At 38.2% G+C, this 135,255-nt stretch overlaps 2 protein-coding genes across 2 annotated transcripts; one reads left to right on the top strand and one right to left on the bottom strand.

The window, feature by feature from the left end:
• Positions 1-54,261: 54,261 nt before the first annotated feature.
• Positions 54,262-56,548, bottom strand: MARS2 (methionyl-tRNA synthetase 2, mitochondrial). Its single transcript, XM_067026502.1, has one exon. It carries the CDS (start codon positions 56,498-56,500, stop codon positions 54,719-54,721), a length of 1,782 nt encoding a protein of 593 aa, XP_066882603.1. The 5' UTR covers positions 56,501-56,548; the 3' UTR covers positions 54,262-54,718.
• A 10,273-nt stretch (positions 56,549-66,821) lies between these two features.
• Positions 66,822-129,293, top strand: RFTN2 (raftlin family member 2). The gene is made up of 9 exons (XM_059054294.2): positions 66,822-67,500; positions 80,863-81,046; positions 82,582-82,696; positions 86,830-87,109; positions 89,864-90,067; positions 99,317-99,438; positions 101,006-101,109; positions 117,362-117,440; positions 128,963-129,293. The coding sequence occupies exons 1-9, from the start codon at positions 67,362-67,364 to the stop codon at positions 129,233-129,235; spliced, it is 1,500 nt and encodes a 499-aa protein (XP_058910277.1). The 5' UTR covers positions 66,822-67,361; the 3' UTR covers positions 129,236-129,293.
• Positions 129,294-135,255: the final 5,962 nt, after the last annotated feature.

Raw genomic sequence — 135,255 nt, 5'->3', positions numbered from 1 at the left:
AGTAAAATATATATGACTAAAAATCTTCCATTTTTAATAAGTTCTGGAGACCTAATATGTATGGTGGTGAGTATAATGTTAACCTTATTGTGGTAATATATGTGTAAAATCATCATGTTGGATACCTTAAACTTACACATTGTTATATGTCAATTATATCCCAATAAAGCTGGGAAAAAAATCTTCCATTTTTAAGTGTACAGCTAAGTGGTATTAATTACATCCATATTGCTGTGCAATTGTTACCACTATCTAGTTCCAAACTTTTTCATCACCCCAAATAGAAACTCTGTACCCATTAAGCAATAACTTTATATTCTTCTCTCTGCAGTCCCTGGTAACTTCTAATCTACTGTCTGTCTCTATGAATTTGCCTAGATACTTCATATACTAAGATTTTTATTATGTTAATGGCATGTAACATTTATGGGGAGGTGAAAACAGTTAATGATCTACTCTTCCAGTTTGGGAATTTTGTGCTCATGCATCTTAAATCAGATCCAGGCCAGGAGTGGTAATCTAGTTAGATCCATGTGTGTATTCAATATATAAATATATTAGGGAAATGTGACTACATCTCTAATAAAGAACCCAAACTGATTAACTATTATGATGGTACTATGAATCTTGCTTGCAGTGTACTCTTTACAATAAAATGATGGAGGTTAGCAATTTCACACTCATATTTTTGCTTCTGACCCAGACCATATACTGGAACTCAATACCAGGACAGTCTACTTTAAGGAGCCTCCACAGTCTTTCGAATCTCCTCACCCCTTCACTGCATTTCTTCAGTGCTCTTGCCACTGTACTGCAAACATGGACTAAAATCATAATTTTGACCTAATACCAAAGCCTAAAGTGTTAGTAAACGTTACTTATAGAGAGCTCATTATAGTATCAAAATCTTCTAAAACAAACTTCTCCTACTGTTAATACTTTCTCCAGATACACTTCTCTAGAAATAGCTGAAATAGCTATGCCATATTAGATAATCAATTGCAGATTATATATATATTATACACACACACATTATATATATATAAACACAAATGATTGAAGTTGTACTTCTAAATAATTCCAATAGAGGATAGAGTGGTAGTTGGATGGAGAAATTTCCAAAGAATATTAATGTTAAACATCCTTGGGCTTCCCTGGTAGCGCAGTGGTTGGGAGTCCGCCTGCCAATGCAGGGGACACGAGTTCATGCCCCCGGTCCGGGAAGATCCCACATGCCGCGGAGCGGCTGGGCCCGTAGGCCATGGCCGCTGAGCCTGCGCGTCTGGAGCCTGTGCTCCACAGCGGGAGAGGCCACAACAGTGAGAGGCCCGCATATCGAAAAAAAAAAAATCCTTGATTTAAAGTTTAATTCTTCTAGTTTAAGAGTATACACTTTTCTACATTTTCTTAAATCTGTGAGTAGGAAATTCAGAAATTGTACAGAGAAACTGGTATCTTATTCTTTATCATAAAAATTATACATATGTTGAATATAAATCATAACAGTGGTATGAATAGACACCTTTCTTTGTGCATATAAGCATAAAACTGGAATCAGAAATCTGCCTCTTGAATGTCTGGAGAAATGCTGCTAAGAGGAACTTTACCCTTTCTATCCTGTTACAGATCTTTGCTCTGCTGTGCCACAGGCTAAAGGCTAACAAAACCACTGACTTGTTTCTATTTGTATTTAATCTGTCTTGTTAAGGCTTATAATAATTGTGGTTTTCACATGGGATACATCCTAGGGAAGATTTTGGTCCTGACAGAGTTAAGATTTCAGGACTAGTGAAGAGTTTAAGAGCTATGAACTGTGGTTAACTAGCTTACTCCAAAGCCCACGTCTCACACAACTGTAATTAGATTTCATCGAATCTGAGCTAGCATGGATTATACAACACACCATTATTTTATGTATCACTATGAAAGAAAAAAAACTTGCCATCAATTGTAAATGTATACTGATTCAGAGTTTTTGAAATACGAAAAGATGTATATCTCAGAATCAATGAAGTTTGGCATGTTTTATTTTTATTCATTTATTTATATTTTTTGGCTGCACTGTGTGGCATGTGGGAACTTAGTTCCCGGACCAGGGATAGAACCCATGCCCCCTGCACTGGAAGCACAGTATCTTAACCACTGGACCACCAGGGAAGTCCCTGGCATGTTTTATTTTTAATTTAGATATGCAGGATTGTAGGAAACTTGAGTTGAGAGGCAGACAAAAACCCACAATTCCCCTTTTGTTAGAGATGAGGGGAAAAAAAGAAAATTCAATTAAATAAACCTTCAAAATCAAAACTGGAACACAGGGCTTTTGTATAGAGTTTTATATTTCCTATTTTATCTTTCAAGGTTGAATGTTCCATGTATTTTATACTCAAATATTTTTCTTTAGGTGATTTGATGGCACTCAATAGAAAATGGTGCCCCACTCAGCAACAGAAACTCCAAAAACAATTCTATAGTTTTCTAAAACTATACAATCTTGTAGACATACTTTACTATACAAATTTTGCTGTGTGGAAAATTATCTACTTTTGTTTATAGTGCATTTGTATTATAATATAGAAATATTAATCCACAAATGTTGCTAAATCAATAGGAGATGACTGTTTCCTAAAATTTATTAAAGTAGACTAATATTAAAATACTGACATTTGAAACATTAACCTTTTTTCTTCCTATGCAAATTTTCCCTGGTGTACCAAAAACCTTGGTGACTTAAAATTATAGAAAAGTAGAAATACTCCTTGGAAGAATTTGAGCCTATTGTTTTTATAAAAAAGTGTAAGTCATTTTTAAAACTCTATTATAATTTTAAGGATGTTAATTGTATATATCCAGAAGTAGTGATTTCAGACGTCAAAACTATCTTAAAGCAACAAATCTAATCAATAAAATAGAGACCTTATCCAGAGTTCAGAGCACAAGTCTAACTGCTATAAATGACTGTTTGCCAGAAGCTACTCACTGACGGTAAGCCACAGGCTACTGTATTCTGTCAAATCAAATAATACATTGTAAAGCAGACCAATATAGAAACTATTTATTAGGTTAATATGGTATTAATTAGGGTATCATTCCCTAATTCAGCACAGTCACATACAGAATTAATTTTAAAGTCAATAAAGCAAAATCACATAATGTCAAAATTATCCCATTGAACTAGACTATAGGAAGGAACAAAAGGAAAATCTTTGTCTATTTGGGCATTTGAAGCTTTTAAGATGAATATCAGATCCCTAGGTAATAAAGGTGTAAGTGGAGAGTTGTAAAGTATTTATGTTTCCTTACAGTGTTTTTCCATTTTTGCATTAATTTAAGTGTCTAATAAGTTTATTCTTATGAGGATTAATTGAGATACTGGAAAGTGAGTAAATTATCATTTGAAGTTCACCTTTAAGTTAAATGTTCTTTTTACTTAACTCCAATGTATTATTCATGAAAACATTTGATATTAAGGATAATATTTAACCACTTGCCAGGCTATGAGGAATTTCTTCTAATTAAGGCACTGATCAGGCTTGAATGAAAAACACAACTATTGGCCTGTTAAACCTTACTTGTTGGAAAGACAGAATGATTCAAAAGTAAATTGGAAAGGGATTTGACCTACTACCACTGTCTGTTTTTTTTAACTCAGAGACCCATAATGTGCGTTCACCTAAACATTAGCAACTATCTTACCTTACAGAAGAATTCTAGTACTGTCTTTTTCCTAACCATTTCCTCATTTCAGTATCATTAACACTTCCTATAAAGCAATTAGAGATTAAAATTCCTTCATATTCAGCAGGTCCTCAGGGTAGAGGAGGACAATTGTAAAGTATTGCATTCTGGAGGGTAGGAATAGGAAAAACCTGTGCTTTGCATCTCTGAGCATACAATAGGGTAAAAATTTTCATGGACTGTGCATAGGTCTAACTATAGATAGCCTCAGAGGGGACAGAGAACAGTAAGGGGAGTCAAGGACTCATGAAACCAATTTTTAGAATTGTCATGGATAGATCTCCATTCAGTGATGAATAAACAGAAAAGTACACACTGCATGGGTCTCATGAAAAATTTTTTGCATATGGCACTACATTAATGATAAGGATAAATAACAACTATATTTTATATATATATATATGCAATGTATAAGAACATATATAAGAGGAAATTAAATTAATTTTTAAAACTATATCCCATGTTCCTGGAAATTACAAACTAAAAAACAGGAAAGATAAAATGGTTGCTAGCCAGTATAAGAAAACACTGTATGAAACTATTAATATGATGAAAATAATTAAATGTATCTTTACTGCATGCTTGATACCACTGAGAAAAAGTTGTCTGGCCCTCTGAAATACCTACAGTGAAGCTCATTGATAAACCCATCATTCACAAAGAACTTCCCATTAGGATTTTAGTCTGCCCTATTAAATATGGATGTGCAGTCACATTAGAAGAAAGCCTTCAGAATGAGAGACCAAAACAAACAGATAAAAAAAGAAATTCAGACGAAACATATAATTCAGGGAACAGAAAAAAATCAAAGAAACTATAATTAATATCCTCTCAGAGATAACATTTATGAGAAGTGGTCCATACATAGACATCCCAGAAAACACTTTATTTTTTCTCAAACATCTTAGTCCTTTTAATTGTTTTCAGCTTTGTATTTTGAAATAATTTCAGATTTACAGAAAAGTCACAGAAATAATAGTTTCTATATATCCTTCACCTTGCTGTTCTTTGACTGGAGGGCACTGGTACAGGAAATGAACAATAATACAATTCTCTTAACTATATACCTTCTTCAGATTTCACTAGTTTTACCACTAATGTGATATCTGAAATAAATTACACGTGAAAGGGTTAGACATAGGCAAAAGATTTTAGAAAATATATTTTTAAAAGACAGGTGGATAATAATAGAGAAAAAGATAAAATCAGAAGATTAATTCAAGAAGTCAAATATTAATTCTGGAAAAAGACATAGAGAAAATGGTTTGGGGGAAATTAGGAAAAAATTAATACAAGAAAATTCCCTAGGAAGTTAATGACAGGAGTGTCTAGATTAAAAGGGCCCAGAGGGAGATCATAATGGTGGAGTAGGAGGATGCAGGCAGAGCTCACCTCCCTCCACAAACACATCAAAAATATATCTACACGTGGAGCAATTCTCACTGAAAACAAAGTGGAAGTTATCTGGCAGAAAGACTCTTATACAACCAAGGTTGTAACAAAGATCCAAGATCCAGATGGAATTGGGTAGGAAGGGAAGAGAAATGATCAGGTCGGGAGGGAACAGGGAAGAGGAGAGGGATTACACAAGCTCAGAGGGATTGCACAGGCTCACTCCCTGGGGAGTGAGAGGTTCAATCCACGTTTCAGGTATCCCCAACCTGGGGGTCTGACACTGAGAGGACAAGTTGCCTTGGCAGGTTTGAAAACCAGAGGGACTGACAGCAGGGCTGTAAGAAACCTAGACTCCACTTGTGAAGATCATACACACTACCGAAACAAGGCAGAAGAAGCAGATAGAAACTGCCTGGGACTCTGGCCAGTTTCCTGCCACCACTCCGGTGTGCACCCCGGCCCGAGACAAACACCAACTCCAGCCCCACTTGCTCTACAGTACAGCTTCACACTGGCTCATAGGCTGCCATGGCCAAGGGGAGTGCACAGTTCTGGGGGACAGAGCCAACTCAAACACAGATAAGCATCTGAATAGGGCAAGGGTGGCCATTTCTGGCACTAGTGGTGGCAGTGGATCGGGAGTGGCCCAGAACTCTCACTGGTGCTGGGACTGCCACAGCCCACACCCCAACCCACACTGGGCACTCCAGCCCCACCTACTCTGTGGTGCAGCTCCATTCTGGGCAAGGGCTACTGCAGCTCTGTTCCCCACAACTGCACAGTTGTGGGGAACAGAGCTGGCTCGGATCTGACAAGGCATCTAAACAGGGCAAGGGCAGCCATTGCTGGCACCAGCAGAGTCAGCAGATTGGGAGCAGTCTGGAATGCAGACTGCTGCCAGGACCACCACAGCCTACACCCCAACCCATGCCAAAAGCCTGTTCCAGCCCCTCTTGTTCCAGTACTGCTCCCTCTTGGGGCAAGGGTGACAGTGCTGGGAGGAGGGAGAACACAATTAGAGGGAAGGGAGCCAGCTCTGACTTGACCCTCAGGACTTCTGCTCCAGGAACTTGGGACCTGACCCTTCCTTCAATAGGGTAGTGTTGGCCACTGAGCAGTGAAGAATCCCTGGCTCACACCTAGCTCTGGCTCTGGCTCTGTCCCTTCCATGTCCAGCCCCACCTCTTATCAAGGTGATAGCTGCCAGCATACCCTGGGGAAAGACGTAACTCATGATCACATCAGATCCAGCTTTCCCACCAAAGCCACTGGGCACGAACAGACTATAGGGACAGTCCTACTTAAGGGCACCCCTTCAAAACCAGGATAGGTAACTGATTGAGCTTATTTAATAGAAGTGGAGAAATTTAAGCAGAAAGAGAAGAGAGAGCAGTTTGTTTCAGATGAAAGAATATGAGAAAAACCCTGAAAAAACAACTAATGAAACAGAATAAATAATTTACCAGATAAAGAGTTCAAGCATTAGTAATAAGAATGCTAACTGAATTAGGGCAAAGAATTGATTAACACAGTGACAATTTTAACAAAGAACTAGAAAATATGAAAAAGAATCAGTAGAGAAGAATATGATAACTGAAATGAAAAGAAACTAGAGGGAATTAACAGCAGACCAGGTGATGCATATGTGATCTGGAAGGTAGAATAATGGAAACCACCCAATCAGAACAGCAGAAAGAAAAACAAATTTAAAAAATGAGAACAGTTTAAGGGACCTCTAGGACAACATCAAGTGTGAAAACAGTCACATTATAAGGAGAAGAGAGAGAGAAAGGGGTTGAAAATGTATTTCATGAAATTATGGCTGAAAATTTACCAAACCTAAAGAAGGAAAGAGATATCCAGCTACAGGAACCACAGAGGGTCCCAAACAGACCCACACCAAGACATATCATAAATAAAATGCAAAATTTAAAGATAATGAGAGGATTCTGAAGGCAGCAAGAGAAAAACAGAGTCAGTTCAAGGGAACCCCCATAAGACTATCAGATGATTTATCTGCAGAAACTTTGCAGGCCAGAAGGGAGTGGCATAATATATTCAAAGTCCTGAAAGGGAAAAACCTGCAACCTAGGACACCCTACCAAGCAAGATTATCATTTAGAATAAAAGGAGAAATACAGAATTTTTCAGACAAGCAAAAACTAAAAGAATTCGGCAATATTAAACCTACCCTAAAAGAAATGTTAAAGGGTCTTCTCTAAGTGAAAAAGAAAAGGCCACAAGAAGTAAGAATCTATAGGAAAGGAAAAATACCACTAGTAAAGGCAAATACATAATAAAGACTGTGGAGCAACCACTAGCTAGTCCTAAGATTAAAAGATAAAAAATTGTAAAACCAACTATAATTACATTAGATAGTGAATGATAAACATGAAGATGTAAAATATGACATCAAAAACACAAAACATGGAGGAGGGGAGTAAAAAACTTTACATCTTTCCAAATATTTGAACTTTAATGACTACTAGTTTTAAAGAAGTAGATATAGTTACAGGTCTACATATATAAACCCATGGCAACTACAAATCAAAAACCTACAATAGATACAACAAAAACTAGAGAGAAAGGAACACAAGCATAGCACTAAAAAATATCATCAACCACAAGGGTAGAAACTAAAAGAAGAAGAAAACAAGAAGAAAAACAACCAGAAAACAAGTAACAACATGGCAATAAACACATACCTATCAATAATCATTTTAAATGTCAATCAATTAAATGCTCCAATCAAAACACATTGAGTGGCTGACTGGAAAAAAAAAACCCATCTATTACAAGAGACTCACTTCAAAGCTAAAGACACATAGACTGAAAGTTAGAGTATGAAGAGAATATATTTCATGCAAATGGAAGTGATAAAAAAGCTGGGGTAGCAATACTCATATCAGACAAAAGAAACTTTAAAACAAAAGCCATAAAGAAAAAAAAGGACATTATATAATAATAAAGAAATCAATACAAGAAGAGAATTTTATACTTGTTAACGTATGCTCACCCAATATAAGAGCACTTAAGTATATGAAGCAAATACTAACAGACATAAAGGAAGAAATTGACAATAATACAAAAATAGTAGGAACTTTTAATACCCCACTGACATGAATGACAGATCATCCAGACAGGAAATCAATGAGGCAACAGAGATCCTAAATTACACAGTAGACCAGTTGGACTAATTAAGATCTATGGTATACTACCTCCAAAAAAACTAGAATACATATTTTTTCAAGAATGCATGGAATATTCTCTACAGTAAACCACATACTAGGTCACAGAACAAACCTTAACAAATTTAAGAGGACAGAAATTATTTCAAGCATCTTTTTTGACCACAGTAGTATGAAACTAGAAATTAACTACAGAAAGAAAAACAGGAAAAGAACAAACACATGGAGGCTAAACAACATGCTACTAAAAAACCTATGGGCCAATAATGAAATGAAAGAAGAAAATCAGAAAATACCTTGAGACAAATGAAAATGAAAACACAATTTTCCAAAATCCATGGGATACAGCAAAAGCAGTTCTAAGAGGGAAGTTCATAGTGATATAGGACTTCCTCAAGAAACAAGAAAAATCTCAAACAACCTAACCTATCACCTAAAAGAACTAGAAAGAGACGAACAAACAAAACCCAAAGTCAGCAGAAGGAAGGAAATAATAAAAGATCAGAGAGGAAATAAATAAAATAGAGATTTTTAAAAATACGGAAGAGTAATAAAACCAAGAGCTGTTTTTTTCAAAAGATAATCAAAATCAACAAGAAGAAAAGAGAGACAGCCCAAATAAACAAAATAAGAAATAAAAGAAGAGAAATAGCAACCGATACCACAGGAAAAAAAAAATCATAAGTGAATACTATGAACAATTAGATGCCAACTGATTGGACAACCCAGAAGAAATGGACAAGTTTCTAGAAACATACAGCCTGCCAAAACTGAGTCAAGAAGAAACAGATAATTTGAACAGGCTGATCTCTAGAAGTAAAATAAAATCTATAATTTTAAAAACTCCCTGCAAACAAAAGTCCAGGATGGGACAGCTTCACTGGGGAGTTCTACCAAACATACCAAAAAGAACATATACCTATCCTTCTCAACTATTTTTTGAAACTGAAGAGGAGGGAACACTCCCAAATTCATTCTATTAAGGCCACCATTACCCTAATACCAAAACCAAAGACACTACAAAAAAAGAAAATTACAGATTACAGAAGCAAAAATTACATATTTGCTTCTACATATAGAAGCAAAAATCCTCAACAAAATCTAAGCAAACTGAGTTCAACAATATATAAAAAGGATCATATACCATGATCAAGTGGAATTCATTCCAGGGTCACAAGGATGGTTTAACATATGCACATCAATCAGTGTGATACACACATGAACAAAAGGAAAGACAAAAAACACATGATCATCTCAATAGACAGAGAAAAAGCATTTGACAAATTCAACATCCATCTATGATAAAATTGTCACCAAAGGGGTTATAGAGGGAACATATCTCAACATAGCGACACTATTTACAACAGCCAAGACATGGAAACAACCGAAGTGTCCATCAACAGATGAATGGATAAAGAAAATGTGACATACATACATATATATATATATATATATATATATATATATATATATAATGGAATATTACTCAGCCATAAAAAAGAATGAAGTAATGCCATTTGCAGCAACATGGATAGACCTAGAGATTATAATACTAAGTGAAGTAAGTCAGGCAAATATATATCACTTATATGTGAAATCTAACAAACAGTACAAATGAACTTATTTACAAAACAGAATTAGACTCACAGACACAGAAAACAAACTTATGGTTACCAAAGGGGAAGGTGGGGGGAGGGATAAATTAGGAGTTTGAGATTAGCAGATACAAACTACTGTATATAAAATAGATAAACAACAAGGTCCTACTGTATGGCACAAGGAACTATATTCAATAACCTGTAATGAACCATAATGGAAAAGAATATGGAAAGAATATATATGTATGACTGAATCACTTTGCTGTATACCAGAAACTGACACAACACTGTATATCAACTATACTTCCATTTTTTTTAAGTTATAAAATTATGTGCTCCAAACACAGTTCATTATATAGTAACCATACCTCAAAAAGAAAGGGAGGAAGGGGGGAGGGAGGGACATAGGGAGAGAGGGAAGGAAGGAAAGGAAGAAGGAAGGAGGGAGATAGGGAAGGAAGGAAAAGAAGAAGGAAGGAGGGAGGGAAGGAAGGGAGGGAGGGAGGGAGAAAAAGGTAAAAGATTGGAGTAGTTCCAAGATTCAGAGACAATGTTTACATTCTGGTGATTTCCTCCCATATTTTCAATATGTAAACACATATAAATACACATATTTCTAAATAAAATGGAAATTATGCATTAAAAAAAGAATATACAATGGAGAAAAGACAGTCTCTTCAACAAGTGGTGTTGGGAAAGCTGGACAGCTACATGTAGGTCAATGAAATTAGAACATTCCTTCACACCATATACAAAAAAAAAAAAAAAAAAACCTCAAAATGGTTTAAAATCCTAAATGTAAAACAGGACATCATAAAACTCCTAGAAGAAAACATAGGCAATACATTTTTTACATAAAATGCAGTAATATCTTCTTAGATCAGTCTCCCCTGGCAAAAGAAATAAAAGCAAAAATAAACAAATGAGACCTACTCAAACTTAAAAGCTTTTGCATAGCAAAGGAAACCATCAACAAAATGAAAAATACAACCTGTGGAATGGGAAAAAAATATTTGCAAATGATGCAACCAACAAGGGCTTAACTTCCAAAATATACAAATAACTAATACAACTCAATATCAAAAAAAATTAATTAATTAAAAATTGGGCAGAAGACCTAAATAGACATTTCTCCAAGGAAGACATATAGATGGCCAACAAGCACATGAAAAGACACTCAACACTGCTAATTATTAGAGAAGTGCAAATAAGAACCACGAGAGACTTCCCTGGTGGTCCAGTGGTTAAAAATCTGCCTTCCAATGCAGGGGACACGGGTTTGATCCCTGGTTGGGGAACTAAGATCCCACATGCTGCGGGGCAACTAAGCCCACACACTGAAACCACTGAGTCCCCGCACTCTAGAGCCTGTGTGCCACAACTAGAGAGCCGCGTGCTGAAAGTACTGAGCCCACGCACTCTAGAGCCCACATGCCACAACTACGAGCCCACGTGTCACAGCTACTGAGCCTGCACACACTAGAGCCCACGCACTGCAACAAAGAGCCTGTGCGCTTCAACAAAAGATCCCGCATGCTGCAACAAAGATCCTGCATGCCGCAACTAAGACCCAATGCAACCAAATAATTTTTTTTAAAAAAAACACACAATGAGGTGTCACCTCATACCTGTCAGAATGCCTATCATCAAAAAGTCTATAATTAATAAATGCTAGAAAGGGTGTGGAGGAAACGGAGCCCCCCTACACTGTGGGAATATAAATTGGTGCAGCCACTATGGAAAACAATATGAAGTTTCCTTAGAAAACCAAAATAGAACTATCATACAATCCAGCAGTTCCACTCCTGGGTATGTATCTGGAAAAAGTGAAATCTCTAATTGGAAAAGATACATACCCCAGTGTTCATAGCAGCCAAGATATGAAAACAACCTAAGTGCCCATCAGCAGATGTTCCACTTAAGAAGATGTGGTATATACAGTGGAATATTACTCAGCCATAAAAAAGTGAGATATTGCTATTTGCAACAACATGGATGGGCCTAGAGAACATTATACTTAGTGAAGTAAGTCAGAAAAAGGCAAATATTATATGATATCACTTATATGTGGAATCTAAAAAGTAATACAAGTGAATGTACATACAAAACAGAAACAGACTCACAGATGTAGAAAACAAACTTATGGTTACCAAAGGGGAGGTGAGGGAGGGACAAATTAGGAGTTTGGAATTAACAGATACAAATTAATATATATAAAATAGATAAGCAGCAAGGATTTACTCTATCATACAGGGAATTATATTCAATATCTTCTAATAACCTATAAAGATGTAATCTGCAAAAAACAAAACTGAATCACTATTCTGTATACCTGAAACTAACACAATATTGTAAATCAACTATACTTCAATAAAAATAAAATACCTAGGAATAAACCTAACCAAGGAGGTCAAACACCTATACTCTGAAAACTATGAAACATTAAAGCAACTACAACGAATAATCCTAAAATTTATATGGAACCACATAAGACCCCAAATAGTCAAAGCAGTTTTAAGAAAAAAGAACAAAGCTAGAGGTATCACACTCCCTGACTTTATACTACAAAGCTACAGTATTCAAAACAATATGGTACTGGCACAAAAACAGACACATAGACCAATGGAATAGAATAGAGAGCCCAGAAATAAACCTACACACTTATGGTCAATCTATGAAAAAGGAGGCAAGAGCATACAATGGAGAAAAGACACTCTTTTCAATACATGTTGCTGGGAAAACTGAACAGCTATACATGTAAAGAAAAATTAGAACATTTTCTCATACCACATACAAAAATAAACTCAAAGTGGATTAAATACCTAAATGCAAAACCAGAAACCATAAAACTCCTAGAAGAAAACATAGGCAGAACACTCTTTGACATAAATTGTAGCAATATTTTTTGGGTCTGTCTCCTAAGGCAAAGGAAATAAAAGCAAAAATAAACAAATGGGACCTAATTAAACTTAAAAGCTTTTGCACAGCAATGGAAACCATCAACAAAATGAAAACACAACCCACTGAATGGGAGAAAATATTTGCAATTGATATGACCAATAAGGGTTTAGTACCAAAAATAAATAAGTCATACAACTTAATACCAAAAAAACCCCAAACAACCAATTAAAAAATGGGCAGGGACTTCCCTGGTGGCGCAGTGGGTAAGAATCCACCTGCCAATGCAGGGCAGGGAACACAGGTTCGAGCCCTGGTCCGGGAAGATCCCACATGCCACGGAGCAACTAAGCCCATGCGCCACAATTGCTAAGCCTGCACTCCAGAGCCCGCATGTCCCAACTACTGAGCCCGCCTACTGCAACTACAGAAGCCCACCCACCTACAGACCGTGATCCGCAACAAGAGAAGCCACTGCAATGAGAAGCCCACGCACGGCAACAAAGAGTAGCCCCGACTCGCCACAACTAGAGAAAGCCCTTGCGCAGCAACAAAGACCCAACACAGCCAAAAATAAATAAATAAATTTATTTATTTTTTTAAAAGTGGGCAGAAGACCTGAATAGACATTTTTCCAAAAAAGAGATACAGATGGCCAATAGGCACATGAAATATGCTCAACATCGCTAATCATCAGAGACATGCAAATGAAAACCACCATGAGATATCAACTCATGCCTGTCAGAAAAGCTATCATCAAAAAGACAACAGGGACTTCCCTGGTGGCAGAGTGGTTAAGAATCCACCTGCCAGGGCTTCCCTGGTGGCGCAGTGGTTGAGAGTCCGCCTGCCGATGCAGGGGACGCGGGTTCGTGCCCCGGTCCGGGAAGATCCCACATGCCGCAGAGCGGGTGGGCCTGTGAGCCATGGCCGCTGAGCCTGCGTGTGCAGAGCCATACTGCAAAAAAAAAAAAAAAAAAAAAAGAATCCACCTGCCAATGCAGGGGACATGGGTTCAATCCACAGTCCAGGAAGACCTCACATGCCGCAGAGCAACTAAGCCCATGTGCCACAACTACTGAGCCTGCACTCTTGAGTCCATGAGCCACAACTATTGAGCCCACATGCCACAACTACTGAAGCCCGTGCACTCTAGGGCCCACATACTGCAACTACTGAGCCCGTGTGCTGCAGTTACTGAAGTCCATGCACCTAGAGCCCATGCTTCACAACAAGAGAAGTCACCACAATGAGAAGCCCACGCACTGCATTGAAGAGTCACCCCCGGTTGCTGCAATTAGAGAAAGCCCACATGCAGCAACAAAGACCCAATGCAGCAAAAAAAAAAAAAAAAAAAGACAACAAATAAGTGTTGGCAAGGATGTAGAGAAAAGGGAACCCTCATGCACTGCTGGTGGGAATGTAAACTGGTACAGCCATTGTGGATAACAGTATATTTTTCAAAAGGAGGTTCCTCAAAAAATAAAAATAAAATTGCCATACAACCCAGCAATTCCACTCTTAGGTATATATCAGAAGAAAATGAAAACACTAATTTGGAAAGATACATGCACCCCAGTGTTCATAGTAGCATTATTTACAGTAGCCAATATATGCAAGCAACCTAAGTGTCCACTGACAGATAAATGGATAAAGAAGATGTGGTGTATTACATATATTTTTATTTATTTATTTATTTATTTTATATATTTACACACAATGGAATATTACTCAGCCATAAAAAAGAATGAAATTCTGCCATTTGCAATAACATGGATGGACCTAGAGGGTATTATGCTGAGTGAAATAAGTCACACAAAGACAATTATTGTGTGTTATCACATACGTCAAGTCTATAAAAACAAACATACCAATGGCATTTCTCACAGAACTCGAACAAAAGATTTTACAATTTGTATGGAAGCACAAAAGACCCTGAATAGCCAAAGCAATTTTGAGAAAGAAAAATGGAGCTGGAGGAATCGGGCTCCCTGACTTCAGACTATACTACAAAGCTATAGTAATCAAGACAGTATGGTACTGGCACAAAAACAGAAATATAGATCAATGGAACAGGATAGAAAGCCCAGAAATAAACCCACACACCTATGGTCACCTAATCTATGATAAAGAATGTAAGAATATACAATGGAGAAAAGACAGTCTCTTCAATAAATGGTGCTGGGAAAACTATAGAGCTACATGTAAGAGAAGGCAATTAGGGACTTCCCTGGTGGTGCAGTGGTTAAGAATCCGCCTGCCAATGCAGGGGACGTGGGTTCGAGTCCTGGTCCAGGAAGATCCCACATGCCATGGAGCAACAAAGCCTGTGCGCCACAACTACTGACCCTGCACTCTAGAGCCTGCAAGCCATAACTACTGAAGCCTGCTCTCTACAACTACTGAAGCCCATGTGCCTAGAGCTTGTGCTCTGCAACAAGAGAAGCCACCAAAATGAGAAGCCCGTGCACCACAATGAAGAGTAGCCCCCACTCACTGCAACTAGAGAAAACCCGTGCACAGCAATGAAGACCAAATGCAGCCAAAAATAAAATTTTTAAAAAACGGAATGAAATTAGAACACTCCCTAACACCATATACAAAAATAAACTCAAAATGGATTAAAGACCTAAATGTAAGGCCAGACACTATAAAATTCATACAGGAAAACACAGACAGAACACTGTCTGACATAAATCACAGCAAGATCTTTTTTTGATCTACCTCCTAGAGTAATAAAAATAAAAACAAAAATAAACAAATGGGATCCAATTAAACGTAAAAGCATTTGCACAGCAAAGGAAACCATAAACAAAACAAAAAGTCCTCAGAATGGGAGAAAATATTTGTAAATAAAGCAACTGACAAGGGATTAATCTCCAAAATATACAAACAGCTCATGCAGCTTAATATCAAAAAAGCAAATAACCCAATCATAAAATGAGTGGAAGATCTAGAGACATTTCTCCAAAGACCCAAAAGCACATGAAAAGATGCTTAACATCACAAATTATTAGAGAAATGCAAATCAAAACTACAGTGAGGTATCACCTCACACTGGTCAGAATGGCCATCATCAAAAAATCTACAAACAATAAATGCTGGAGAGGATATGGAGAAAAGGGAACCCTCCTACACTGTTGGTGGGAATGTAAATTGGTACAGCCACTATGGATAACAGTATGGAGGTTCCTTAAAAAACTAAAAGTAGAACTACCATATGATCCAGCAATCCCACTGCTGGGCATATACCCGGAGAAAACCATAATTCAAAAAGAGTCGTGTACCACAATGTTCACTGCAGCACTATTTACAATAGCCAGAACATGGAAGCAACCTAAATGTCCATCAACAGAGGAATGCATAAAGAAGGTGTGGTACATATATACAATGGAATATTACTCAGCAATAAAAAAGAACAAAATAATGCCATTTGCAGCAACACGGATGAACCTAGAGATTGTCATACTGAGTGAAGTAAGTCAGACACAGAAAGACAAATATATGATATCACTTATATATGGAATCTTTTAAAAAAGGTATAAATGAACTTATTTACAGAACAGAAGTAGAGTCACGGATGTAGAAAACAAACTTATGGTTACCAGGCATTAAGGGCAGGGGGCGGGGGGAGGGATAAGTTGGGAGATTGGGACTGACATATACACACTACCATATATAAAATAGATAACTTATAAGAAGCTACTGTATAGCACAGGGAACTCTACTCAATACTCTGTAATGTCTGCATGGGAATAGAATCTAAAAAAAGAGTGGATATATGTATATGTATAACTGATCCACTTTGCTGTATACCTGAATCTAACACAACACCATAAATCACCTATACTCCAATAAAAACAATTTTTAATAAAATAAAAAAATTGATAAATGAATATAACAAAACAGAAACAGACTCACAGATATAGAAAACAAACTAGTGGTCACCAGTGGAGAGAGGGAAGAGGGGAGGGACACGATGGGAGAAGGGAGGGGCAAAATAGGAGTGGGAGATTAGGAGGTACAAATTACTATATATAAAATAAGCTACAAGGATATATTGTATAGCACAGGGAATATAGCCAATGTTTTATAATAACTTCAACTTGTGTATACTCTATAAAAATACTGAATCACTATGTTATAAACCTAAAACTAATATAATACTGTAAATCAACTATGAATCAGTTAAAATAAAAAACTGAGATTAAAACTAAAAAAACAAAAGGGCCCACCAAGTACTTGGCACAATTACTGCAAAAGGCAGACTATGGTGAAATTTCAGGATAGGAGTGCAGTGGCAGGGGAGTGGTAGTTTCTTACCCTTTAACCACTCTTTGACTTTCAAAACTTTCATATATTACTTTAATAAAGATAAAAATTAACTTCAAAAGTGCAAAGAACACCAGATTGAGTGTTTTCAGCCAACATATGTCAGGCAAATGTGAACAACAGTAGGGGAAAAAAAAAACAGGATGACATTAATATAAGAAAGTAAATTTCAAAGTAAAAAGCAGTAAACAAGACCAGTTTATTGTGATAAAAGGTTAAATCTATAATGAATAAGTAAGTCTAATAATGTAACATCAAAAATATAAAGTAAATCTGTTAGAAATACTAGAAGAAAGAAATGTTAACTGTGATGGAAGACTTTAATATGATTATCATAACTCAGATTTGAATAAATAAGACCTAAAAAATATTATATATGAATAATACATACTGAATTTTGTGCCTTGCAATGGGAGAGCTATTTCTTTTCTAGCATCCATATAACATTTCTAAAAGTTGATAGTATTTTAGTCACAAAGTAAATCTCTATAAATTCAGTAAATTGTACTGGCCTTATTCTCTAATGAGTGTAACTCATTAACGAGTATATTCAAAGAAGAATATTGTGGGAGAGTTATTAACTCTCAGAGTTATTGAGAGATTGACTCCCTGGCAGGCATCCTTCAGGATCCTTCATTTCATCCTTCATTTCACCCTGTTGAAATGGCAACATATGCGATGAGATAGCCTAGATGAAGGTGCCAAGAGCTCTGTGTCTGGACATGACAAACCGCAACTCCTTCTCAAACCACAGCACAAGCTAGTGGGACTGGTTTGGCCCACTATCCACCCTCCAAGTATTTTTCTCTACCCCTGTAAGTATTACTAACTATCTTAGCTGATGATAATACCCTTAGGAGAAAACTGTCTCAAGATAAAAATCCCAGAACATCTGAGAAGAACAACACTGTAAGTGACCAAAAAAAAAAAAAAAGCTGAAATTTGCTATTCCTTACACATGTGCTAATCCATATATATATGTATTTTTTAAATAATAAAACCATCAGCTTTTTGCATCTTTGAATTATCTCCAGACCTCACAATCATGTTTAAGTTTTTTCTCCTTTTTTTAATCTTATACTTTTTTTTTTTCGGTACGCGGGCCTCTCACCGCTGTGGCCTCTCCCGTTGCGGAGCACAGGCTCCGGACGCGCAGGCTCAGCGGCCATGGCTCACAGCCCAGCCGCTCCGCGGCATGTGGGATCTTCCCGGACCGGGGCACGAACCAATGTCCCCTGCATCGGCAGGGGGACTCTCAACCACTGCACCACCAGGGAAACCCTAATCTTATACATTTTTAAAAATAAAGTTTACAGATAACTTTTATGTCAAATTTATGTAACCTGGAAATAATTACATATCTCAGTGGTCCACTTTTTTTCTTCATTAAATGTTTATTTTTTATAATGAAATATAATTGATATATAACATTGTATTAGTTCAGGTGACAATGTAATGATTCAATATATGTATATATTACAAAATGATCACCAAAATAAGTCTAGTTAAACATCCAAAACCTCACATAGTTACAATTTTTTTCTTGTGATAAGAACTTGGAAGATCTACTCTCTTAGCAACTTTCAAATATACAATACGGTAATATTAATTATAGTCACCATGCTGTATATCAGTGGTTCACTTAGAAATGTCTTCCATATCTTTTGTATATCTTACTAAAGCAGTAATTTTCTGCTTACTTTTTCATTACCCAGACTTAAGATAGGAGTCTATGAATTTGAGTTTGTTTTCTCCACACAACTAAATCAGATAAAATATATATACACCCACAAAAATATAGTCAACTAATCTTTGACAAAGGAGCAAATACAATACAATGGAGAAAAGTAGTCTTTTCAACAAATGATGCTAGAACAAGTGGATATCCACATGCAAAAAAGTGAATATAAACACAGATGTTACACCCCTCACAAAAATTAACTCAAAATTGATCACAGATGTAAATGTAAAAAAGACTATAAAACTCCTAGAAGACTACATAGGAGAAAATCTAGATGACCTTGGGTTTGACAATGACTTTTTAGATGCAACACCAAAGCCATAATCCATGAGAGAAATAATTGATACAGGGGCTTTATTAAAATGAAAAATGTATGCTCTGTGAAAGAGTGTCAAGAGAATGAGAAGACAAGCCACAGACTAAGAGGAAATATTTGTAGAATATTATACAAAATATACAAAGAATTCTTAAAACTCCACAAGAATATGAACAAACCAATTTTAAAATGGGGCAAAGGCATTAAGAGACACCTCACCAAAGAAGATACACAATTGGCAAAGAAGCATTTGAAAAGATTCTTAATATCATACGTCATTAGGAAATCGCAAATTAAAACTGCAATGAGATACCACTACACTACACCCACATTAGAATGGCCAAAATCTACAATACTGACAGAACTGAATGCAAGCATGGATGTGGAACAACAGGAACTCTCATTCATTGCTCGTAGAATGCAAAATGGTACAGCCATTTTAGAAGACGGTTCGTCGGTTTCTTGCAAAACTAACTATACTCACAACAGAATCTAGCAACTGCGCTCTCAGGTATTAACCCAAGTGAGCTGAAAACATGTCCACACAAAACCCTGCACAAAGATGTTTATAGCAGGCTTATTCATGATTGCCAAAACTTGGAAGCAACCAAGTTACCCTTCAGTAGGTAAATGGAGAAACAGTATATCCAGACAATAGAATATTATTTAGCACTAAGAAGAAATGAGCTTTCAAGCCATGGAAAAACATGGAGGAAACTTAAATGCATATTGCTAAGTAAAAAAAATAATAATCTGACAACACTACATACTGTATGGTTCCAATTATATGACATTTTGGAAAAGGCAAAACTGTGGAAACAGTAAAAAGATCCGTGGTTGCCAGGTGTTGTGGGGAGGGAAAGTTGAACAGGCAGAGCGCAGAGGATTTTTAGGTCCGTGAAACTATTCTGTCTGTTAGTATAATGGTAGATACATGTCATCATACATTTGTCAAAACCCATAGAATGTGTAACACCAAGAGTTAACCCTAATGTAAACTGTGGACTTTGGGTGATAATGATGGGTTCATCAAATGTAACAAATGCACCATTCTGGTACCAGATGTGAATAGAGGACATTGTGCATATATGATGGTAGGGAGTCTATGGGAACTCTCTACTTTCTGCCCAGTTTTCAATGTGAACCTAAAGCCGCTCTAAAAAATAAGTCCATTTTGTTTTTAATTATTAATGTACCCAGGTTTCAACCCAGAACCTTTAACTATTGATTTTATATGTTAAGTACTACAGTTAGCTGTGGATGTGCCCAGTGTAAAAGAAAACATTGAAATAGTGTCAATAATCGTTTCCCATTAATCCCTCATAGCTAATAATTATGACAATCTTTTCTTTATACTCCTGTCTTCTTAGAAAGGTAATATAACCTACTGTATAGCACAGGGAACTCTACTCAATACTCTGTAATGACCTATATGGGAATAGAATCTAAAAAAAGTGGATATGTGTATATGTATAACTGATTCACTTTGCTGTACAGCAGAAACTAACACAATATTGTAAATCAACTATACTCCAATAAAAATTAATTTTTAAAAAAGGTAATATAGTGACCACCTAGAGGGGTGGGATAGGGAGGGTGAAAGGGAGGGAGATGCAAGAGGGAAGAGATATGGGGATACATTATATGTATAACTGATTCACTTTGTTATAAAGCAGAAACTGACACACAATTGTAAAGGAATTATACTCCAATAAAGATGTTTTAAAAAAGAAAAGACCTGGCACAGCCAAATAAATAAATAATTTTTTTAAAAAAAGAAAGGTAATATAATACCTTATATGTGTATATTACATGTATCTATATATGCAGTATATATTATATATTTATATATAGTATTATATAATTGTTGAGAGTTTTTGTTTTTTCCCACATAAATGGCAATTTATATCACCACATTTTACTTTTTATCTTATTAACACATTTTCAATGGTAGTATATCCTAGTTCAGTCAAATTCTCTAAAACAATTAGGGAATTATATTTTTAGTTAAGTTCAGAATTTAGTTGCTGCTCTTAAGAAAATATATAGACCTGAATATTGTTGTCCTTGGTTTTCCTGAAATGTTAAAATCTAATCTAAAATTGCCTTAAGAGAGTCAAACTGAATATTATGTCACTTTTTATACTTGAAATGTTAATGATGATAGTATGCAAGATGGGGGTCTATATGTTATTAAGTACCTTTGCAGCAAAAAGTGTGATATACTGATTCTTGATGATATTATAGAATAATCACCATGCCAATCATTTACATTTAATCTTTGAGTTCAAGGAAAAGAGATACTAAGATTCTGCATTGAGTTTTAAAGTTAATGTGCTCCAAAGATACCCTCCTAAAGAGTCTGTAGATATGTGTATTACAGTATAGCTTGTTCCCCTTATAATCTTATGTATTTTATTTTATATATTTAAAAACATGATTCTGAGAAGGGGTTCATAGGCCTAAGTAAACTGCCAAAGAAGTCCATGGCACAAATATACAAAAACAATTAACTATTTATGAAGACCTCTATTGTACCTATAATAAATATATAGAAAAGCAAACATTTTTAAAAATAAAAACAGTTAACCTCTGTGTTAGTCACTTTATTTCATTTGTAATATAAATTTTAACAGGAGGAATTTCTTTAGCTACATGTTCACCTAATTCTAAGAGAGCTTTTTAGTCTTCCATACTAGTTGAGGTTATTCAACTAGATAAGCAGTGACATAGGAAGTAGGTTGATGAGGAATAATACCAACCAAATATTGCAAATACAGTTTACCACATTAAGTAAACACAACTTTCTACAACAAACATTATAACAAATGTAATTTTCTATTAAAAAAAAACACTAATAGTCTCAACGTTAAAAAGTCAAGACCTTAAGAAGTATTAAACTTTTTAATTTTACAAGAAAGCTCTTTGTGCTTTTGTAAAGACTTTCTGACAGTAAAACATAGATTAACTGTTGTATAGATTTAACTTAAACACCGTGGTAACTAGAACACTAATATTTATCTCCTTTTTTGTTTGTTTGTTTATTTATTTATTTATTAGGCTGCGTCGGGTCTTAGTTGCAGCACACAGGATCTTTTAGTTGAGGCAAGCGGGATCTTTTAGTTGAGACCTGCGGGATCTTTTAGTTGCGGTATGTGGGATCTAGTTCCCTGACGAGGGATTGAACCCGGGCCCCCTCCATTGGGTGTGTGGAGTCTTAGCCACTGGACCACCATGCAAGTCCCAATACTTAAGTGCTTTAGGTACTTCTTAGATACTTACCTAAATATATAACCTAGTTAATCCCTGTTCTTTGTAGTCTCAAAAGCATTAGTATCAATAGCTTCTTAGTTTCTCTTGTTTCTATTAAACTTGTAATTTCTGATTTTGACTTTAATTAAGGTGAATCCAATATATTTGAGGGTAGTGATAATTTATTTACACAATAAAGAGTAGATACACTCTTAAGGCACCTTATTAATGTTTTCTTTCAAAGATTTTCAGAAGTTCTCAGCCTGAAATTTTTTTTCCAGCCTGAATAGTTTAAACCCCAGTGGTCAACAAACTTTCTGTAAAGGGTCCAATAGTAAATATTTTAAGCTCTTTAGGCCACGTGGTCTCTAGCTCAACTATTCACTGTAATTGTAGCTTGAAAACAACCACAGATAAGACATAAACAATGACTGTGACCGTGTTCCAGTAAAACTTTATTTACAAAAACAGATGATAGGCCAGATTTAGCCTATAGGCTATAGTTTTAGAACCCTTGGGTTAACCCTCCGTCAGGTTCATGTATCATCTTAAAGTGTAATGTGAAATGTAGTACAAATGCTTTGGTTATATTTCCATTTTTTTTTATTGACCTATAGTTGATTTACAATGTTGTGCCAGTCTTTGCTGTACAGCAAAGGGACTCAGTTATACACATATATACATTCTTTTTTATATTATATAAAATATATAATATATGTATTTTTTATATTATATTTCCATTTTAATTATTTGTTTTTGATCTGTGTTTAACCTAACATGGATTATTTGACCCTTAGCCTCTAGACTGCTTTAATTTCACATTGTCCATAAGTTCTTACCAGTCAGAATACTTAGTCAATGTGGGGGAAATGTGAATAAGTATCACTTGAGATATTTGGGGGTTTTAGGGGGGGTTGTTTTTCTGTTTTAGGGGGTTTTTTGGCCACACTGCTTGCAGGATCTCAGTTCCCCGACCAGGAATTGAACCTGGGTCACAGCAGTGGAAGCCCGAAATCCTAACCACTAGGCAACCAGGGAACTCGAGGTATTTGTTAATTACTGTGTAAGGATAGGTACTAATTGACACAGTATTCTGAGTAAATTTTGTACTTCATTTAGAGGGGAAACTCTGCCTCATTGTGTGGCACAATCCAATTACGTATTCCCATTCTTAGTTTTAGCACTCACTTCCCTTGCATTCTGAGTCTGTCATTCCCTCTATTTGAACATTTTTCCTCCTTTTACCCAATCTGTTTTCTTTCCTCTTAGCACCCATACTACTTTGATGAGCATCTTACTTTCACGACTGAACTCATCAAACCTTAATATCTTACACAATTGCTTCCTGAATTTTTTTGGATAACATCTTTCCCCACTTTGACACAGGATAATAAGCAATAGTATTTCATATTCCACACTTCACTAAAAATATTTTAAATTTATCTGTTTTGGAAAGGCATGAAGGAGGAGTATAGGGGTATCTTTTTCACTCATATGAAATTACTATTCTTTCAGTACTGAGATCTAGTCAAAGCACTTATCTAAGATTTATTGCCAAGATTTGATGATTATTAGCCAAACTGCAAGGGTCTTGTCCTAGTTCTTGTCTGTAGATTCTCTTTAATGCAATACTGTCAACTAACCTGTGCTCAAATTTTATTTATTCTTATGTGTGACTCTCTTTCCTTGCACTCTGTTTGATCTTTCAGTATCTCTTTCAAAAAATATATTTTTTCCTTTTTTACCAGCTAATCATGGCATGATTCTCTTTGTCCTCTAAATTGTCTTCTCAGGGAGTTTTCCAGTTTTCTTCTGAATTTTAGTAGTGTTTAATAGTGATTCTGACCCTAGTGTTTTGATTGTGTTCCTATTTTAACTCTAAAACAACACCACCTGGATGGATGGTCACTACCTCCTCAAACTGAAAATCATGAATACACAATTTTGTACATTTTATTGTCAGAATCCTCACCTCTTTTACTTTAGTTTGCCCATCTCCCTTATCCCCTGAAATCAAAACAATAGCAGTGACTATTTCTGACTTCTTTAAGCCACATGGTCTATTTAGTTTTGTGTCCTTTTTCAGATCACTAACTTGCTAAAAATAATATATTCATTTCTCTTTCCACTGCCAAATCCCTTTTCTAAGCTCTATTATGGACTAACCATATTACTGTATATTTATTTCTTCAAGACTTCTCTATCTTCAGTTTCTATCCTTTAGTCATACATAAAATCTGAATTTAATGTTTTAATCTATAGTTTTTTTTTCCACTTATCATTCTCATCAACTCTTATCCACATACGTCCTTGCCAAATTCCTTGCCATTGCATATTCTTCCTTCAATATTCCCATAATTATCAACCTAAATTATTCATATACAACTGTTTATATTTTTTTTCTTTGAGCTGTAATGAAGTTAGCTCCTGTTCTCTCTAGGCTTATAGAGCTTCAGTCAAGCAATTCCACATACAGAGGACAGTTTAACTTTGCTTCTCTTATTTTTTTCTGAGAGAACCAGGGCATAGTACAAGTAAGCTATGAGTAGTTGATTAGGCATGAACAGCTGTATATTACCACAGTATCTTTCATTCATTTACCAAATATTTGTCAAGCATCTACCATGTGCTAGCCAGTATTCAAGACACTGAGAATACAGCAGGGAATTATATTAAGTGGTATTGGACAGTATTGAACAGGCCAGAGAAATCCTGGCCTGTCTATAGAGTTTAGCAAACCAGACAAGTTTGAACCCCTAGAGTCATGCTGTTCCCAAAACATGGTAACCGCTAGCCACATGAGGCTAATTTCAATTTTAAATTAATTAAAATTAAATGAAATTTAAAATTCAGTTCCTCAATTGCAACTAGCCACATTTCTTTTGTTTTCAATTGATGTATAGTTAACTTACAGTATTTTTTTAGTTTCAGGTATACAGCATACTGATTCAGTACTTTTGCAGATAATATTGCATTATAGGTTATTACAAGATAATGGGTTTAACTCCCTGTGCTGTATAATAAATCCTTGTTACTTACCTATTTTATATATAGTAGTTTGTTAATTCCATACCCCCAATTTGTCCTTTACCCCTTCCCTCACCCCTTTGGTAACCACAAATTTGATTTCTATGTCTGTGAGTCTGTTTCTGTTTTTTATATATTCTTTTTTTTTTTTTAGATTCCATGTATAAGAGCTATTATATTGTATTTGTCTTTGTCAGACTCACTTCACTAAGCATAATATTGGCTAGGTCCATCCATGTTGCTGCAACTGGCAATATTTCATTCTTTTTTATGGCTGAGTAATACTCCATTGTGTGTGTGTGTATAATGTGAGATATATATATATATATATATCACATCTTCTTAATCCAATTGTCTATTGATGTGCATTTAGATTGTTGTTTGGCTACTGTAAATAGTGCTGCTGTGAACATTGGGGTGCATGTATCTTTTCAAATTAGTGTTTTCTTTTTTTTTTCTGGATATATACCTAGGAGTAGAATTGCTGGATCATATAGTACTGCTATTTTTAGTTTTTTAAGAAACCTCCATACTGTTTTCCATAGTGGTTGCACCAATTACATTCCCACCAACAGTGCAAGAGGGTTCCCTTTTCTCCACATCCTCGCCAACATTTGGTATTTGTAGACTTGTTGATAAAGGCCATTCTGACAGGTGTGAGGCAATACCTCACTGTGTTTTGTTTTGTTTTTTTCTAATAAGAAAGTATTTGATTTTCTTTAATTTATTTTATTTATTTTTTGGCTGCGTTGGGTCTTCATTGCTGCGTGCAGGCTTTCTCTAGTTGCAGCGAGTGGGGTCTACTCTTCCTTGCAGTGCACAGGTTTCTCACTGCAGAGGTTTCTCTTGTTGCGGAGCATGGGCTCTAGGTGCACAGGCTTCAGTAGTTGCAGCATGTGGACTCAGCAGTTGTGGCTCACGGGCAGTAGAGCGCAGGCTCAGTAGTTGTGGCACACGGGCTTAGTTGCTCCAAGACATGTGGGATCTTCCCCGACCAGGGCTCAAACCTGTGTCCCCTGAATTGGCAGGCAAATTCTTAACCACTGCACCACCAGGGAAGTCCCTCATTGTGGTTTTGATTTGCATTTCTCTAATAATTAATAATGCTGAGCATCTTTTCATGTGCCTATTAGCCATTTGTATGACTTCTTGGAAAAATGTCTGTTCGAGTTCTGCCCATTTTTTGATTAGATTTTCTTTTTTATATTGAGTTGGATGAGCTAGTTGTATATTTTGGATATTAACCCCTTACCTGTCACATTGTTTACAAATATTTTTTCCCATCCTATAGGTTATCTTTTCATTTTGTTTATGGTTTCCTTTGCTGTGCAGAAGCCTTTCAGTTTAATTAAGTCCCATTTGTTTATTTTTGCTTTTATTTCTTTTGCCTTGAAGGACTGATCCAAGAAAATATTGCTACAATTTATGTCAAAGAGTGTTTCACCTATGTTCTCTTACAGGAGTTTTATGGTTTCATGTCTTACATTTAGATCTTTAAACCATTTTGAGTTTATTTTTGTATATGATATGAGAGAATATTCTAACCTCATTGTTTTACATGTGGCTGTCCAGTTTTCCCAGCACCACTTGTTGAAGCCACATTTCAAATGCTAAATAGCCCCATGTGGCTACTGACTACCATGTTTGACAATGTAGATATAGAACATTTCCATCAACATAGAAATTTCTGTCAGATAGTACTTCTCTAAAGAAATTGGAATATGGGAAATTTTGAGCCTATCCAAAATGTAAAAATGTCATAGGACAATTTGGTTCCCTAAATTAGGAATGGACTTAAGCTCAAAGTGCCAAAAAGGTGGTAGGAACTAGGTTGTTTCTTTGGCCCAAACTAGTATTAGCACAAAAAAATTCTCAGGATAACACAGATATATGGAATTACTCTGTATTCTATGACATAGGTACCTAAGTGCCTGTTCTACCAATGCCAACTTGAAGAGTACTTTTGGGGTTTTAGACAACTTTCTAAATAGCCTTCTGCCAATCTCCACTCCCTTTTTTAGAAACGTGTTTTTAAAACTCACCTAATAATGTTTTCAAAATAGAAGGAATGTTATAACTCACTTGTTTCTCTGTTGACCTATTTCTCATTTTTATATATGAAACATTTATACTGTAACACTAGACTAAAGATTGTGTAAAATAGATTGTAAGCTCGCAGAGAGCAGAGAGCAAGCCTTTCCTGAGTTCTGGACCCCTCCTAATCTCTACCCTCTCACTTCTTAACACTCTAATATAATTAGTACCACACATTCTGCAAATATTTAGTAAATGTTCGTGGATGTCCTACACTCATCTATTCTAACTTATTCTTTTTTTTCCCATTCAGGTTTTCTGATCTATATTTTCTTTCTCTTTACTTAACAGACAGTGTGGAACATTCATTATTAAGACAACTGGGCAGCTCTAGTCCAGCTCAACTGATTTCTTGTCCAATGATCCTTGTGTGGCCGAGATCCAGCTTCAACGAACCGGCTAGAAGCTGCCCGTTGTGAAACTTAGGGTTAGTTAATACCTCACCATACTTATTTATTCCACTATAAGCTGTCTAAATTTGATGAAATTTTCTTTTTTAGCTGTTCTACAAAATTATTTAGGTGGATGTGGCATGTTGGTTTTTTAATGTGTGAATCTAACTGTAGTGACATTTTCTACATGTTTTATCCATTCCATAAATAATAACCACATTGGGAATAGTGAGGTGTCTTTCATTTTCTCTGCTTTGTATTATTTCTTTTCCTCTCAATCTTTTAGAAGTTATGTTTCATATTCTTTGATATTTATTTTAATATTTAGGATAAGAGTCATTTCTAATTCTAACAGAATTTTAGTACTTTCATGCCTTTTATCATATATTTAATCTTAATGAATCAGTTCTACTACTTTGCAATTCGGTCATTTTTTGTCTATTTTTGTATTTATTTGTTACTGCTACTCCTTATTTAATTTTGCTTCTACCATGGTTTTCAGAATTTGAACAATACTTATACTCCTTTTTAAATAACATTTCCAAACATTGGAAATACCATCAACATGATCAGTATTCTTGCCTTTTCATGTGATTAATTTGACTATAGTAAATTTTTTCTCTAATATTTGAGATAATGCTCCAGCCTTCCTATAACATAAACCATTTGGTACCAAATTTTATATAATATGGATCACCTAGTAGAGGTGTTTTGATAAAAGAAGGCTCACCTCTGACATGATCTCATAACATTGACTGATATTTTACTATATTTTGGTGTTCTTTTAATGTTTTAATCTTTTGACCTTTCTTTATGTTTTACCAATATATTCAGTTATACATGTTATCAGTTCTTAAAAGGACAATTAATTATTTCCATAAAAAGCAAAACTATTTCTTACACCAAAGAAAAACTTTAAATTCTGATTCTAAAGCCAATTCTTATTATAAAATTGGAAAATAGGTGGGGAGGAGAAGCCATTGTTCAAAAGTTACAGAACAAATCATAAGTGTTTTTATCACTAAAATTTATTTGTAGTATGAAAAAAGCCTTCTTCAATCCATTTGCAGTTCTTTCACTGACCCCCTAATTTTAGGCGAGAAGGGGAAAAGCCATAAATTTGGCATTACCCTAATAAATCTTTCCTTTCTTTTTCCATCCCCAAATATATTCCGTGCTCAGCAGCAGAAATAATAAGACTTGGACCCCAAAGTTTTTCCTCTTGAGTCAAACAGGGAGTTTCTTTTGAAACCATAGTGAATGTGCTTGCCAGTCAAATGGTTTCATGAGAACAGCAGGACCATATGAAATATATACTAGCATATGAGGATTCCATGTACATTAATTACTCTCAGTTTTTAGAAATGTAAAAAGACTAAAGTCCCACAATGAAATTTCAAGTTTTTTGTTCTGTAAGTAAAAATTATTAACTACCAGTGTTAGAGATCTTCTTTTAATAGTACTATCCTTGAGAACAAAAAAAATTAATGTTTTGATTTTCAAAATGTTGAACATGATGCTAAACAAATCCTGGACTGTTAATAAAAATTAATGATGTATTACTGGATAAGGAATTTTGATAATTATGCATACCCAGGTGTGTTTTTCCACAGAGCTATACAGATTATATGTATGCACACATCTAATATGTATACATAATATGCATACACACATACATATTTTATATATATACATGCATATATATAATTCATACATATAGACTTTCTTAGAATTTAGTTTTATTTTGAGAAGCTAATCAAAACTGTGGAATTTATTGAAACCTAAATATATGGAGGATATCATCAGCCTTCTTCATGGCCTAGTTTGATAGCCCAAACATGTTTTTCTAAAAACAGATTAGGAGGATGAAAATTCTCCCAACATATACTAAATAAAGCTCATTTTATTTTTTTCCTTTCTGTAGTTTTTTTGTTTTTTTGTCTCTTGGGGGGTTTTTTTGCCGGCACCGTGTGGCTTGCGGGATCTTACTTCCCCTACCAGGGATTGAACCAGGGCCACAACAGTGAAAGCTCCAAGTCCTAATTCCCTGGCAGAATTCCCTGTAGTATATCTTCTATAGGTAAATTTGAAACGAAGTTTTTACTTACTTAGTACCCATTTTGAAAAGCCAGTCTTAAGACAGCTGCAGTTCACTCTGTTTTAGAATGAAATGGTAATACATTATTAGTCCCTGTACCAGAATCACAAGGTAATAAATTTGCAACCTATTTTCCTAAAACCTCTAATACAATCAGAGATAGAAAGATGGTAGCATGTCAAAAGATAAAACATCTTGGAAAATTAAGACTTTAACTTCCTGTCAGCTGAGTTATCAGGATAGCTTAGAAAAAGATGTATGATTTAGTTTATAACATTGCTTTATAAATTTCTGCCAATAATGGCAGTACATTATTTTCAAACACATTTATACATGATAACTCCCATATGTTAGGAGTGTGTTTCCTGGATTTTTGCTATATTTAACTATAAAATAATGAATTGGGGTCACACAAAAATTCTTTGTATTTTTTCCAGAAGTAGTGCTTCGATAGTATTAAAATATAGAATCAAAGGACTAGAAAAAATTTTAGGAGAGCACCCAATTCAACTTTGATATCATGCTTCAACATGCCCTATTGTAATAATAGTAAATTGCTGGACCCTGAACCTATACTTTGACTAAAATGTACTCTGAAATCCCTATAGACTTCGGGGGGAAAGAGCCAAATTGTACACAAAGGATGGATATAATATTCATCTTTGGTACTGTTTCTTTCAACCCTATTCAGTGTTTTCATTCCTGTATATAAATTCCTAAAACTATGCTATCAGCTTCTGTACTTGCATGTTGAGTACTACTCTCTGATTAACAGCTAAACTTATTGCTGTTGCTGGACCTGCTATGTGTGTTTCAGTCTCTCTGCTTTTATGTATTGCATAAATTTGCTAATATTTTCTGCATCTTCCTGGTTCCTCTCAGAAATCAAGTACCATTCAAGATCATTTATTTTATTTAACATTGTCATTATTTCTCCTTTCCATGTGACATAATCCTTCTTCAGTTTTCTATATACAAGATTCATGGTTATCTTGATGTTACCTGCTTTCTGACCTATCAGGATCCACAGATATAAAATAGAAGGTGTAGATTTCAAACTAGTGAAATAACAGATTAAGGATTTCCCATTTTATCATTCTTTTTAGGCATGGTGCTTAAAATCAACTAATATAATGACAAGCCTGAATCTATCAAAGTAAAGATACATAGTAACAGTATGAATAGTCATTAAGACATTTTACTTAGGCTAGTGAGTCATACCATATTGACATCTGACTTATTTTTGAAACATGTAATTTTAAAATTTTCCATTTACTGATTTGTCAGTTTTCCTCATTTGGTATGTATTTATTAGTTAAAAGAAGCCAATACTTGATTATTTACTCATATTTTGGTGCATAATTTTCTTAGTGAAGCTAGTATGTTAACTTCAGTTTTGCATTTCTGACAAGGTGTGTACCCATGAGTAATGGTCATTCAGTATTTCTCTAAAGGTGATATAAGTCATAAATATCTTTGTGCACTTTCTCTCCTTTGGAAAGAGGGGTGTAAGAAGCTACCTCTCTATACACAGGGACTAAAGTCCTTCTCTTCCTCCCCTGCTAAGAGTCTTTTCCTCAATTCAGCCCTCTTATTTGTTGGTTTTTGTTCCTCATCAGAGAAAACTGGGGGGACTCTAGATACTCACACTCCTTTGGGATGTATGTACCTACAAGATTCCAGTATGCTCTTAGGCCTAAAGAGAGAATTTCTAAAAAGAGGGTTTTTTATTAGACTCTAACTGTTTTCTTCATTTCTTTCTTTGTGGAATAGAGAGGGTAAAATACATCTTTGAGAGTTTTTCTTTCCTGGGAAAATAACACTTTTCAGGAAATGATAGTTTTCTTGTATTATTTTGGTACTTAAAGTGAGTCAAGTATAAAGGCTTCAAAGTAAATGTCTCAAAGTTCTTAGCATTTATTTTCCTCCCATTACTTACCATCAACAGGTTTTGTTGCATTCTCTCTAGAACTTTGTCTTTAATAGGTTTCAGTGCTTTTTTGCAGTTTTCCCTTTGGAAAATTACAAGTGAAAAATCAAACTACAATTAACCCTTAACACGGGGATTAGGGACACCGACACACACACACACACACACACACACACACACACACACACACACACACACCCTGAGTATGATGCATAATCGGCCCTCCATATCCACCATTCTGTATCCGTGGTTCCTCCCTGGTTCTTTATCTGTAAATTCAACCAATGGTGGATTAGTACTGTAGTTATTTATTGAAAAAAAATCCACCTATCAGTGGAACCTCACAGTTCAAACCTGTGTGTCGTTCAAAAGTCAACTATAGGGCTTCCCTGGTGGCGCAGTGGTTGAGAGTCCGCCTGCCGATGCGGGGGACGCGGGTTCGTGCCCCGGTCCGGGAGGATCCCACGTGCCGTGGAGCGGCTGGGCCCGTGAGCCATGGCCGCTGGGCCTGCGCGTCCGGAGCCTGTGCTCCGCAATGGGAGAGACCGCGGCAGTGAGAGGCCCGCGTACCGCAAAAAAAAAAAAAAAAAAAAAAAAAAAAAGTCAACTATATATTCTTCCTGTCCCTTGAATTCCCTAAGCCTAACAGTTGTACTTTTTCAATCTGGAAACAATTCACTGTCTATTCACCTGAATATCTCTTTTCCAACTTGTCTGCCAAGTACCATATCCTTGATGTTTGACTCAATTTAAAAAAAAAGAACTGAGTGTGCTGGCCATGAGAAAGACCTCCCTCTCCATATGGCTTTCCCCCTTCTGGCTCTTAGCATTCTGAGGACTTCTATTTTCTATTTTGGATAGAATTTCTCCAAATTTTTAGGGACCATGAGTCTTTTCTTATCCACCCAATTCAATTAATTTCCTTTTTTTTTCTTTCAGACAAACATTTTTTTTTTAATGCATGCTTTTCTGTCTTTTTATGGCTGCATTGGGTCTTCATTGCTACATGTAGGCTTTCTCTAGTGGCAGAGAGCGGGGGCTACTCTTCGTTGTGGTGCACAGGCTTCTCATTGTGGTGGCTCCTCTTGTTGCAGAGCACAGGCTCTAGGCACACAGGCTTCAGTAGTCGTGGCTCACAGGCTCTAGAGCACAGGCTCAGTAGTTGTGGTGCACAGGCTTAGCTGCTCTGCAGCATGTGGGATCTTCCCGGACCAGGGCTCGAACCCATGTCCCCTGCGTTGGCAGGTGGATTCTTAACCACTGCACCACCAGGGAAGCCTCCCTTGGTACTCTTTTTTTCTTTTTTTTGGCTGCATTGGGTCTTTATTGCTGCACGCGGGCTTTATCTAGTTGCAGCGAGCAGGGACTACTCTTCGTTCTGGTGCACAGGCTTCTCATTGCGGTGGCTTTCCTTGTTCTGGAGCATGATCTCTAGGCACATAGGCTTCAGTAGTTGTGGCACACAGGCTCGGTAGTTGTGGCACATGGGCTTAGTTGCTCTGCGGCATGTGGGATCTTCCCAGACCAGGGCTCGAACCCGTGTCCCCTGCACCGGCAGGCAGATTCTTAACCACTGCGCCTCCAGGGAAGCACCCCCTATTGGTACTCTTAAAGCTCAATATTGTTCACAATGCTTCCTGATAATAACAGAGCGAGCACTTTGGAAGTATGAAAAAAAAAGAGAGAACCAGGATAGCTTTTACTTGAACATGGAATGTTTTATGCTTTTCTTTCTTTTGCTTTATGTATTATAAACATTATAAAAGGAAACTTTAAAAGATGATGATCAGGCATAGTTATTTTGTGTCTAATTCCAAAAGATCAGATGAAATTAGAAAGGATGATAGTTGACCCAGAGGGCAGACAGCAGAAGCAAGAAGAACTACAGTCCTGCAGCCTGTGGAACAAAAACCACATTCACAGAAAGATAGACAAGATGAAAAGGCAGAGGGCTATGTACCAGATGGAGAAACAAGATAAAACACCAGAAAAACAACTATCAAAATGGAGATAGGCAATCTTCCAGAAAAAGAATTCAGAATAATGATAGTAAAGACGATCCAGGACCTCGGAAAAAGAATGGAGGCAAAGATCGAGAAGATGCAAGAAATGTTTAACAAAGATCTAGAAGAATTAAAGAACAAACAAACAGAGATGAACTATACAATGGCAGAATAACTGAGGCAAAGGACAGATAAGTGACCTGGAAGACTGAATGGTGGAATTCACTGCTGCAGAACAGAATAAAGAAAAAAAGAATGAAAAGAAATTAACACAGCCTAAGAGACCTCTGGGACAAAATTAAATGCAACAACATTCGCATTATAGGGGTCCCAGAAGGAGAAGAGAGAGAGAAAGGACCCGAGAAAATATGTGAAGAGATTACAGTCAAAAACTTCCCTAACATGGGAAAGGAAATAGCCACCCAAGTCCAGGAAGCGCAGAGTCCCATACAGGATAAACCCAAAGGGAAACATGCCAAGACACATAGTAATCAAACTGGCAAAAATTAAAGACAAAGAAAAATTATTGAAAGCAGCAAGGGGAAAAAGACAAATAACATACAAGGGAACTTCCATAAGGTTAACAGCCGATTTCTCAGCAGAAACTCTACAAGCCAGAAGGGAGTGGCATGATATATGTAAAGTGATGAAAGGGAAGAACCTAAAACCAAGATTACTCTACCTGGTAAGGATCTCATTCAGATTCAACGGAGAAATCAAATGCTTTACAGACAAGCAAAAGCTAAGAGAATTCAGCACCACCAAACCAGCTCTACAACAAATGCTAAAGGAACTTCTCTAAGTGGGAAACACAAGAGAAGAAAAGGACCTACAAAAACAAACCCAAAACAATTAAGAAAATGGTAATAGGAACATACATATCGGTAATTACCTCAAACGTGAATGGATTAAATGCTCCAACCAAAAGACACAGGCTTGCTGAATCGATACAAAAACATGACCCATATATATGCTGTCTACAAGAGACCCACTTCAGACCTAGGGACACATTCACACTGAAAGTGAGGGGATGGAAAAAGATATTCCATGCAAATTGAAATCAAAAGAAAGCTGGAGTAGCAATACTCGTATCAGACAATATAGACTTTAAACTAAAGAATGTTACAAGAGACAAGGAAGGACACCACATAATGATCAAGGGATGAATCCAAGAAGAAGACATAACAATTATAAATATATATGCACCCAACACAGGAGCACCTCAATACATAAGGCAACTGCTAACAGTTCTAAGAGAGAAAATTGACAGTAACACAATAATATTGGGGGACTTTAACACCTCACTTACACCAATGGACAGATCATTCAAACAGAAAATTAAGGAAACACAAACTTTAAATGACACAATAGACCAGATAGATTTAATTGATATTGATAGGACATTCCATCCAAAAACAGCAGATTACATTTTCTTCTCAAGTGTGCACGGAACATTCTCCAGGATAGATCACATCTTGGGTCACAAATCAAGCCTCGGTAAATTTAAGAAAACTGAAATCATATCAAGCACCTTTTCTGACCACAACGCTATGAGATTAGAAATCAATTACAGGGGAAAAAACACAAACACATGGAGGCTAAACAGTATGTTACTAAATAACCAAGAGATCACTGAAGAAATCAGAGGAAATCAAAAAATACCTAGAGACAAATAACAATGAAAATACGATGATCCAAAACCTATGGGATGCAGCAAAAGCAGTTCTAAGAGGGAAGTTTATAGCTATACAAGCCTACCTCAAGAAACAAGAAAAATCTCAAATAAACAATCTAACCTTACACCTAAAGCAACAAGAGAAACAAGAACAAACAAAACCCAAAGTTAGCAGAAGGAAAGAAATCATAAAGATCAGAGCAGAAGTAAATGAAATAGAAACAAAGAAAACAATAGCAAAGATCAATAAAACTAAAAGCTGGTTCTTTGAGAAGATAAAGAAAATTGATTAACCATTATCCAGACTTATCAAGAAAAAGAGGGAGAGGACTCAAATCAATAAAATTAGAAATGAAAAAGGACAAGTTACAACAGACACCATAGAAATACAGAGCATCCTAAAAGTCTACTACAGGCAACTCTATGCCAATAAAATGGACAACCTGGAAGAAATGGAAAAATTCTTAGAAAGGTATATAACCTTCCAACACTGAACCAGGAAGATATAGAAAATATGAACAGACCAATCACAAGTAATGAAATTGAAACTGTGCTTAAAAATCTTCCAACAAACAAAAGTCCAGGACTAGATGGCTTCACAGGTGAATTCTATCAAACATTTAGAGAAGAGCTAACACCCATCCTTCTCAAACTCTTCCAAAAAATTGCAGAGGAAGGAAAACTCCCAAACTCATTCTATGTGGCCACCATCACCCTGATACCAAAAACAGACAAAGATACTACAGAAAACGAAAATTACAGACCAATATCACTGATGAATATAGATGCAAAAATCCTCAAAAAAATACCAGCAGACAGAATCCAACAACACATTAAAAGTATCATGCACCATGATCAAGTGGGATTTATCCCAGAGATGCAAGGATTCTTCAATATATGCAAATCAATGTGATACACCATATTAACAAATTGAAGAATAAAAACCATATGATCATCTCAATAGATGCAGTGAAAAAGCTTTTGACAAAATTCAACACCCATTTATGATAAAAAAAACTCTCCATAAATTGGGCATAGAGGGAACCTACTTCAACATAATAAAGGCCATATATGACAAACCCACAGAAAACATCATTCTCAATGGTGAAAAACTGAAAGCATTTCCTCTAAGATCAGGAACAAGACAAGGATGTCCACTCTCACCACTGTTATTCAATATAGCTTTGGAAGTCCTAGCCATGGCAATCAGAAAAGAAAAAGAAATAAAAGGAATACAAATTGGAAAAGAAGAAGTAAAATTGTCACTGTTTGCAGATGACATGATACTATACATAGAGAATCCTAAAGATGCCACCAGAAAACTACTAGAGCTAATCAATGAATTTGGTTGTAGGATACAAAATTAATGCACAGAAATACACTAATGATGAAAAATCTGAAAGAGAAAATAAGGAAACACTCCCATTTACCATTGCAATAAAAATAATAAAATACCTAGGAATAAACCTACCTCGGGAGACAAAAGACCTGTATGCAGAAAACTATAAGACACTGATGAAAGAAATTAAAGATGATAACAACAGATGGAGAGATATACCATGTTCCTGGATTGGAAGAATCAACATTGTGAAAATGACTATAATACCCAAAGCAATCTACAGATTCAGTGCAATCCCTTTTAAATTACCAATGGCATTTTTTACAGAACTAAAACATAAAATCTTAAAATTGTATGGACACACAAAAGACCCCAAATAGCCAAAGCAGTCTTGAGGGAAAAAAATGCAGCTGGAGGAATCAGACTACCTGACTTCAGACTATACTGCAAAGCTACAGTAATCAAGACAATATGGTACTGGCACAAAAACAGAAATATAGATCCATGGAACAGGATAGAAAGCCCAGAGATAAACCCATGTACCTATGGTCAACTAATCTATGACAAAGGAGGCAAATATATACAATGAAGAAAAGACGGTCTCTTCAATAAGTGGTGCTGGAAAACTGGACAGCTACATGTAAAAGAATGAAATTAGAACACTCCCTAACACCGTACAGAAAAATAAACTCAAAATGGATTCAAGACCTAAATGTAAGACCAGGCACTATAAAACTCTTAGAGGAAAACATAGGAAGAACACTGTCTGACATAAATCACAGCAAGATCTTTTTTGATCCACCTCCTAGAGTAATGGAAATAAAAACAAAAATAAACAAATGGGACCTAATGAAACTTAAAAGCTTTTGCACAGCAAAGGAAACCATAAACAAGATGAAAAGACAACACTCAGAATGGGAGAAAATATTTGCAAACGAATCTTCGGACAAAGGATTAATCTCCAAAATATATAAACAGCTCATGCAGCTCAATATTACAAAAAACAAAAAACCCAATCCAAAACTGGGCAGAAGACCTAAATAGACATTTCTCCAAAGAAGACATACAGATGGCCAAGAAGCACATAAAAAGCTGCTCAACATCAATTATTAGAGAAATGCAAATCAAAACTACAATGAGGTGTAACCTCACACCAGTTAAAATGGGCATCATCAGAAAATCTACAAACAACAAATGCTGGAGAGGGTGTGGAGAGAAGGGAACCCTCTTGCAGTGTTGGTGGGAATGTAAACTGATACAGCCACTATGGAGAACAGTGTGGAGGTTCCTTAAAAAACTAAAAATAGAATTACCATATGACGCAGCAATCCCACTACTGGGCATATACCCAGAGAAAAACCATAATTCAAAAAGACACATGCACCCCAATGTTTATTGCAGCATTATTTACAATAGCCAGGTCATGGAAGCAACCTAAATGCCCATCAGCAGACAAATGGATAAAGATATGTGGCATATATATACAATGGAATATTACTCAGCCATAAAAAGGAACGAAATTGGGTTATTTGTAGAGACGTGGATGCATCTAGAGACTGTCATACAGAGTGAAGTAAGTCAGAAACAGAACAACAAATATCGTATATTAACACACATATGTGGAACCTAGAAAATGGTACAGATGAACCGGTTTGCAGAGCAGAAATTGAGACACAGAAGTAGAGAAACGTATGGACACCAAGGGGGGGGAAGTGGCAGCGGGTGGTGGTGGTGGTGTGATGAATTGGGAGATTGGGATTGACATGTATACACTGATGTGTATAAAATGGATGACTAATAAGAACCTGCTGTATAAAAAAATAAAAGAAAATTTTAAAAAGAAAAAAATGGATGTTAATATTCATCTTTTTGTAAATCTGTATCTTACTAGATTTCAAATGGGCTATCCTGTTTCCTCAACGGATCTCATAAGTATAACCCTAGATAATGAAATACAGACATTTTGCTTTGCAGTTTTTAATCCATTCACTTGCTGCTTGAAAATTACTTTCCAAATCATCATCACCTTTGCTTAAATCTTGTATACCCATTACAGAGAATTCAGCTTCCCTTATTTTCTTCTAAATGATGAATTATTGGGGAAAATATCCAAAATTCACTCTAAATATCATCTCTTCATGCAAATCATCCAGTTGGTCTATTTTCTTTATTAAACATCCGTCAAACCAAACATCTTTATACATTCTAGGTAAAGGTAGCCAACAATATAGTATTCACTGACATGATTTAATCTCAGGTCATGCAGTTTCAAGACTCTTGTCTCTATTGTTAATAAATACAGTTTGTTCTAATAAGACAAGCTAGTCATTATTAGAGTCTGTCTGAATAGAGTCATGTGTAAGAATGTAACTTCATCTTTTCTCAGAGATAATTACATTCTCAGAGACTTGTCAAGTTCCAATATGAATATTAGCTTAACCTTCTCTGAAATATGATTATATGGATTCAGAATTACGAGTCCTTGTCTCTAGCACTTATTTCCTCTTGAATCTCACTCCCACCTTCATTGATGAGCAGCAGACAGACTTGATTTGATTATCTTATACAAATGAAAGATACTTACCTATAGACAAGATCCTCTGATGTTTTATCAATCATGTCAAGTTCCGTTTTCACTTCTGCTCCTTGTATTAGTCAGAAAGTTCTTGACTTTGCTCATCTCTGCTCCAAGTTCTTACTAAATGCAGAAATGATATGTTTATCATTCAAATCAGGACACTTGAAAGGGGACACCAAACATAATTTAAATTACATAATTTTTTAAATATGTACTTATTGACCAACAAATAAGTTTATCACATTAATAAACCCATTAAATCATTCTATTCAAAGGCTGTTTTTCAAAACTGAAATTCTAATATTACAAAAGGCATAAACCTAGACTATCCCCAGGAAATCGGAATGTAGGTAACCCTATTACTACATTAAAAAAAAATGAAGGTGGGCTTCCCTGGTGGCGCGGTGGTTGAGAGTCCGCCTGCCGATGCAGGGGACACGGGTTTGTGCCCCGGTCCGGGAAGATCCCACATGCCGCGGAGCGGCTGGGCCCGGGAGCCATGGCCGCTGAGCCTGCGCGTCCGGAGCCTGTGCTGCGCAACTGGCGAGGCCCGCGTACCGCAAAAAAAAAAAAAAAAAAGAAGAAAGTAATATTAAACTAGAATCAAAAAGTATAGTCTGAAAGACATTAAGCCATAAGGAATAGGTGTTAACTCTTCTATTACTTTAACCCTTGAAGATTTATGGTTTCTGCCTTAGCCACTGATACAGCTATATAAATAAACTGAATTATGTTTAGGTATAATAAGCCTGTTTCCCTGTGTTATAAACATGAAATCATAGAATCATATAACCTAAGGACTACAGGGTCTACAACTGTGGAATAGCCTTACATATTGGTCTTAACAGTCTTAAAATATTGGTAACTTAAGCTGTGTAACTAAATTTGCTATATAATTTCTAGGTAGTTCTAAAGAAAAGCTTCAGTTTAGTCACTGAAGATTGTTTTAAAGTCCATGATAACATTCCTTATAAAAACTGCATTAACTTTGTTGATGTTGATGATAATCTGCTATAAAATCATGCTTAGAATATCACGTTTTTGCTTACTATATTTTTCTAAGAATAACACCTCATATTTATATAGCACCTTAAAATTTATGAGCACTTCACATACATTAATCTCATTTTATCCACTCAGTATTTTTGTGACATTATCAGGCAACTTTTTACAAGATAAGTGAGGCTTAGAAAGGTTAAGAAAATTGCCAAAGATGACACTATTAAGTGATAGAACCTCGAACTTCTGATTACTAATAAATTGTCACCTGTAAGGAGGCAAGTGGGAAATGGTTGGGTGGGGACCTGAGAGAAGATCCTTAGAGAACACAGTATTTTTCAGAAATAATTTTTGTCTTATTCAAGAGTTACAGACCATCTATCATTGAATCACTAAAATTAAATCTTAAGACACAAATAAAATGTCTATTCTAATCCCTTAAGCATCTCAGAGTCAGGATCAAAAAAATTTCAATTCTAAAATAAATTGTAATAAACATAAAACTGTTTAATCATGCTTTTATCAAGTAACCTAAGTATGAAAAGTTTCCCAACCAAAACAGGAGTAATAGAATTAGCCTAGAATTTAATTTTTTAGATTGTTAGTCAAAATTTTTCTTTAAAATTGTTGTTCAATTCAGCACTGTGGGAAATATAAGGAACACAAGGTGAGAAAAACCTTTTAAGTATCCCAGAAAAACTTTAATCCATCTGAGAGCGAAAGATACCCACCTATAGGCGGTGCCATCTACTCTATATTTTGGGAACATGGCTCATTTCCACATGTTTTTGAGAACATAAAGTCCACCAACAAAAACAAATGAATCTTTGGTTTCTTTTCTTCTTCCTTTCCATTCTTGCTAGTAACTGCAATATAGGCATTTATCAGTCTTTGTACAGACCCTCCATGTAGTGTTTGCTATTTGGGGTAAGGGTTATTCTAGTTATCTTTTTTTACATCCTAATGACAAGTACCAAGCTCATGCTACTTTTTTATACTGATAAAATGTGTGATTCCAAGATAAATGGATCACTATCATAATTGCCTACTGAAGTCTCCTTAGCTCAAAAATTCTAACAGTGCCCACAGTTAAATATAGCTTAATGTCACTGAAATGAATTTTCTCACACTTACTTTGGTAACTACCTTTTATTTTATAATACTTTATAAATGTTTCTTTTCTGGTTAGGAGACTATTTTGTACCTTCACAAAGTATCCTTAAGTGATACAGTAAACTCTTTGTGTAACTGCACAATTTAAAACATTTTAAACCCTAGAAGCATCTAGGTCTGATATGCCATTAAAAAATTACCCACTGTTTTTATGACTTACTCCTGATGTTAACTATTCTAGCATTGGCAAATTGTTTCACTGTTAGTAGACATGCTCAGTCTTAAGTCAAAAGAATGGCATATATGCCCAAATCCTGGAAAGTACAATAGGTAATCAACCATGCCTCTTTAGAGAAATGGGGCTTATCTTAGAAGCTTAAGTTCATTTCCCTTAACTAAATATAAATTTCTAGTTTTTAGAAGAACTACTAGAACACTTGTACCATTTCTGTTGTCACATTCAAGCTGGGCAATTGATTTAGCCTACATGCTACTTCCAGTGTTTTATTCAGCTTTTGAGATAAACTTGGGCTCCTTGATACATTCTTCTTGAATCACAATATTTAAACTCAAATCATCTAAAGCAGGCAGAGCAAATGATTAGATTTTTTTTAGACAAAAGGATTTGTCTAAACACTGATGTCTGAAGTAGGCATTTAGTCATTAGAGATGCCTTAGGCTAAAATTTTCCTATTCTCAAGTGCATTGAGAAAAGCAGTATCTCCAGCAATCCTTATGTTCAGCAGTGAATCAAATAAAAATCATTTGCTGGGACTCATTCTATTCATGGAAGTTTTACTTAACAGTAGGATGTCACTCTATTAACATAAAAGTTTATTAATAGTTACTTGATTTTCTCTGGTTAGTCACTTTCTCAACCATAGGATCTGCCTTCTAATTTTGTATATCACTAAGTACCTAAATCTTTTTTTTTAATAAATCTTTACCAAAGTTCAGGGCTGGCACAAAGAAGGAAGTATAACCTAATAATTTAGAAATACCATTTGATGTGGCTATTCTCAGATCCTTTGTACTGAGTCTTTTTTATAGCCCTAAGATGCCTCCCTGTCTAGCAGTAGGTTATAAGGTAACCTACTCTTTCTAGTGAGAATTTCCTAAAGTATACCTTCTCTCCTCAGAATGCAGGCCCAGTTAATATTATTTTTTAAATCTTCCCCTTAGGTAATAATAAAATAAGAGCCATTTAAAGTGCATTAAAACCATTATTTTCTTTAAATCTCTTAAGAGGAACCAAGGTTACATTCTATGAGAAGAAGCTTTTCTCAACCTTCATCTCTAGGTTTGAAACCTCGATATTGTTGAAGCCCACACTTTCATCCTAGAAAAGATTTCAGAGCAGAGAATTCAATTCTTACTCCACCTTCCTCTACTGATTCTGTTAAGTAGGTCTTGGATAACTATTTTATCCAATAATAGAAAACAACTAGCCCCATGTGTGGTCTGGTAACAAGTATGAGGGATTTGGATGTACTTAAGGTTAAATGTTTTTGCTTTTTTAAGGGAAGTAAAGAAATCTTAGTAGCCAGAACATTGGAGTTACAGGATAAAATCATGGTTTCCTTTATTAATTCACACGCACTTAAGTAACACAGACTTATAATCTGTAACAAACAGAACAAAGGTTTTACCTATAAAACAAGTATCTTGATAAAGTTTGAAAAATTTGGTCATCATCTGGCTATCTTATCAACATGAAAATGTCATATACAACCACTTAAAAACGTCTTTGGTGTTTGGATTTTACAGTTTTATTTTTTTAACTTTTAAATGTTTTAAAGTTTTTAGGCACAGCATGGCATATACAGAATATACATAGCAACAAACCATTTGTTGTAATAAGGTAAATTCAAAAAATTGAATTCTCGATAATTAGGGAGATAATATGTATAGAAGATTCTAGCTTCCACATTATTTTGGTTTCACTATATCTAGGTTTGTGTATATTTTACTTATATTAAGTGTTTTTGATAAAACATTTCAAATTCTAGGTTTACATTAGAAACTTTGCTAGATATTAATATATATATAATTTGTATATATAATATCTGGAAATCTGTCATATTTTGACCATTTATTTTATACTAATTACTATGGCCAAAGTTAATACAATTCTTAAATATACTTAAAGATATCTCCATATTTATTTCTGGCCCTCTTGTTATTCACACTAGAAGTATAAGGGTTCTTATAGCATCTTAGCAAGTATAAGCAATCACTGCATATATTATGTCTGATTCAATACATATTTCTTCCTTTAACACAGTGACACTGTCAATATTCCTTTTTATCTTTCATTCAGGTCTTAGTTTGTGAGGTCTTTAGACTTTAAAAACATTAACTTTGACTAAATAAAACTTAACCACAACATTATTTTTCATCTTTTAAATACAAAGTGCCACATTAAGTAGAACTTTTTAAATTAAAAAATGGTCATGCCAACTTTTCTTTAAATGCTACCTGTTTAATATATATCCCAACTTTCTTCTGCAAAAACATTATATTCCTTTTATAGAAGGTTGGGCTAATAATAAAGAATAAAAATTGTTATGTAAATAAGCAATATTTAAATTGACTACATGGAAATTATAGCATTTATTTAAATTTGATTGCACAATGCTAGGAGTCTTATTTTTTTCACTATTTTAATTTCATATCCCCTCAAAGAACTAGAGGTGGTTTGCACTTCTGTTAAGAAAGAATAAGAATTATTTATTTTTTAAATTATATTTTAAAACTTTCTTACAATATTGGATAACCCAGTTATAACTTGAGTTAATTTTTTTAAACTCTGTCTCATAAAGAATAATGAACTATCCATTGATGTATATATTTTTGGAGTATATCACCAAAATGTTTCTGGGATAAAATACTTATGTTGAGGAATAAAATGTAATAGCACAGTTATAGAATAAATAATATAAAGAATATTCTGGCACATCCAAAGGCCAGTCCACCTATTGAGAGTATTTTATTTTGCTACATTAATTTTGAAAGTAGCATGCTGTATGTTATGGTCCAGTGTTCTATAATTAGAACCCTAGTCAAAAAGATCATGAAACAATATAATACTCCACTTGTCTGGTGTTTTCAGTATACATTTTAATCCCATATTTATAATTCAGGCTTATTCAGTATATAACAAGGTATTTTTGTTCTAAAACTTTTATAAATGTCTAGAGTCCAAGAATAATTGCATTTTGCTTCAAAAACAGATCTACATTGGTATTTTTTTAGCTAATATATTGTAGGCAGTTGTGCTCTTTACCAAAATGTTATGATGTACTTCCACAGTGCATTCATTCAATTCTGTAAAGATTATATTACTTCATTTTTCTCTCCAGATATAAAATACAGAAAAAATGGAGGTAGTATGAAAGATAATGTACCCAAAAAAACCTGTTCTACTTACATTGTGATATTTTCCTCTTATTTTATAGCTAATATAACATATCCATGATAGCAAAAACAGCTTTAATAACTATAAGAGATCAACATTTTAGCTTTTAATTATCAAGGTCCTTTTTATTATGTCCTGATATAAAAATGAACAAAGATAAGGAAACTAAACCCTCATGCTTAGCCTCATATAGTTCTGAAACAACCAATGATAGTACATAAAGAAAACAGTATTACCTAAGAAAGCATATCTTTTTTTTTTCCTTTGGTATTTTGGAGAAAACATCTAAAGGATAATAATTTTAAAGTATACACTAACAATTTGAGATTATTTTTAATACTTTCAATGTGTTTCTTGCTAATCATATTTAGGATTTTTGTTTTTAACATGTCTAACTTTGGTACCAAAGCAAAGAAAGCTACACAATATCCACTTACATATTTTTAGCAACACATAGAACAAACTTCTTAAAATCCTTATTAGTATGTGATCTATTATACAAACTATCTTTTAAAAGATACTAATAGATGTAAATTTTTCCTACCCTATACATACCCAAATACTGACTAGTAAATTCAACCTTAGGGCTATTTTATTTAGGCAATATCCAACTGCTTGTGAGAATGGCTCTCAATAAAATAACACATTTAATATCCTAGTGTCTGTGCCAAAGGAAAAATGAAAATAAACTCAGCAACAATCCTATGTTTACCAAATACATTTTTATGCCTGTGCCCTAGCTGTGTGTCTATCTTTAAAGAATGACTTGTTTAAAACTCAAGCTCAGACTTACCTACCTTCACATATTGAATATTTAAAACATCTACCTCTACAAACTTACCAATGATGGGTTTTGATAACTTATTTGAACTTGGCTAGCCCCTTCACACTACATTAGATGTTAAGCAGTAAGTTTTCATTATTTTTCCTTTATTTTTCTGTCTGAGATTAGGTTGATTTCCTAATTTTTACACTTAGCTACACAGTTATATATTTATATTGGTTTTTGTGCCCCATAACTCATAGCTTCACTTCTAGATGGTCTCCATGAACTATGGAAAAAGGAAGAACTGCTATATACTCTCCTTAGGCTAGAAAACCAATTTTATGACATTATTTACATCCAAAAATGTTTTATTTAAAATTTGTTAGGAATTAACTACCTTCTAGAAGCTGATTTTTATGTGGACAACATTTTAATATGAAAAAACTTTATTCTTTGATGATTATTAACTAATAGATTTTTTTTAACTGGGTCAATGTCATAATGAATGTTAAAAATATTTCCTTTATACTCACCAAAAAATACTCCTTCTAAATCTTAAAATGGTGTGAAAATCCAACCATCAGCTTTCATGCACTTAACTATATATATTTTCAATAATTCATTTTATTTTAGTATTTAATGATCTTCTTCTATAATACCAAAATGGGCTTCTTATACATTGTAACTTGATTTATTTAATTACATTCCAGTAATGAGCTGTAAAATGAAACTGAACTCAGGACTAAAAAGTTTTGCTTTTTAAAAATGTAGGGAGTTTCCATAAAATAATTTTATAGAAATTTAAATATAAAAAGTTAATGCAGTAATTTCATTTTACCAGGATTGAAGGTTATTTGCTTTAGGAATGCCTATATACATTCCTTCAGCAAGTGATTTTTAAAGGTAATCTTAAAAATGCTATATGTAGGATATTTTTTATAATACATCAGTCTGATTCTATAAGCAAGTCATAATCTACCATGTAAAAAATACTGGAAAAGTACCCATCATGCCTTGCTAACTATGGGATTATATAGCTTGAATTTAAACAGAGTTCTGAAGAAATTATTTAAAACATAAAATAAAGATGTAGATGTTCTTAGCTTCCAAGTTAGCAAGGACTTTAATACCTTTTGATATATTTTTAAAAATACAATTCAGATGATAGCTAAGAGACCTATATACACATAGGATTCATCCTGAACTTCTTCAAGGTATAGACCATGTCCAACTTTAGCTACATTTCATTTAAAAAGTAAAATATGACAGAGTATTCTTTATGCAATTCCTAATAAAGTCTCTAATCTGTGGAAGTTAAAACATGTCTTGACCATCATATATGACATATATCGGATATAATTTACCAGGAATTATCCAGTATGTGGCATTTTAGCTAACAGGGTGGTATTTGCTTTGGTAATAACTAGAGTCAAGGGCATTTAATCTGGTTTCGGCAAGCTTTTTAGGAAAGATGTCATAAAAATATAGTAAGAAATGTTCAGTAAATTCATAGAACTTAAATTGTTAATAAATAGATGAGTCTTTTAATAAGTTCATTTGTATTAAAACTTTCATTTGTATGAAATGAAAAAATTTCAGTGTTTTTGACCTCTAATAAAATTCTCTGGCTTTGTTACTTTAATAATTAATTCAAATAAAACTCTTGAATATTGATATGTTTTCATGTTTAGAGATAAATGTGTAAAGTATTGATTAGTAAAATGTTATTTTTAAATACTTAGATTTATGAATTTATGACAACATACTTTCACTTAGGGAACTGTTGGATTCAAAAATTCGTAACACTCTTCTGAAACTAAGAAACAAAATAATCTTAAGGAAAAAGAAAAATAGAGACTATAGAGTTATTAAAATTTTTAACAATTTACACTAGAACACATAAGCAGGCTTCAAATACAAAGGAAACTATTGAAAGCAAAAAAAGAAATATATTTTATGATAAGGTAAGCATTTTTTCTAAGTATGTTTCATAATCTAGCTATCAAGAACCAATTCCTCTTCTTGAAACACTGAATGTATTTTAATTAAGTGTTCTTATTTAGACTTTTCATCTTCAGATCTTTGGATCTGATTTTACTGCTTCCTCTTCCCCACAGTACAGTTCCCTCAGTATACACTCAGGGATTGTCGTGGTGTTGATGTTAAGGATGGGGCTGAGGCTCTGGCACTAAAACAAGTTTGAGTCTAGGCTCTCCTGTTTTATAAGCTGTATAACCTTAGCCAAGTTATTTAATGTCTCTGTGTCTCAATTTCTTATCAGTTAAACAGAGTTAGAATAATACTTCATAGGGTTGATGGAAAAAGTAAATGAGAGGACACAAATAAGGAACACAGAACTGGTGGTCCTCTTCCTTCACCTTCATTTATCAATTAGAAGACTTCTTTAATTAGAAAGTTTGGCAAAATTATGGCCATGGGGTCCTACCCTTTTAATAATCTAGAGAGGACTCACTGAACAAGTATATTTGCTGACATTTCTATTCAAAAAGCAAGTTATTATTTTCGCAGAAGCATGCATGGAAAAGATAAGGTTTTAGAATCACAAAACCTTACCTGCTATAAATTTTTCATTTTTTTCTACCCTTAACAGTGATGATACACTTGGGTAGTGAGCATTAAAGACTGAACTGCTAGGCTTCCCCGGTGGCTCAGTGGTTGACAGTCTGCCTGCCGATGCAGGGGACACGGGTTCGTGCCCCGGTCCAGGACGATCCCACATGCCGCGGAGCGGCTGGACCCTGGAGCCATGGCCGCTGAGCCTGCGCTCCGCAACAGGAGAGACCACAGCGGTGAGAGGCCTGCATACAGCAAAAATTAAAAAAAAAAAAGACTTAAATGCTAATGTCTAGTGTAAGTTATTAATTTTTACTTTCACATTGCCTGGTTTCTCTGAACTCACAAATGGCAGTCTCCTTTCTTTCCAAACTTGAACATTTCTTGTCATTTTCAGTTTTAACTTTTTATATTTTGAGGCTGTTGTTGGATTATACAAGTTTGTTATAACTTATTGGTACATTATTCCTTTTATATTAAGTCTCACTTCATCTTTTTTTTTTTTTTTTTTTCTTTTTACGGTACGCGGGCCTCTGACTGCTGTGGCCTCTCCCGTTGCGGAGCACAGGCTCCGGACGTGCAGGGTCAGCGGCCATGGCTCCCGGGCCCAGCCGCTCCGCGGCATGTGGGATCTTCCCAGACCGGAGCACGAACCCGTGTCCCCTGCATCAGCAGGCGGACTCTCAACCACTGCGCCACCAGGGAAGCACTCACTTCATCTTTAGTAATGGTTTTCCCCTCAAAATAGATTGTCTACTATTAATATGATACCAGCTTTCTTTTGGTTAACATATGCCTAGTGTTTCTTCATGTCTTATTTTGTTATGTTTAAGTATATACCTTTTAACTACATATAGCTAACATTTTAAACTTAAGCTTGAATATTGCTGTATTTTGACAGAAAGTCCATCCTATGACATTTTGTTTTATTATAATTACTGATATATTTATATGCATTTCTGCCATCTTATTATGAGTTTTCTTTTACCATATTTTTCATTTTTCTCTGCCCCTTTTTTCACCTTCCTGTCTTCTGTTGGATTGAGTGTTTCAACATTTCATCTGGCTAAGAAGAAATATTCTAGTTGTATTATTTTAGTGATTAACTAAATTGTGTAATATTTACACAATTAATATTTATTATTTATTTAATATTTATTATTTAATTTAATATTTACAGGCTTTTAACCAGTAGACATTTCTAGATAAGTTCAAAGGAAGTCAGATTACTGAAACTATCATGTTTAATGTGTTCCAGAGTAAAGGTTATTACCCTTTTAAAAATATTTTAATCAGGAAAAAATGTGTAATGAGTCATATTTTTATTGAATGTATTGAATTAAGAGAATAGAACAATGATTCCAATCTGTAACAGTCAACCGTAAACTCGTTTTTGAAGGTTCATCTTCCTGTTCAATCCCACAAACCAGTGACTGTCAACCAACGAGGGGGTATAATATGTATAAGGCATGGCCTTAAGAGTGGTAGCATAGGGAGGTTAGTACCATTTTACCCCTACCATACACTAAGAAAATTAGCAACATCCATTTCCACAGTTATTCCTAGAGCTGTCCCTCCAGCTTACCCAGTGAGTCTTCCAGGCCCTCTGCAGATGTTTCATCCAAAAATCCTTAATGAATTGAAGGCAGAGCTCATCTCTCCTTGGAGTTATTTTCTTCTTGCAGATCATACATTTGGTTTCCTGAAACATTCTGACACCTCATACCATACTGTTCTTAAGTGAGGAGCTGTGGACTTGAAAATCTATGGTGAGTAAACTGTGTCATAAACCAAATGGGAGTGAAATACAGTTCATAGCCAAGGATGGAACTTCTATAATATAGTCTCACCTTACTTTGGTGAAGATCCAAGTAAGGCTGAAGCTGCCAATAGCTATTCATGAGAAGAGGCACAGTAGAGAGTATATTATTTGTAGTTGTCAAGGCCATAGGAAGATTCTCTTGGTGTGTACCTCTTCCCAATCCCCTTTACTCATCATGGAAATTTAAGTAGAAACTGATTAATGTGATATAATCTTAAGCAAGGTATTTTACATATGGTCAACTATTCCGTTAGATGGTTCCCCTTAATTCAGAGGATTTATACTGGATAACCCAGGACTACCTAAAAAATAAGTCAGTTTCACCTCTAAGGTTACACTAATGCAGGCCAACACTGGTTAGTCCCTTCCTCTCAGCTCAAAGTAGTTCTGGATGGTAGAAGAAAGAACCTTAGGCTGGGGCTTCTCCTATCCTCTATCTCAAAAAAGAATAAGACCCTCTTCTTGAAAGGCTAAAATCCCCACTAATTAACCTTAATTATTAACTTGGTTGTTACTGTTCTGGCCCTTCCAGCAATGTTAACCTCCAAATTTAGGGTGTTCCTATTGATAGAAGTTAACCAGTCCTATCCAAAGCTCCTACAAGAAGGGGCAAGGCCAGCTGTGTTGTGCTGAAATGACATATTTCATACTGTCTTAGTTTTGCAAGGGGCTCCAAGGCTTTGTTCTAGAACTGAACCCTCTAACTTGTACTCTTGGTTACCTCGACCTGTGCCCTAGCTCCCCCCAGGCTCTCTGAACTAGGTAACTTTCTCAGCAAAAATAGACACACGACTGCCAGTAGGTCCATACCTTTTCAGATCCACTGATATTACTCATTCTGGCAAAAGATGAGGGCAAGGACCCATCAAGGTTTACAGCATCCCAGACCTTACCAGCAAGAACAGTTGTTCTCCATCTGGTAAAACTATGGATAGGGGGGGGACTGCCTCTAGGAGGCAATTATAGATTGTCAGACAGCAGCTTTATAGACCAAGTCTTAGTCAAGAGGCATGACTGCTTCCCCACTGTAACTCAAGGTTACACTAATACAGGCCAACACTGCAACTACACACTCACTTAGGGGTGAAGCAGAGAGCCAGGAAACCTTCCCTACCATAATGCCCAAGGAGTAATCTGTTGAATGGTTGGTACTGCCACCTGCTACCCAAGCTACTTCATGATTATAAGTCTTCCTAGTTGGAGGCCCACAACCTGACCAACTTTACTTCAATTTCGGAACTTCCCAGATCTAAAGAGTTATGTGCCAATCATAGATACAGCTATAGGGGAAAAAGAAAAAAGGCCTGTGCCTCAGAGCCCATGTCCCAGCCTATGCCTTCTTGAGTGCATCAACTTAAAATTCAATTTATCAGGCTCTTCTCAGCCCTTATAGAGTCACACAGGTGCTTAAGAAAAATAATGAGGCCTACTTCCAGAATAAGTGTGAGATTTCAATGAAATGAGACTGTTAACTATTTCTTGTTCCTGCCTATTCTTGACCTCCATATAGCCATAGGTCTTCTGACTTCTGAGGTGCCTAATCTACGAGTTCACTTGTGGAATAACCCTCTAATATACAATGGTGCCACACATATACATTGCCCACAACTTCTTGCATGACTTCATAGTAGACTGTAGTCTACTGGGTTGACAGCTTATTATTACTTTAACGTGACATTCCATGACACCTGAAAAGTGCTCTATCACTCATGCAACACTGCCTTCAAGAATACTCAAAAATGAATATTTGACAGCCTTAGGGTAGTACTTGGGAGAAACTTCCTTTCTGGTCAAGGAACCCACAGGATGCCAGATAAGGTGTTAGCAATTCTGGAATAGGGGACTTCTTAGATGTCTATAAGTTTATCATCATCTTCTCCCACAAGTGGTTAGGATGTCCTCTCTTGGAAGTGCATCCCTGCCAGTTTTAAGTCTCACCTATCCTCCACTTGCCATTCTTAAACTGCTGGATTAAATAACACATCACCTCAGTACCCAAAGGGTATTTGCTTTACCTGTTTTGCCTCCTACAGAGAATCCAACTGGTTCATCTTCCATATCACCACAGAATAAGTCATATCCAACTTACCACACTTCTTCACTCAAAATATCCTGTCTTCTGTAAAAATTATGCCCTCTCCTCTTTGGTTTCCTTGTTTTCCTGTGTCCTCCAGTACCACAAATACTCTGGTAGAAGTTAAGTGCCTACACAAATGACAGACTGCACAAAAGGAACTCTATTAATACCCAGTAAGCCAATGTCCAGTGTACTGACCAGCGTTAGGCCATAGGAAAGATCATTCAAGTAAAAGACACTGTCCCTCCATTCATGATGGAACTCTAAGACTTATAATGGCATTTCGAAGGCAGAAGTTACCAATGCTAGTTTTCCAAGTCTGTTTTCCTTCATCCATGTAAACACATCCCATCTCTTTCACTACTCTGCTATCCAGTCCTGAGACATTACACTCCATCCTAGGTCCCAGTAATCTACCCTAGTAATCCCAGCAGGTAACTGGAATATGTCCTATGGAAAGCCCAGGATTCCATTATGAAGAATAAGGAGGATCTAAAGGAACACTGGTAGAAATGGTCCTTCCACCTTTAGAATGCCTTCAAGCATTCTTTTCTAAGCAATGTTTCCAAGCAACCAGAAATCTCTCGCCACACCATCTAATAAACAGAAATTGGAGCTGAACAGTAGCACTCAGAATAAATCTGGGGGAACTACCAACACAGTTTACTTCATGGTGAGCCCTCTCTGCTTGCTATCATGCTTAGAATGGATATCTCAAGGCAAGTTCTCATTTTAAACTTTGCCCTAGCTGTCCAATCACCTATGAGATATAATGCTGGCTTACTATGTTGTAGTCATTGTATAAGTTGATACCTTAACATCTTCTCTGTGATGTTCTCTTATGGAGCCTTGGAGAGATCCCTAAATCCAGTTTGAGATTCCTGGAGCATTGATCATTTCCTCCCTTCACCATCACCTTCAACAAATGCAACAGAACAGATCTGGATAAGGTACTTAGAAACTTTTAAACTTTAATAACTTAAGTTAAATGAGCAAAGGAAGTAATTATTAAAAACTACTTGAGGGCTTCCCTGGGGGCGCAGTGGTTGGGAGTCCGCCTGCTGATGCGGGGGACGCGGGTTCGTGCCCCGGTCCGGGAGGGTCCCACATGCCGCGGAGCGGCTGGGCCCGTGAGCCACGGCGGCTGAGCCTGCGCGTTCGGAGCCTGTGCTCCGCAACGGGAGAGGCCACAACAGTGAGAGGCCCGCATACCACAAAAAAAAAAAAAAAAAAAAAAAAAAGAACTACTTGAAAGTAAATGTATTAACATTTATATTAGCTATTCCACAATTTCTATATTGTATTATAGATCCTGATTGACCAAAAGAAATCATGTAAGGTAAATTATGAATGTGGATAACAAAATTAAGACCAAGAAATATAAAGAAAGTATTGCCCTTTTGAACTATCTACAGATTTTTAAAATCATACCTGTAAACCTAATGTTTAACATTAAAGTTTAAAAACTTTTTAACATACCAAGTACCTCAAGAGAGCTTTATAATTCATCATAGTCCAAACAAACGTGATACCTTTACTTATTAGCTTACTAAACATTTAATAGAGTAAGTGTCCTTTTTCAGTAGTCTGAAAAAAAACTAAGGATTCTGATATCTCTATTGCTTACTGTAAGACAGAAGTGGTTGCAGTTATCCTTATTTTAAGAAAAGCAATAAAATTTTTTCTTTAAATTTAAATTATGCAAAATTAGGAAGCAGAAAACCTAAACATTCTGAAACCTCAATGTTAAGTAATTAAATGTGTGAGACTAGAGCCATCTACTGGTTAAAGTGTAATGTTACAAAGCACAACTACTGGATTATTAACTAGCAAAGCAGGGAGTCATGGTTGTTAAGAATTGAGAATATAAACATAGGCAAAAATCATCTAGTCTAGGACACTGGTTTTTAAAGGTTTAATGAAACAACCTCTTTTTAACAGGAGACCCAACATATATAACAAAGTAAAAGCTGAGGGAAGGGGCCTCCAACTCCCACACGCACTAATTTGCCCAGCAGAGGCCAGGCCAGTGACAAACAAGCCATGAGAGGTAGTCTGGGCAAATAACTGTGGTTTGGACAGAGGCACAATGAGAAGGAGTAGTATCAGCAAAGTTGTCTCTTACCCACCTTTCCCCTGGAGACATCTTAGAGACACTGGGGTGCAAAGGACAGTGGTTAATGGACACAGAGAACTGAAGAGTAGGGAGTAGGCTCCTGAAAGGCTACAAACCTTTTCACAGGGACGTTACTTATGTGCTTATTTGATGCAACATTTTAGAAAGCATTAGTATAACTTTCCTGAAAATGAAAAATAAGACGTTTACTTTTTTACCACAAGCTAATAAGAACTGAGTTTCTAGGTCTTATGGGCTTTTACCAGCCAGGCCCTGGACTGGTCCAGTCTTGGAAACAAGACCCCAGTTTCAGGTCCCAGCCTCCTCCCTTCAAAAGGGCATGGATGTCCATAGAATCGAGGCAAGAAATGGAGCTCTCCAAGGCCCCTCTCTGTGGCAGAGACCCCCAACCTAGACAGCAGCTTATCAGCTAGGCTTGGGGTGACAGGCTGGAGCAAAGTTCCAAAGACTCGCAAACATTCCAAGGCCACATGAAGCACAGTACCCAGCCAGGGAGCATCCACTGGGCTCTCCCAGTTCAACTTCCATGGTGCATGCCTTTGGACAAAGCCATTAGTTTGCCGGACACAGCTGGATACTGCCTCCAGAGCCTTATAGATCTGAAAGTTAGCATAGTGGTCTGCCACCTGCTTGGGCAAAGTGGCCACTGCGCTCACCAGAGCATAGTCCTCTGCCTGAGCACGACCTGATGGCCCCAACAACCCTGGCTCACTGGGAAAGCAGGTAGTGCAAAAAGCCGGATAGGTCCCAGAAGGATTTATTCTGTTGGCAGTGCATCGGTTCAAGAGACCTCCCAAAGCAAATGCCAGCTCGGAATCCAACAACTTAACCACCTTTTCACCGTAGTAATCACAGTCCCAGTTGGGGACGCCCTGACGAAGGAGAAAGTAGCGGAAGCCATCCACAGTGTAGCGGTCAAGGCATGTCCTGGGATCCACCACATTGCCCAAGCTCTTAGACATCTTTTGACCACAGACCGTCCAGTGGGAGTGAACATAGATGCGGTGTGGTGGGCTCATGCCGGCCCCTAAGAGGAGGGCAGGCCAATAGACAGCATGGAATTTGAGAATGTCCTTGCCTATGATATGAGAGGTGGTGGGCCACCAAGATTTGAACTCAGCATTTGGGTAGCCAATTACAGTAAGGTAGTTGACCAAGGCATCCAGCCATACGTAGATGGTCTGCGAATCGTCCCCGGGCACCGGAATGCCCCAGTGCAAGTGGCTACTCCTTCGAGAGACGGATAGGTCCGGCAGCTCCTCTTCCAGCCACTGAAGGACTGCGTGATGGAATGGCTCCGGGGTGATGGCCTGAGGGTCGCCCCGCAGCCACCGCTGGAGCGGCTCCCGGAACTGGGAAAGCCTGAAAATGTAGTTTTCTTCCTTGGTCCAGGAGACGGGATGCCCGCTCTCCAGAGATACAGGACACAAATCCCCCGACGGGCCAGGCTGCCTGGTGACCTTGGCTTCAGGCAGGAAGCACTCGTCAGAGGCGCAATACCAACCTTCATAGAGCCCCTTGTAGAGAAGACCCCGAGCCTTCAGCACCTCCCAGAAATGCTGCACAGCCATCCGATGCCGGGCCTCAGTGGTGCGGATGAAGTCGGTGGAGGAGATGTCAGCCTCCCGGAAAAGCTGCTGGAACTGGGCAGAGACTCTGTCGCACAGCTCGGACGGAGCCAGGCCCGCAGCGGCTGCTGCCTGCTGAATCTTGAGGCCGTGCTCATCGGTACCAGTGGAGAATCGCGTGGCGGCGGCGCTGGGAACTCGGAGGCGATGGTATCGGTACAGGGCGTCAGCCAGTACCGCCGAGTACAGGTGCCCGATGTGCGGCGCCGCGTTCACGTAGAAGATGGGTGTGGTGAAATAGGCGCGCGCGTCGCGGGTATCGTCCTGGACACCGAGAGGGTCCGAACTGTAGTGGCGTAAGCTAAAGTCCTCCAGGAGCGAGAGCCTACTCGCCCCCGTGCGTCCTAGCAGCCGAAAGGCAGAAATCCGCAGCATGATGCCCGCGGAGATGGTGCGGCGGAGGGGAGGGGGTGTTCTGGAAGCACGTGTGAGGGGCGCATGCGTAGCCGGGCCGCACCGCCGCTTCCGTCCAGAGAGCCAATGAGGTCCGGCCCCGAGCGCCGGCCCTCCGCCGCTCCGCCCACGCTCCCCCCCCCCTTCTGTGGGCCTCGGATACAGCGGTTGTGAATTGCAGGAGCGAGCGAGAACGATAGCTTAGAGGAACTGGCTGAAGGAGAGGTTATGAAGCAGATAAATCTTTATCTGTCTATATCATACTGCGTGTCGTGCTTTGTAATTTAATATTTATGAATCTGGTTTTTTTTCTCCAGACTGAGTTGCTTGTGGGCAAGAATTTTGTATTCAGGCATTTCTGAAACACCAGTCAGTGGCTGGCACATTGCAGGAGTGTGCCCTCTACGTAGTCTCTGGTAAACGTAGGGATCTGAAATATCATATACATTTCCTCTCAGAACCTAGTGGGCACAATAAATCCATAAGGGAGGGGGGAGAAGGGAAGGAAGAAAAACAATGACCTAAAGAACTTGAGGGAAGGATAAGAACTGAAAAAGTAAGAGAAATCCTTTCTCTAAACGCAGTTTTTGTTGAATCAACAAAAGAGGTAGGCTTGTGATGTTCCCAGTCTTTGCAAAGATTACTGAGATCCAGAAAGCTGGAATGCAATACGTTGTCACTCTGCACCTAAGGAAAAAGCAGTCTTCAAATTTAATTCTCAACGTAGTTGTTAGTAATATTATTTTCAAATGGTCCTGAATTTCTTCTAGAGTAGTGTTTTTCAAGTTTGCTTTAGTAAGGGAACCCTAGCTCTTTTCGAAAAGGATGACTCGGGAGCCCAGAATTGGATTAATATTAACCCTTGCTTCTTGACATACTCTCATCTTTGGTCTATCTTTTTTCCCCCATTTAAGTTAATAATTAAAATAATAATAATTTAGTAATAAAATAAATTTATTTTATTAATTTAATAATAAAATGGAATGGAACACCTGTGACCCCACAAGCCAACCTAAGAACTAGAAGTGGTTCTCTAAATGTGGTCCCAGAAGAGCAGCATTAGCAACACCTGGAACCTTGTTAGAAATGCATATCCTTAGGCCCCACACTCCCCTCCTGAATCAAAAACTCTGGGGATGGTACCCAGCAGGCTAGGTTTTAATGAGTTTTCTAGGTGATTCTGATGCATACCAAAGTTTGAGAACCACTGAACTAGGAGATTGCCAGTGATTTAGATCTGTGTGCTCTTTTTCTCCTAGTCTTCCTGTCTTCCTCCCAGAGGTAATCATTGTCCTGAATTTTGTACTTTTGCATTTATGTTATTACATATAAAGTATGTCTAAGCAACATATTGTTTAATTTTGCTTGTATGAAACATTCTAAAAAGGATATCATGGGAATTCCCTGGCAGTCCAGTGGTTAGGACTTGGCAGTGGCTGCAGTAGCTGGGGTTCAATCCCTGGTCCGGGAACTAAGATCGCAGAAGCCATGCAGTACAGCCAAAAAACAAAAGAAGATACCATACCACGTATAGTGTATTCATGGTTTTGCCTGTAACTAGTTAATTCATTTTGACTGCTGCATAATAATTTATGAATTGAGGCATATGGTAAGTTGGGTCTGATTTCCGTGGTGATATAAAAAGTAGACCAATCAAATGCTCTTTAGGAGTTACAATAGATACAACAAATATCCTTTGGCTACTTAGTTAATGTGCTATTTGATCCAGCAGTTTAAGAAGGGCAAGAGAAGGATAGGTAAAACTTAAAACTGGAGGGTATGTACAGTACCCTCCAAAACTACGAGACAAACCCAGTTTAAGTTTCTGAGAAATCAGTTTCTCCAGAAATTTTTTTTTCTCCCCCAATTCTTTTTTCCCCCTTGTCCATGGAGTCAATTCTTCAACGTACAAACATGCTATTTTTTCTCCCATCGTGAAAAGAAAAAAATTCTCAATCTCCACTACTGCTTCATTTCTTTCCTTTCCTTTATAGCAGAGCTTCTTAAAAGAAATGGCTGGTAATGCACATTTGAGTGGTTCAAGTCTTTTGCTCTTAGAAATCGTACTGCTGGGCTTCCCTGGTGGCGCAGTGGTTGAGAATCTGCCTGCCAATGCAGGGGACACGGGTTCGCACCCTGGTCTGGGAAGATCCCACATGCCGTGGAGCAGCTGGGCCCGTGAGCCAGAACTACTGAGCCTGCGTGTCTGGAGCCTGTGCTCCGCAACAAGAGAGGCCGCGATAGTGAGAGGCCCGCGCACCGCGATGAAGAGTGGCCCCCACTTGCCACAACTAGAGAAAGCCCTCGCACAGAAACAACAGACCCAACACAGCCAAAAATAAATTAATTAATTAATTAATTTAAAAAAAAAAAAGTATCAGAAATCGTACTGCTATTAACCTTCTCATCTACATATATCTCCTGGTACTTATATGCTAAAGTTTCTCATGGGTGTATACCTAGGAGTGCTATTGCTTGATCATAGAGGATGTGAAAGTTCAATTTCACAAGATAATGCTATCTCCCAACATGATTAAATAAATTTACATTTCCATCAGCGACATACCCTTAAAGAGGTCTCCCTAATTCTTGATATCATCTACTTCTTAATTTTTTGCCAGCTCAACTAAGTATAAAATGAGTTATCTCACTAATATTTGTAGAAACACTAGTCTCAACATCCAAAAGACAGAAACAACCCAAACATCTATCCTCTGATGACTAGATAAACAAATGTGGTATTGAATATAACCACACATTGGAATATTATTCAGCCATACAAAGTACTGAATGAAGTACTGATAAATGCCACCACATAGATAAATCGTTGTTTTTTTTTTTTTTTTTGGCTGCATTGCTGCGCATGGGCTTCTCTAGTTGAGGTGAGTGAGGGCTACTCTTCTATGTGGTGTGCAGGCTTCTCATTGCGGTGGCTTCTCGTTGCAGAGCACAGGCTCTAGGCACGTTGGCTTCAGTAGTTGTGGAACGTCAGCTCAGTAGTTGTGGCTCACGGGCACTAGAGCGGAGGCTCAGTAGTTGTGGCGCACAGGCTTAGTTGTTCCGCGGCATGTGGGATCTTCCCAGACCAGGGCTCGAACACATATCCCCTGCATTGACAGGTGGATTCTTAACCACTGCGCCACCAGGGAAGTCCCTAGATAAATCTTTGAAAATAACCAGACACAAAAGACCATATGTTTTAGATTCCATTTATATGAAATATTCAGAATAGACAAATGCACGGAAACACAAAGAATATTAGTGGTTGTCAGGTGCTGGAGGAAGGTTGAAGTAGAGAGTGAATGTTTAAAGGATATGAGTTTTCTTTTGGGGGTAATAAAAAGAGTTCTAGAGCTAGATAATGATGATCATTGTACAACACTGTGAATGTACAGTTGACTCTTGAACAACATGAGTTTATCCACTTGTATGCAGATTTTTTTCAATAAATACATAGTACTGGGGACTTCCCTGGTGGCGCAGTGGTTAAGAATCCGCCTGCCAATACAGGGGACACAGGTTCGAGCCCTGGTCCAGGAAGATCCCACATGCCATGGTGCAGCTAAGCCCATGCACCACAACTACTGAGCCTGCACTCTAGAACCCACGAGCCACAACTACTGAGCCCACACACCTAGAGCTGGTGCTCCACAACAAGAGAAGCCACCGCAATGAGAAGCCTGTGCACCACAACAAAGAGTAGCCCCTGCTCACTGCAACACAGCGAGAAAGCCGGTGCACAACAACAAAGACCCAATGCAGCCAAAGATTAATTAATTAATTAATTTTTTTTTAAAAATTCTCTTTTAAAAAATAAATAAATACATACATACATACTACACAATCCACTGTTGGTTGAATCCACAGATGCAGAAACACTGATACAGAGAGGATACAGAGGGCTGACTATAAAGTTATACTCGAATTTTCCATCATATGGAGGGTCTGTGTCCCTAACCCCCACGTTGTTCAAGGGTTAACTGTACTTACTGTCACTGAATTGTACACTTTAAAATAGTTAAAATGGTAAATTTTTTACTTGAATTTTACTGCAATAAAATGTTATCTCACTGTGGTCTTGATTTGCATTTCCCTAAATAGAAGTAAAGTTGAGCATCTCTTCATATATTTATTAACTACATATGTTTCTTTGCCGGTGAAGTGCCTATTTATATTTTGTTTCTATTTTTCTATTGGCTTTTTATTTATTTGCAGGAGTTCTTTACATATTCTTTTTTTTTTTTTTTTAATTTATTTCTTTATTTATTTATGGCTGTGTTGGGTCTTCATTTCTGTGCGAGGGCTTTCCTCTAGTTGTGGCAAGCGGGGGCCACTCTTCATCGCGGTGCGCGGGCCTCCCACTATCGCGGCCTCTCTTGTTGCGGAGCACAGGCTCCAGACGCGCAGGCTCAGTAGTGTGGCTCACGGGCCTAATTGCTCCGCGGCATGTGGGATCTTCACAGACCAGGGCTCGAACCCATGTCCTCTGCATTAGCAGGCAGATTCTCAACCACTGCGCCACCAGGGAATCCCCTACATATTCTTGATATTGTTCCTTCAATGGCTGACAAATATCATCTACCATTTTGTATCTTGTCTTTTCACACTAAAGAGGCTTAATGAATAGAAGTTCTTAATTTTAATATAGTAGAATTTATCAACATGTATCTTATGATTGTCACCTTACAATTAATCACCTAGGACTATTTTATGATTATCTTTTTGCCTTAAAAATAATCTTAGTACTATGATGTCAATAAATATTCATATTTTCATTTAAAAGTATAACAGTTTTGCTTTTGATGTTCAAGTTGTTTCTGTAGAATTAAAATTTTTATATATGATATGAGATGGGGATCCAATTTCTTCTCCATATAGATAGCCAATTGTCCCAGCACCATTTCCCTACCATCTGCCATGCCACATCCATCATATGTTAAATTTCCGCATATGTATTTTCCCATTTCTAGGCTCTTTATGCTGTTGGATTGGTTAATTTGTCTATGCCTTGCTAAAAATAGCTCTAATTTCTATGGCTTTATAATAAGTCTTAATAAATAGAGAACTAATCTCTCCTCATTCTTCTTCAGAAGTATCTTGGACCTTCTTGGCCCTTTTATCTTCCACATAAATATTAAAATCAACTTGACAAATTCCATGCAAAAAAAAAGCCTGTTGGGGTTAAGGTCACCATTGTATTAAATCTGTAGCTCAGTGACAGGTGTTAAGAGCTGAGAGGGAGATATACTTACAGTATTAAGTGTTCCTAAAAGTGACTATGCATATCACTCCATACACTTAAGACTCCTTTAATGCTGTTATAGTTTTATAATTTTCTAAGTGCAAGTCTGGCTTATATTTTGGTAGATTTATTCCTAGAAACAGCATAGTTTATCAATAATGTAAATGGTGTCCTTTTCCAAAAATTATGATATCCTTAATTGTCTGTTCCTGGTATATAAAACTGATAAAATCTTAAAATATTCTGTTTGAAGAGCAGCAGGGGGACCAAGAGCCCTGCCTGCTTGGCCTCCCCACGTGATCAAAGCCTGTTCTCTTCACCTCGCTGGAATCAGAGGGCTCTGTCGTACATAGTTTCAGAACTTCTGATCTAGAAGAATAAATAGTTAAGAATAGTCAACATGTTTTAAAGAATAATAATATTGTCAACTGCTGGACATTGAAAGATTATAAAGCCATAAAAAAATTTTAATATGTAATGCTGAGAAACCCAATTATAGAACAAAATGAAAAGTCAAAATGTAATTCTTAGTCTATATAACTATTATGTATGTGATGAGTGTAGGATTTCTTTTTTTTTTAACATCTTTATTTGAGTATAACTGTTTTACAATAGTGTGTTAGTTTCTCCTTTACAACAAAGTGAATCAGTTATACATATACATATGTTCCCATATCTCCTCCCTCTTGCGTCACCCTCCCTCCCACCCTCCCTATCCCACCCCTCTAGGTGGTCACAAAGCACAGAGGTGATCTCCCTGTGCTATGCGGCAGCTTTCCACCAGCTATCTAACTTAAGGATTTCTAATTATTAAAGAAAGAATGGCCTTTTCAATAAGTAGTGCTTTCAATAAGTCATTACTTAGGAAGTTTGACTACATTATGAAACTAATAGTACTTTAAATAGTTAAAACTCAATGTTGGTTTGCTAGCTTGTTAATTCTGGAGAGCATAAACTGCCTTATTCATCTTTGTGTCCATGTAGTGCCTTACTATATAGTAGGCACGCCATAACACTTTATTTTTTTGGATCAGGGCCACATAAAATAGATTGGATTTTTAAATTACTATTATGCAAAAACTCTTTTCTGTAGAGAATGGGTTGAATTATACATATTATCTCTTAAAAGCTTTAAGACTTTGGTAAACTCAAGTGTTCCAAACTTGAGTAGTTACTATGAGAATAATATGCTACCAGTTATGGAGAATGTTTTCATAAGGTTCATTCAAGGACTAAGTGAGCTCATACTAGAACACAGACAAGAACTGGTACTATATCTCCATCATATCCAGCCACATAAGAGTCTGCACTTGGGGAAACCCCCTTTACAATAGAGAACTGAAAGCTGTCCCTGAAATCTACAATTGGCAGCAAAGGTAAATCAATACTGAAATAATGACCAATGTTAGAAAACATTTATTCCAAAAATGTATCCTAATTACTGTAAGTACTCAATATATGACAGGCCTGGGGATACATAATTAATAAAAGATTTTCTATGTAAACAAATATAGTTGTGATAGCTGGATATCAGGGTGCGGGGGTGCGGAGAACAGTCTTAGAGCCACATCTTACCGTGTGTACTACAATTGCCAGATACATCAGAATTAAGCAAGAAGTAAGGGTGGGATGAATAGGTGGAGTTCAGATTTTTTAAGACAGTGAAAACTATTCTGTATGATTCTATAATGTTGGATGTATGTCAATATATGTTTGTCAAAACCCATAGACGGTACAACACCAGGAATGAACCCTAATGTAAACTGTGGACTCTGGGTTATAATGATGTGTCAGTGAAGGTTCACTGATTGTAACTAATGCACCACAATGGTGCTGGATGTTAGTGGAAGGTTGTGCATGAGTGGGGATAAGGGGGTATGTGGGAACTTTCTGTACTTTCCGCTCAATTTTGCTGTGAACCTAATATTATTCTAAAATATCAAGCTTATTTATTTAAAAAACAAAATTAAAAAACAGAAAACAGACATTTGTTTCAAATGGAGAACTATGTTATTGAAGAAATGTACATATTTCTGGAAATGCAGAAAATTTTTTGACTAAAAGTATTTGTCTAAAAATGTACAAGCATTAAAGAGGTATAGAGCAAATACATGTGATAACCAACAAAAGCTTACTGCCCAAAATACAGGGGTTTGGGGGTTGTTTTTTTTTTTTTTCGGTACGCGGGCCTCTCACTGCTGTGGCCTCTCCCGTTGCGGAGCACAGGCTCCGGACGCGCAGGCTCAGCGGCCATGGCTCACGGGCCCAGCCGCTCCGCGGCATGTGGGATCTTTCCGAACCGGGGCACGAACCCGTGTTCCCTGCATCGGCAGGCGGACTCTCAACCACTGTGCGACCAGGGAAGCCCCCCAAAATAAACTTTTAAAGGCACAAAAAATCGGGGACTTTCCTGGAGGTCCAGTGGTTAAGACTGCATGCTTCCAATGCAGGGGGCACGTGTTCGATCCCTGGTCAAGGAATTAAGATCCCACCTGCTGCAGAGCGTGGACAAAAGAAAAAAATAAAAATAAAATAAGGTTAATATCTTAAACAGTTTATGGCCAACCACATATTTATGTAAGTAATGTAAATGAATTATTAACTCATTAGAATACATTTTCTCTGCTATTACTTTCTAACTAATTTCCTTGTATGTAAACTCTTTCCTTTGACCATTTATGAAGTAAAATCTAAGTGTTTAGGAAATAATCCAATGTGGGGGAAAAAGTAATCTTTATAAAATTCTTCACCATGAAACTTTGAAAATAGCCCAAATGCTGCTTATTAAACATAATATTAATGCAATGAAATCCCGTATAATTGTTAAAATAGAAGGAATGTGTGCCATATGGACATGGAAATGTGTTTTGAAACATCATTAAGGGTCAAATAAAATTTTATTTTGTTGGACTTTTGGAGAGAAAAATGATTAAGTGATGGCTTAGTTGTGAACTAAAGCAAGTGCAGTTCCTTTCACTAGAGATAAAAGAAATTCTTTAAGGAAATAATGATGCATCCTATTCATTCATTTGTTCAGTCATCAACTCAACTGGGCGACTGCAATACTCTCCTGAATGACTAGTCTCCCCCGATTCTTGCTCCTATTAAGACCATCTTCCTCAAAGCAGCTATAGTAACCCATCAAAAACACAAACTTATGTCACTTGCCTATTTCAAGCTCCTCGTTTGATTTTTTTCATTGGATTATTTGATTCTCCTTTGCTGCCTACAAAATAAAGTCAAAATTCCCTTTATGCAGCATATAAAACCCATTACAACTGGCTCTTGCCTCCCTTATAGCTTAGTCTTCTTTCAAATTTTATGTTCTAGTAATTCTCAACTGCTTCATGTTCCTTCAAGTTCATGCCATACTGTTTCATGATTTCATAACATTGCTCGCGCCTTTCCCTTTTCCTGGCACATGCTCCCCACCTTTCTTTATCTATCTTATGCATAGTCATCCTTCAAGACAGCTCAGATATCATCCTCCAAGCTGAGTTAGAGACCCCTTCTAGGGTTTCTATAGCATCCTATGCATACTTCTATCTTAGGAGCTACCAAATCAAATGGAAATTATCTGTTTATAAGTCTGTCTTCTTCCCCATTAAGCCTTAAGTTTCTTTAGGGCAGAGGCCATGTTTAGTCAACTTGTGTACCCAACCAGCATCTAATTTAGTGCTTGGAATATAGCAGGAGCTTAATACATATCATGAGTACTTCATAAATAATCCTCCAGGCTCTGCAATAGGAACTAGTGAACTTCAAATATTCTATTTCTGCCATCCAGGAGCTCACAGCAAAAGAGGACTTGAAAAATGACAGGCATGGAAGCACTGAGAATAGTCAAATGAGTCACACTAGGTCAGAGTCTGCTGTCTTTTTAGCCAAATTTACCCAGAAATTGCTACCACCAACCATGCTCACCCTTGAGAATGAAGGACTATGGAATATTCCTCTGTTAAAAAACACTTCTGAAAAGTAAATTGTTTAAAGACAAGGAAGTGGAAGGAAGAGACAAGAGGTCATAGTGATCTACAAACTAAATAATCCATACCCTTTTGAGAGTTTTCATGGGCACTCTTCAATGTAATTGAAAAATCTTTTCAGGCTTGTGTTCTATAAAATCTGAAATGTGAGGTTTATTTTGTAAATAATGGGAATGGTGGCAGAATCACTTCCTTTCTACTACTATTCTCAACACTGTTTTATAATGTAAGCACATTAACAAATTTATTTTATGCTATTCACAAGGCATAATGTTAAGATATGAGATAAGATTATCTCATTCAACCTTCATAACAAGCCTATGAGGTAAGTGTTATTATTAACTCCATTTTATAGGGGCAGAAATTGAAACTTGAAGAGGTCCAGTAAGTTGCCCAAGATTATGTCTCTAGTAGGCATTAGAAGCAGTATTTGAACCCAGGCAGTATGATTCCAGGGCTCACAGTTTTGATAGGTACACCACACCACATGACGCATAAATGGTAAAATACAACAAACACTCATTATAATTGTTCCATTATAAATTGTTCTTGACTTCAGGTAAATTGCAATTTATAAGACTGAATGAATCAAGTTGTCAGTTTTGTTGTTGTTATTGTTGTTGTTTTTAATTAATGATAGTCTGGGACCTGTGGAAGTGTTACTAGTTATTATCATAAGCCTTCTAATAGTAGAATTTTTTAAACTTTATAAATGTTAGGGAAACTAATTATCCACATTACTGTCTCTTCTTTGCAATTAAAGTCTTTTTATTATGATATTTAAATATAAACATTTTATATGTGGCAGTTTAACTAGTACATGATTTTTCCAGCCAAAAAAAAACCTTCATTTGGAAAGAAATCCGCAAAAGTGCTATCTAAAGACTAAAAGTGGGTTGTTGTTTTTTTAACTTTAACTTTTCTCCTTTTAGACTCCAGAAACAGTTTCCTGACTTCCTTTCTGGAAATGATTTTTGTTTCCAACCATATTAAGAATCTTTTTTTTTTTTTCCATTTTCTCTCTCTCTCTCTCTCTCTCTCTCTCTCTCTCTCTCTCTCCTTTTGCTTTCTTGGTAATAGCAGGGAGAAAGGGGGGGGCAGCGGGCACAGGAAAAAGGGAAAAGAGAAAACAGAAAAAGAATTGCACGCCACTGTGTCTGAATATAGCCTCTACTTGTAGATAATTCCATCTGATTTGCACTTTTGCCTTTTTATTTCCGTTTTTGGACACCTCCTTTATCATCCAGCTAACTGGGATAGACAAAGCATTGTTGGTGCCCTGAGCGACAGAACTCTGGTAGGGGGCTGGCTGTAAATTGACGTGGCATGGAAATTCTCCGCTAAGTTGTAGCAGCTTGCATGTTTCTCCTAAGATCAAGCTCAGCCTCCCGGAGCTGTAGCTTAATCATCATGGGTTCAACGACTTTACAGAAAAATGGATAGAAAAAGTCTTCAGCTCCTTTCTTTGGACTCAAATGTTTTCTTTTTGAGTATCTATGGTTTAGCTGAAAAAATCAAAGCAGTTAAGTCTGTAACTTTCTTTTTGCAGCTTAAACAACAGAATTTGCTGGTCTCCCTCCCCTATCCTGCAATTTAATTCCTTACAGATTTTGCCATGGGGTGCGGACTTAGAAAGCTAGAAGACCCTGATGATAGCAGCCCTGGAAAAATATTTTCTACCCTGAAGAGACCGCAAGTGGAAACAAAGACAGAATTTGCTTACGAATATGTATTGCTGGATTTTACTTTACAAGGTACTTTTTGCTTCTATTTTATTTGTTAAATGAAAGATTTCAGAGATAAGGGACTACTCGTTTTTTTAAGTGTTGGTTTGTGGATTTTTAAGCTGTTCCTCATAATCAGATTGTACAATCAATCTAACAATAATGCTTTGTTTCTTAATTATACTCTGAAAGATTTTTGTTCTGTTTGGTTTTTGTAAATTTGGCTCATATGCACTTTATAAAATTAGAAAAACTGCTTGGAAATAGTCCTTTCATTTTTAAATCAAATGCTTATTTGTAGAAGGACACATGAAAAATGTTTGCTTTCCAGCCAAATATCTCTAGCCTTAATGACAGTTTGTGTTTTGAAAAAGATCTGAAAGGCACAAGAAGGTAGCATGTAGAAAATATTACTTGCATCATGTGGAAGAGTATTTGCTAGGACAATTCTGAGGTTTCCAACTGTGTTAATGTTGTGATTGTGCTAGTCATTTGATATTTTTGACCAAACTAAACTTTAAGTTTGAAAATACAGAAAAAAAGATAGTCTTCTGTAAGATACTTCCTTTGCTTGCCCTGTCCCTAACAGAGAAACTCCCTGTTCCAGAAAGTTGGAAACACAAATAAACAAGCCCAGATGGCAGCCCTGTGCAAGGAACAGAGGCAGCTCAACTTCACAAATACTTTGCCTCACTTCTTTTGGAAACTTTACTGTACAATCTCATTGATAAAACTGAGTTGTTAAAAAGCAGAACTATATCTTTAATTACAGGGTATTAAAAATGAAATTGAGTGTCCTGCTTGCTGTTAGAATTTCCAGATATCAGTATTTTAAGTTCTTATTACAAAGTTATGCTTTTAATTCTAATAAGCCACACATTTTATCAGTTAATAGAAAATTTATACTAAGTAGATTATCATGTTGGATATTAATTCCTTTTCAACTTAAACACAAATTCTCCATTTTTTGGTTTGCTCTGTGAACAGTGCATCTTTGTGCAAGAAGCAAGAGCAGCCCATTTTTCTTTGTCAAAAACTGAGCTAGCCAGCAAGTAAACTCCCTTCCAGAGACATACACAAAGTCCGTACATATACTTTTAACATATTTACATTTCCATTTTTACCTAAGGATAAGGCTACCAAAGGGGAAAATGTCAATATTCTTAATTTCCTTTTTAATTATGAAAGTTAAAAGTAGATTAAGATAATGGTGATAATCAGAGAAGTAACCACTGAAATGAATTTTTTCTATACTTTTTCAAAAACCATCATTTGAGAAAATATTTGTGATGTGGTCCTATGTTTTCTCCATTGATTTTCCTTGTCAACTATCTTTTAGGACAAGTTTTTGTAAATCCACAGGATGCAAATACATATTTTCCTTAACCTCAAAACCTTGTCTATTCATAAAGTTTAGGCCAGAGCCATTTTGATCTGTGCTTTAAGATTTGCTGCACAACCCCCATAGGCTTTAAAGTAACTTGAATTTTTTTTTATTTATTTCCTCCCAACAATGTTAGCAATCTCAAACAAATTTGTATAAATGCAGCCATCCTTGAATCAGAAAGATCTAAAACTTTCTTCAGAAGTCGTTTTGGTTTTATTATTATCAGAAGCCCTTCTCTCTGTGAAAGGAGTAAAATTTCTACCTTCCACACTAGGTGTTTGGAGGAGGTAATAGAGTATTACACTATAAAGTGTAAGTATGGGCATAGTTTGCAAATGTTAACTCAGTAAGCAGGCACATATTTTAAAGTTGCACCTGGTTCCTATTTGGTCCAGGGGCCCAGTCTCCTGGTGTCCCTTTTCTCTACAATTCTTCCACATGTTTTTTGTTCTGTTTTGGTTTTGTCTTTGCCTTTACCTTTGCCTCTGCCTCAGAAGCCAAGACTCTGTATCAGCCTAGCTCCACAAACCACCTTCCTCTCTTCTGTTGTCTCTGACGCCCACGTATTCCTCCAGTGTGTAGAGAAGTGAGTCATGTGGGGGTTAAAATGTGCCAGCCTTCTTCGTTTAGTCCTGGCCATTCTGACCTGGGGTTGCTGTGAGGACTACTAAATAGTGGCATCACCTGCCTCTCAGAGGCCACGTGCAGTGAGCAACCTTTCAGGAAACAAATTGCTCTAGTGATGGCTGTGTGTGCTCACGAAGAGCCTGTCTCTTACCTTGTTTTCCTCTGTTTTTCCAAACAGAGGACATGGGACAGAGAGTCAAGTCCCAGTGGGGCAAGAGGAGACCCTTTGAAATTCCCAGTGTCCTGTGTTATGGTGGATATAGTTATCTTGAACAATTTATTGATTTTCCATTTAGTTCCATGCTCTGTGTGCATGTGTGTGCGCTTGTGTGTGTGTGTGCCTTTCCCACACTTTTTTTTTGGGGGGGGGGGTACTTTGAGCCATTACTTATATATCTCTATGGGACAAATAATAGCCTAATCATTAAGCGCATAAGGCTCTGGAGTCAAGTTCCTGGGTTCTGAATCTAGGCTCTTTCACTCACTAACTTGACAAGTTTATAAACTTTGCTGTATCTCGGTTTACTCATCTATGAAATGGGGGTTCTGATGGTGCTTGCATAATAGCGTTATTTTAAGGATTAAAGGAGATTATACAAAATAATCTCCTTGAAAAGGTACCTGGCATTTAGTCAGCACTTAATAAAAGTTAACTATTATCCTTCCTGGCTTTATGCCAGATCTACTAACCGCACTAGTGAGATTTCAGCACAATTTTTGTGATAAATTTTCTGGATTATTGTATGAGAGTGTGTCAGTATATATATGACTACATTATAGAGTTTCTTGATGAAAAGTTAAATTAACTCTGCAAATGATCCAGAAGGGTTGGTTTACCTTCTTGTGCAATCCCAGAAAACAATCTGAATAACCATGGCCGTAAGGATTTTTAGAGCATGTATAGCTTTATGATTAAAAAGAAATTTCTACAGTATTAAAAACCCAACAGAAGGACAGATGGTAACTTCCTTATTTGACTTTCTAATGGAATCATGTAAAACACATTGAGTAAAACTTTCCTGGCCCGTAGCTTGCTTTCTTATTATGAGAACAAGAAACTCTCATTGTTTTTTACCATCACTGTTACAGTAGTAAATACATTGATGTATGGATTCTGTAGAAGATGCTGACAAATAATGAAAACACAAAAAGGAATAAGACATAGTTTCTGCCCTCCAATATTTTATATTCTAATTGGTCAAACTGGACAAGCTCATGAACTCCTCAAGGTCAGGAACTATGCCACATCCACCTTTGCACTGCTGTGTTTTGCACAGTGTTTGGCACATGACCAGTGGCCAATAAGTTGTGTTGAAGTAATGAATGAAAAATTGCAATACGAGATACAAGAGGTATCAGGAAAAGGAAAAATCAATTTTGAATAGGATAAGTTGGAATTCAAATTAGGACTTTAACTGAACCTGAAGAAAAAAATAGGGTTTATATAATCAGAAAAGGATTAAGAGTTTGAAGTACTTTCAAGGGCTATTGAAAGGAGAAGTGAGGGGGCATCCCTGGTGGTGCAGTGGTTAAGGATCCGCCTGTGAATGCAGGGGACACAGGTTCAATCCCTGGTCTGGGAAGATCCCACATGCTGTGGAGCAGCTAAGCCCGTGTGCCACGACTACTGAGCCTGCGCTCTAGAGCCCGCAAGCCACAACTACTGAGCCCATGTGCCACAACTACTGAAGCCCACCTAGAGCCCTTGCTCTGCAACAAGAGAAGCCACCACAGTGAGAAGACCACACACCGCAATGAAGTGTAGCCCCCCACTCACCGCAACCAGAGAAAGCCCGCGCACAGCAACAAAGATCCAACTCAGCCAAAAATTAATTAATTAATTGTTTTTTTAAAAAAAGAAAGAAGTGAGCTAAGGGGGTGTTTAAAGGAGAAAAGCAGAAAATGAGGTTGGAAATAAATGGAGTAGAGAATGCTCTGACTTGGAGTGGAATCAAGGAATCAAGGAGTGATACCTTGATTCTATGGGGAATAAATAGCTGTAAAGGCTTTTGAACAAGTAATTGATAGATACAGAGAAGTATTTTTAGAAGATTAATGTGAGATTGCAGTGGGGAGAGATGCAAGTGAGGAGAAAAGTTGGAAGACTGCTTGTAGTGGTCAAAGCTAATGACAATGAGGACCTGCAGTAAGGACAGGATGCAGGGGGCACATGTAAGAGACATTACCAAGGAGGGACTTAGCCTGTGGCTGGCTGGATATGAAGGGACAGAAAGAATGAGGAATCCAAGATGACTTCCCTGTTCTGAGCCTGAGTAACTGTGGAAATAATCATGCCTCTTACAGTAGGAGGGGCGTCCCACAGGGAGTCAGTTGGTGAAACAGCAATTCCATTCCAGGCACATTGCATGTGAAGTGGCAGTGGAACATCCTGGCAGAGAGAGTTACAGGTGCATGGCAGAGATGATGACTTCCAGGAGGAATTGAAGTAGATAAAGTCTTAAAGAGGAGAATATGGGCAGAGCATAAGTGTCTTGGGCTGAATCATCAGGCATATTTAGCCATATTTAGGGCAACTCAACAAAAATGAAATAGAATGAGGACAATCGCGACTGTATAGCACCAGAGAACACAAGGAAAGGGAGGCTTTCAAAAAGCAAGAAATGGTCAGTAATCTTAAATACTAGAGAACTTTCAAGAATAATAAAGGTGCAGCACTGAAGAGAATGCATTTAAAAATCAACAAGAGATGAATAAAGTATCAGAAACAAGGGAAGGAAGGAAAGAAGGTCAGTCCAGATAAATTTTCTATGTCTGTCTGAATCTAATAAGTTCTTGAGTATTTCCTCAAGCAGTCAAAAGATTTTCAAATGTAAAGTGCTGTGTAAAAAGAAATTTATAATAAAGATGACTGAATGTACTCAAGCATCAACATAATCTCTGTCATGGTGCCTAGCCCAAATTCCTACCAGGTAATAAAAACTGCAAAAGGACTTGCCTTTATTTTTTATTTATTTATTTATTTTTGGCTGTGTTGGGTCTTCGTTGCTGCATGCGGGCTTTCTCTAGTTGCGGCGAGCTGGGGCTACTCTTCGTTGTGGTGCGCGGGCTTCTCATTGCAGTGGCTTCTGTAGAGCGTGGTCTCTAGGTGAGCAGGCTTCAGTAGTTGTGGCACATGGGCTCAGTAGTTGTGGCTCTCGGGCTCTAGAGCACAGGCTCAGTAGTTGTGGCAAATAACAAAACTTCACAATTTCAGACTGTTGGGGGAAAGAAAGATCCCATTCTGACCTGGGGGAGTAGGGAATCTCTGAAAATAACAAACAGTTGACCCACTTAAATAAATATTGATGTTGGGAGGAAATACATTTCTACTGGCAATCTATGTTATATTGGGGTTTTTTCTTCTATCTGGGTGGGCATTTATTTATTCTTTTCTTAAAATTTTTATTGGAGTATAGTTGCTTTACAATGTTGTGTTAGTTTCTACTGTACAGCAAAGTGAATCAGCTACACGTATACATATATCCCCTCTTTTTTTGGATTTCCTTCCCATTTAGGTCAGCACAGAGCATTGAGTAGAGTTCCCTGTGCTATACAGTAGGTTCTCATTAGTTATCTATCTTATACATAGTGTCAATAGTGTATATATGTCAATCCCAGTCTCCCAATTCATCTATTTATTCTTTGAACTAACACTTACTGAGCACCTACTGAGCTCCGAGTGAGGAATAAAGCCTAGTCCTTGACTTCTGTGAACCTGCATCCTAGTGAGCATCCTGCTGAGGAGTCCTGATGAATAATCATCTATTTACAGTGCATACACTCTACGCTGTGATACAAGCTTTGCTAGAAGTCTGAGAGTTATAGAAGCAGAAAGAAGAGCACCTCCACCTGATTGGTGGGATCCAGAAAGACTCCTTAAAACAAGTGCCACCTCATCTGATCTAAAGAATGAGTGAGACTCAGACAAAGACTTATATCCAGAATATACAAAATACAACTGAAAATCAAAAAAGGAAAAGACAACCCAATAGAAAAATGGACAAGGAACTTGGACAGGTGGCTGATGAAACAGGAAATCTAAATGGTCAATAGACATATGAAACCATGCTCAACCTCATTAGTAATCAGGAAAAATTCATGTTAAGACCACAGTGAGAAACCACTACAAATCATCCAAAATGGCTAAAATGTCAAAAGACTGCTAATACCAGGTGTTGGTAAATTGGTACAACCATTTTGAAAAAACAAAAAATGCTTTGTCATTACCTAGTTAGTGAAGATACATATACCCAGTGGAAGCGTGCACACTTATGCACCATGCAGCACATACAAGAACGTTGATAGAAGTGCTATTTGTAATAACCCCAAAAGTGTGAACAACTCAGAAATCCACGAACAAGAGACTGGAAAAGTAAATTGTGGTAAACTCATACAATGCAACACTATACCGCAGAAGTGAGCCAACTTATTCTGAAAAGGGCCAAATAGTAAATATTTTAGGCTTTGTGAGCCGTGTGGTCTCAGTCACAACTACTCAGCTTCGCCAGTGAAGTGCCAACATACCATATGCAACAAAACAGGCCGTAGGCAGTACTTTGCTGTCCTCTACTATACTGCAATGAAAACGAACAAACTACAGCTACACAAGCTTCCCAAGACTAATCTCACGACCTTAATGTTCAGTGAAAGAAAATAGACACAAAATACTGTATGATTCCATTTATATAAAGCTCCCAAAATTGGCAAAACTGAACTGTAGTGTTTGCTTGCATTCTTGCATAGTAAACTAAAAAAAAAGAGCAAAGAGTGAGGACCACATAAGTCAAGGTAAAAAAAAAAAAGTCAAGGTAGCACAGAGCAGGAGAGGGGGATTGTGACTGAAACGGGCAGCAAGGGAAGCTCCTGGCGTGCCCACCATTTTCTGATTTTTGAATGAATGGTGGTTACCAAATGCTGGCAGTTTTAAGTATGTTTTGTGCACCCCGTTTGTACGTTACACTTCTACCCCCACACAAGATGTTTTTAAAGGTTAAAAAAAAAAGGCTGAGTAAGGGAGTAAGGCAAACAAGGCTGAAAGACAAGCTGTACAGACTCAGAAATGAGAGAAAATCTCATGGTTTGTCTGGGAACTACAAGTAAAACCGAACAGGCAGAGTGCAGCACATGCAGGAGGCAGCGGTGAAACACAAGGCTGCAGGAGTTTTAATGGTCATAATGAGATCTTTTGAATATCTGCCTGTAATTATGAGCTCTGTCGTCCCTTGCAGTTTGAGTGCATTTCAAAACCACAGTTGTATTACTTCAATTAAATACTTTAATGAGTGACTACAAAGATGGCACCTTTATTGAAAACATAAAATGTTATGTAATTTGGACGTTATTTATATAGTAGTTTATCTTTCTAAGTAACTTAAAACATTTTGATAAGTAGAGTAAACCGGATACTCCTTTTAATATCTGTACATTAGATTGATTAACAATTTATAGTAGTCAAAAGCTTTAGCTCAGCTCATGTCTGAATTTTCACAAATTCTGAATTAACAGTGATGCAAATCAATGAAGCTTTACTTTCCTGTTGGTGCTCGGATGTACTGGCTCTGGAGTCATTCTGTCTGGTTCAATTACAGCCTTACTGCTCACTAACAGTTTGGGCAAGTTATCAAATCTCTCTCTTCCTGAGTTTCCTCATCTGAGAATAATGATAATATCTGCCTTGTGGAGTTTTTGTAAGGGCTAATTAAGATTAGGCATGTAAAGCACTTTGCATAGTGCCTGGCACAAAATATGTACTTGGTATATGTTACTTATTATTTTTTACTATAATTGCTAGATATAATATGGAGTTTGACAGTCTGTTCCCTTTTGAAAATATGGTAAAATTGCTTGCCATTGTTTGTACATCGTGCTTTTATCTGAGGAAACAATGTTTCATAAATATTTCAAAAATACATACCAATCTTCAGAAGTAAATTGGTGGAAAGAACATATATATGTCTTGGACTGTTTTCATAGAGTTACATCATCAGAGCAAACCTTTTGTCATTGAACAAGTTCTTAGCTTTTTACTAGAATGTGACTTATTTCTATTTTTAAAATTTGATCTTTGTCTATGAAGCTTTTAAGCAAAGGACCATAACAAACTCTACTGATATTTTATTTTGGAAACTATGAGGATAAATGATAGACTTGCTTAACCTTCAACACGTTTTAGTTTTAATCAGAGAAGTCCACTCTGCATGTATATAGTTTTCAAAGCAACTACAAAATACTTTCCTTCACCAGTTCTTCACAATAGCCTTGTAAGGTGTAATAAAGCTTTTACAAATCGTATAGCATTGACTGTACGGCAACCAACCCCACCCATTAATGCTGTCAACAACACCATTTGTTCCTTCTCCCAAGGAACTCGCAGCGGTTGGGGAGCTAAGAAGAGCAAGATGGCTTGCAGCTGCTGCTAACTGCCTGTGCTGTTCAGTTCTAGCCAAAACAACCACACCTCCCCCCTAATTTCCTGTGTTTAAAAAGTAATAGAGTCTCTGATATTACTGCCCCAGTGTAAGGACATCAAATCAAAGGCTTGGCTTCAAACACCAAGCCTATCGTGGAGAGATAATTATTCACTCTGGTGAGCATTGATGAAAATGCCTCACTCTGTGTGCACAGCTTGCTCCTTCCTCATATCTCTAAGCTGAATCAGGCTGCCAGTCTCTTTTCAGCACAGTTTAAAACATTATTAAGAATCGAGGGGATTACCTGAAGGGAAGTTCTCAACAAAATTCCCAGATTTATTTCACCTTTCCTTGCTCCTAGGTTTACCTTTCTTGAATGACACCGGCATGTTTAAAATAAATAACAATGTAGGATAAGACGGACAATTTGTTAACAGAATGAACCCCAGCCCTCCTATCACCATCATCCTCCTGTCCCCACTAATTGAGGAAGATTTGGATCACTTTCTGTGTCCTAGGATGCTGAACACTGTCTAAGACGGTCTGGGTGGCCTGGCCTGGACCTGGGCAGGCTCTGGTCTGCAGAATCCCTGGGGCGACCCAGAGGAGAAGCTGCAAACCAACAAGACATGGGCCATATTCAGCCTTTAGATAGGTCTCGCTTGGCGTGTATAGTGTTAAGATATTTGAATTAACTGTCACTTTTTAAAGTTGGGAGATATTATATAAGAATTTGGATTTGGGGGTTTTCTTTAAAAAAATAGAAGATCCAGCAACACTGGACCCACATGATCGCATGGCAGCACTGGACCAGGGCTGCTGCACTCTTGGATAAGGTATTAAGTCTTCCCCAGGTCCCTCCTTCAGCACAGCCCCTTTCCTTGTTTTATCAGGCTGATACCTTTGGACATTTGAGTCTGGGACTCAGTGGAGCAGATCAGCGTGAGTTAGGGACTGTTATTTGGAGGGAGTTGGCGGGGGGCACACCTAATCTATAGGGTGGGGTAGGGACCTGAGATCTAGAGCATGAGTTAGGAGCCTCTGATACAGAATTCTACAGATGGTGAGCCAGGCAGGGCTTTTGGAATAAATCCAGATCTCTACAATGATCTTCCTGGAGATTTTTTTAAACCAACAATGACATCTCTGAGGGCAACTTCATTCGAAACTATCTTTCTAAGCTGGGCCACCAACAGACAGGCACATCACTGATATCTGAGTGTTTACTTTGTACCAGGCCCTGGGCTCATGTTTTACAATTACTATGAAAGCAACTCTATGAATACCATTGTTTGTCCCTGTCTCAGACAGGCAAATTAACTTGTTCCAGATCTAGTAAATGGCATGAGTTGAGCCCAGGTGATTTGCTTACAGATCCTAATGCTCTTAGAATAGCGTGCTGCCTCTCGTTCCACAGGGGAGGACTTTATTTAACAAAGCAACCAATAGTTGTATAGCACATGCTACATGCCAGATACTTTCTAGGAACACATATAAATTTATTTAATCCTAACGACCCTATAGAGTAGACTCTATTATTATTCTTACCTTGAAGATGAGGAAACTGAGGCACGTGGGTGCAAAGTACCTTGCCAGGCTAGTAAGTGGCAGAGCTGGGATTTGCCTCCAGGCAGTCTGGTCCGAAGGTCTTTTTTTTTTTTTTTATTGGCTTGTGGGATCTTAGTTCCCCAACCGGGGATTGAACCCCAGCCCTCAGCAGTGAAAACGAGGAGTCCTAACCACTGGACCACCAGGGAATTCCCCCTAGAGTCTATTTTCTAAACTACTGCCCCATGAGCACCCTGGAACTCTGTTCACTGAATATGTTAATGTTACAACCAATTTTTCATTCAGTTGGTCCTTTAACAAGTATTTTTCAAGCACTTATCATAATTGTCATGTCGATGCCAAGTGCTATTTATCAAAAGACACAGACCTCCAAATAGAAGAACATGCACATTTGAGACAGTTGAATAATTAATGTAAAGCACTGGGCCCAAAATGACATGATCTTTACAAAAACTTATGTGTAAGATATGCTTATTAGTACTGATGTACAATTTTTTTTCTCCCTTTGTAATTTTCCTGGATTTCTCAGTTTGTAATTCCTCTCAAAACTTCTGTGTGTGTGTGTCTTTGTATGTTTCAGGCATTAACATTTCTTTTGCATTGAACTCAAGACAATAACCTTACTTTATTGAGAGTGCAAGAGGATGTAGATTAGACTAGAAAAGCTTTGTTCCACTGACACAAAATTTTTCTGACATCACCAGAGAACGAGATGTTCCTTAGAAATACATTCTCTACCTGAACAGGAACCTCTTTAAGCACCAATGTCCTTCTGTTATAGCTATCTTCTTGTGATTCTATTAAACGTGTTACAAAATTCTGCCTTTGAAAACCTTGTTCTGAAACAATAGAACGGAGGGAATGATTTCATTATCATTGTCAATCGGGCCAATGAAGTGTAGAAAGTCCTTTAAGAGACCTCAGGCTATAAAGTTTTTACAGTTCTTTTATCTAGTTTTATAATTCATTTTATTCCCTCTGATGTCATCTGTCCCCCTTGCTGCCATCACTGTGTCCTTGCTATTTCTATCCCAGTAGGGGTTCCAAGCCTCTACCAAAAGACTTAGCACTAGACCTGAGATGCTTTTAAGTTGTACACACAAACACAGAATTAATAACATTGAATCTCATAGTCAGAAAGCTGTGCCCTTTTCAGTTCTTTTTAAGCCTTCCAATCAGTTTGGAGTTACTATGTCTTTAACACCTCTCTAATGGCTAATTCTCCCTTTCAACAAAGAGAGAGCAGGGCTGTGGCTCAGTCCTTGGCAGATACCGGTATCCATCCAGAATTTGATAAGTATTTTCTTTTTGTTGTATTTATTTGTATGTAATTTTCTACTTATGGTAAGTGATTCTGGTTTTATGCCCTTAAGGAATTCTCAGTCTAACAGCAGAGACAAACACATAAACAAGTATCTATAATACAGATTGATAAAGGAACTTACTAGAATGCATAGCACAGAGGAAGGAATGATTAACTCAACTTGGGGAGCAGGAAAGGAAATGAAGTTCTGGCAGCATGAAACAGTGTGCCAGGCTCAGGAACTCCTGTAGTTCAGTCCTGCCAAAGCAAGATGTACAAGAAAAAGGATGACAAGAGTGAAAGCTGAATAAGTAGACAGAGGCCAGACTCTGAAGATTCTTTTGTATCATGCTAAGCATTTCCATTTTCTACAATAAGCAATGAGATCCATTAAAAGATGGAAATTTTCTTTAAATTTTTGTAGGATTAGTATATAGTTCTAAAAATAAGTTTAGGCTATGTTTCATTCCTTAGTCTTAACAGTTTATTCTAGTTTATAGTTTTTTAGTTCCTTTGTTTGGAAATCAGGGTTGCTAGTTAAAATACTAAAAAAGTAAGACCAAATGAATCATGGAGTGATTGCCACACAACCATGCAGAACTGGGTCATTTTGCAATGAAATCCAGCTGTTTCTTCTAAACCCAGAATCAGTCTCTTTGTTTTTATTCCTATTCATAATGATGAAAATATATTGTATATTAGTTTAAATCCAAAAGAGGATGAACATTTGAGTAAATGGATTCATGCTGGTTTATATAACTTTTCTTTGAGTGCTTTATTTTCATTTGAGAAGTTGGCATGAACCCATGTGAATCCAAGTGGTGGATTTCTGTTCCATCACATGGATATTAATATAAGAGGAGGTAGGGATTTCCTCTGACCCTTCTTCCTTGTCTGCTTCTTAACCTACTTCCTGTGTTTGGGCAATTAGCAGCTATTTGCTGGACAGCACTGACCACACTGACAGAAGGCCAACAGCCAGCACTGCCCCTACCTAGGGTTCATTTCATATGTTTTGTTATTCAAGAGATAGCCAAGCTGCAGCTCCATTTCTAGTTATTAAGTCTTGGTTGTTTTCCAGAAAATGAGAAATATTGTCCAGAAAATGAAGTTGTTTTTAAAATTAATACTGCTAGAACATTCATTTTCCCATATAACACACCCTTTTCCTTTTACTAAAAACTATACAGATTGTACTATTCTATAGTTTCTACAGATTTGCCCTGCTTCAAAGGAATGTTTCAACTGCATATCAATTTTGCGTTTAAATTTCCTGTGTATTTAGAATTTTTACTTATTAAGAAGAACTTCTGGTTGCCTTTACTTTTTCAATTTCTTTACTCAAGTATTTATATAAGTGCCATAAGAAACCATATTTTTAGTTTCCCAGAGAAACTTAAAACATGATGTTTTTGAAATGTAATTAGAAATAAGAAAGCACTTGACAGGGACTTCCTTGGTGGCACAGTGGTTAAGAATCCGCCTGCCAATGCAGGGGACATGGGTTCAATCCCTGGTCCGGGAAGATCCCACATGCTGTGGAGCAACTAAGCCCACGAGCCACAGCTTCTGAGCCCGGGCACCCTAGAGCCTGCATGCCACAACTACTGAGCCCACGTGCTGCAACTACTGAAGCCCACACACCTATAGCCCGTGCTCCACAGCAAGAGAAGCCACGGCAATGAGAAGCCTGTGCACTACAACAAAGAGTAGCCCCTGCTCACCACAACTAGAGAAAGCCCATCGTGCAGCAACGAAGACCCAACAGAGCCAAAAATAAAAATAAAAAAATAAAAATGCGTCTTTAAATAAATAAACAAATAAAATAAAACTGCCTTATTTGAAAAAAATATATATGGCACTGTATTTCTACTTTAAGACATATTGGTAATACTATATATCTGCCAGCTGCTAAGATTACTTTTGCTTTTTTCTGAAATTAAATTAGAAAATATATAATACCTGTTAGTATAACTTTATTTGAGATTAAATCATATGGATATGTTTCCTATTCATTAGTATTATCATATGTAGATAGAAATAATATGTAATTCAACTTTATGAATGTGCAAATCTCTTTGCATTTGATATTTCAGCTTCGCCAAACCCAGAAGTAATCAAGATAAATTCAATTCTGGATATAGTAACAAAAGTGGAAGACTATTATCTTAAAGGATATATTGTTGGGGCTATTCATCCTGTTATACAACCTGTTGGGCAGCAAAAACACCTGCCTGCAAGTTACCTGTACAGGGTGGTGCTATCGCGTTTGAAATTAAGGTAAGCCTGATGCTCCAGAAAACTGTCATACTAAGAAGCTGTTGAGAGAGACAGTTTTCTTTGGCTAAAAGGAAAGCAAGTTTGAGCAAAGTGATGGAGAATAAAGGATAATTCGAGGTTTTGGCTTAAGGCACATTTTCCAGCAGTTGAACCTCGATTGGGAGAAGGAAACTTAAATCTCCTTCCTTAAAACTTCTCATAGATTTAGCCCCTTGCAGACAAACAGGTCCTAGGTAAGGATGTCAATGAAAAAAGGGAAAGGAAAATAGACTCAAGAAGCACCTGAAAGCTGGTATAGCAACTTCAGCAGATGAGGGGGTATCAATTAGCTACATCCTATCACTGGGCTAAAAGAGCTGAATGAACAAGTCCACTTTCACTGAGCATTTTTTTTTTTAAACTGTCCTGTATTGTTTTATTAATAGTGGCAAGAGAAACTATCTCTAACTTCCAAAACTTTTACAGCAAAAAGGCCTACATGCCAAGTTCTCACAAACTGGATAAATCTCTTATCAGCTTTTTCAAAAAAATAGGATGGGAAAGCCAGAAAGCCATCCATTTTAGGTTCTTTTTTAACTTTTTTAATAGCTGTTTTTCCAAACAATACTACAAACGTTTTACTCCTTCCACTGAAGAATGAAAATAACCAGACCAATGTCTTTGATTAACGCATTAAATTTTTTTTACACAACTCTTCAACTGTATCAAAATCATCTCAAAGACCAGGGTAAAAACTGTGTTTTCTCTTTATAGCGATTTTAACTATGAAAGGGCTAAGCTGAGAAGGGAAAATGAAATAAGAGGAAAAGAGAGAAAACAGGAAAATTGGGGGAAAAAAAAAGAAGAGGATTTAAAATATCCCAGATGTGCTTTTTAGGAACACTGTCTGCTACTGAGTAACTAACTGCCCACTTACACATTTCTGAGAGGGCATGTACACAAGCAGCTTTCACCATGACAGGGCACCTCATCAGATATTTACTAGTTCAAGCATTACTAAGTAAATATGCTATTTACCACACCATAGCAACACTTACGTCCTAATTACAAATCTTACAAACCATGGATAAATTATTTTTCTCTTTTCGCATTACTTCAAATAGATTTAGCAGTGCCCTGCCAGGGCTAAGAATAATCAAGGGGTGAAGATCAGAAAAGATGAAAAAGGAAAAAGACAGGACGATATTTATCTGCACTTAAATAGGATTGTTACTTGTGCTTTTGTACAATAATGAGGTATAACAGTCATCTAAAATCATTTCTCATAACTTATCAAAACAACAAACGTGGAGCTTTTCTTTCATGTTAAATTAGAAATTAAATTAATAGAGGTTTTAATTAAGGAAATCTAAATTAATAGAAGTTATTGTGTTTTTCCAATATTTTTACATAAGAAGACAGCCATTAGGGTCGAAATAACAAAGAAAAAGGATTGCCTTGAACTTATTTGTGAGTTACTCGCTCAATTTTCACATGAGCATATTAGCTGAAAATCAGCAATTGGCTTCCAACCATAAACATATTCTCTGTTACAGCACGAAGCATTCGACAGCACCCAGTGGACAAAGACGCCCAAGGCTTGTGATTGAGGAATGTCCTCTAACTTTTGAGACACAAACAAATGACGTAGCAAAAGAACTGATAGAAAAGGTACTAAAAGTATACATTTTTTCATGGGATATTGAGAAATATTTCATGTTTCTTCTTCATCAATTTCCTTTCCTACTTTAAAAAGAACAGGAAAATGATAGGGGACTTAGTCTACCAGAATTTAAAACAAATTGAAGCATAGGTACCAAATTGTAGAGTTAAAAACAGACATACAGGCCAGTAAAACAGAATGGAAATGCCAGAAATAGATTTATACATATATAAGAAGTTTCATAACAAACCTGATGAAATAAAATGGGGGAACAACCATTACTTCGTAAGTGCTGCTGGGAAAATGGGCAATTGTTCTATAGAAAATAGGCTCCACACATTTCACATGAGATAAAGAGGTAATTTTTTTCAAGTGCAAAAAATCTGAAAGAAAATGAAAGAGTGGACATTTAATTATGAATAGATTGAGTATTTGAGTTTGAATATATAAATATAAGTTATATACTAGGAAAAGAATCGGGGGGAAATCTGCAGCAAATGTGTCTTATGGAAGCTTCATTTTCTGAATATATATGAAATGAATACAAACACATGAAAGTATATTCAGTCTTGAATGGACAGACAGAATCCATGGACAGAAAGGAAACACAAATAATAAAGAGACATTTGGCAAAGGGTTCAACCTAACTAATAATATTTAATGTAAATAAAAACTGAGAAGTAATAACTTACCAGTATTAACTGAGAAATTAAATTGAAAATATTAAATTCAATGTTGGAAAGACCTTTAAGAAAACATTCATATACATTAATATACAATGCAATTGGCATTGTAATAAATTAGTACAGTGTTTCTGAATACCAGTTTGGTAATAAAAGTCATACATCTTGTTTTATTTCGTGACCCAGTAATTTCCTCTTTAGGAATCTATTCCAAGAAATTAATTGAAAAGGGAAAAATCATGTTTATACAAAGATATTTTAATCAACAGTGAATAGGGGCCAAATTCTCAACAAGTGGAAAACTGAGAAGGAAGCAGTCGTCTATCAATATGGTAGACTATTTTATGGGCATTGAACATGACAACTATCTTAACTGTTGAGAGAAAAATGTCTATTCAATATAACTTAATTGAACCTGAAATGAAAAATTGAACACTATATGTATATTGACTAAAATCAAAAAAAAAAAAGAATTGTACATTCATAAGTATTCTAAATCGACAGATTTGATGGTGAAAGTTTGGGGTTTTTTTAAATTTTAGTTGCATTGACATATGTATAAGGTTTAGCTTTTATTTAAATGAATACTGCCAAAAACCTAAGGCATTTCCTGTCAAATAAGAAACCGAGGCTTCCCTGGTGGCGCAGTGGTTGAGAGTCCACCTGCCGATGCCGGGGACACGGGTTTGCCTCCCGGTCCGGGAAGATCTCACATGACCCGGAGCGGCTGGGCCTGTGAGCCATGGCCACTGAGCCTGCGTGTCCGGAGCCTGTTCTCCGCAACGGGAGAGGCCACAGCAGTGAGAGGCCCGCGTACCACACACACAAAAAAAAACACACTGAAATTTGTTTGCTGTTTCTATTTTTCCCAAGCTTTAAATGACCGTGTGTGTAAGATTATCTGTGGTTTGTGTTTAGCCAGTTAGAGCTGCCAATGATACTTCCCATTTAGATATAAAGTCACCATTCAATAAGGTTTTTCAGGAACAGTCTTTGAAACTAGATTTTTATAAACAAGGTACACATACTATTTACTACTACTATTCTGGGAAAAAAAATTTTTTTTCTGGGAATAAATCCACTCCAGAAACAAAAATCTAACTGCAAATTTAGTCTTAATAGATCATCATGAGAGCATTTGTTTTATATTTGACTTCCTGGACACAAAGATCTATTTAAACAGGAAAGTACTGTTATTTCAGCAATTGGAGTAATGGGGTTATTTTATGAAGAGAAAAGCTTCAGGAAAAATAGCACATGAAATATTTGAACATTGCCCCGTGTATGAACAAGAGCAATAGATGAGTGCCAAATATTATTTTTGAACGGCTGCCTTATATAAAGAGTTGATTGTTAAACAGCTAGATTTTAAGTCATTTTAACATTATGTCAATGTTTGCTCTTTTTTTAAATTTAGATTTACAAGTGTTTTCCCCAGGATTTTTAAATAAAAATTACATGAGGGCTTCCCTGGTGGCGCAGTGGTTGAGAATCCGCCTGCCGATGCAGGAGACACGGGTTCGTGCCCTGGTCCGGGAAGATCCCACATGCCGTGGAGCGGCTGAGCCCGTGAGCCATGGCCGCTAGGCCTGCGCGTCCGGAGCCTGTGCTCCGCAATGGGAGAGGCCACAACAGTGAGAGGCCCGCATACCGCAAAAAAAAAAAAAAAAAAAAAAAAAAAAAAAATTACATGAAAAACATCAATCTTGCAACTTAAAAAACAAAAAAGTCAGTAATACTCTATATCATACCAGCTTTTCCAGATAAAACTTTTTAGTAATAGAGAAAATCTTCTGCAATTTTGCACCCAAATCAACGAATAAGACCTAGAGAAAGCACTGACATTAAATTTACCGGTTTCTACCTGCCTCCTCACCACCTCCTTCTCCTCTCCCGGGAAACCTGATATAAAGGACAATTTATGGTTATTTTTAAGGCTTCTTGCAGTGTCACAGTCTTAATGTGTTAATTTATAGGAGTAAATGATATTGTGCCAGCAGTGTTTGTCCTAGCTCCATACACCCACACCCTCTGTCCATCTCAGCTAATTTACAGCAGCCTCCATTGCTGTCTGGTTTCACCCTGCTTCTTCCTGGCCTTTTTCATTCCATTTTATTTCTGACTATAGATGTTTGCACTTGCAACCTCCATCATAACTTTTTCTTCACCTCCCAGGTGAATTTAAAACATTTTAAATGTTTAAAACAGTGGCCGTATAAAAGCTGTTGCTATTTCTTCATTTTAACTTATTTAACGAGTACTTATAGAGCACCTATAGGTACAAAACATTGCAACACAAAAGTGAGTAAGATAGTGCCTGCCCTCAAAAGAATCGTCAGCTTAACACAGGAGAAAGACGTGGACACAAAAAGAACAAAGAAATGATGCAAAAGCAGAGAAAGAGAAAAGTGTTGAGCATGAAAATAACCACTCTTAGGGTCTCAAATTATTTCACTGGCATTATTTCATGTGCTTCTGAACCCCATTCTTTAACTGATAGGACTGAATCTAATCATGTGTATTTGGCCCAGAAGAGAGATGATAGTACCAAGATGTAAGCAAATCAGAAACTTAAGAGTGGTAGTATGAATTGGGCTTATGCATTATATGTACGCATTTGTCAAGAATTAGTCTTTTAACAGATTTCTTTACACACAAGCAAACAAGGCTGTATGTTTTCTGCTTTTAAATTAATGTCTCTTCTTTATTATTAAGATGTATTTGGTAATTTTTTTTTAATGGAGGAGAAAGAAAGATTGGCTTTATTTCTTTGCCAGACAAAGAGGGAACACAGTAGCCTAGCGTGTCAAGAACTCTGCCCCCCTCCCTGGGGAATAGGGAGAGGTCGGTAATGTTATTTTTGAGGATTTTTGGGGATAGTTTTAAATTTTACTTCAACTAGAGAAACCATTGTTAACAGAGCTGCAAAAATCGTGCCTTGGAATTATTAGTTCTTCCCAAATAGTAACCTCTTGGAGAAAATATAATTTTTAAATTAATTAATTAATATACTTGTTTGTTTATTTATTTATTTTGGCTGCGCTGGGTCTTGGTTGTGGCACACGGGCTCTTCATTGCGGCGCAGGCTTCTCTAGTTGTGGCACGTGCGGGCTTAGTTGCAGTATGTGGGATCTTAGTTCCCCAACCAGGGATCATACCTGCATGGGGAGTGCAGAGGCTTCACCGCTGGACCACCAGGGAAGTCCCGAAAATATAATTCTTGTTTTCACAGTTTCTAAAGTGTATCAGTTCTGTCTGAAGAAACCACGAACATAGTGTGACATAGTCTTAGGATTGGTGCTATATTAGAGGTCATTAATTCGTTCATGAATGGGTCTTTACTGGTCGATTTACTCCTTTTCTAACAGATTTCCTTAATAAGCCTGAAGGTTAATTGATAAAGCAATCAATGCAAATGACGTTTACATTTTGTTCTACCATGTCTTTTTAAACCTCAGATTAATGGAGGTGCTAAAAGAGGAATGAAATTTGTTGGATTCATATCACAGCACTGTCCACCACTTAAATTCTGCAATGGAACCAACCATGATGGAGATACAGAATCAGCACTACATGTGAGACACAGTTCAGAGGAAAACTGTAAAATTTGGAACGAAGGAACATTAAGTGGGCAATCATCTGAAAGTGGAATTGAGGAAGAGCTACATCATGAAAGTGGACAGTGTCAAATGGAACGAGATGGCAGCCCCAGTTTCTCTAAATCAAGAAAGGGAGAAGGTAACAGACAAGATTAGTAGAAATAGGGTGTATATTCGTTTAAATTTAGCAAAAATATGTTTTTGAGGGTTTTTAAACAAATTTGAGGCAAATTAAATCTCTAATGATTATAAAGATGAAAAAACTAGTATAAACTTGTCTTGATTTTTTTAAATTATTGCACCTGGAATAAGGTAGGGCAGTTTTCCAAACAGTTATCCCTAGCATGGTCATACAACACCATCCACATAACAAAACTTTGTGTTGAAAATTGGTTCCCATTTAGTCATACACCAACTCCTCTGTAAAATGGAGGCTGTTCATTTATACCAAAAAAGTGATTCTGTAAAGAAAGCTGTTCTGATTTCTGTTTCTCCCTATAAACAGTGTGTGAGAATTTTAGTTTTGGCCTTTCCCATTTCATGGGTGCTTTTCACCTTTGAAGTTAATTGGCTTTCTTTGATCACCAGTTAGAATATTAAAATGCACATCATGATGAAAAAATTAATATAACAATAGTGCCTGCATTCTTCTTTTTTTTTTTTAATTTATTTTTGGCTGCATGGGGTCTTCATTGCTGCACAGGAGCCCTCTCCAGTTGCGGCGAGAAGAGGCCACTCCTCACTGCGGCGCGCGGGCCTCTCATTGCAGTGGCTTCTCCCACTGCAGAGCACGGGCTCTAGGCATGCGGGCTTCAGTAGTTGTGGCTTGCGGGCTCTGGAGCACAGGCTCAGTAGTTGCGGCGCACGGGCCTAGTTGCTCTGCGGCACATGGGATCCTCCCGGACCAGGGCTCGAACCCCACGTCCCCCATATTGACAGGTAGATTCTTAACCAATGCGCCACCAGGGAAGCCCCGTGCCTGCATTCTTAAATAACTTTAAACAATAGTTTTATTCTTCTTTGCAGCTAGCAAGTCTTCCAAGAAGTTGAGAGTATTTTTTAATGTATTTCGGACTGTTCTAAGTTTTCTGATACGTTTGCGGGCACGCTTTAAAAAGCACTAATAGGGCTTCCCTGGTGGCGCAGTGGTTGGGAGTCCGCCTGCCGATGCAGGGTGCCCCCGGTCCGGGAAGATCCCACGTGCCGCGGAGCGGCTGGGCCCGTGAGCCATGGCCGCTGAGCCTATGCGTCAGGATCCTGTACTCCGCGGCGGGAGGGGCCGCGGCAGTGAGAGGCCCGCGTACCACAAAAACAAAACAAAACAAAAGCACTAATAAAGAAAATCAAAGACTATGTACACCTTAGAGTTAAGAGTCTGCAGCCAGACTGCCTCAGTGTCTTCAATAGAAAGGGTGTTGTTGTGAGAAGTAGACACGAGATGTCTACAAAATGCTTAGCCCAGTGCCTGGCACAGAATAGACTGTTTATTAAGTTAGCTACTATTAACTGATCCTTTGATCAGTGTTGGTGCTAAGGCCACACACACTGTTGGCATCGGCTTTCTGGGTTGTGGTGAGATTGCTCTGGCAAAGACCCATTGTACCACGGTCAAAACAGCCTCCTTAAGAAAGGACCCAGAGAATTTCCCAACTCATCATCTCACCACCTCACCACCAACAACACCCTCCCATTTTTTTACCAGTTCCCTAGCTAACAACCACCCTGATTTTCCTGCAGTGTGCAGAATTTAGGAATGTAAATTTAGGAATGTAAGAGTTGTTGGAGTTGTGGCCAGAGAGCTACCCACTATATTCCACCCACAGTTACCTTTAAACTCCTGCTGGTTCCCATCCTAACTTTGATTAGATCAGGTGTCTGTTCCAAGTCTTTTACGTTTCAAATCCAGTATGCTACTTAATTTAATTATCAGTCTTTAGATTCTGCTTTCTATTTATTTTAAAACCCTATACTTTCTGATAACTTTTCTATGGCAGTGGTTGGTTCTTAACTTTTGGTGCTAGGGGGTGGGAGTGAGAGTGATAGCGATGGGGGCTGGGGGGAGACCAACAAAAGACCTCTTGGAGAGTCTGGTGAAATCCATGGAGACTCACCCAGAAAAACACATATAACACACATACCCCTAATACTCTGTGACACAAGTGGTGTTAGACTTCCTGAAACACAACCATAAATATGGGTCCATAGACCCCCAAGTTAAGAATTTGCTAACTTGTAAAGTATATGATCCAGCAGTTCCATGTCTAAGTATGCATTCTAGAGTCACTCTCACATATGTGTCCAAGGAATGAATAATGTTTGTAATAACAAAAATTCAGAAATAATGTATATGTCCATCAACAGGAGAAAAGTAAACTGGAATGCTATATAGCAGTTAAACTAAATGAATAAGATCTATATGTATTAATTACACTACAAAATCATAATGTTGAACAAGAAAATCAACTTATAGATTGATACATACAGTATAATACCATTTTTTAAAAACTTTTAAAACTGAAAAACATTGTTTTTAAACTGCAAAACATCATTTATGTGTAAAGAAGTGTGTATTAAAAGAATAAAAGAACTTGCATGAGAATAATAAACACCAAATTCATTACAGTAGCTATTTCTGGAGAATAGGATCAGGGGAGATACATCTTGAACCTCAAGTACATCCATTTCTCATATCCTTGAAAAAAATCTGAAGCAAATCTGGCCCAATGTTAACATTTGATAAAGCTGAGTGGTGGATAATTTTATTATTCTCTATGCTTGTTTGTGCGCTTGAAATAGCTCATGATTAATTTTTTAAAAAAAAAAGATTTTAGGAATCTTTTCAATAAAATTACAGTTTTCCACTTTTTTCTTCCTTCTGAACACCTATCCTCAGATAACAAGTTGTATACAGTCTTCAATGATTTTGAGGATGAATCAACCTGCTGGACCTATCAGGAAGGCATCCTGTCAATGAAAGTAACAAGAAAAGGCTCTGTCGTTAGTACACTTGATGCCGATTGGCTGGAGTTAACTACATTTTATTATAAACAAGGCTTGTCTTTAATCGATTCTTTTGTATGCTGGGAAACATCTAAAGGTAAGTTTTATATTTTGATATGTTGATATCTAAAGAATTTGACCTTGTGTCAGAGTTGGTGGAAATGTTTTTGCCTCTCAAGTTCAATGGCTAAAAGGACAGATATTAATTTTTTTGAATTTTATTTTATTTACTTATTTATTTCTTATACAGCAAGTTAAAAGGACAGATATTATTCCTAAGAAAATAGATTCTAATTATTACACAACTCTGTAGCTTTAATTTAGAAGCTTAACCATCCTGTGTGGTACTATTATAACGTGATGTTTGCTGTTGGGTTGTGACTATCAGAAATGGACAAACCACTGTGTGATCAATTAGTAGGATTTTCCAAATAAGATGTACTACAGCAGCCCAATCAGGAGGTTTATGATGACATTTGACAATTACTATCCAAATTTATTACACTAGCCCAGTTTTGGAGACTACCTACCATGTCCTCCAGTCTAAACCTGACTTCTTCTAAAATTCGTATAGAAAAATAAACTTTGGTTTAGAAAATTATATTGACCTATATTTATTTATGCCTTCCCTTTATCTTTCATCTTTATCTAACCTTCTTCTTTTAGTTACAATGGGATATGTAATCATTCATGTCTATCGTAAAAACAAACAAATCTTTCCAAAAATTATTTCTAAAGAAAGCGTTTTTTAAAAGAGATTAGTCCTGGGACTTCCCTGGTGGTGCAGTGGTTAAGAATCCACCTGCCAATGCAGGGGACACAGGTTCGAGCCCTGGTCCGGGAAGATCCCACATGCTGCGGAGCAGCTAAGCCTTTGCGCCACAACTACTGAGCCCGTGTGCTACAACTACTGAAGCCCGCATGCCTAGAGCCCATGCTCTGCAACAAGAGAAGCCACTGCAATGACAAGCCCACACACCACAACAAAGAGTAGCCCCTGCTCACCACAACTAGAGAAAGCCCATGTGCAGTAACAAAGACCCAATGCAGCCCCCAATAAATAAATAAGTAAGTAAATTTATTTTTATAAATAAAAGAGATTAGTGCTGGGACTTCCCTGGTGGTGCAGTAGTTAAGAATCCACCTGCTAATGCACGGGACACAGGTTCGATCCCTGGTCCGGGAAGATCCCACATGCCACAGAGCAACTAAACCTGTGCACCACAACTACTGAGCCTGCGCTCTAGAGCCCGCAAGCCACAACTACTGACCCTGCGTGCCACAACTACTGAAGCCCGCGTACCTAGAGCCTGTGCTCCGCAACAAGAGAAGCCACCCCAATGAGAAGCCTGCACACCTCAATGAAGAATAGCCCCTGCTCCCCGCAACTAGAGAAAGCCTGCGCACAGCAACGAAGACCCAACGCAGCCAAAAATAAATAAATAAATAAATTTATTTTAAAAAAATAAAAGAGGTTACTGCTAAAAAAAAAAGAACAAAGATAGTAAGGAGACTGGAAAAATGCATTAGGAAGGATGGAGGTTATGAAAATCAGGATAGTTAGGGACCATGACTCGAGGTTAGAGGAAAGAATGAAAAAGCAAATAAAATGAGGTCTCAATAAACCCTATTATTATTAAATCAGCCTAGTGATACCTTAACTAATACAGCTAAAGACTTTGGGTGATTATTTAAAATTATCAAGTCACGTTCCAATAGGTCCCTTTAAGTAGCAACCAAGAGTAAGGATCTAGCTCATTGGAGCACCCCAAAATACATCACCTTGCGTAGTGCTTGGCACTTAGCAAGTGCTCAATAAATATTTATTAGTATTTTTGGTTACTGGAAACTTCTTCCAAGTTGATCTTTTATGGAAATAGCCAGACCTGATATGAAGCACATGGACTTTAGCATCACACAGACCAGGGTTTAAATCCTGTGTCCTCTACTTAGAGCTGTGTGACCTGGGGAAGTTAGTTGAGCTCACTGAGCCTCAGTTTCCTAAAAGGGGGATAAAAACACTCCTACTAACTGTTGTGAGAATTTAATAAGATATAGTACATACAAAGTAACTCCCACGTGCCTTGCCAACTGTCAGAGTTCATTTTCTGTGGTTGGTCTTTTCTCCTGCCACTTGCTAGATGCACTTACAGTACTTTTTTTGGTTTTTTTTTTAGCAGGTTTTCCATTTTTTTTTAATTAATTTATTTCCTTTTGGCTATGTCGGGTCTTCATTGCTACTCTTTGTTGCAGTGCTCGGACTTCTTATTGCAGCAGCTTCTCTTGTTGCAGAGCATGGGCTCTAGGCATGCGGGCTTCAGTAGTTGCAGCACACAGTAGTTGTGGTTCTCGGGCTTAGTTGCTCCAAGGCATGTGGGATCTTCCCAGACCAGCGTTCAAACCTGTGTCCCCTGTACTGGCAGGCAGATTCTTAACCACTCTGCCACCAGGCAAGTCCCTACAGTACTTTTAGTATGAATCATCTACTTGAAGGTCAGTTTATGCTTCATATATTCCCTCCCGCCCCATCTCTTTCTCTTCGCTCCCAAGAATCTGAATTAGAGCCGTTCAAAAGAAAGGGTGGGGGGTGCGGTGATTTCCTGGCTGTCCAGTGCTTAGGAGTCCACACTTTCACTGCTGTGGGCCCAGGTTCAATCCCTGGTAAGGGAATTAGGATCTCACAAGCTTCGAGGCACGGCAGAAAAAGAAAAATCCATTCCAAATTTTGGATAGTGACTAACTGCTGAAGGAAAGACAATAAAAATCCTCCTTTCACAGTGTCTTTCAGACATCCCTTCATTGGGCCTTGCCTGATGATGAAAATAAAATTAGCCACAGCAGTTGCCAGCCAGAGGCTCTGTAGGGCTTTTGTTCTTAAAGCCTCAGAAGCTATTTAGAGAGCCCGAGGGAAAGTCTTTCCCTCTCAGCAGCTCTGGAATGTCTCTAGACATTTTGCATTGCAGGCCTTGCCAAGCCCTAACAAGCCACGAGCCACAAGGTCTGTAAGGTCTGGCAATTGGGTGTGTCACTCGGGACTTTCCTGGGAGTATACAGGGAAGTTGTGGAGGGGAAATTGTGACCAGTGCCTGTGAGAAGCAAGTCAGAGGAAGCCGGGCTGAATTGGTCGCTTTGTTCTGGGATATCTGATGCCTGACATCTAAAGCACATAGGGGACAATGCATATTTTGTTTTGTCTTGCTTCCATCCTCTTCCAAAATAATGTCAGAAGTCGGCCCACCATGAGGAATAGAAGTACAAAACCAAACATTGCTCAGAAATTTAAATATATTACTCCACAAATCTCATTCTATAAATCTCACTTTATAAAATTCTCCAGAGACAGAGGGGGAAAAAAAAACCTTAAAAAGTTTTCTCCTTCAGGAAAGTCATGGTGGAAAAGTTGTAAGGTTTGTGAAATTCCTCTTCAGTGCCCTTTCCCACCCACTTTCAAAGCCTTTTCTGCTTTGAAAAGTCCCATAGGCAGAGGCACCCAGGGACCCTCTTACTGTTCATATGGCCTGAGGGTTCTCCCTGCAGTGGCCTCCTGTTCCTGACCTTCTCCAGCACTGCCCCGCCTTCACCAAACTGGTCTGCAGCTGGATTCTCTGCACACTTACAAAAAGCTCCAAATGAACCCAGCGGAAGCTACAAGAGGCTTACCCAATTGAGCCAACAGAGACAAAACACTTTATTCTACCAGAACATATAGAGATCCAGGGGGACAGCTGACAGGGATGAGATAAGCAACTTTGCCAGGTGATACAAAACACACATACACACACATACACACACAATCCTTGAGGTTCTCACACTTCACTAGCCTACCAATGCCCCCATCACCCTCAGAGCACAGCCTCTTCCCACCTTTAGTGTACCCACATCTGAAGGCTACATTTTCATTTTTTGTGAATTCTTTTCAGACTTCAATTGATATTCATTTCAATCTCTTCACTCCTATAAAAATGCTTGTGTGGAGTTGGTGGGGGAGATGTATCAGAATGAGCAGTTGGAACTGGAACATGTATGTGTTCATTTAACATATATGTATATGCCAGGTCCTAGGCCAGGCATGAGGGGCTTACACTGATGAGCAAAATGGACATCTTCCCTCCTCGCAAAAAGCTAGCCATGGGATTTCTCTGGCAGTCCAGTGGTTAAGACTCCATGCTTCCTCTGCAGAGGGTATGGGTTTGGTCCCTGGCTGGGGAACTAAGATCCTGCAGGCAGCTCAGGGCAAGGCAAAAAAAAAAAAAAAAAAAAAAGCCACTGTAATGGGCATCAAAACATATATACCTAATTTCAAAACTGAGAATAGTGTGTGATGTTACCCAGCAGGATATTGTAATGGGAGTAACAGGGAAGAACCAGCTTAGATGGGTGGTCATGAGGCCCCTTCTGACAGGGTAACAATCACACTGAGACTGGAAGCCTGGAGAGGGCTGGTGTTCAGGAGCCAGAGGAAACGCCCCCAAATGTACAAAAACCTAGGATGGGAGAGAGGAACTGGGAAAGGGTCTGTGTCACTGGTGCAGGGTGTACAAGAGAGAATGGCTCCCGACAAAGTAGGAGAGGTGAGCAGTAACCACGCCACCTAGATCTTAACAATATAAAATGATGCAACAGGCACTAACGCATATTTGTACTTACTCTATGCCAGCATTGTTCTAAGCACTTCACATTTATTCACTCATTTAATCCCCGCAGCAACCCTATGGGGTAGGTATGATTGTTCCCCTTCTACAGATGAAGAAACTGAGGCACAGAGATTTTAAATAATGTGCTCATGTTCAAGCAGCTAGAAGGGGTAGGAGGTAGGTGGAGTGTGTACTCTTAACCAACTTGCCATCCTGCCAGGATTTTTATTCCAAGTCATTCGTTGAAGATTTAAGGAGGGAGTTATGGCCTGACCTACATTTAAAAAATAACTTACTTGGCCTCACTTTTGGAAACAGATCATGGAGGGCAAGTATGGAAGTGGGGAGGCTGCTAAGAGGCTGTTGCAGTGATCCAGAGAGATGATGGTGGATGGGCAGCAGTAAACAGGCTGAGATGCATTCTGGAGACAGAATGCTCATAAAGAGATACAGAATGAGAGTTCCCATATGTGCCTGCCCTCCACTTCTCAGACGTGGTCCCAGGCCCACCCTCTGGGCAGTTTACTGCCAAAAATGACACTTGGCCCCAAATACTAAAATGGAATGTTACATTTCCTCACATTTACAGAAATTTCAATGTCACATCTAGCTGAAATGAATGTGTAAGATCACATTTCCAGACAAGTAAACCATTCCCTGGAATTTCTTTAAGCTTGTGCTTCGCAAACCAAGGTCAAAGTACCCTAGGGGTATGCAGCTTTGTGCCAGGGAGTACACAACTTCACAGGATAAACCTCTTTGTAGAGTGTCAATATTCCTTTAAGATTGGTGGTAGGGGAAAGCAGAAGAGAAAACATTGCTTTTTCACATCGTGTGAACATATTTGAATAGAATGCAAAATTTGCATGGGTTTTTAAGATATAAGATTAGACTTTAAAGAAAGCTTATGCTTTGCTCCAAGTCACTTCAAACTGTACCTGGAGACCATCCTTCAGTGATACCAGTGTACTTTCCTTTGCTATTGATGGTATTTGGCCAAAAAAAAAAAAAATTGAGAAGCAGTGGGTCAGACCAATGCTTTGTAACTTTTTCATATTATGCACACATAGAAAATGGTAAAATTGTAGGGCACATGGGTATAAGCGGAAAGGCTGCTCTGGGCAGGAGGGGGCGCCCTGTGCCTTAGCACACCTGTACCCCTTCTAAGCACACCAATGGACCAAAGCACGCAAGGTGGGAAGCTCTGAGATAAGTGATGTTAAGAGATAACTCAGTTCATGGGACTTCCCTGGTGGCGCAGTGGTTAAGAATCTGCCTGCCAGTGCAGGGGACACGGGCTCAAGCCCTGGTCCAAGAAGATCCCACATGCTGCGGAGCAGCTAAGCCTCTGCACCACAACTACTGAGCCTGCTCTCTAGAGCCCGTGAGCCACAACTACTGAGCCCAAGTGCCACAATTACTGAAGCCCGCGCGCCTAGAGCCCATGCTCTGCAACAAGAGAAGCCACCACAATGAGAAGCCCCCACATACCTCAATTAGAGAAAGCCAGCGCAGTAACAGAGCCCCAACGCAGCCAAATATAAATAAGTAAATCTTTAAAAAAAAAAGAGAGAGATGACTCAGTTCTGGACAGTTATTAAGTAATTGTTCAGAATTATCACCTCACCCCAATACCTGGAAGATTTAACACACCAAACACCCAAATGTTCACCGCCCCCCCCCATGCCACCCTCCTTAGCTGCCACTTCTGTTAGGGAGAATTTCTCAAGAGAGAAATAACTCTCTCCTGTGGAACTATCATTCTTCTGTGGCTCTAAGGACTGGCATGGTCCCTAAGACTATCCAGGGAACCCTGGGGAGCTCTAAAGTGAGAAGGCAGGTCTTTTGTTTTTAACTGAAGTATAAGATACATATAGTAAGGTGCATTAATCTTATGTGTACTGCAGAATAGAACACAAATGTTCAAGATACAGAACATTTCCTTATAAGTCAATTATATCTCAAAAAAACTGGAAAAAATGAGAAAAAAAAACAAAAAAGATACAGAACATTTCCAAAATCTCAGAAGCCCTCCTCATGGCCCTTCCCAATCAATACCCTCCCACGCAGAGATAAGCATTATTCTGACTTTCAGCACCATAGATTAATTTTGCCTGTTTTTAAACTTCATGTAAGTTGGAATATACAGTATGTATTCTTTCTCATCTCACTTCTTTTGCTCAACATAATATCTCTGAAATTCATCCATGTTGTTGCATACCAGTGAGTCTTTCTTTTTTATTCTTGGTAGTATTGCAGTGTATGAGTCTACCATACTTTTATTCTTTTAAACCAAAAGAAGTTTAGAAGTACTAGGGACTCTCAATACTGAGAACAAGAAAAACACAAAGCCACAAAACCCATAGTTCTCCAATTATATAATCCTAAAGTGAATAAGAAGCAAATTACAATTAACTACATAATTATCACAGTATATAATTATTTTTAAAGTTCATACCCCCATTCTAAAAAAGGACTTGAGGCAAATATACATTTTTTTTAATAAATAAATTTATTTACTTATTTATTTATTTTTGGTCACGTTGGGTCATCATTGTTGCCCACAGGCTTTCTTTTAGTTGCAGAAGAGTGGGGGCTACTCTTCCTTGCGATGTGTGGGCTTCTCATTGCAGTGGCTTCTCTTGTTGCAGAGCATGGGCTCTGGCTTGCGGGCTTCAGCAGTTGCAGCACGTGGGCTCAGTAGCTGCAGCACGTGGGCCCTAGAGCGCACGGGCTTCAGTAGTTGTGGCAGGTGGGCTCAGTAGTTGTGTCTCTTGGGCTAAGTTGCTCCGTGGCATGTGGGATCTTCCTGGACCAGGGATCAAACCTGTGTCCCCTGCACTGGCAGGCAGATTCTTAACCACTGCACCACCACGGAAGCCCCAGATATACAATTTTAAAGATGGTCTTGTGATGCTCTAAACTTACAATCAAAAACAGATTTAGTTCCACTGGTCACTTTGGTATGACAGTAGACAAGTACATTAAAGGAAGTGGAACATATACTGTAATTAGAAAAACATTCCAACAAGTCAAATAAACTTTACTGGGTTGTTGGGGACCGCTCTGAATAATGTAAATTCTTCATGATATTCTGCCCTAACTGTAACTGATGTAAAAATACTAATAAGAGTGATTTTCTCTTAAAACCTATAGCCCATTAATAAAAATGAAAACTAAAATTACATTTAAATTACTTTTGTCTTTTTTATCTTTAAGCTTAATAGATCTTTTGAAAGCTTTGTAGGTTATTATTTAGATAACTGTCAACAAGGGAAACTTTGATGTGACCTTATGCTGTATGAAACCAGAATGCTTAACCAGCACATGACCATGGGAAATTGTCTCCTATTGCAAAATAGGAGACAAAAGAACTTCCATAAAATCAGTTTAGTTTTGGCCAGCTGGTTTTTGTCAACTATTCAAAAAAATGTCAGAGAGGCCCTCCCTTAAAACTTCCTTCCCAGCAGGAATTCTTTTGACAATGACTTCTGTTTAGGATCTTCCTGTTACCATTCTTTTTTTTTTTTTTTTTTTTTAAGCATCATTGAAGCAAAGAATTGTTCTGTGTTTATACTTTTTAAAATAATCTTACATCACCTTGGTTTTAATATCACACCTGTAATTCCAAGGATTAATATTTTGGGGTTGTTTCTCTTAATAGTATAATTAACATGCATACAACATATAGAACAGAAACCAAAATTTGATTTCAAGGTGAAGGTCATTTCCAGATGCTTTTTAAGCTTATGAAATCCAGTTGCTTCTCACTGTATGATATTATTTTATCTTGTTTTTGTTATTGTAGTCTTCATGTTTACAGTTTGATTTTAATTCAGTTAAGTATAAAATTATCTTGACCTTTGAGGGACTTCCCTGGTGGTCCAGTGGTTAAGAATCTGCTTTCTAATGCAGGGGGATGCAGGTTTGATCCCTGGTTGGAGAACTAAGATCCCACATGCCATGGGGCAACTAAGCCCAACTGCCACAACTACTGAGCACTCAGGCCACAACTAGAGAGCCCACATCTAAGACCCAAGGCAGCTAAAAATAAAATAAGTAAATAAATATTTAAAAAAACAAACTGTCTTGATCTTTGAAAAAAAATTACCTTCAAGGGAGATGTCATAGATTCACCTAAAACAAGTGGGGTATGTTTTTAAGATTTTTTTTTTTTTTTTTTTTTTTTTTTGCGGTATGCGGGCCTCTCACTGTTGTGGCCTCTCCCGTTGCGGAGCACAGGCTCCGGACGCACAGGCCTAGCGGCCATGGCTCACGGGCTTAGTTGCTCCGCGGCACGTGGGATCTTCCCGGACCAGGGCACGAACCCGTGTCTCCTGCATCGGCAGGCGGATTCTCAACCACTGCGCCACCAGGGAAGCCCCAAGATTTTTTTTTTTGATATGGATAATTTTCAAAGTCTTTATTGAATTTGTTACAATATTGCTTCTGTGTTTTTTCATGTTTTGGGTTTTTGGCTGCGAGGCATGTGGGATCCCAGCTCCCAGACCAGGGATCTAAGCCGCACCCCCTGCCTGCATTGGAAGGCGAAGTCCCAGCCATTGGACGGCCAGGGAAGTCCCCTAAAACAAGTGTTTATTAAGTGATATGTTTTTCCTTCAGCTTCCTACAAGGGTTATTTAAGGTTTTAGATGATCCTAAGAGACTCTGAGTATTTACAACTCTTCTTAATTGTATGTTTTTCCTCACAGGGGACCATTTGCCGAAATCTTTGGAAGGATTCTTTGTCTATGAAGAAGAAGGCTCTGGAGTTCCAGGATTCAGCAGGAAAGGAAATGATGCCATCGTAGTAGAACAATGGACAGTTATTGAGGTAAACTGAAGTTTTCTGACAATTTGGCTTTACTAGTGCATTTAGTTTTACATGTTAAAGGTTTTCATTGCCTAACACATACAGTATTCTTCAAACACATTTTTATTCAATGTTCAGAATTTCATCACAATGCATCACAAACTTTCAAATTTGTGTGAAGGTGATTTGCTTTACTCAATGTTCAGCTTTGTTAAAAAATAGCAAAATAATTATCTATACATAAAACAGTAGATTCCCAAAGACTTAGCATTCTAGTCCTAAACAAAGTCCCCTGGCACTGAGATTTTCTTTACACAATGCCATGACAACTAGCTGAAACCGAAAAAAAAAAAAAAAAAAAAATCAGTCAATGTTATATCCAAGCAACCAATGTGACTGACTTTTTTAACCATGTGAATTGACTTTCAAAGGCAAAAACATCCAAAGGTGTTCTTTCTCTCACCAGACCAAATATGTACATACAGCATTGTCCTTCCTAATCAGAGATGACATTGCTGCTGTTGTTGTGCACTCTGAATTCATATGTCACCGAATGGACTGCCGTTGAGGTGTACAGACTGAATTCAGGTATATTGTGCTGTGTGCACGAGGCCCTCACTGACAGCCTCTCTCAAGGACACTTTTGCCTTTCTGGCCTTGCAAAGGTTAGAGAGACATAGGTTATTTTCAAAGAAATTGGAAATCCGGGGTTCCCTGGTAGTGCAGTGGTTAAGAATCCGCCTGCCAATGCAGGCAGGTTCAAACCCTTGTCTGGGAAGATCCCACATGCCGCAGAGCAACTAAGCCCGTGCACCACAACTACTGAGCCTGCGCTCTAGAGCCCGCGAGCCACAACTACCGAAGCCCTCGTGCCTAGAGCCTGTGCTCCACAACAAGAGTAGCCACCATAAAGAGAAGCCCATGCACCACATCAAAGAGTAGCCCCCGCTCGCCACAACCAGAGAAAGCCTGCGCACAGCAACGAAGACCCAACACAGCCAAAAATAAAATTAATTAATTAAAAAAAAAAAAAAAAAGAAGGAAAAAGAAACTGGAAATCCCTTTGAGGGGGAAAAAAAGGATTTGGGGTAAGAGATAAAGCTCCAAGTAAGAATCAATTCCAAGTGAGTAAAAAGCAGTGAGGATTCTCTGCTCCTCTCACCTTTCGCTCCCCAATGCTCACTGTCTATTCCTGTCCTCACTCCCAGCCCCTAGACCAGTGTTTCTGAAAGTGTGTGGACTCTACTTGGATCCATATCACCCAGGGAGCTTTTTTAAATGCAGATTCCCAGAGCCCCCCCATATATTAAAGTTTGATGCCCAAGCAAGACGGAGGGAAGGTAGGCCCCAACCTTAGGGAACCACATGGAAACCTCTGTCCACTCGGATCCCCAGTGTTTCTAACTTGGTTGAATGGTTGGAAGGCAGAGAGGGAGCAGAAAAGAAGCCCAGGAAGACTGCGGCCAGTGAAATTGCACTAATGGAGCGTGAACTCCCCTTATCCTAACACTTCTCACCCTCACTGTCATCACTTGTGTAGCTGGTTGTCTTTGTCATTACACTATGAACTCTGTGCTTATTCACACAGGGCTGTGAAATCAAAACGGATTATGGCCCTCTGCTGCACACCCTGGCTGAGTTTGGATGGCTCCTGACAAGCGTGTTGCCCACACCTATACTGAGACATGACAGGTAACGCCGAAAGTATCCTGACACACTCTCACCTCATTGTAAAATAGAGCTCATTTGTTAGCTAATTCAACCTAACAGTGCTTATGTAATGCCTACAGAGAGCATTTCACTGAACTTCTGATCTGATTTCATGTGCCTTGGAGATCAGCAAATCTAACCCCCTCGAGTTATACACATCCCTCAGTATTCATGAGGGATTTGTTCCAGGACCCCCATGGATACCAAAATCCGGGATGCTCAAGTCCCTGATATAAAGTGGCATAGTATTTGCATATAACCTGCACACATCCTCCTGTATACTTTCAATCATCTCTAGATTACTTATAATACCTACACAATGTAAATAAATGCCATGTCCATAGTTGCTGGAAAATTCAAGTTTTGCTTTTTGGAACTTTCTGGAACTGTTTTTTCAAACATTTTCCATCAGCAGTTGGCTGAATCTGAACTGCAGATACAGAGGGCTGACTGTGTATGTACAAGCTATAAATTGCATCTCCTTCCCAAGGGCATATGAGTTCATGATGGCAGAGCCAGAGCAGGGGCGAGGTAGACCAGCTCCCAACTCAGTGCTGCTTCCAGCACTCAGAAGGCTGCCTCTCCCCTCAAAGACTGTCCTACTCTACCTTCTTTTTTCCAACTTGAGATTCCAATTCTTCCCTAGTGTGATGATTGAGCCAATATGAATCTGCAAACAGAAAATACAGCCCCCTCTGTAGGACCCTTTGTCCTGCTCTTCTGCACTGCCTGTGTGAAACTGCCTTCAGGCCAGCACGCAGCTGGGGTTAGGGATGCAGTGAGGCCCAGAGCGTGGGATGGAGGGGCGCCAGTGCCTCCATTCCTCCCTCCAGTGTGGGGGGTTAGCTTTCCCCTGAAGCATGGACTTGTCAGCTCTTTCCACTAAAATAAATACCTACATTAGAACCAAAATGCCAACACTTCACAAATACCGGGTTTTTCTTTCCTCCTTTTCCTGGGAAAGTAAAAGATTGAGTTGTTATTGTTTGTTTGTTTGTCTGCAAAGAGAGGGGGACTAGTTAAGCCCTCTGTATAGAGTGCTTTGCTCTGCCTTGGACTCAGAAATGTTCCCTGTGCCCTGTTTGGCATCCAGAAAGTGACTGACTGCCAAGGCTGCCCTGCCTGGCTGGTACTACCTGCAGAGGACAGTATAGTAAAGGACAGTAGAGTAGAGGACAATAAAGGGCCTTCCCTTTAAGCAGAGTCGACCACGGTTTAACATTGATTGTCACGTATAGCTAAGGGAAGCAGCTCCCCTTTCCTCTGTCTCATCCACCCTTTAGTTTAGCAACTTTACCCCTGGCCAGTAACCCTACCTCCCCACAGACTTTAAAAACATTTGATTGACATGGCTCTATAATAAAGCCACACCTCCTTCAGGTGGAGAGAGGGATAAAAGTGGATACAGAGTAAAGACACTCAAGCTTTAAAAGGAGCAGTTAGAAGTAAGCAAAGCAATCAATCTGCTCTTCTTCTCAGAAATTTATTGGTAACTGTTCTAAAATGGTGAGTGACAACTCTCTGAATTATTACCCAACTTTTAAAAATCTGTGACATACCAGTCAGATCACAGTACAGCAGTAAATCTCAGGATCTGGTCTTCAGACCAAGCAATATGAATACTCTGGAGTGCCTAGGAACATACACATGCCAGAGGCTCATCCCAATGGAACAGGCAGAAGCTTTGAGGGTAGGGTCCATGAATCTCCATTTTCACAAGCTTCCGAAGCTCATCAACATTTGAGGATCTTTGCAGGAGAGAGAGAAAGACATTCCACTTCGCTGCCACCCCTCATCTTCCACCTGCCAAGCCATCGGTCTATCCCACTCCCCACCCTCCCTCAGAATCACTTGTGTATCTGGCCTCCTCACCTCTTTCCGGTGGTTCTCCTAGGTGTACATTTAGGGTTTCATTGGCCTATTATAGTTAACCCTTCCTAAAAGTGCTCTGAGTTCTGAACCTTTCATGCTCCTTTTTCCCCAATGAAAAATATATTTTTCATTCCTCCCTCCTATTCACTCAGGGCCTCTGTTCCCATGAGTCTAAATATTTCCGAAAGTGATGTGAATGACTCACTAGGCACTAGATTAGACGGCAAGACTAACAGGCTGGACGCTGAGCCGTAGCACACGGGCTGGCACTCCTTGAGCATCTCCTGCTTGGTTTGGGAATGAGAACAAGACTGAGACCAAAGGGGGGAAGGAAGAGGTCGCAAGTGTACTGTGATGGGGAAGGGTGGTGGAGCCTGGAGCCATGCTTGGATTGGCCACCTTGTCCTGCGTGTCAAACTGCGTAAGGTCACAGGCTGGACCAAGTGATTAGGAGGCTCACTGGAGTGAGGAGTGTCTGTATGTTATCCTTGGAGCACCACCACTGCCGCACCACCGTTCCCAGCTTCTTCAGAACCCCTGGTATCCACCAAGACATGGTGGAGGCAGAGTGGACCTTTCAGGCCCTCCTTGTGAAGGCTCATCGTATGTGCAATTAAAATAGCAAAGGGGCAGGAATTCCCTGACAGTCCGGTGGTTAGGCCTCAGCGCTTCCACTGTGGTGGCCCAGGTTCAATCCCTGGTCAGGGAACTAGGGTCCCACAAGCCGTGCGGGGCACAGCCAAAAAAGAAAAAAAAAATTAGCAAAGGGGCTACCAGGACCCCCCAAGGCCCTGCAGCTAGCAGCCTCGTCACCCAACCCCACCCCCCAGTGTCTGGCACAAACCTCCACACAAGGCAGGGCCTTTTTATTCTTGTCCAAATATGCTGTCCCAATGACAGTCACATGCTGGTCTTAGCTGCTTCAGTACACACAGGATAGTAGTCACCTTCAGCCAGGTCATCTTTTTTTTTTTTTTTTAACATGGAATTTAATACCACTATATATAAATAATCATTTAATACCACTATATATAATGACTATAAAATAACCAATGATAAAAGGCGAATACATATTTTTCCAGACTCTTTTCTAATCTAGAAGGTTGTGAATTCTTAAGAGTCGGCGTCCAGAAGAACTGACCCTGATACTGTGAACTATGGAACATTTTTCTGGTAAACTGCAAGAGTTCTCTGGGTTTCTTCCTGCCAGGGGACCCCTCATAGATGCAGGGCTATAGGGCAGGTACCACAATACTTTCCACCACCAACTTTTTCATGCAGGTGATATCAGGTAAAAAGGAACACCGAGGGCAACTTGTGGTAAACCGTTTTTCGCACCATAGTCCTGTCCTGCGGAATTTGGGGTTTGAGACGTGGTTTTCTTCTCTTTTTCCTCTTCATCCATTTTGTCCCCTGGCTGCAGCTCCATGTCTTTATTTGTCTTATTTTTCCCTTTAATACCCTCTTCAGATGGACTGATTCCTTCCTCAAAGATGGTTTATAATTTCTGTGAGTTCATGGACCACAACCAGCATTCTTTCATGAGCCAGGTCATCTTTAAATGTAAATAAAAATATTACATGCAGTTCATCTTGGTCCAGGTGGGGGATATTGCCTGAAAGTTTTTAGTTTCTGAAACTAGAAGAATGGTCCAGGCTTTGAGCTAAGCAGATCTCATTTGAATTACACCTTCACCACTTACCAGCTATATGATTTTGAGAACCTCTTTGAGTCTCAATTTCCTCACCTGGAAACTGATACAATAATATCAACTTCACTGGATTATCTTGATGATTAAGCAAGATAATGCAGGGCCTGTGCATACTAGGCTAATAAATTAGAGCTATTATACAGGATTTAATCTTTCGCAGAACCAGAATCCCTAAGAAGTTGAAGCCAATTGCAAAAGGATGATGGCTTGGCCTGTCCTAAATTAGGATATTTCAGAAAATGTCAATACTGTAGTTCACTGTATACAAAATCAGCACTATTACAAGCCAATAAAAGGGACAGAAATAAATAATGACACTATAAAGATACATGCTTACACATTATGCTCATACCCAGAAAACTTAATGTTATCATCTTTCTTTTTGGGCCCACGTCTTAAAACATAACTTAGAACTACTGCCAGTGAGAACTTTCTTCCTTAAATATTTTTGACTCATATACAACAATAATGTCTTAAGTAATTTCAATTTTTTCTACTCTTCTATCACCTAAGCCATAACTTGAATGGTCTCTACGTATCTTCCTCTCATTTCTTTCCTTACACAAATATATCCTGTTATAGAAAACAAACTTGTGGTTACCAAAGGGGAGAGGGAAAGAGGGAGGAATAAATTAGGCGTATGGGATTAACAGATCCAAGCTGCTACATTTAAAACAGATAAGCAACAGGGATATACTGTAGAGCACAGGGAATTATACCTACTACCCGAAAACTGGGTTCACCTCCTGGTGTCAAGCCAAAATATACAACCAAGCCAAGATCAGGAGAAGGAAGGATTTATTACTTACAGCAAGTAAGGAGAACATGGGGGATCTTTCCCAAAGCAGTGTCTCCCCGAACAGCAAAACTAGGGGAGTTTCAAGCTTAAGGGTACATGTGTGTTCATGAAGGGGCTGGAGCAGAGGAGAATTCTGCATAGAATTGGGAGGAAGGTTAACAAGAGTCTCAGCTTTAGTTGATTGAAGGCACGAGAGTCAGAAAAGGTCAACATCCTCATTCCTTAGGTTCTGACCAGGCTGAGGTCATAGCCTGTAGTTACCATACTCCACCTGGGTGAGGCCTTAGTTCCTGCAGAACTCAAAGATCTGTATCAGATTGTTATGGACATCCCTTGAGGAGGACCTAGGACTGTTTTGTTGCTGAATTCTTGTTTCATGAATGCTTTTCATTTGTTCCTGCATTCCTTTTTTCCCTTAAGATCATTATTTGCTGAGACCTGTTCAAGAGAAAGCATTGCGGCCAGGCTTAGATCACAAAATGGCCTCTCCTATGTCAAGAAAGTTGTGCCTGGTTCTCTTTTTCTGGGGACCCCCCCAACCACCCTATCTGCTCACATACTCATTATTTTGTAATAACCTATACTGGAATATAATCCACAAAAACACTAAATCACTGTTCTGTACACCTGAAACTAACACAGTATTATAAAGCAACTAGACTTCAATAAAAACAAACAAACATATCCTGTTATCAGATTGCATAAAGTTGTTTTCCCAGAGTGTCCTTAGGTTAAGGTTGTTGGTTCCCTTACCTTAGGCAAGATCATACCACTGAGGTTTAAAGCTGTGTTACCATGGAAACATCAAGATGTGGTAATCTGATACCACTACCTTATTCAAGGGTTATTGTTATCAGCCCTGAAAACTTGCCAGAATCCCTTTTTAATCCTTATCACTATATAATTAATTATACAAATAGGCCCAACCCTTTTCAAAAAAAAATCAAGGTGAAAATTTACATTAAATTCTTCAGGGCAAATCTGGTAGAGGATCAAATTAGCTGAACAAGCAGCTAATATTGCTGACCTTAAAATAATCTCCAGAAGAAAATGGAAGGAGGAGCCCATGTTCCCTCTGTTTGGCCACCTCAGATCAGCTCCCCTCTCCCCAGTAATAATCTGGGGTGGGCAGGGAAGGGGGAATGTGCATTTTAACAAGAATCCAAGGTGATCTGATGCACGTGCAGAAATATGGAATTATAACCTAACATTGAAAGAGAAAGCATTTTAGAACACAAGATAGAAGAAAAGTGTACACCCTCATTTATATCTCAGAAGACAGAATTTAAAGGTGGGGGCTTTTGGTACAATAAATCAAGTTATACTGTACAGAGAATATTAAAAAGTCTAGTCATAAAGGACAAGATGTGAATAACAAAAAGAGAAAATTCTCTGCTCACTGTGGTGTCAGGGGCCCCGCCCCCTCTTCCATTTTCTGTAACCCCTGAAGGAAAAGGCTCCACAGCCCTGTGGTCACCACAGCTCAGAAGCACTAGAAGTCTTTGCAGTTATCTGAGACACTTAAGTGCACAAATAAGTTCCTCGAAGTCCCAAGTGGCAGCCAAGGCAGGAATTGCTTATTTATATACAGTAGAGGGAGAGGCGAGGGTTTCACGTTTGGTCCATTTTCATGCCAGTCTCTTCCCTTTCTAATTTAACTTCTGTGGAAACAGTGTTATGTAATTCCATTGTGAGTTAAGCTTGTAGCAATCCTGCAGTGAGCAGCATTTTTATAAGGCCCACGTTTTTAAGAAATAGTCAATTTGTCTATTACATATACTTCTAGTTACCACACTTCTTCATCTGAACTTAAATTGCTAACGTTTTGTCAGGAGGAGGGGTGGGGAGGAGCTAAATTGTGGAAGTGCCTTTTTTTGTCTTTAACACATGTACTGATATCTGAGAAACAAATGAAGGTCATAAGGCAAAGGAACTTCGTGACTAAGGACTAGCTTACAAAGGTGCAAGCTAACATTTAATTTTATAATTCTACTTTTAAAAAGTAAAGTTTATTTCATATTTTTAAAATAAATTTATTTATTTTTAATTTTGGGCTGCATTGGGTCTTCGTTGCTACTTGTGGGCTTTCTCTAGTTGCAGCGAGCAGGGGCTACTCTTCGTGGTGGTGCACGGGCTTCTCATTGCGGTGGCTTCTCGTGTTGTGGAGCACGGGCTCTAGGCGCGCGGGCTTCAGTTGTTGGACAGTGTTAGGAGGGTTGTAGGGTGAATAGGGTACATGATCAGCTCGTGGACCTTCTGATTGGTTGGTGGTGAGGTAACAGGGCAATGTTTTGGGAATCTCAACCTTCTGGTTCCAACCAGTCTGGGGTCTCCCTGCTTGTGGTCAGCATGTGGCCACCATCCTCCACCTGGGTGGGGGTATTAATTTCTACAGAACAACTTAAAGATATGCATCAGATATCCTTCCTGGAGGTACTAGGAGTCCTGTGCCTCTTGTCGTAATCTTTAACTGCTTGTGTCTGATCTTTAGTACTCAGGAAAGACCTAGAAAACTAAAGCCTTTTGTTCTACAAACAAGAAACAGGGACACAGAGGGGCTTTTGTACCTGAGAAGGCCCCACAGGGTCCTGCTTGGTTTCAACCCCCGTTTTCTTTATTTTTTTTTAATAGATTTTATTTATTTATTTGTTTGGTTGGTTGGTTGGTTTTTGGCTGTGTTGGGTCTTCATTGTTGCGCACGGCTTTCTCTAGTTGCGGCGAGTGGGGACTACTCTTTGTTGTGGTGCGCGGTGTTCTCATTGCAGTGGCTTCTCTTGTTGCAGAGCACGGGTTCTAGGTGCGTGGGCTTCAGTAGTTGTGGTTCACGGGCTCTAGAGTAAAGGCTCAGTAGTTTTGGCGCACGGGCCTAGTTGCTCCGTGGCATGTGGGATCTTCCTGGATCAGGGCTCAAAGCTGTATCCCCTGCCTTGGCGGCGGATTCTTAACCACTGCGCCACCAGGGAAGCCCCCGCCCCTTTCCCTGATATGCCTCAATCCTGAGGGGAACAGGGTTGGGACAAGAAAACGAATAAAGTTTTGGATAGAGAAATTAATCATAAACTCAGTAAGGGAACTCAGTTTTAAACCATTTCAATTAATTAATGTATAAGATGATGCAAAACTAATCAGAAAATACAAATTAACCTAACAATTTTGTTTTCTCTAGTCTAATGGATTTTGAAATCCATTAGAATCATTCACATGAATGAAATGAATGAATGAATTCATTCACATTCTTGCATTTTATTTTAAACAGAAAGTTCTTTCAGTTCAACTCAAATATTTACTGAGTGCCTGGTATGTATAAGGCAATATTTTACCCACTCAAGGGGCAGACCCTGGCTTCCAGGAACTCATAATCTACTTGGAGAGACAATACCGTCACAAATAACGAATGTGGAACAGCGGTCTAGAGCATATATTCTCAATAGAGGTGACATTACCACAAGGGAGTGAAAACTGGTTATGGGGGAGGTGAAAAAATCTTAGATATTACAAAGGTTTGTGGCCCTCCAAAAGGTCACAGTACATAGACAGATACATGGCATATCTTTGTTATTAAAATTTAATGGGGCAAGGGGAAGGAATTTGGGAGAAAATGTATAAAAAGGCTCCTTGGGGAAGCAATAATGAAAAAAGAATTGAGTGTAAGGCAGGTGAATATGGTAGAGGACATCAGTGAAAGAGGAGAGGAGGTCTGTGGAGGCTGAGAAGTCTGAGGGGCAGGCACCTTTAAGAAAGAATAGAGCTTCCAAAAGTAGTTTTAGAGAGAATATTTCTGGTGGCAGATAGGGCTAACCAGGAACAATAAATAGGTGTCATCTCACACAGCAGCACTGGTCTGTGGGTAGTGGCTGCCTAAACACCATAAAAACAAGGATTCTAAAACCAGGATCAGCAGAAAAGAATGTGATCAGTTAATGATGTCTGCTATGAGCACAGAAGGTGTAAAGTGGAAGTATGAATACCTCAAAGTATTTCCTCTTTCTGGCAACCATAAGCAAGCACATAGCAGAGTCAGCAAAGTGCAGGATATATTCAAGGAAAAGTAGGTACAGGTGGGTGAATTCCTAAAGACCTTTCCTAATTTAAAACTCATAGGTCTAACAAAAAGGAAAAAGACTCACACAGATACAGAGAACTAGTGGATACCAGTAGGGAGAGGGGAAGGGGAGGGGGAAGGGGAAGGGGAGGGGCAAGATAAGAGGTAGGGGATTAAGAGGTACAATTACGACGTATAAAATAAATAAGTTGCAAGGATATATTGTACAGCACAAGGAATATAGCCAAGTTATTTTATAATAACTATAAATGGAGTATAGCCTTTAAAAATTGTGAATCACTATGTTTGTACACCTGAAACTTATATAATATTGTACATCAACTATACCTCAATTAAAAAAAAAAAAATAGAATTCAAGACACATTTTACCAAAACAATAAATGTAAAAGGGGAGGGAGCATTTTTATCATGTATAAATCCACAACCATTCTCCTACATATCAGCATTACATATACTCTTAAAACAATTTTGTTAATAAAACACACATATAGAAAGTGCATAAAACACAAATGTGCATAATTATAATTATACAAACACTTGTGTAATTACCACTGGGCAAGACAGAGAATATTGCTGGCACCCTAGAAGTACCCCATGTGTTTCCCTATCACACCCACTCCCTTCACGCAGAGGCAATATTACCCCAACTTTTAAGATAATCGCTTCCTTATTTTGCCTAATAGTCTTACCACTCACCTTTGAATCCCTACATAGTACAATTTAGTTTTCCCTGGTTTTAATTTTATAAAATGGAATTATATATATTCCTTCACATGTTGCTTCTTTCACTTAACATTGTAAGATTACAAACAACTGTATAAAATAAATAAGGATATATAAACAAGGATATATTGTGCAGCATAGGGAAATATAGCCATTATTTCGTAGTAACTTTAAATGGAGTACAACCTATAAAAATATTGAATTGTTATGTTGTACGCTTGAAACAAATATAATATTTTCATATAATCAACTATACTTCAATAAATAAAATAATAAAAATTTAAAAATTTAATTTAAAAAAAAAAAGCATTGTAAGATTTATCCATGTTGTGTGTAGGTATGAGTTTCTCAAGGGTGTAGACCAGGAAGTAGAACTGCTGGCTCACAGGTCACTTCTTTAGCTTTATTAGATATAAATGCCAGACTCTTTCCAAGTTGAATATTGCAGCTTACTCTCCCACCAGCAGGATGTGAAAGTTCCCATTGCTCCAACAAAAAAATTGGTCATACTTTTAAATTTTGTCATTCTGGTAACTGTATATATAGTATGATCTCGGTATATATATATATATATATATATATATATATATATATATATATATATATATATGTATATATAGTATGATCTCAGGGTGATTTTAGTTTGTATTTACCAAATTGCTACTAAAATTGAGCGCATTTTCATATGTTTATTGACCACTGAGATTTTTCTTTTGTCAAGTACCTGTTTAAATCTTTTGCCCACATTTAAAATTGTACTTATAGGAGTTTTTAAATATATGTTGGATGATAATTTATTTGTTACGTGTGTTGCAATGATCTCTCTGATTCTGTGGCTTGTCTTTTTACTCTCTTTATGATGTCTTTCGATTAGCAGAAGTTTTTAATTTTAAAATATGCAAATATATCAATTTTTACCCTTTTTGGTGTATTGTTTAAGAAATCTCTCCCTTCACTGAAGCAATGGGAGGAGGTAAGGAGTGAATTGTTTTTAAATTTGGGCATAACATGGGACATTTTAATTTTTTAAATTAACATAAAATTCTGTAAGCTATAGTTATTATAGGCTGATGTGCCTGAGTAATACGTTTTGTGAGAAGGAGAAGGAAGAGCTAAATCTTAAGAGATTCATACTGAATGGCAATGAACTCCGTAGAGGTAAAAAGACCTAGGAAGCCTTTTGTCTCTCCTGCAAGCTTTGCTCACTTGCTATGATTTTTTTTTTAAAGCATGTCCTCTGGCATCAGTACATTATCACAGAAACCAAATGCCCGTTAATTCATAAAGTCTTTGATTCTTCAAATATCTACTGAGCACTATTTTTTTAACATCTTTATTGGAGTATAATTGCTTTACAATGCTGTGTTAGTTTCTGCTTTATAACAAAGTGAATCAGCTGTACATATACATATATCACCAAATCTACTCACTCATGCGTCTCCCTCCCACCCACCCTATCCCACCCCTCTAGGTGGTCACGAAGCACCAAGCGGACCTCTCTGTGCTGTGAGACTGCTTCCCACTAGCTATCTGTTTTACATTTGGTAGTATGTATAAGTCCATGCCACTCTCTCACTTCGTCCCAGCTTACCCTTCCCCCTCCCTGTGTCCTCAAGTTCATTCTCTATGTCTGTGTCTTTATTCCTGTCCTGCCCCTAGGTTCTTCAGAAACTTTTTTTTTTTTTTAGATTCCATATATATGTGTTAGCATGTGGTATTTGTTTTTCTTTTTCTGACTTACTTCACTCTGTATGACAGTCTCTAGGTCCATCCACCTCACTACAAATAACTCCATTTCTTTTCTTTTTATGGCTGAGTAATATTCCATTGTATATATGTGCCACATCTTCTTTATCCATTCATCTGTCGATGGACACTTAGGTTGCTTCCATGTCCTGGCTATTGTAAATATAGCTGCAATGAGCATTGTGGTACATGACTCTTTTTGAATTACGGTTTTCTCGGGGTATATGCCCAGTAGTGGGATTGCTGGGTCATATGGTAGTTCTATTTTTAGTTTTGTAAGGAACCTCCATACTGTTCTCCATAGTGGCTGTATCAATTTACATTCCCACCAACAGGGGCACTATTTTAAAAGGGGCTTTCTGCTAATTAACGTGGAAGATGCAGAGATAAGGAGACTAGCTTTTCAGGGAGCTTAGACCTAGTAGGAAGGAAACATGTGTACCAGTGACCACTTGATAAATCCCGGCGAAAGGGATTAAGCTCCATAAGAGGGATCCATGGGAGCCCCAAAAAGGGTGTGCGGCTCTTCAGTTGAGGGATCACTGAAGGCTTTCAGGTCACAGTTGAAATGAATCTCAAAAGATGGGCAGGCTGGGAAGAGGAGTGGTGGTGGCATGGGCATTCCAGGTATGAGGATGCCACAAGCAGAAACAGCCACAAGCAACTGAGTCAAGGGGGTGATTCCCACAGGCCAATCAAACATGACTTTGGTTTTTATATGTGGAAGAATGTAGAAAGACTCTCTCCCACATACCCATAAATTCTAAGTCTCCAGCTCTGTTTCAAAGGTGCTTGAAATTGTAAGCAAATATTGGACCAAGCAGAAATTCAACTTGTCCTCATAACTTCCTGCAAAAATAATTTTTAAATTTAAATATCACTAAAGATATCATCAAACCAAGATAGAACTGCTTTTCAGTTTTGTTTTTGTTGCCTGTTTTTATAAGTAGTACTTATTCACTCTTGTGCAAAACTGAATTCAAGGGGACAATTTTTTTTTTTCTTAGAAGATATTGGGGGTAGGAGTTTATTAATTTATTTTTGCTGTGTTGGGTCTTTGTTTCTGTACGAGGGCTTTCTCTAGTTGTGGCAAGCAGGGGCCACTCTTCATCGCGGTCCGCGGGCCTCTCAGTATCGTGGCCTCTCTTGTTGCAGAGCACAGGCTCCAGACGCGCAGGCTCACTAGTTGAGGCTCACGGGCCTAGCTGCTCCGCAGCATGTGGGATCTTCCCAGACCAGGGCTCAAACCCGAGTCCCCTGCATTAGTAGGCAGATTCTCAACCACTGCACCACCAGGGAAGCCCCATGGGGACAATTTTTTAAGGCAAAGCTTTCAGTCATTCACTTTTTATGTGGCACTTAAATGCCACAGATCATGAACTTGCTCCTGTCTCTCCTTCCTTTCATCATACTAACACCAGGACCTGTATGTTCTGTTTAAATAGTCTAACTGGCCCAGGAAAAAATGAACCCTTGTTTTTATTTCCTTTGTTATTGTCCATTACAACTCCTGAACAACGTTATAAGCTGAAATGATAACTTGGGGAGATACTAACATAGAAATCTGGACTTCTGCAAAATAGTCTACATTTATTCATTCATTATAAAGTTGTCCAGTCAGAATGGAATTAAACCAGGCCACTCCTCTCTGTAGTCAGGGCTTCCCTGAGTTCATTCTGCACTTGCTGTAGAGATGGTGTGGTATTGTGGAAAGGGGGAAACTAGAGACAATTCATGACAAAACTCTGGGTTTCAATTTCTTTACTCATAAAATGGGGAAAATAATATCTTCTCTGCCCACCTGAAAGGATTGTCATAAGAAACAAATAGGCTAATTCACGTGGAAAATACTCAGTACACCGAAAGCATTGCACAAATCGAAGTTACTTTTCTTAGTTTAGTCCATGAGATCTTCTGTTAGTGGGAAGTCAGGCTTTTTCTTGGTTGTCTATTGATATCATAGCAAACCCCTCTACCTTAAAAACACCCAAATAGAGAGTCTTCTTTTTGTTTTCTTATGAAATGAGTCGAAGAAGGCAGGAAAGGGAGAAGGAAACATTTACTGAGCATCTGCTATGCTCCAGGGTCTGTGCAAAGAACTTTACATCCACCACCTCACTGGTATTATTAGAAACATCTGTGTTTTACAGAAGAGAAACAGGAGGGTCAGAAAGATAGGGTGACTATGTCAGCGTCACATAGCTAGCAAGCAACAGGGCTGGGATGCAAACCCAGGGTCAATCTGACTCTAAAGCCATTGATACTATTTCTCGCACACTCCACTGCTTCTCTGATAAATGCATCACAGAGAAATGATGTGTCCAAATATTTTGTAGTATAAAGTTGTAGAGTCGGTTGAACACATTTCCTCCCCATCTGTGGCCTGGCTGCTCTGCTTGTGCTGTCAATACAGTCCCTGGCTCGCTCTCCCTAGATCCCACACTCACGTCTGCCTACATTGAAAGATGAGTTTATGGGACTCCCCTGGTGGTCCAGTGGCTAAGACTCTGCACTCCAAATGCAGGGGGCCCGGGTTCAATACCTGATCAGGGAACTAGATCCCACATGCCACAACTAAGAGCCCGCATGCCACAACTAAAGATCCTGCGTGCCACAACTAAGACCCGGTGCAGCCAAATAAATTTAAAAATTAAAATAAAAACAAACAAACAAACAAACAAACAAAGGTTCTTAACTACCTCTCAGGAAGGTACTCAGTTACTCAGTTAACTAACAGCACTTTCTGGATAAAAATTTCTGTAAGGAATAGGAGATGTAGGCCCTGTCCTCTTAGAGCTTCCAGGAGAGCATCTGAAGTTCTCTCTGGTCCTGTAATGACTTCACCAGTCAAATCCTTTCAGAAACCCGTGCTACAGGGGAAATATCCTTTCCAAGCTCAGTAAATAGAGTTACTTCAGGAGCTACTGGAGACTGTGAGGGACTCACTTGCCCTGTCAAACAGTTGTCCCTCTGTAAGTCTTCAGACCTCTTTCCCTTTCTACCATGATTAGATGCACCAAACCAAATGGCATTCCACATCTCACAGATGTTCTGAAAATAGCAGGACATATTTTAAATCAGAATGTCCTTTAGAAAACCAGGGACAGAGAGGTCTCAGACATATTTCAAATTGAGTCTGGCTCTAAGGACCTCCCAAGAGATAGGAAGATGCTAAACTTCCAAAGTCTTATCTGGGCATCCAGAGACTGTCCTAAGATACTCAGCCTTTGAGAAACTGTCTCCACACTTACTGTTTTACCCCATTCATAAAGGTTGAGAAGCCTGCTGTCGGCCAAACATCACACCCTAGTGCATTCAGACTTGCCCCATCCTATAATCATTTGGGGAGAATTCACTCCGGGGTCATCCCCAGTCTCTACCCTGACATTCTCCTGCTTCCTATTCAAGAAGAATAATTCTACCCTGATCCCTCCTTCTCGTCTTTGAATAGTTCTAGGCCTGGTTCCCTCACGTGATTCTCTCTACCTGGATCACACACCTTGAACATAAGCCAGAAACCTCTTCTCTATTCTTGTGTCCCCTTTCCCTTGACTATTTCCTCTGGAAGATATTCTTGATTCTGAGATATTTTCGTCCCACTTAACCCACCCCACATTTCATTAAACGAATGGAGGAACTGGAGGGAAATCCCATTTGCTGTGCTCCTTCCAGTGACAGGCACAGTGGAGGCTCTTCATACACAGACTTATTTAACCATCACAAAGGCCCTGATAGGAAATGTAAGAGAATTTTAAAACTTTGCCAAAGTCACCAGCCATGAGGTGGTATCGTCGGTTAATTTCTCCTGAAATATTTCTAGCTATGTAAGGGCTTGTTTTCCCAGAGCACCGAGTGCCTCATCCTGATCTTCACCTGAATTCCTTTCACAGTGAATTGTAGGTCATTGGCTGCAGTGGCTAATGACTTGATCCTTGTAGAACTGGGTGGTGGGCAACATTCTTTGTTTTACAGTAGAGTTGAGACTTGAACCCAGGACCCATCTGGTTCCAAAGCCACTGCCCTTTTGAGTATCCTCCCAGCCTTCCAAACAAACCAGCCTGTCATATACACCACTAGTCCCTTCCTGTGTCATAACTTATGTCTCCCAATGATTCAAGTTGTTCCCAAAAGTTAGGATATGTTTCATAACAAGTCTTTTCTTCTAATCAAAGATTGAGTCGAACTAAAATAAGATTAGACTAGAAGCAGTCTTTAAAAAATCAAGATAAAAAAGAAGCAGTCTCTCATTACCACTTTGTGGAAAGATTTGCAGTTTCTCAAAATTCAATAGTACCAGTAAGTTTGGGATTTTCAAATGGTGTGGGGTTGACCACTAGGGCCAGAGTTTCAATGTTGCATTTGTTTTCCAGAAAAGGAGCTCAGCATAAAATGCAGCTAATAGTGAGGTTTTGTTTGGGTTTTTTGCATAATAAAAGTCGTAACTGAGCAACATTAACTACAGACACTCCTCCCCATAAATCCATGGAGACTCTGTGAAAAGCATTTCAGAGAAATCCAAACCCCAAGTAGTCTTTGGCAACGGGTAATTTGCCATGATGGTAGTTAAATAAGGAGAATATTGAGTAGCTGACTACAAAGAAGCATCTGAAAATGAAAATAGCTGCGGCTGAAGTCCCTCACTGGAAAGTGTATATGAAATTTCTCACACGTGGCAGCCCAAACTGGTCTCTTCTTTTTATGAGACAAATTTGACAGTGCATACCAAGGAGCTTAAATCATACCCTTTTGTCCTAATAATCCCACTCCTGAGAATTTATCTCAAGGAAATAAGTCATAAAGAATAGGGAAGACTGTACATATTTCTAAAGCAGCATTATTTATAATTAGCAGAAAACTGGAAACAGCCTAATTTTACGATAATAAAGGAAAGGCTTAGTACGTTTTGGTATCTTAATTCTTTGGGATATCATGCAGCTATTAAGAATATCATCCTACTGTACAGACAAGAAAAAGGATAAGCATAGAATACAGAATGCAAATACGCAGAAGTTATAGACATGCAGAAATACACATGTTGATAAAGAGTAGGAGGTGACACAAAGAGATGAAACTAAGTATGTAGCACAGTGAGATTACAAGTTTTAAACGTTAAAATTTTCTTTTGTAACGACCATATTTAGTTTTTAGGGATTTTTTTCCCCCTGTTTTATCTGCTGCAACTTATATAGAATCATATTTCCTAATTATTGTTGGATCAGAAGATTATTCTACAAAGGACACATAGGGAACATTCTAGCCAAGTGTGAATTATAGAGAATTACTAATTTACAAATACTAATGCTATTGTTTTAATTTGCAGTGAAGGGAATTTGGCTACAAAGCAGGTTGTGTTCCTTCAGAGACCAGTTATGTGGAATTCAGCCACTCAAACACCGGAAGTGAGTAAAATTGATGCTTTATGAACTAAACGTTACACTGAAGCATTTAATCCTTAAACTCTCTTTGTAATTCTAAATGGTGAACAGATGAGGAAGTGTGGAGTTGATAAGGAAACAGTCTTCTGAACCAGCATACAACAATGGAAATGTGCCAGCAAACAGGCATGTGAGACAGGGGATCAGAATATTACTCTAAAATATGCCACTTGGACATAAGGATTACTATTTTGAGCTAAAGGCAATTAAAAAACAGCAGACACAGGAGGACCTCTCTACCCTCTCCCTTTCTGACAAAAGCAGAGCATAAATTTCCCTTTTAAAAGGTGACAGAAATTTCCATTTGTAAAGTTGCCTCCTCTCCTGTACCAGAGATGACTCATCACTGGGAACGACACAGACTGTAGTCCCCACAAACAAACCTTACTACAGCCTTCTTTCCCATTAGTTTCCCCGAATACTTACCTTCCCACAATCTACTGCCCCTAGAAGCCCAAACCCCTTTTCCTTTGTCTAGCCACTTCACCACAATTTATCACCCCTTGTAAAATCATATATAATCTCCCGGTCTAACTGCCTGTTTGGGTTTTCACTTCTCTGTGCAGCCCCCATGTGCATCCAAAATAAACCTTTTCTCCTGTTAATCTTTTTTTTTTAGTTTAATTTGCTGGTCTGAGAGACTGAACATAAGATGACAGAGGAAAAGTTTTTTCCTCTCCACAGTTATAAGCCTTATAAGTGAATGTGTGTGATATCTGTGTGATCTTGTCTATCTTGACTTCTGACAGCACTTTCGTATTGTCTCCTCAAGGTCATAGTTCTTCAGCCCTTTGCTGAAGGGCTATGCTGAGCCTCAAGTCACCTTATCCTTAATAGATCCCTACTAGATGCACACCTAGAATAGTATCATTGAATGGAGCAATCTGTGCATTAATTAATTAAAGCATAACCTTCAAAACAGGAAGTGTACAAATAGACCAGAAAATTATTTGAAGTGATTCTTTTTCTGTATATCAAGAAAATATTGTTTTAGAAAACTTTAAAGTTTTCTAAACTAGCAAAGCTAGACTGACAGTGTATATAATGCAGCCATGCTACGTTGTCTCACATTAATTTTGGAAAGACTCTAGCTGGCTCCATAGGTAAGCAGGTAGAGAGGTGGAAAGGTGGATAGGATATTCCTCCCATGGGAGGAGAGCAGAGTGATCAAGTACACAGATTTTAGAAAGACTGAATTCGAGCCCACAGGTGAGCAGGGCTCCCAACCCCGGTGAGAGTGGCTCAAGTTCACGAGTTCATTAAGAAATATTTGCCTAAGAAGAAGCAAGGTGGATCTACGTAAAGAATGGCCAGAAAAGGTTTTCATTCTTCTTTCTCCTTCCCCAAAGCAACTTCTCACCATGCTACATCCTTTTCTTTTCTTTTTTTCTTTTTTTTTTTTTAAAAAACATTCTGCAAACAACCATCATTTCTGAGAAAGATCAACAGAATTCACAGCCTCATGGGATTTTGACTAACTGAGGGCCCTGGAATCGGTGTTTGTGAAGATATAAGACCCAAATTCAGCTGCTTCATGGTCTCCTTTCTTAGGGTTAGATATCAGTTCTCTGATTCCCTGAAAATATTTGAGCTCTTTTTGTTTAACTTTAAATACCATTCGGTAGTCTAGTGGTAGCTTTTCTTTGGGTAATCTTTATATTTATATCCATTGTAATATAAAATTTCTGGCTCATTTATACAATAGTAAGGAAGTACATAAACGGTCAGTTTTCATCAATGAGAAGCCCAGGAGTAATATATTTTATAGCTTGGAATTCTACTTCTAAACGGATTTACTATTTATTCCTTTGATAAATCTTTAATTTTCCTAGCAGGAAATCTCAGGATATTGAGATTATTTCAGGGCAGAACATGTAGGTGGTTCAGTCTGGAGCTGAAGTATGTAATAGCTATAATAGAAAAACAATTTGTAAATTCTTTTAATTTTCTCTAGTGGAAATAATTTGTTATTTTATCTCGAGAAGGTAGTAGACTATCAGTATCACCAGAGTTAATTTAGCTATCTCATATATATTTTGTGAAAGTTATACATTTATAACATGCCTTGAAAAAAATTTTTATGTAGTTGTAGGTCTGTAATGGCACTATTCTTTGCTTGTACCTTGAAATCAGTTGTTGTTCGGGAGGGGCTGGTAAGGGGATTGCTTCGTTTATAAAGGTTTTCAAAGAATTATTTCAACGGTGTTTTTAGTTCTTTTTTAAAAAAAAATTAATTATTTTTTTTAATGTTTGGTTGTGTTGGGTCTTTGCTGAGCGCAGGCTTTTCTCTGGTTGTGGCGAGTGGGGGCTTCTCTTGTTGCGGAGTACAGGCTAGTACAGGCTCTAGGCGTGCGGGTTTCAGTAGTTGTGGCTCCTGGGCTCTAGAGCACAGGCTCAGTAGTTGCGGCGCATGGGCTTAGTTGCTCTGCGGAATGTGGTATCTTCCTGGGCCAGGGATCAAACCCGTGTCCCCTGCATTGGCAGGCAGATTCCTAACCACTGTGCCACCAGGGAAGCCCAAAGGTGTTTAGTTCTAAAAACCAGTTGGTAGAAATTTGAGGCAATTACAAACATTGCCCTAGGATTGTTAATGAGTTTTCAATAAAATGATAAATTTCATGGGCTGGTAGAATCTGATCTAGGGTTTAACCCTTGAAAAAAAAAGTTCTCTCTTTTACTGAGATTAATGTCAAGATATATAAGACTTTTTGTATTCAGTTGCACTCAACATAGAACAGTACTTTTATGTTAAGCAAAGCTATTTCATGCCTCTGTATAGGGGAAGGAATTGAGAATCACATGATGAAGAAAGCATATGGTTGGAATTTTTTCTTCTGAAGTTATAAAGACCTTTACGTTTGGAATTTGTTTATAGTCCACAGATATGTTTTTATACAATATTCTAGATAGCTTGATAATTTTTTTAAATACGGAAAATATCAATTCAAAATATTTATACTCCCAATTACTGCCTCAATTTTCTTTAAGCTATTGAAAGATAGTTTGTTTTAGGAATATTAGAAAAATTTTAGAAAAAAATTAATAGGAGAAAATCTTCTGAACTGGAGCTAAGCAAAGAGTTCTTAGACATGACACCAAAAGCATAATTCATTTTTAAAAATTGATAAATTAAACCTTATCAAAATTTTAAACTTTTGCTCTGTGAATAACACTAAGAAAATAATAGAAAAGCCACAGACTGGGAGAAAAAAAAACTTTGCAAATCACATATATGACAAAGGACTTGTATCCAGAAGGTATCAAGAACTCTCTGAACTTATAAAATAAATAAACAACGCAGGTAGTTAAAAGTCTTGGACATCTAACCAATGAGGATATGTAGATGAGAAGCACATAAAAAGACATTTAAATCATTAGTCATTAAGGGAAATGCAAATGAAAACCATGATGAGACACTACCATACATCTACTAGAATGACTAAGATTTAAAAATATTGACAATACTGAGAACTAGCAAGAATGAGGAGCAATCAGAAGTATCAAAGCTGCTGGTGGGAATGCAAAATGGTGCACCTACTCTGGAAAACAGTTTGGCAGCTTCTTATGGGGTTAAACATACACTTACATATGACCTAGCAATCCCACTCTTGGGCATTTACCCTAGAGAAATAAAAACTTTTGTTCACACAAAAAGCTACACATAAATGTTTATATGCTCTATTCATAATCTCCAAACACTGGAAAAAATCCAAATGTCTTCAGCAGGTGCATGGATAAACGGCTGTGGTACTTCCATACAATGAAATACTACTCAAATAAAAACTAATGCACTCTTGATATGCACAATGGCGTGGATTAATCTCAAAGAGCACGCTGATTAAAAGAAGCCAGTCTCAGGGAGTTCCCTGGTGGTCCAGTGGTTAGGTCTTGGCACTTTCACTGCCAGAGCCTGGGTTCAATCCCTGGTCGGGGAGCTAAAATCCTGCAAGCTGCATGGCGCAGCCAAAAAAAAAAAAAAAAACAGTCTCAAAAGGCTATAGACTGTACCATTCTATTTCTTTTTTAATTTTAAAAATTTATTTATTTATTTATTTTTGGCTGCATTGGGTCTTTGTTGCTGCATGCGGGCTTTCTCTAGTTGCGGCAAGCGGGGGCTTCTCTTCATTGTGGTGTGTGGGCTTCTCATTGTGGTGGTTTCTATTGTTGCAGAGCACGGGCTCTAGGAGCTTGGGCTTCAGCAGTTGCAGCACGCAGGTTCAGTAGTTACAGCACTTGGGCCCTAGAGCACACGGACTTCAGTAGTTGCGGTGTGTGGGCTCAGTAGTTGTGGCTCGTGGGCTCTGGAGAACAGGCTCAGTAGTTGTGGCTCATGGGCTTAGTTGCTCCGAGGCATGTGGGATCTTCCCAAACCAGGGATCGAATCCATGTCCCCTGTATTGGCAGGCAAACTCTCAACCACTGCACCACTAGGGAAGCCCCTGTGCTATTCTATTTCTATGACATCCTCAAAAAGACATAACTGTACTGTGGATAACAGATCATGGGTTGCAAGGGATTTGGGGTTTGGGGAAGGGTGTATAAAGGGATAGCATGGGGGGTTTTGAGGGGGATAATAGAACTGTTCTGTGTCCTGATTGTGATTTGTACACAAATTTATACACATGTATTAAAATTCATAGAACTTTACACTTTTACATATTTACTTTTAAATTTAAATTTAAAAGATTGTATGCTTTATAATTTTAATTTTTTTAATTTAAAAATGAAATTTAAATGTTATAAAAGATTGTATGCTTTATAAATCACATAGGCTATATTTTTTATACCTTTGTCCTTCAGTAAAAACTCTCCTTGGATAATGGAATTTTTATGAAGTATAATGAGATTGTTAACCTCCCTTTCCTCTACATGAGGCTCTGTAGTATAAATAAAGCAAGGTTCTTTTTATCTTGCTCTTCCTTTTTTCTATTTAAAAACTTTTTTCTTTATTTTGTGGGGAGGGCTCTAGATAGACTCAAGGAAGTGATAGCTATGCTAAGCAGGGTAAGAGACTCTGACCAGGATTTTACCTCCATCTATTAAATGTTCTCAATTTTTCTTCCAAGATCTTCTTTCTTAACTTTTCTGTTTCTTTGAAGACTCAAGTAAAAAACTCATCAGATTTTTCTATTACCTAAAAATCTTTATTTCAGTTAAATTCTTCAGCCCATTTCCCTTTGATAATTATTTATAAGAAACAACAGGTCATTTAAAAGTATTTAGTTTCCACTGACTCAGAGTAGGGTTTCCATCCAGTGGTGTTCTTAGGGGTAGACAACAAACCATGAAAGGGATTCCAGGGTGTGTGTGTGTGTGTGTGTGTGTGTGTGTGTGTGTGTGTGTGTGTGTACAAACAGCTTCTGCTAGGCTCTCCAAGCCTCCGTGTCCTCATCTGTAAAATGGACAATGTTAGTACCTACGACAGGGTTGGGAGGAGGATTTAGTTAGAAAACATGTAGAGGGCTGGGCACAGCACCTGGTCACATGGAATGTTGCTTTTGTTTCATAGGAATGTTTTTCTTTCAGTACTAGATGATTACACACTAACTCTATGGAGAAACTGAAGAAAAAAATCCAGAAACTCCTAATGACCCTCCATTTTCTCCAGCTAAAAATTACCTTCAGCTAATATGTAGGAATGTAGAGCATTGATGCTTTCTGATGTTCAAAAAAACACACATGAACATATATATATGTTCATATATATATATATATAAAAAGCAAATATGGCAAAATATTAACAAGTTTTGAACTAGGTAGCAGGTTCATTGTAGTATCCTTTAAACTTCCTGTATATTTGAAATTTTTCATAATTGGAAAGTTGGGAAAAATTAATCTAAAAAGCATTAGTTGCCCCAAATTTTTTTCTGTTAGTTATTAAGTGGTAACTAATTAGTTACTAATATGCTATACCCAAAAGACCAATTAGAATGATTTAAATGGAACAGAAGGGTCTCTCTCATAATTATTTAAGATGGGCAGGCAATCCAGGGTGGGCAAAGCTCTGCCTCATGACTGGTCAGCTCTGCCACCCTCAACATTTGGCTTCTGCCTCTGGACACAGGACTGCTTCTTCACTCATTGCTGTGTCCAGCCAGCAAGAAGTAGGAAATTCCAAGCATGCTTCTAAGGCACTGACCCCCAAGTCACAGACATATTTCTTCTCACATCCCATTGGCCTGAACTTTATGTCACCACAAGCATCTGCAAGGGAGGCTGGGAAATGTAATTGGGGCAACCATGTGCTGGTACCATAGTGAAATACTACATGCCCAGCTAAAAACTGCAAGGCATTGGTGGTGAGGTGGGTGCAGAGTTCTGTTATTAAAAGCAAGATAGAGAGAATAGACCCTGGGAGACAGGAGTTAAATTTAAATGGTTCCAATTTACATTTGTTTTTCTTCTTTAGAGAAGTTTTGCATTCAAATTATTTTCTTGTCTTTAAAATGTATCTCAAAACGAATGATTTCAAGTGGTAAAGACTTCTTGGGCACATCTATTGAATCATTCCTCTAATACAAACCAAGAAGTGAAGGAGCTGCAGTCACAGAAATGTCCTGAATTAGATCTTTTGAAGCTAACTATAAATAAAATCACATGGGGACTTCCCTGGTGGCACAGTGGTTAAGAGGCCACCTGCCAATGCAGGGGACATGGGTTCAAGCCCTGGTCCGGGAAGATCCCACATGCCGCAGAGCAACTGAGCCTGTGCGCCACAACTGCTGAGCCTGTGCTCTAGAGCCTGCGAGCCACAACTACTGAGCCTATGTGCCACAGCTACTGAAGCTTGTGTGCCTAGAACCCGTTCTCCGAAACAGGAGAAGTCACTGTAGTGAGGGGCCCACTCACCGCAACAAAGAGTAGCCCCCGCTAGATGCAGCTAGAGAAGGCCTGTGTGCAGCAACAAAGACCCAACGCAGCCAAAAATAATTCATAAATTAAAATAATAATAATAAAAAAATAAAATCTCATGAATACTAAGAAATATTTAACATATACATTAACTTCTTTTTCCTTACTGCATGGTAAGATAATTATTTAATCAAACTTTGTTCTAACTTTTCCAGTCATTTGAAGTTCATTTGAAATTATTGGAAAGTCATAGGGTCATATTTCATTCACTAGTATCCTAGTGTCCACTAGTATCCTCAATTGAAGTCCATGTGAAATCTAATTTGGAGCCAGTGTAAACAGAAGATGTCAGGTACCTCAAAGAGCATCATGTATAAATAAAAATGAAAGCATTTTGCTTTCATCATGAATGAAATCCTTCATCTAAGGAATGCTTTTCACTCAAAGAAAATGGGCTTTTACTGGTGCGGGCAGAGGGAAGGGGGATCACTGCAGCCGAGGGCAGAGCTCAGGCTGGAGAGCAGCCCTCTTCTGGGCCACCCACGCTTGTTTCCAGGTGACTTATTGGTGTCCCTTGGGGTGTAAGGGACAGAAACCCTGCTCAGACTAGCCTATGTCCATAAGGGAATTTATTGGCTTCTAGGTGGGAAGGATTCTGGCATAGCTCATAATATCAAAAAGAGAGCTACAAAAAACAGTGCCTCGGGGACTGGTTTCAGAGATTCAACAGCCCCAGGATGTTCTGTTTGTTTCAGCTTCTACATATGTATGTGCAGAGGGTTTCTTATGAGGTGAGTATGGCCACCTCATCAAAAAGAAAGAACTTCTTGAAATAACTCAGACAGAGAAAGACAAATACTGTATGTTATCACTTATATGTGGAATCTAAAAATAAAACAAACAAATGAATATAACAAAAAGAAGCACACTCACAGATATAGAGAACAAACCAGTGGTTACCAGAGGGGAGAGGAAAGGAGGGGGAGGGGCAGGATAGGGGTAGGGGGTTAAGAGGTACAAACTACCATGTATAAAATAAATAAGCTACAAGGATATATTGTACAGCACAGGGAATATAGCCAATATTTTATAATGACTTTAAATGGAGTATAACCTATAAAAATATTGAATCACATATAACCTATAAAAATATTGAATCACACCTGAAACTAATATAATGTTGTAAATCAACTATATTTCAATTTTTAGAAAGAAAGAACTTCTTTATCCTAGAGTCAATATAGTAATCCCAGGGAAGGACTCTGATTGGATCTGATTGGGTCACATGCCCACACTGCAGTAGAGAGGAAGGTGGATAGGAAAGCTAGCTGGAAAGATGGTTGTCCACGACACCTTTCTCCCTTCCCAGGTTTGAATGATTTTGACAGCCCTAAGCTTGGATGACTCAGGAACATATTCTGTGAGCAAGAAGGGTTGGGGTTTCTCTGCATGATTCAAAAGCTCGGACTCTTCTAACTGATACTGGAGTCACACTTAGTCTTACAGTGGCTTCCTATTTCTCTTTCAACCCTGAGACACACAAGGAAGAGAAATCCTGAATGTACACTCAATGTTTTTATTACTTTATAAACCATAGTTTTTAGCTACTCTTCCACTCTATCCATCATAACACTGTCCAAGACAATGCAATGTCTTATGATTGCTGGTATAATTCTGACTTTGTTCTTTTGCTTTTGTTTTTAAGACGTCAACAGTGGAAAATGAAAGATACATTGGTAGGACACCCTAACTGAAACTGGTTTGTCACTGAGTCTCATGTATTTGAAATGGGTCATTCATTTTTAGTAAATGAGGATGATTCTCAGAAGTTGATCGATTTTATTAAGGGGTAGCATTAGATCTGCATGCAACTCTTGGTAGAATCTGCTCTCATTCTACAGCGAAAATATCAGAAGAAAGTAAGAACCTATATGAATAAGTCTGGCAATGTTGCATGAAAAATCTCTTTATTGACATAGGGAAATACTCAAAATATAGTGAGTGTTAAGTGCAAAAGTGAGCTAGCTGTAAACATCCATGTGTGCATATGCAAATACATAGTAAAACATGCCAAATTTAAACAGTGGTATCTCTGTGAGATGGGATTGTGGGTGGGTTTTGCTTTTTTCTTTATTTTTGCCTGTGTTTCTACGCTGAGCGTGTATTATTTTTGTAATTGGAAATTTTTATTTGAGAAACATACAAATCTTTAACCACAAATCTACTCATATTTTTGCAGAGCTGATAATGTGAAAAAAATAAGGTAAGACATTCAGGCTCCAGTTCAAAGCCAGCTACTCCCTGACCTTGGACAAATACCATCTTCCTTCTGGGTCTTACCTCTGTACAATGAGGGATTAAAGTAGATGATCTCCAAGGACTGGTCAGGTTTCAGTCTCCTACACTCTAAGTTATAAGAACATTGCAATTTGATTTGTTGGAAAAGCTATTATTTCATGTGGAGTGAGGGAGGCGACATCATTGCTGAACATGTATTTATTAAAAGTCACTTGGTAAAAAAAGAAAAGAGTTTGTTCTGAAATCTTTTATAGAGTTAGGTATTTTGTCATCTTCTAATATTTAAAATTTAAAATTTGGTGGCTGTTTACTTATTAATACTTATTTAAAAGTGAATTACTGTCACTATCTTATTATTCTGAATAATACCCAATTTTTATTAAGAAAATTCTCATTGAGTATGTGAGAGCTGGCCTCTATTGGCTGATGTACAAGAAGGAATTTATTGCAAAATTCACCTTTGGCCCTGGTGCTGGTGAAAAAGGAAAGATCCAGGCTGCCAAGTGCTCCCAGGCTCCCCCTCCTTCCCATTTCATTCAGTCAACAGGAGAGGTCATTCAGGAGTGAATGCATCCTTTGTGCCTGTGGGAAAGGAGCCAGTAGCTAGGCTTGAGAAAGGAGCAGTACCCATCAGCCCCGCCTGCAGCCAAAAGGCTATATCCTCACTGTCCAGCGTCCCAATGCCAGGGAGAACATGACATTCTCAAATCCTCTACCCTGAGAGTAAATCTGTCAGGTTCCAATGCTTGTATTAAATTCAGTACATTTGGTGAATGGGAATAAAAAGGGAAAAGATTTGAGATCTGAGACTTGCACTTGATGAATGCAAATGAAAATGTCTCTACCATCATGCTATGTCCGACTTGGGCTGTGAGAGTGGGCCTTTACTGAGGCAGGACCCACTGCAGACTTGTTCCTTTCAACTTGTCCAAGGACTCCAGTAACTCAGCCAAGAAAAAGATGAGCTGCCAACACACTCCTTTCAATGCAACACACTGAGGCCTGCATCTTCCTATATAAACAGTGCCATCAACCCTGGTTACGTTCCACAGTAGCCCGCAAAATTCAGTTTAATACAGCTGTTTGCATGGTGGTATATTTGCCATGAAAGCCAGTAGGAAATCCTTTTACTTTTATTTTTTTTAATTTTTTGCCCCACCGCACGGCATGCGGGATCTTAGCTCCCCGACCAGGGATCAAAGCCGCGCCCACTGCAATGGAAATGTGGAGTCTTAACCACTGGACCACCAGAGAAGTCCATGCATTTGTATTTTATACACTATAGTTCAACAAACCTATGGATTAACAAACTTTCATAAGACTAGCCTAGGCATCTGACTTCTATATATTTTTCTGAGAGTTTTTTTTGAGTAATTTTAGTTCTCACATTTGAGAAAATGTAATCCTAGTTCCCAGGTAACATATAAATGAGCTTTAAGCAAATAAACTCTTTGTAATCTGGGAAATTACTGGGCTTTTTCTGGGGCAGGGGGCTCTTTAAATGTTTTTTAAATTCTATCTTTATCTTGTTTATCCTTACTCAGTTTTTGTGCCTGAGCATATGATCATGATCTAAGATCTGCCATGTTATCAGTATTAAAGAAGCCCCTGTAACCTCATCAGGAGTCTGAAGATCCACAATTCTATCCCTGAGCTCTCCTTCTGTTGACTTAGATATCTTAGTTTAAGTTACCTTGGCAGAGACCATGTCTTTTTATTGCGAACCGCACCAAGGATGAGGTCAGGCCTCAGTAATATTTCAGAGTGAAACTATCCGCAGCTTCTCTGCCAGTCTGCAGAATGAGCTGGCCCCGCTGCAGAGCCATCCCACTGTGTCAGGGAGAAGCAGTTTGCAGCAGGGCAAGGAGAGGGGTCTGCTCCACCTAGAAAGGCGCCCCTTATTCCAATATGAGCTCAGTCTGAATTACCTGTGCAGCCTATTCCTATAGAAATGGGGGAGAGGTAGCCTCTGAGGCACTTTTTCTGCTGCTCAGATCCCAACAAACACCTAGAAGGAAAATGCAGGTTTTAGCATATCTCTATACCTGCTTTGCTCCCCCAAGTAAGATCTCAGCAGGTCCCTCTCCTCAGAGGTGTCACTGAGGACCCAGACAGGGGCACACAGCCAGCCCACCGATGAGGAGAACAACGGGCCAGGAAGCCACCCAGTGGTGTGAACAGAGAGGGGAGCGCACCTTCGCTTGGAGGGCAGGGAGGAGGGCGCATGAAGGGCGGCCCGAGCTGGCCCTTGAAGAGAAGCGGGCAGGGAACCAGACCAGAGGAACAAGACGGCGCCCATCCTTTTAACTCCTGGTTGCCAATCTCTTGTGTTTCAGAGGAAAGGCAGCCGGCACGTGAAAGGTGAAGACAGGAGCAAAGTCACAAGCAGGAGCATCGGATCGGACACGGCCCTGTCACACCCGGCTGAGAGCAGGAGTCCGCCCGAGGCACGCCCCCACGCCCCTTCTAGAGAATGCTGGACGAAGGAGAAGAGGCCGGCCCAGCACCGCAGCTTCGCCGGGTTCAGCAACAGTGACAGTGTCCTGCGGGACACAGATGACGGACCGCTTGACCAGGAAGATGGAGTAACTCAGGTCACTTGTATGTGAGCAAAGAAGGAAAGGAACAGAGGCCTTGTAAATAGTTATTAAAATAATTGCCAAGTTACTTTATTGTATTGCTTTATCTGCATTTATGGAATACTTTGAATTTTTCCAGACTCAGGCTTTCCTCTAATCTACGTAAACTTTGGCTCAACCTTCCAGGCAAGGAAGAATAACCAACATATTTGTAAATGTAGAATCATGTTTACAGTTTTCTCAACTAAAACATCTGTTTAAACAGATGTCTTATGAGGTTATTAACCGATAATGTACTTCAGTGTCTCATGAATGCATAAGGTATACTTTTCTTACAATTCCTGGTAAGACAACTAAATATCTCAACCAGTATTTTCACTTAATTAGAAAATTCTCAGGAAGTTAGAGCTTTACTTAAGCTGAAAATTCTCCCGCGCGCTCTCTCTCTCTCTGTCACACACACACACACACACACACACACACACACACACACACGGCTAATTAATAAAGTACCTATTTCCTGAATATAACAATTAATCTAAATTTTGTCTTTAACTATGGCAGGTATGTATGTACAAAGCAAACCCTTATTTGTTAAAATATTCTTTGAAAAAAAATCCTTTTCGTATGTCTTTGGTTTTAAAGGGTCACCATGTTACCAACCTCGTACTGATTCATTGAGCTTAAACTTTCTTTTGTCTAATAGCCTAGAAACACAGCGAAGCAGCATCCCTTAAAATTCAATATGAGAAGAACCCACAACCTCAATATTTAAAAACCGTAGTAGACAGAATTAATTTTCTTTCTTTTAAATTGTAAATAGTCTGAAAAGGGAAACATCAACTTTAAATGGAAACTGAAGTCTTTTATCGGCCTAGATATGAATTACGCTTTTATTTTGATTGCTAAAGCATGAAGAATGTGGAAACCCAGAATTTTCAGTCCTGCAGGAGTAAAAAGGTGCTCATAGCACATGCAATGTGTACAGTGACTTATCTGTTCCATCTCTGCTTTTCTTGCTCTGCTAGTAGGGATGCCTTTGCCTTGCCCAGCCTTTAACAGGTAAAGATTAAAATTTTACAAAATAGAGGATTTTCATTTATCTGCAAAAGACTTACTTTGAAATGTGGTTTATTTCAAATGAATTACAACTGTGCCATTGATGAGTTCAGCCTATTATATATTTTTATTAGCATTGGTGTTGACATTATAAAGTCATTTGAATAATAAAATGTCATTTGTAATTGGGCTATTGTTTCATTGAACACAAATGCTCATAATGTTTTACACATATGACAGATATGTATTACATATTATCAAATATATAGTGTAACTAGGGACTTCCCTGGTGGTCCATTGGTTAAGACTCTGCACTCCCAATGCAGGGGGCACAGGTTCAATCCCCAGCTGGAGAACTAAGAACCTGCACGCCGCACAGTGTGGCCAAAGAAATAAATAGTTTTTATGTAAATCTGTTATGTAAATGTAAATCAACCATACTTCAAAAAACAAATGTATGGTGTGACTAAACTGTGTTGATCTCCATGAATTTTTGGTAAGATTGACATGGAATTATTCTACTTCTACCGTGCAGAAGCATTACCTTTATAGGTATAAAGGAACTGAAGAATATTCTGCTCAGTATTATTCTATGGAAATAGCTATCAACAGTATTGGCAGAAGTGTTTTTTTGTTTTTTTAGATGAACCTGAGTTCCATATTCAAGAGTTGGTGAATTTTTGGTAGAAATAAATACTACTTCTGGAGCCCACAAAATGCCATGAGTTACGAAACACAGGTAATGAACTCAGAAAGGTCAGACAGTTTTTCCCAATGCCAGGGTCTACAACAGGCAGAGGTTCTGGTATATTCTGTTAGTGTAAAGAAGGGATCTGAAGTATTAAAAACAGAGAAAGAAATTTATATCGACTAAAGGAAAACTCAGAAATCTCTTTTAATTTTTTAAAATTTGTATAAGAATACTTTCTTTTTCAGTTTGTTTCTGTTATTTCTTCTTACTAATAAAATCTTTTTATTAGAATAAACTTAGCGGTCATACCCTTAAAACCTATTTTATAAACAGTTACTCCAACAGTTACCCTTAAGTTATGTGGCAAATTTGTATGATAGTGAATAAATAATGACCAAATGGTTCTAGAGCATTTTAATTATATATAAGTAACTCTGAGTCTCTTTTAAAAAACAAAAAGTAACAAAACTTGGACTCTATATGCCTAAGAAGTTAAATGTGAGTAACCTTATCATTATCTGCCAGTTGTACATTCAGTTCTTTTCATAATGCTGTGTAATTCCTTAGGGGCTCTGGCATGTGAATTTTTAATACCTATAAATTATGATGATGAAAAAGTATGCAGATGACAGATGTGGGTGTGAGGTTCTGCCATTCACCTTGGTATGGCATCTATAGCACTTCTGTCTTAGGTTTCCATAACCACCTGTTAGTTCCATCCCATTTGGGTTGAATGTCACCTGTTATCTCCATGGACAGCATTTAGCACCTAATTACCAGAGAAACTGCCACAGAGCTGGGGAGCAGCTCTATCAATGTCACTTAAAGACAACAGAAACATCACGCTTTTTAAGAGACTTGAGGGCTTCCAGTAGCCTTCAGACACCTATAGAAGCAGGAGGCAGGGCTGTGGTAAGTCCAAATCACAACTATCATCTCCAAATCATTTGTTTTATCAGGAGCAGGTGTTGACTATAAATGTACCAGTTGCATTTTCATTTCTTTCACTCTGGAACAGCTAAGGAACTCTTTTTCCCAGCCTTTCCTCACTACCTTAACTCCTCGCTACCATTCCCTCTAGGCTGGAAGGACTATGGCTCTTTCAGCATTAAGACTAAGAAGGATTTCCTTCTCTCAGCTCCTCAGGGCCCCAGCAGCCATCTGAATGGAAAGACTAAATTTCAAGTGAGCACTGAAATGGAGTGGTGCTAGCAATGGGGAGAGTCTATAACTAAGCATTTTAATTCAAAATACACTGGTAGGGGGCTTCCCTGGTGGCACAGTGGTTTAGAATCCGCCCGCCAATGCAGGGGACACAGGTTTGAGCCCTGGTCCGGGAAGATCCCACATGCTGCGGAGCAACAAAGCTCGTGTGCCACAACTACTGAAGCCCACGTGCCACAACTACTGAAGCCCACACACCTAGAGCCCATGCTCTGCAACAAGAGGAGCCATGAGAAGCCCGTGCACTGCAAAGAAGAGTAGCCCCTGCTTACCGCAACTTGAGAAAGCCCGTGTGCAGCAACGAAGACCCAACACAGCCAAAAATAAATAAATAAATTTATTTAAAAAAAAATACACTGGTGGGTATGTAGGAAAACCAGCTAAATGCAAACTGTCAGAACCATTTAAATAATATTAATAGTAGCAATTTATCATACCTTGAGAGCGAGTTTTACTTGTGCAATAGCCCAGAGTTTTATAGAGCCATATATAAACATAAGATGACCAGTGGTGAGTTTCTTGATTTTATTTTTGCCTCATGTATCTCAGACTTGGAAGCTGAAGAAACCAGCAATGAGGAAATGCCATGTTGCAGACCAAGAAAACCCTAACAAAAGCCTAGCAAGACGGCACGTATTTAGACAATAACGGTTCTACTCCAGCCAAACACCACCACAGAAAAACCTGTTACCTCACCTGGACCTACACCAGCACAGACTGAGTGGTAAGCCTAGATTTCCACCCTCACAAGGCTATACCAAAGGGGCCCAACACCGCGGCCAGGGTGGTGTCAGAGAAAGACAGTAGGGAACTGGGGATTTTATCCCCACGGGCCAGTCAGAGGCTCCCCACCCTCACCGCACAGTGTTAGTGGAGATCATGTAAGAAGTTTGGACTTCACCCCCCATCCATCGTTGTTGTACACCTAGACAGCAGCTTCAAAGGAAAATCAGTTCTGGTAACATGGGAACATTGTTTTTCTTTAACTTCCTTTACCTGTTGAGTCATTTCCCTGCAAAACAGTATGTCAATTGCTGAAAATGAAGTTCCAAAGTGTACACTAAGGCATAAAAGGCCAGTGAAGCAAACCAATAAGAAATGGAAATCAAGTTATTCTTATCTTCTCATCAAAAATGTAATCACTAAATAAAACAGCTGGGGGAATTAGAAGATTTGCCTACATGGAATAAAGTTTGAATTGACCCTCCATGTTTCAATCAAGTATTCACTCTGTCTTCCCAGTTTCACTGCTGTGCCTGAGCCGCCAGGAGACCTGACTGGGCAGGCTAGCCAAGAACCACCCACACGGACACCTAGGAAATCTGAAGTCCAGGCTTTCTAATGTAAGAATTTCTTTGGTTGGTTATGCAGAAAAACTGTTAAATACACACATTTCAACTCCTTTGTGTCTTAATGGGGATACTAATCCTCAGGGACAGAGTCGTTTTCAACATGTTAGTTTCAAAAGTAGAACCACTCACATCACTGTAATAGATGTGGTTAGTAAAATGACTTTATTTAACACAAGAGAATATAGCATGTTTTCTAATTTCAGTAAATTAATAGAAAACTGAGACACATCAAATTTGGATATTTTACTTACATTTCCTTTATTCTTTCTCAGACTATAGGCATAGTTTAATGTTTATACAGCACACACAAAAAGTGGGTTTTAACATTTCAATATTTATTCCTGTAAACATTAGTTCCTTAGCCACATGTCATTCTTCTGAATTTGTTCTTTTGGGAAACCATGTGACTCAAGATTTTTCTCCTTGTCTAACCCCCTCCAAAAGTATTAGTTAAGATTCCATTTTTTAAAATTTCCAGCTTTATGGTATAGCTGCAGACTGACATTTTATATATGTTTCTCCCTTTTTTCCCACCTCTTCATGTAAAGAGCTACTGCCATGGACTTGAGTTAAAATGAATGGGATTCATATCTTATTCCAAAATATCTTCCAGATGAATTAAAAATTAAATATAAAAAACAAAACTATAAAAATACTGTAATAATATATGAGCAAATATTTAGAGCATAATTCAAAACCCAAAAGCCATAAAGGAAAAGACTGTGTAAATACTAAGACTGCACATTTAAAACCTGCACACAGAAAAACACTCCATTAACATCATCAAAAGGTAAACAAAAAATTGGAATCAAGAAATGATCAAATAACAAAGGGCTAATATTCTACGTATACAAAGGATGTTAATAAAAAACAGATGTACAACCTAGTAGAAAAAACTGCAAATGACACAAATAGGTAGTTTATTTAAGTCTTTTTTTTTTTTTTTGGCCACCCCACGCGGCTTACAGGATCTTAGTTCCCCAACCAGGGATTGAACCCAAGCCCTCAGCAGTGAGAGCGCAAAGTCCTAACCAATGGACATCCAGGGAATTCCCAAGTAGTTTATTTTAAAAAGAAACATAAACAACCAATAAACATGCCCTGGTTTAAACTCACTAATAAAAAATTGCAAAACAACAAAAAAAGAAAATGCCTTTAAAGGCAGATATCCCAAATAAAAGGTGGAGGAGGGAGGATATATTTTAAGAATGCGGGCTTCCCTGGTGGCGCAGTGGTTGAGAGTCCGCCTGCCGATGCAGGGGACACGGGTTCGTGCCCCGGTCCAGGAGGATCCCACATGCTGCGCAGCGCCTGGGCCCATAAGCCATGGCCGCTGAGCCTGCGCATCCGGAGCCTGTGCCCCACAACGGGAGAGGCCACAACAGTGAGAGGCCCGCGTACCGCAAAAAAAAAAAAAAAAAAGCTTTTTAGTTTTCAGTGTTCAGTCTCTTGTCAGTGATGAAACCCTCCTCCTGAAACAATTTCCCTGTAAGAGGACGCAGGTTCACTCTCTCACCCATTTGTTCCTTTAACAAATATTTCTTAAGTCTTGGTCAGTCTTGAACTTATGAAATCAATAGGCTAACGGAGGAGAAAGATAGTGCATGAACAGTAATAGAAATAATTACGTAATTATAGTTGATGGAAATACTCATAGCAAGCAAAGTTTGCTAGGAGGGCATATAACAGACGAACCTAATATAGTCAAGGTCAGGGAAGGCTTC

Source organism: Kogia breviceps, chromosome 2, assembly GCF_026419965.1.
Source record: "Kogia breviceps isolate mKogBre1 chromosome 2, mKogBre1 haplotype 1, whole genome shotgun sequence".
Classification (NCBI taxonomy): Eukaryota; Metazoa; Chordata; class Mammalia; order Artiodactyla; family Physeteridae; genus Kogia; species Kogia breviceps.
Note: the sequence above shows the minus strand (reverse complement) of the source record. Positions and strands in the feature narration are given on the sequence as shown.

What these genes read in the sequence shown, in the direction of transcription:
- MARS2 (XM_067026502.1), bottom strand. Translation starts at nt 56,500, where the DNA reads ATGCTGCGGATTTCTGCCTTTCGGCTGCTAGGACGCACGGGGGCGAGT.
- RFTN2 (XM_059054294.2), top strand. Translation starts at nt 67,362, where the DNA reads ATGGGGTGCGGACTTAGAAAGCTAGAAGACCCTGATGATAGCAGCCCT. An exon ending in CAAAAGAACTGATAGAAAAG is followed by an intron (nt 82,697 to 86,829) that starts GTACTAAAAGTA and finishes TTTAAACCTCAG; the next exon opens with ATTAATGGAGGTGCTAAAAG. An exon ending in TAAATCAAGAAAGGGAGAAG is followed by an intron (nt 87,110 to 89,863) that starts GTAACAGACAAG and finishes ACCTATCCTCAG; the next exon opens with ATAACAAGTTGTATACAGTC.